The sequence below is a fragment of the Erinaceus europaeus genome, chromosome 13 (genome assembly GCF_950295315.1).
Source record: "Erinaceus europaeus chromosome 13, mEriEur2.1, whole genome shotgun sequence".
NCBI lineage: Eukaryota > Metazoa > Chordata > Mammalia > Eulipotyphla > Erinaceidae > Erinaceus > Erinaceus europaeus.
In genome coordinates, this window is record NC_080174.1 from 36,559,467 (window position 1) to 36,679,026 (window position 119,560).

A 119,560-nucleotide genomic window follows, 5' to 3' on the forward strand; every position below is an offset into this window, starting at 1 on the left:
GTGCTCTAGTAATAAATTTAATGTTTTACATCATTCAATATTCATAGTAGCCCTACCTGCTCTATATCACATTCCTTCTTTAAAATATTGATTTACTTACTCATTTATTGTGGGGAGCCACATGTGCCCTCAAGGTTGCTATTGGCATGGCCACATAGCCATTGCTTACAAGATAAGTTTGTTTCCTAACCAGAGTCTTGACAAAGAAAAGTTTCTGTTTGTCACCACTGTACCTTTCTCGTAAGTCAGGTAACTTGCCCACCTCCCTATGAATCACCCAGGACCTTCCAGATAACGGCTGATCACCATGACAACATGCCACATCAACCAACTGCCCCCAGCTGCTAACCTCCCCCTTACCCCGGCCTTAAAAACAGCACCTTTGCTGCTAATAAACAGACTTGATTAGAATCCTGTCTTGTCTCATTTCTCTCTTGCGTCTCTTGTCCCCATTCCCTCTCCCTTGTTCTCACTCCCTCTCCTAGGTTTAACCACGTTGAAGGTCCTGCGGGACGGGACAATTTAATGCAAGTGGCCAGAGTACTACTTCACTACTGCAGCATATGGGGTGCGGGATTGAATCCAGAGCTTCATAACTCCAAGTCATGTGCTGTACACATTGAGCCACCACCTCAGATGCTATACCCCTATTAAGCATGAGAGAACCATGACTTAATGTCATGATGAAATTTTCCCAAGTTTATAAAATTAGTTAGGGGTAGCTTGAGAATATAGTTATGTTCTTTAGCTCAGACTGACAGCTTTGCTTGAGTTTGAGGGGAGAAAATTCTGTCTCCCTAATGTAGAAGCCTCAAATTGCTGGTTCTCCTAGTCCTCCCAAATGCCCTCTGCAGGTGTTTTCATGACAGACTCAGGTCCCTCAAGTCCTTTTTTTATACTGAAGTCCACATTCTGGGTCTTTTGGTTTCCCATAAATGTGGTTTTATGGTTTCACTACAGCCATCACTTTGTTCATCCTAAATACTTTCTTCATACTCCATTCAAAATTCTAATTCCAAATGAAACACAAAACTCCAGACATGGGGCTACAAAAACAACATAATGGTTATGCAAAAAAAAATTTTCATGCCAGCAGTTACAGAAGCCAGACCTTGCATCTTTTGCACCCCATAATGAACCTGGGCCCATACAGAGAGATAAAGAACAGGAAAGCTTCTAATGGAGGGGATGGGATACGGAACTCTGGTGGTGGGAATTGTATGGAATTGTACTCCTCTTATCCTGTGGTCTTGTTGATCGTTATTAAATCAATAAATTTTAAAAATCCATGCATAGGGGCCAGGCAGTGGCACACCTGGTTAAGCACACACATTACAGTGTGCAAGGTCCTGGATTCAAGCCCCTGGTCCCCACTTGCAGGTGGGAAGCTTCATAAGTGGTGAAGTAGAGTTCACTCTCTATCTCCCCTTCCCTTTCAATTTCTAGCTGTCTCTATCCAATAAATAAATATAATTCAAAAAAATCATGCCTGAGGGTCTGAGATCTCAAGTTCAATTCCTGATAGTATCATAAGATAAAGCTGAGCAGTGCTCTGATAAAAATAAATATATTAATTAATTTTTAAAAGACTCCAGGCATGGACAGGACTATCATATCCCTCACTGAATTGTACAAGGCTTCTATTAATTCACACTCAAACTCAATAAAGCATCTTCTATCTCACACACTTGGGATGGAATGAGTAAGACAGCAACCTGCCTACTAAGGTAAAGAAGGAGGCAGGGGGAGTCAGGCGGTAGCGCAGTGGGTTAAGCACAGGTGGCGCAAAGCACAAAGACCGGTGTAAGGATCCTGGTTCGAGCCCCCGGCTCCCCACCTGCAGGGGAGTCTTTCTCTCCCCCTTTCTGTCTTCCCCTCCTCTCTCCATTTCTCTCTGTCCTATCCAACAACAACAATAATAACTACAACAATAAAACAAGGGCAACAAAAGAGAATAAAAAAATAAATATTAAAAAAACATTTTAAAAAAGAAGGAGGCAGGGTTATAGATTACTTGGGTGAACTTTGTTGTAATTGTCATCTGGGGCTTCACCAATTTTCCAGATAGAAAGCAAGAGATAGGGTTGGGGAGACAGCAAATTCAAAAAAGACTTTCATGCCTAAAGCACCAAAGGTCCCTGGTTCGATCCCTGGTGCTACCATAAGCCAGAGCTGAGCAGTGCTCTGGTCTTTCTTTGTGTATATTCCTCTCTGTATCTCTCTCATTAAAAAAAAATAAAAATAATAATAAAGGGAGCAGGGCAGTGCCCCAGTGGGTTAAACACATGGCGGAAAGCACACCGACAGGTGTCAGGACCCAGGACCCTCTGAGCCTCCGGCTCTCCACCTTCAGGGGGTTTGCTTCACAGGTGGTGAAAGCAGGTCTGCAGGTGTCTATCTTTCTCTCCTCTCTGTAATCCCTCCTCTCTCCATTTCTCTCTGTCCTATCTAATAATAACAACAGCAATAACAACAACAATAATAACAACAATGACAAACAACAAGGGAAACAAATGGGAAAATAAAAATATAAAATAGAAAAAAAAACAAATAAATAGGGCGGGGATAGATAGCAAAATGGTAGTGCAAAGAGACTCTCATGCCTGAGGCTCCAAAGTCCCAGGTTCATCCCTTGCACCACCATAAACTATAGCTAATCACTGCTCTGGACAATAAATAAATAAATAAATAAATAAATAAATAAATAAATATGTTAAGAGAGAGGGAGGAAGAGACAGAGGGCAGGAAGGAGGGAAAGAATCTTCCGCCAGCATAGTGGGGGCCAGGTTGAACCAGGGCCACACACATGATAATACAAGAGCACTATCCAGGTGAGCTATCTTGCTTGCCCTACTTGGTTAACTTAAAACATACATTTTGACACCAGGAGATGGCTCACCAGGTAGAATACTCAGTTAACCAAGCAAGAAGTGTCGGGAGGAGAAGGAAAGGGAAGAAGAGAAAGTGGAAGAGGACTTCCAGCAAAATGGGGAGGGATTTTACAGGTAACTGATACGTGAGAGCCATTTCCGAAATCCTAGTCTATTCTATGTAAGACCACAAGGTGGCGCAGGAGTGCCAGCGAAAGGAGGTACCTCATCGAGAGCAATTTTACTTAGCCAGTAAAAAAGATGCAACGGGCTGTCTGTGCCAGCTTTGGGACAGCACTGTATACTTACTATAGATATGTGGGTGAAGGTGGGGGAGAGAGGTGAATTTTTCCTCAATCAAGGAGATATCATAGCCTAGATCCGCTGCTAATCTCTTGGCCATGGACATCATATCAACATCAACCAATACCTGATAGGAATTGTAGCTTCTCATCTGCCTTATAAATTAGTTTCAGTCTCTGGTGAGGGTGAGGTTAGTGGACTCTGGCAGTCTCACAGTCCAACATAAACCTGTCTGCTCATTCACACATTTGTCTATCTCCTATCACACAGGGGACTGCATATACAAAGGTTCTGGAGCTGGAAACACTGAATATTTGGGACCACAGAGGGTCAAGTATAAGTATGCATGATAGGAACAGAAGGTTGGCAAAATAGGTTGGGTGGGACTTGAGGTTTAAATCAGGCTATTGACTTTGAACTTTATCCTAGAGCAACAGAAGCTATTGAAGATTATTCAGCAGGGCAATGACTTAGATAAATGTTGAGTGCAACCACTCTGACTTCTGAAGGGAGAAATGGAAGTGGGTAGCCTGAAGTCAGAAAAAGCATCTAGGTGCTGAGCAAATGAGAGCTTCAAGCTGGATTGAGTTGATGGCGATGGTGCCGGTTTTCCATCCATTTAGGGCTGCTGATCAGCTTAAGGCACCCCAGTGAAACTTGTCTGTCATATTCATAAAATAATCCTGACAGAGTAAAGGACTAGCCTGGGACCAGGCAGGAGGTACCAGAAGCAGGTTTTTTTTAGAAGATCCTTGATAAAAACAGACAGCATAAGTAGAGATTGGCTAATGAGAGAATAAGAACCTTGTCAGGTTAGTGAAAAGGCAGTGTATCTAATTATCAGCAGCACACAATGGTGATGGATGTGTCACTTTCATGTCCCAGTGCTACTACCCCTTTTTTGCTGTGTACAGGGACGGGGTGTTTTGCTTCTCTAATACCCAGTTTCTTCATCAATTAGATGTGATTATGAGTAGGGCTTACTCTTTGAAGTTGCTATGGGGGCTGAAGGAGATCATGTGTTCTGGGTATACAGGTAGTACCCAACACTCGGAAGCCCAAGTTCCCCTCAGAGATAAGTTGTGTCATGGCAGGTTGGTCATCCTGCCTATATCACTTCTCTACACCTTGGTGGCTCCAAAGAATGGGCACACCCAGGCTACATATGACACTGAAGTAGGCAAAGGAAATACCAACAGAAGCAAAGACAAAAGGCATTGATAAACTTGGGATAAAGTTATACAAATTACATTAAAAATTACCCTCCAGACTCCAGGGACCTCAAGTAAGATTCCCGGTTTTGTGTTGCTGACTTTTCCCTTACTTTGTGGGTGCTGTGTACTATAGTCTTCTTGTTATTGCAGTAATTATTACTGTGACATTTAAAAATTTTTTATTTGTGTATTTTGGATAAAGACTGAGAGAAATTGAAAGGGTAGGGGGAGATAGGGAGGAAGAGAGAAAGATACCTGCAGCACTGTTTCACAACTCCTGAAGAATCCCCCTGCAGGTGGGGACTGGGGATTTGAACCTAGGTCCTTGTACACTGTACTCTGTACTGTGTGTATTCTACCAGGTGTATCACCACCTGGCTCTCTCTGTGGTATATATATTCTTTCATGTAATCCTTATGGTTACTCTCTTGGGCAGGTACTATTAATTATTCACTGTATAAATGTGAATACTTCACTGTATAAATGAAGAAACTGAGGCTTGAAGAGGTTAAGAAATGCCCCTGGGTCTGCCTGTCATCAGCCTCTTTATTCTTGTCTACTATACTTACATTGTCGTCCAGCCAGCAGAGAAGCACTTTCATCCCCAGGTTACCTCCGAAAGGGTTCCCAAATGTGTGCAGTGAAAAGGGTGCTGAATCTTGTCTGGCCCAAAGTCCAGTTAAAATAATTACATGTCACAAAACTCAGTTCACTATATTAGTTTAACTAACATATCCCTCTGAGTTTAGGGCAGAGAAAGTTTGGTCTCTACCAAGTCACTGATACAGTTCTTCCCACTCAGACTACACTGTAGCTAGCTCTGGTTTATAGTGGTGCTAGGATTGAACTTTTGACCTTTGGTGCCTCAGGCATGAAAGTTTTTTTTACATAAACATGCTGTCTCTTCAGCCCCAGGTATTTTTTAATTGAACTTATTTATCTAAATATTTATTTTGGATAGATACGGAGAGTTTAGAGGGGAGGGAGATCGAAATGGAAAGAGGAGCAACAACAATAATAACTACAACATCAATGAAAAACAACAAGGGCAACAAAAAGGGAAAATAAATAAATATTTAAAAATTTTAAAAAAGAAAGAAGAAATGGAAAGAGGGGCTCAGGTGCTGGTGCACCCAATTAAGCACATCTATCACCAGGTTCAAGGACCCACAGTTGAGCTCTAGCTCCCCACCTGCAGGGGGTACACTTCACAAGTGGTGAAGCAGGGCTACAGATGTCTCTCTTTCTCTCTACCTCTTTATCTCCCCACCCCTCTCAACTTCTCTCTATCTTGTCAAATAAAAAATAGGGGGAAATGGTCACTGGGAGGGGCCAGGTGGTGGTGCACCTTGTTGAGCACACATGTTACAGTATGTGAGGTGCCAGGTTTGAGCCCCTGGTCCCCACCTGCAGGGGGAAAACTTCATAAGTGGTGAAGCAGAGATGCAGGTGTCTCTCTGTCTCTCTCCCTCTCTATCTCCCCCTTCCCTCTTGATTTCTGGCTGTCTTTATCCAATAAATAAATAAAAATAAAGATAATTTTTAAATATGTTTTAAAAATGGTCACTGGGAACAGTGAAGTCACCATGCAGGCACTAAGCCCCACTGAAAATGCTGGTGGCAAAGAGAGAGAGAGAGAGAGAGAGAGAGAGAGAGAGACTGTCTTGCAGCACTGCTTCACCACTCAGAAAGCTTCCCCCTGCAGGTGGGGCTTGAACCTGGGTCCTTGTGCACTGTAGTATGTGTGCTCAACATAGCGTACCATAGCCCACCCCCTACTACTTCTTTCTTAATATCATTTTTTAAATTTATTTGTTTTTTGGGTAGAGACAGAGGAAAGCGGAAGAAGATAGAGAGGGAAAAGATAGTAATCTTCTGTACTGTTTCACTGCTTGTGAAGCTTTCCCCACCTTCCCCACCTCTGCGGGTGGGGACTGAGGGCTTGAGCCTAAGTCCTTGCACAATGTAACATGTGGACCTAATTGTGTGTGTTACCACCTGGCCCCTTAATATCACTTTTTAGTTGCCTGGAGGTGATATAGCAGATAAAGTGTTGAAGCCTTGAGCATGAGGTCCTGAATTATATCTCCAGCTGCACATATGGCAGAGTGATATTCCCACTGTTTCTCCCTCTCTCTTTCTCATAAATAAATACTCTTCTTTGTTAACTTTTAATTATTTTTATTTGTTTATTTTTAATGGTAGAGAGAAAGATACAGAGAGCTACCAGAGCACTGCTCAGCTCTGGCTTCAGTACTGGGGACTGAATACAGGACTTTGGAGTTTCAGGCATGAAAATCTTTTGCATATCCATTATGCTGTCTCCCCATCCCAATAAATAAATAAATCTTAAATTTTTACTTTATTGGTAACTTAATGATTTACAATATTATATATAAGATTATAGAACTACAGTTCCATACCACACTCACCACCAAATTTCTGTGACACCTTCCCACCGCCCCCCCATGATAACCACCATTAAGTATTAGAGACAGTGAGCCATCCAGTTGTCTTACTTCCTTACTAACTTTGCTAAGTATAATCACTTCCAATTCCATACCTTTTGCCCCAAAGAATACAATATCATCTTTATAAATTGTAGGTATGGGGGGCCTGGAGGTAGCACACTGAGTTACGTGCACATGGCATGAAGCACAAGGACTGGTGCAAGCAACCCGGTTAGAGCCTGCAGGGGGGTTACAATGCAAGTGTTGAAGCAGGTCTTCAGGTGACTATCTTTCTCTTCCCTTCTCTGTCTTCCTCTCCTCTCATGACCAGGGTTCAAACCCTAGTATCCCATCTGCAGGTGGGAAGCTTCATGAGTGGTGTCTTCATGAGGCGCCTCTCTTTCTCTATCCTTTTCTATCTCCCCCCTCTCAATTTCTCTCTGTCCTATCAAATAAAAAATAGGGAAAAGAGAAAGAAGAGAGAAAGAGAGAAAAAAGAGAGAAAGAGAAAAATTGACCCCCAGCAGCAGTGGATTAATAGTGCTGGTTCTGAAACCCAATAATAACTCTGGTGGCAATAAATAAATAAATAAGGGCTGGGTGGCAGTGCACCTGGTTGAATGCACATGTTACAATGTGCAAGGACCCAGGTTCAAGGCCCCAGTCCCCACCTGCAAGGAGGTAGCTACAGGTGTCTACAGTGCTACAGGTGTGTGTCTCTCTCTTTCTCTCTCCTTCATTCTTGATTTCTGTCTCTATCCAACAAATAATAAACTAAATATTTTTAAAATATAAAAAAACAAATAGATAAATAAAATGTCAGGATAGTATTCCCTTGAAAATACACCCCAAAACGTCCTTAGGCAGTCATCTGTTGATGGGCATTTAGATTGCTTCTGCTCCTTGATTCAATAGCTAATTCTTTTTTATTTATTTATAAAAAGGAAACATTGACAAAATCATAGGATAAGAAGGATACAACTCCACACAATTCCCACCATCAGACCTCCATATCCCATCCCCTCCCCTGATAGCTTTCCTATTCTTTAATCCTCTGGGAGTGTGGACCCAAAGTCATTGTGGGATGCAGAAGGTGGAAGGTCTGGCTTTTGTAATTGCTTCCCCACTGAACATGGGCGTTGACAGGTCGATCCATACTCCCAGCCTGCCTCTCTCTTTCCCTAGTAGGGTGGGGCTCTGGGGAAGCAGAGCTCCAGGACATATTGGTGGGGTTGTCTGTCCAGGGAAGTCTGGTTGGCATCATGTTACCATCTGGAACCTGGTGGCTGAAAAGAGAGTTAACATACAAAGCCAAACAAAATGTTGATCAATCATGAATAGTGCAGGAATAGAGCAGATGAAGAGTTGGGGGGTTCTTCATTTTGTAGATAGCTAGTAGGCATATTTTAGTTATATTCCAAAGGGTCTGTGGCTATACTAGTTTTTTTTTTTTTTTCCCTGAGCATGAAATCTGATATGCAGGTGGATCCAAGTTATTGTCTGGGGAAATGATGTCATGGCTGGAAAAGGAACAGAAATCTGGATCAGGGAAGAGAGTAGCTCCCTAATATGGGAAAGGTGTATAAATATTGTTGATATTTATAAATATTGTAAACCCCATCGATTTGATTTGGTCTGGGGCCCATATTCCACTTAGGAGCCTATGTGACCTCTGCATCCCTGTAGATCTGAGCTCACATTCTGTGGTCATGAGTAGGAACATTCCAAGCTGCCTCACTATCGACCCATCTTCTTCAGGTGTAGCATAGAGTATGTTGTCCAGCCTCCCTTCAGAGGATGGAACATTCTCTAGTATTGTTGATCCAAGTTGAGGGCAAGGTCCTATGGGGGGCCCACAAAGGGGTCTATTGTGCTGTCCCTGATAGAAATGACCGGTAACAATGGAGAAAGGGATTTATTTGAGGTCTAGGCCCATCATGTCTGTTTGGGAATCTCAGGACTCCCTGAATAGGGCCCCACAATAGCTAATTCTTAAATAGAATGTACCACATCATAGGCCTGTTATAGAAACCCAATATGCTTTAACTCACTTAATTTCCCAAGGGCCTAAGAGAGAGATGCTATTATTACAGCATTCCCCATTTTTCAGGCAGAGAAACAGAAGCATAGAGAAATCAAATAACTGCCTAAACTTACATGACCAGTAAGTGGTAGAGTTGGGCTTCAAAACAACCCAATTAGTTCCAGGGTCAGATCACCTAATCATAGCTTTACTCCTTTTCATATAATTTGTAACTCATCTTGTTTCTCTCTTTACTTTGACTGCCAGGAAACTCAGAGCCATGGTTTTTCACTGTGTCACAGTTGTTACTCCGAGAAAACTCAGCCAAGTACTTCTGCTATATTTAGTCAATTTTTCATCTTTTCTTCCCCCACAGGTTTTTGGTCCAGGCTTTCATTACCTCTTGATGCTTGCTCTGTAATTACCCATAAAATGGGCTTGAGACAACAGTGGAAACCACTCCAAACCCTTTTTGAAATAGGACATAATTCATCAATGAGTTAAACAGATTATTGCTGACAAGCTGAGCCAGCTAGAAACAGTAATTAGTAGATGAATGTATTTTAGGTGTCCTCTGTGTGAGAATGTGGAAGATGGAACAATAAACCCAAGTTAGCCCCAGTGAGAGTTAAAGTATTCTAACTGCTGCAGAGAAGTCCCAAGATGTCAGTAATCAAATGTTAGTTCAAGGAGCCAGTGGTAGTGCACCCAGTAGAGTGCACACATTACATTGCACAAGGATCAGGGTTTAATATTACCCTGCTTTCCATCTTACTGCATTTCAGCCACCAAGTTCCAGATGCTACTGTGGTTTTGTTCTGACTCCCCTGGGCAGATGACCTCACCAACGCTTCCTGAAACCTCACCTCTCCAGAGCCCTATCCCACTAGGGAAAGATAGAAACAGGCTTGGAGTATGGATCAACCTGCCAATGCCCATGTCCAGGAGAGAAGAAATTATAGAAGCCATATCTTCCTCCTTCTGCACCCCAAAAAGAATTATGGTCCATACTCGCAGAGGGATAAATAATAGGGGTTTCCAATGGAGGGGAATGGGACACAGAACTCTGGTGGTGGGAACTGTATGGAATTATACCCCTATTATCCTACAATCTTGTAAATAAATATTATATCACCAATAAAACTTAAAAATCCCCACTTGCATAAGAGAAGTTTGAGGAATGAAGCAGTGCTATATATGCATGTGTCTCTTTCTTTCTCTTTCTTCTCTCAGCACTGGTTTATGATGGTGCTGGTGGTTGAATCTAGGATCTCGGGCATGAAAGACTTTTTACATAACTGTTATACTATCTCCTCAGCCCTCTATATTTGTCTTCCTTCTCAATTACTCTGTCTCTATCAAAAAGAAAAAAGAAAAAATAGCCACTAGGAATGGTAGATTTATGGTGCAGGCACTGAGCCCCAGTGATAACCAAGGTGGCAAAAAAAAAGTTAATTCAATGTATGCCCCACTCAGTTCAGTGAGTAAGTCAGAACCAGGATAAGCAAAACTCTAACACATTCAGCATGTGGCCTCCAACATCACATTAGTATTGGCATCCAGTAGGCAGATGGAGGAAAAAGAGCTCAGAGAAAGCAAACATATATTTACTTATTTATTCATTTATCAATGATAAAGAGGGAACAAGAGAACCAGAGCATCTCTCCAGTACATGTAATGCTAGGGAATCAAACTTAGAACCTCACGCTTGCAAGTCAAGTACTCTAGTCACTGGGCCCCCATCACTTCATTATTGTTTTGGTCTGGTTTTTTGGTCACTGCCAGGGCTTCACTACCATAGACCAAAATTTTCAGATAGTGAAAGAGAGAGAGAGAGAGAGAGAGAGAGAGAGAGAGAGAGAGAGAGAGAGTCCACTGCTCAGAATGCCATAGTACTTCTATACGGTATACCAGGGGCTTGAACCTGGGTGTCACTTTTGGCAAAGTAGGTATCTTCGAAATGAACTGTCTCACAGGCCTACCACACATATGTCTTTTATTTACTTATTTATGAAAGAGAATTGAAGCCTCACTCTGATACATGTGATGTCGAGGATTGACCCTGGGATGTCATGCTTGAGAGTCCAAAGTTCCACCCACTGTACCACCTCCTGGGTGACCATACCTACCTCTGATCTTGGATTTGATTTGGACGCAGGACAATTGTCTCTAGCCATTTGTCATCCAGTATGATATATATCCTAGTCACATATTGAATTGTGCTGAATTGCAAAGGATTTTAGAAAATATAACACAGGTTGCTTTTCTCTGAAACAATTCTATACATGGAAGGAGAACATCTTTAATGACCAGTTGACATTGTTCTGGTTCACAAGGAACTTAAACTTATTGGACAATCTACTCTAATGTTAATGTAGTTCTTAGGTATGAACCCAGGGCCTGGAGGCACCTCTGAGCAGTCTCCTTAGGTCAATTTTTTTCTTTTTAAAAAATATTTTATTTATTTATTTATTTATTGCCCCCAGCGTTATTTCTGGGGCTCAGTGCCTGCACCATGAATCCACTGCTCCTGGAGGCCATTTTTCCCCCTTTTGTGGCCCTTGTTGTTGTAGCTTTCTTGTGGTTATTATTGTTGTTGTTAATGTCGTTCATTGATGGAAGGTTAGAGAGAAATTGAGAGAGGAGGGGAAGACAGAAAGGGGGAGAGAAAGATAGACACCTGCAGACCTGCTTCACCACCTGTGAAGCGACTCCCCTGCAGGTGGGGAGCCAGGGGCTGGAACTGGGATACTTAAGGCAGTCCTTGCACTTTGCGCCATGAGTGCTTAACCGCTGCGCTACCGCCCAACCCCCTATTTTATTTATTAATTAATGAGGAAGATAGAAGGAAAGAAGGAGAGAGAGAGAGAGAGAATCAGACATCACTCTGGTACATGTGCTGCCAGGGATTGAACTCCAGACCTCATGCTTGAGAGTCCAGTCCAGTACTTTATCCACTGCACCATCTCCTGACCATGGTCAATTTTTTTTCATTCTTTTTGCTTATCTGTTTTTGACCAGAGCACCAATCAGCTCTGGTTATTGGTGATGCCAGAGATTGAACCTGGAACCTTTCACAGTCAAGTTATGTGTGCTACCTGATTGTGATAACTCACTAGGCCATTCATTCTTTTGATTTTTGGGGAGAGAGGAGATACAGACAGAGAAAGAAGAAACACCATATTGCAGCACCATTATACCATACATGGCAATCATCCTTAGTGTCATCATGATACCCCATGTGATGCCAGGGCTTGACCCAGGACCTCAAGCATGGTAAGGGCTGTGTTCTATTGAATGAGCTGTCTCCTAGACCCTTGAGCCATTTCCTTTTACAAAGAGGGTAAAAGGGGCAGTGAGATAGCTCAGGGAGATGGAGCACATGCCCAGCAATGCATAAGGTTCTGGTTTCAAGTCTTTTAACTGAACTTCTGTGCCAGGTTCCATAGGTTTCTTTAAGCACCTGTTTTGTGCCAAGGCTTTGGAGACCCAGAAACAAAATTCCGATTTTCACGTTACTTACTCAACTATAACCAGAAAGCAGGATAGTGGAGTGCTGGAAGCAAAAGATAGGAGTTATTTCCTCACTCTGTTGCTCTGCAATGAGGTGACATAAGAGAAGCCATTGGTTGGCCTGTATGGCTCTCAGTTTCTTCACTTATAAACTGGGGACAAGTTATCTTCAAAGATTCTAGAGACTGAATGACAAAAATAGATTTAGAGCACTTGTAACAGTGCCTAGCATGTATTGGGCACTCTATTTTATTAATAGTGTTTTTTTTTTTTTTTTTTTTTAATCACGACCTTGGTTAAATCACGGGTTTTTTTTTTTTTTTTTTTCTTTTTCCTTTTAAGCCTCCGTTTTCTCATCCGGAAGACGGAGTTAAGAAACTTACATAACAGCTTTGGAATCTCCCTCTGTGGTGGGCTCTGGGATCTGCCATTCTGTCTCTCTGCTTCCTTCTGGGGTGAGTGGGTCACCTCAAATGGAGCTGCAGAGACACAGCAGATGATGGGGCGACCCGCACTCTTCCAGCACGGAGGGAGGGACCCGAGTTAACCAGGACGCGATTTCCTGGCGGCACTCCCGGGACAAGAGGTTTGTGTTGGGTCCCATCCCCCGGCCTGTCCAGCTCAGGAAACGTGGAGAGAAAGCCAGGAACCAGGCCTGCCAGGCCCAGCGGCCCCTCTGCTCCTTCCCCCTCCGCTGCCCTGGACTGCAGGAAGCCGGCAGGCGGGAACGCCCTGCCGGGTGGGTGGGAAAGGCAGGGAGCGCGCTGGCCCGCAGGCTTCCCAAGCCCTGGGCAGCGCAGAGCTGTCACTGCGGCAAATGCGCCTGACTCCCTGCGCAGCCCTCCCGCGCGGCCCGCCCATTAGTATTTCAGCCAAGTGCTGCATGCAGCCGTCTTGGGGCTGCGGGAGACAAGAGAGGCTGCGTCCTGCAGGCGACAGCGCCCTGCCCTGCAAGGAGCCCACGCCGCTGGGCCTGGGCTGGGTAGGGAGAGGTGACCAGGTCTCTCTTTCGGGAGGTGAGATGCCGAGGCCGGAGGGTTTGTAGGTGAGTGTTCCAAGGTCACCGCGAGCTTACTGCAAGCAAAGCCAGAATTCCACCGTGTCTCTTTGACTCTAGAGAAGGTGCCTTAAGTCAGGAATCCAGGGGGTTCCTGTTCTTGTAGAAACTCAAAAACAAGGCATTCTGAATTTGGGGGTTACTGATTCCAGCCACCCATCCCAGAAGGTCTGAGAACATCTTGATGCTGTGTGTAGTGTGTTGTATGTTGCGTTTTTCTTCGTGTGTGTGTGTGTGTGTGTGTGTGTGTGTGTGTGTGTGTGTGTGTGTGTGTGAAACAGTTGGTCTAGAGTGGTGAAGCCTCTCATGATGACAAAAAAAAAAAAGTGGATGGACAGTTTTCCTGTCCTTGAAGAGGTTTCAGGTAGGAGGAAGAGATAATGCAATTTGCACAAGGAACACTGTCCTAAATGCATTAATAGGGATAAACATTAATTAGGAAAGTGCCAAGAGAACTAAAGACCAGAGAGACTCTGTCCCCAAAGAGTTGACATAACAGCTTATATTTGTGTTGTAGTTGAACTTACAAAGTGCTTAATATAAGCACAGTACCCAGGCATACCTTTATTACCTTGCAGAGAAGAGAAATTGAATAGAGTTCAGTGAGTTGCCCAAGGCCACCTTGGTGATAATGGCTGCCTAAGTTCATTTGCTTTGGAATTCAGTTCATAGTTTTTTCTATAATTGGGCTTGTTTTGTTTGTTTGTTTGTTTTGTTTTATTTTTGTCTTCAGGCTTATTGCTGAATCTTGGTGCCAGCACTACAAATGTGATGCTTTTTCTTTCCTTTTCTTTCTTTCTTTCTCCCTTTTTTTTTTTTTTTTTTTTTTTTAGTAAAGTGTTCTTGAATGAATGAAGTCCATGTCTTGGTGAATGACCTGAAATACGAAAATTCATGTTATTTGGGGGACAATAGGTGAAATAGAGTGCAATTCAATTAATATCTTTCCACTCTAAGTTCTGTTTGTTTTTGTCATCAGTTATAGCTGGGGCTTGGTTCTTGTACAATTTCACCATTCTAGCAAACATTTTAAAAATAGAGGTTGAGGGAGTCGGGCGGTAGTGCAGTGGGTTAAGCGCAGGTGGCACAAGGGCAAGGACCAGCATAAGGATCTCGGTTCGAGCCCCCAGCTCCCCATTTGCAAGGCAGTTGCTTCACAGGCGATGAAGCAGGTCTGCAGGTGTCTATCTTTCTCTTCCCCTCTCTGTCTTCCCCTCCTCTCTCCATTGCTCTCTGTCCTATCCAACAATGATGACATCAATAACAACAACAATAACTACAACAATAAAAAGGGCAACAAAAGGGAATAAATTAATATTTAAAAAAAGAGATTAAGGGATAGAGCTGGGAGGGAAGACAGAAAAAGAGAGAGAGAGAGAGAAACCTGCAGCACTTCTCCAGGGCTCTTGAAGCTTCTACCCAGCAGGTGAGGACCAGAGCTTTGAACCCAGGTCCTTACACAGTAATGTATGTGCTTTACTGGGTGAACGAACCACCATCCATTCCCTCCTCTCTTAATACCTGTAAGACTTTGCCCTGTCCTCAATCACACTGTTATAAATTATTGTTAACAAACCAACAAATGTGAGCCAAACATGGATTGGTTACTTTTCTTTTTATGTATATCTTTATTGCCTGTTTTTCTGATGACCAAGTAATATATGCTCCTTGTAAAAAAAATTAAATTATAGCAAGGAAGAAAATGAAAGTGCAAGTTTAGGCATAGCAGAGAGAAGAGCTGACATATTGTTATTCTTTAGGTGGTGGAGGAGGGGTACAGAAGAGGGAGCAATAAAAACAAAACAAAACAAAACAAAAAAGCCTTACTGTTTAAAAGTCTCTCCTATTGTTTTTACCTTGGTTCCTGGGAGTTCTATTAGGAGTTTTGCTTTTGGATATAGCATTGAAAGTTCAAATACAGAGGATCCAGGTGGTGGTGCACCTGGTTTAGTGCACATGTTCCACTGCTCAAGGACCTGGGTTCAAAGTCCTAGTCCCCACCTGCAGGGGCAAAGCTCTGTGAGTGGTGAAGCTGTGCTGCAGATGTTTCTCTGTCTCTCTCTCCCTTCTCTACCACCACCTTCCCTCTCAATTTCTGGCTGTCTGTATTCAACAAATAAATAAATATAATAAAAACAACAAGGGCAACAAAGGGGTGAGGGGATAGCCTCCAGGAGCAGTGGATTCATGGTGCAGGCATCAAGCCCCAGAAATAACCCCAGAGGTAAATAAATAAATAAAGTAATGAAAAGAAGTGGTCTGGGAGGTGATGTAGTGGGTAAAGCATTGGATTCTCAAGCATGAGGTCCCAAGTTCAACCCCCAGTGGCACATGTACCAGAGTGATATCTGGTTCTTTTTCTCTCTCCTCCTATCTTTCTCATTAATAAATAAATAAAGTCTTTAAAAAAGTAAAATAAAAAAGAAAATGAAAGTTCAAATGCAGATAAGTGTGTGGAAATTGTCTAGTCAGGGGCTATCCTCCTCCACTTCTACCTACCAAGGCACATCACGAATGAGGTGGAACCTGTGGAACTTTCTATAGCAGAATACTGTAGGAAAATGCTATAGAGGGAGTTGGTGGTAGCGCAGTGGGTTAAGCGCACGGGCACAAAGTGGAAGGACCAACGTAAGGATCCCGGTCCCTGCAGGGGAGTTGCTTCACAGGCGGTGAAGCAGGTCTGCAGGTGTCTATCTTTCTCTCCCCCTCTACCTTCCCCTCCTCTCTCCATTTCTCTCTGTCCTATCTAACAATGCCGACATCAACAACAATACTAACTACAACAACAATAGAAAACAACAAGGGCAACAAAAAGGGAAAAATAAATATAAATAAATATAAAAATTTAAAAAAATAAAAGAAAAATGCTATAGAAAGAATGGTTCAATATTGTTCAGAGGCCCATTGCTGATGTGCTTTGTAACTGTAACTTTGCTTTGTTTTGTTTTATATAGAGGCAAGGAGAGAGAGTGAAAGAGATCACAGCCCCAAATCTTCCTTCAATAGGATGGGGGACAGGCTTGAACCTGCATTGTGCATATGACAAAGTAGCACACTATCTAAGTGAGCTATTTCTCTTGCCCATAACTGTGTTTCCATTCCTTTTCTTCCTCCTAGCATTGAGTAAAGTCTTTTTTGGAAGGTTCAGCTATAGTAAGAGAGAGAGAGAGAAAAAAAAAGAGAGAAACAAAAGATTTATTTTATTTATCACATACAAGAGGGAGGAGGAGGGAGGCCAGAGCATCACTCTGCAGGTGGCACTGGGGATTGAACTGGGAACCTCAAGACATGTAAGTTCAGTGTTCTACCAGTTGAACTATTTCCCCAGTTATGGCACTTACTCTTTTCATTTAACAATACCCAATAGATATTATTTCTTGCCTTTTCATGAAAATCTATTCCATTTCTTTTATCATCAGAGATTATTTAAAAATATATTTGTTTATTTTGGATAAAGAGAGAGAAATTGGGAAGAAATTGGGGGTTGATAGAGAGGAAGAGAGACAAAGACACGTGCTTCACCAGTCGTGAAGATTCCTCCTGCAGTTGGGGCACCAGCTTGAACTAGGGTCCAGCTTGAACTGTAATGTGTTCACACACCAGGTGGCCACCACCCAGCCCCCTCAACAGAGAGAGGTTCTTGACTTGAGGTCGGAACCAATTATCCCTACTGCCAGCCCAGAGGCCAGCCCAGAGGCCAGCGCACAGGAGGAATGTTGAAATAGTACCAGCTGCCATCAAATTCTAGCCAATTTTTGAGCTAAACAATTTTTCCTTGATGAATTTTATTTATTCCTCACAGCTACTTTATGATATAAGTATGATATAAGTATATATGTTATCCCCATTTTTTTTTACATGAGAAACTGAGGTGCAGAACTCTAAAAATCCTAGATCACACAATTGGGATGTGGGTATGTGGTGGAGTTGGGATTTAAAGCTAGATCTTATTCTGTGTCCAAACTTTTCCTGTAACTGAATGAATAAGTAGTTGATAGGGTATTTCCTGGGTCCTTTCAAGAAAAGAGTTCCTTTCAGAACCTCTCCTATGTGTCCTGGGTTTCCTTTTCTAAGGGTTTGCAGTTCTTGGAACCACCATCAAGCTTGTAGGAGGAACACTTTCTTTGCCTGTAGTAATCCTGTGGTCATGCTCATTTTTAATCTATCCTAAAAATAAGGCAAACTATGTTAGGGAACCTTGTGGACCAGCCCAAGCATTTCAGGACTGATATTTGCCTGTCTGCAGCACAGGATATTAATCAGAATCCTCCAACCCTTTCTTTCTTCCCACAGTCTAAGCACCCTGGAAACACCCAGTGTTTTGCTGCAGTTCTCCTACAGTACAGCAGAGTCGCCAAGGACAGTTTAACACAGATCCATCTCTCTAAAAGGGAAGTGAGAGGAGAAACACATGAGGAAGAAGCAGGTCAACTCTGCTGCAGAGAATTTTCAGTTATCCCCAACTTGGAGGGCTGCCCAGTGACAGAGATGCCCAGGGCATTTGATGTGACTCTGCAGAATCACTTGGGCTCTGCAAAGTGTTCCAATGGCAATGTTTTGCAGGTTGCTTTCATTAAGTCTCTGAATCTCTTTCCCTCATAGGACCTTAAGTCTTCTGCTGTGAAATGATTTCCTATATGAAATGATTGAGTAGGCTACCACTAAAAGTGCGATGTAGCATTAGGAGCTGGAAATAGTATTGGTGATAATAATGATACTGATAAAAAAAGATTGACATCTACTTTGCAGAGCTCTGTGCCTGTCATTTTCCACAAGTGTCTCATGTAATTTTCATTTAATTAATTTTAATGGGGATCCTGAAACACAGGGCTTCATGCATGCATGTGTTCTACTGTTGAGTCTCCTCTTAGTTCAATATTTTTTTCATTCTGTATTCTGAGTGATGAGAGAGTGAGGGAGAGGGAGAGAAAGGGAGAAGAGGAAAAAGGAGAGAGAAGAGGAAGAGGAAGAGAGAGGGAGGGAGAAAGATGAGAGAGGGAGAGGGAGAGAGAAAGGGAGAGTAAGAAATACCACATTCTGGGAGTCTGGTGGTAGCACAGCAGGTTAAGCCCACGTGACACAAAGCACAAAGACTGGAGTGAGGATCCCAGTTTGAGCCCCTGGCTCCCCACCTGCAGGGGAGTTGCTTCACAGGTGGTCAAGGAGGTATGCAGGTGTCTATCTTTCTCTCCCCCCTCTGTTTTCCCCTCCTCTATCCATTTCTCTCTGTCCTATCCAACAATGTCGACATCAACAACAATAATAACTACAACAACAATAAAAACAAGGACAACAAAAGGGAAATAAATAAATATTAAAAAAAAAAAAGAAATACCACATTCTATCTATGGAGTTCCACTGGTGTTGCCCATCATGGTGCTCCTATGGTACCTCCTATTACTCCACAACTTTTTTTTTGGTCTCTGTTGCTCTCATCTAGTGGTCAAGATCAAACCCTGGCCTCACATGTATATGGCATGTCTTCCATTGCTGAGCCACCTCCCCAGTCCCTATGTTACTTTAAAATATTTAAGACTATGCTAATATCTGCATTTTATAGATGAGGTGAGACTCAAAAAGAATATGGACCAGAACACAGGTATATGATTCCAGGACTATCTGACATCAGAACCTAAGCTCAAGGAAATGAGAAAGTGCTAACAAACAAATGGGAGGTAAATTTCATACAAATTAAAATGTACTCATGACCACAAGACAATTAAACATAACTCTGTGAGTATTCAGAACAGGGAGAATAGACTTCTTGCTGGCGATAGGGTGGGGTGGGGTAGGGGACTAGAATTTGTAAATTGTGAGATAGCAAGGGAAGAAAATGAGTAAAGAAAATGAGCTCCGGTGGTGCAATCGGTTAGCACATGGTACTTACACAGAAAATGAATAAAGGGGTAGATGTGGGAAAGTAGTGGGTGTGCTAAGGGAAGTTTGGATAGACTTCACAGTGTGTGTGTGTGTGTGTGTGTGTGTGTGTGTGTGTGTGTGTGTGTGTAAATGTAGGAAGAGATCAGACCAGAACAGGGCTTTGGCCTTTATTCTATAGGCAATAAGGAGCTTACACAAGAGTTGTTTCAAGAGACCAGCTAAGCTGCTACAGTCAGAAAGGAAGCAGCTCTTAGTGCATCTGTGTCCTGGCTTGTGAATGTAGTTCTGTGCCAGTATGTGGGAGGGCATCTGCCCAGGAGAGTTTCTGGTTCTGTCCTGTATTGTGTTGGGTGTGGGTTTTGGGTTCCCTTCAAAGGCACCTCTTTCTACTTCTTTGGGCACTCAGCACTCTGCACATTATGGGCCTACAGGATATATGCCATGGAGTTATTGGTGCTAGAAGGGCTTTTGAGATAATCTTGTCATTGCCTGTTCCTCTTTTAATTAATTAAAAACTTTATTTTTGGTTGTCACTAGCACTTTAACTCTTCAGAGTGAGTTTTTCAGATTGAGATAAATACCACAGCACCAGAACATCTTTCAATGTTATAATACTCTGTGGTGTACTAAGATCTCAGACCTGGGTCATGAGCATGGCAAAGATCTCTCAGGAAATCTATCTCCTGTCTTGCTGGCCTCCCCTCCCACTTTACAGGTGAAAATGAGGACCATTGGTGAGCAGGAACTTGTTTAGGATCACACAATGAATTAATAGCTGGGCTGGGGACTGGAATCCATGCCTGTTGAGACCAAGCTTCGTTCCTTTTCCTTTTTTCGTTCCTTTTTCTTAATTGCTGTGGTGTAGAGTCAGTATTTGTTGAACGATCACTCTATTCCAGGCCCTGGGTAAAACATTTATCTCATTTAATCTTCATAAGACCCTTGAGGGTGACTGTTGAGAGCAGAATATTTAGTTGAAAGCAGACCGTCTTGTTTTCCGTTTTGATACTCCACTTTAGCTCTGGGAACCTAGCTAGAAAGACAATAAAAACTTGGCTGTACTACAACAACAATAAAAAAGGGGGCAACAAAAAAAAAGGGGGAAAAAACCTTGGCTGTAAGGGAAAAGGGGGGACAGCGGGGCGGGGCCTGCCGGAAACAACGCCCCTATCTTCAGACCCCGCCCACAACACTGACGTCACAACGCAGCCCCGCCCCTCATTGTCAGTCTCGGGGAACCGGAGGAGGCGCCGGCAGCTGAGAGCGGAGCGCAGGACTCAGCTACGGTCGCGAGCGCGGGCCGCAGCCGCGGAGGTAAAGGAGGTAAAGGGGAGGCGGTGGAGTCGCGGCGCGGGAGGCCGGGCAGGCAGGCGGGAGCGAAGAGGGTGGCCAGAGAGGCGGCCTGCCCCGAGGGGAGTCGGAGCACTCGGGGACGGAGTAGCACCGCGGGCGCAGCCCAGAGTCTGGGGGCAGGGCTGTGTGGAGTTGAGTCTGGGCGGACCTTGGAGGGCAGAGCCCGGGCGCGGAGCCCGCGGAGAAGCGAGACCTGGGGAGTTTTCTTGGAGTTGGAGGTTTTTCTCTCGGAGGGGGAGGGAAGAAGGTTCTGGGAAGACTTCTGGATGTGAGTGAGACTCTGAGGAGAAACGTTGTGGACGGAGAGCTGAGGGGGACACTTTCGGGCCGGGCTGAGAGTTTCAGGACCGGCTTTGGGGTTGAGGGTCCGCGGGCGGGAGTTGGCGCTGCCGGGCGCGGGGGGCTGCGCGGGGCCCGCGGGCACCCGGGGAGGAAGGAAGTGATCTTACAGGAAGAGCCGGGAGCTCTGAGGAGGAGGAAGGGGAGGTGGAAGAGGAGGAGGGAAGTTTGAGAGCTTCGGGGCCAGCGTGCGGGCCGGGCAGCGGGTCCCTCCTGCGGGGGCGGGCCGGGCCGGGCCGGGCCGGGCCGGGAGGGGAGGGGTCCCGCTGCGGCTGTCTGCTCGCTGCGCCAGCCCGCGGCCCGGGCGATGCTAACCTCGTAACCAGACCGCTGGGCCGGGAAGGAATTCGAGGCATTCGCTTTGTTTAAGTTGCCAGTAGACAGTCCAGAAGACTTAATTAATGGTGGAATCTGCAGGGGGACGCGGCGCGCGAGCTGGGCTGGGCTGCCCCCGCCGCCGCGCGGGGAACTTTCCGCAGCGCCACCCCGCCCGCTCGGAGCCATGGCCGCCCGGAGCGCAGGAATCCAGCGCGGGGTCTGCGCCGCGCGGGGCGGGCTCCTCGCTCCTGGGGTCCTGGCGTCCCCCAGCGGCTGGGCCGGGGTTTCGGAACCGGGAGGAGCGCCCTCTCCGAGCTGTTCGCGGCTTTTCCGAATCACCTTAGCTTCTAGAAGCTCTGCGGACAGAGAAAAAGACCGTGTTGCACTGGAGCATCGTTTCTTCATCGCGTCAGCCCCTTTCCTAACACTGCAGAGCTTGTTGCGGCTTGTTTCGGAAATGCCGAGACCAGTGCTCACACTTGGGGGGAGGAGGGGGAGACGGATAGGCACCCCCCGCCCCGGAAAAAAGTCCGAGAACAAAACCCCCAACATTTCCGTTGTATGACCTTCAGAAACCCCAAGACGGCTTGCGGATTCTCTGTCCCTTCTTACTAACTTGAATGACCTTGGGAAAAATCCCCCCCCCCCCAAGCTCCTGATGGTTCTGTTTTATCTGATCCAGGGAGAAATACTCTCTCAATCTCCTTGCCTTCTGGGGACTGGTTTAGGGCATTTTACAAATTGCTGCAGTTCTGGTCCTAGAAAAAGCTGGACTTGTGTCAGCCCTGGAAATGCAGATCACCTAGTAAGATTTTACTGCCCCCTTTAGGGAGAAGGGCTTTGGATTTTAGGAGGATAGTTTCCAAAGGAGAAAGTGTGCACCATGTTCCAGATGGCTTTTCTGCCGTTTTGTGCACAGCTTTGGTGACATTCATGTGGTTAAATTGAGTAACCCTCATAAGAAAATTCTTTTCTGGTCAGAAATAATTATTTTGCTCAGAATTCCCCTTGGGGGCAAATTAAGGTTTTGCTCAATTTACTCAGAAGAATTTTCCAGGTTTCTAAAATTAAACCATTTTTCTAAAAATAGAAAAACTGCAAAGAGTGTGGTATGTTGGGAATTGGTTAAAGCATGAACAGTGGCAGCGGGTATCCAGGTTCATTGTTGACCTGCCATTACTAATGTGCATTGTGAATCACCCTAGGCATTAGGTCTCTGCTTATTGTTAAAGAAGACAAGAAAGAGAACTAACATGGTTGAGTTGCCTATTGAGTCCCCAGTGATCTTGCTAGCTGGTGTATAACTCATGTCATCTTCCCAACAATGCTTTGTGGGGGTATGGTTGGCATCCCTGTTTCACAGATGAACAAACTAAAGTAACTATCCCTATTTTACATATACAAATAGTAAGAAGTGGAGCTGGAATTCAAATCCAAGTCTCTTGGTTGTCTTCACTCTGCATGCTGTATTTTAATTCAGGGGCCTCATTTTCAGGCTTTTGACTTGGTCAAGGCCTGCCTTACTTTGGTCCCTAGAATAATATATCATTGAGTTTAATGGAATTTCTTCTTCCAGCAATGTCATCAGTATGTTTTTTTTTCTGCTTGTTTGTTTTAAATTTTTTTAAAAAAACTTTGTTGGATAGAGACAGTCAGAAATTGAAAGGGAAGGGGGTGATAGAGAGGGAGAGAGACAGAGAGACACCTGCAGCACTGCCTCACCACTTGTGAAGCTTCCCCCCTGCAGCTGGGGACCGGGGGTTCAAACCTGGGTCCTTGTGCATTGTAACATGTGCGCTCAACCAGGTGAGCCACCACCTGGCCCCTATTAGTATGTTTTGATACATACACACTCAGTAGAGTGAACATGTTACCATATGTAAGAAAGGACCTAGGATTCAAGCACCTGGGCCTCACCTGTGAGTGAGTGAGTGAGTGAGTGAGTGTGTGTGTATAGGGAGTTTCATAAGTGGTGAAGCAGTACTGTAGGTGTTTTTCCTTCCCATCTCTCCCACCCCTCTCATTTTCTGTCTCTATCCTCCATAAATAAACAGATAAATTAATAAAATTAAAAGTTTATAGTAGTGGTATAGCCTGTGCCAATAGATGCTTTCTTTTTTATTATGAAAGGATTTGTATTTATATTTGTATATAAAGTACCAAATATATAAAATACTTGGACAGTAATGCATTTCATATATTTAGTGAAAGATTATGGATAACTAGTGGGTCTTCCTCTATAAAGTTCATCAATATGGTGACATTCACCATCAGAAACTTCATCTAACATAACTTTTGGGGACTGAGTCTGCTGAGAATGAAGTATATACTATATACAGATAAAGGCCAGATAGTCAATCAGTTTTAAGGTACAGTTTACATGTAATAAAATTCAAATTTTAAGAATACAGTTTTAAGGACTTTGGTAAATGTATACAGTCTAATTTTATCCCTTTAAACTTTGTTATGTTTTAGGAATTCATTATCAATGTTCCTTGAGTATGTTATGATACTTCTATCAGATTCAATATTGATGAGATCAAGAGAATACTAGAGTTTGAGTGTAGAAGTTTCACAGCAATTAGGGAAATCTTGCATATTTGATGGTGAAGTGCCAAAGAAGAGTAAGATGGGTAAGAGAACAGTTGTCAGGTCAGGGGAAAGATAAATTCAAAAGGTAGAACAGGATACATTGTGTGGAAAGAAAACTATCCAAAGATTAATGAACAAATTGAACTTTTACTTTTGCTTCCTTTTTGAAATGAATTCAGCCCCTGAAACTTGAAACTTAATATCTTTGGCTGTAAGAAGTACTGTATTCATTATGTTTGTTCAAATAACTTTAAAGGGTGGAGATGCTATAAATGATTGAAGGTCTTGCTTTTCCACCTGTGACAGAATATCCTTAGTGCTTATCTATTAACTTGTTTTAAGCTAATATTCCCAAATGGAACATATTTGGTAAAAATTGTGTCTTCTGGACAACATAAGAATACGTTTTCCTTGCCGTGATTCCTTAAGTCAACTGAATCTGTCCTGATGATGCAGAACCCATTTTTTTTCATTGAGGGTTCATTCCAGAATGACTTTTTTAGATCTAATGAGACAGACACAGTCTCTCCCCCCCCTCCCTCCAGCACCAAATCTTCCTCCAGTGTGCTGGGTTGCACACATGACAAAGCAGCACATTATTCAAGTGAACTATTTTATTTATTTTAAAGATTTTGTTTACTATTAATGAGAAAGAGAGAGAAAGAGCCATGCATCACTCTGGTACATGTGCTGTCAGGGATTGAACTCAGGACCTCATTATTGAGAGTCCAGTCCTTTATTCACTGTGCTACCTCCAGGGCCACCCAAGTAAATATATATATATATATATATATATATATATATATATATATATATATATATATTTGCCTCCAGGGTTGTCACTGGGGCTCGGTGCCTGCACTATGAATCCACTGCTCCTGGAGGTCATTTTTCCCATTTTGTTGCCCTTGTTGTTATTGTTGTTATTGTCATAGCTGTTGTTAGATAGGACAGAGAGAAATCGAGAGAGGAGGGGAATACAGAGAGGAGGAGAGAAAGATACCTGCAGACCTGCTTCACCACTTGTGAAGCTACCCTGGCAGGTGGGGAACTGGGGTTTCGAACCGGGATCCTTAAGCGAGTCCTTGCGCTTTGCACTATGTGTACTTAACCCACTGCGCTACTGCCCAGCTCCCAAGCTATTTTATGTTTTACTGGCCTGTGCAAACCCTTTTTCTTTCTTTCTTTCTTTCTTTCTTTCTTTCTTTCTTTCTTTCTTTCTTTCTTTCTTTCTTTCTTTCTTTCTTTCTTTCTTTCTTTTGAGAGACACCAGAGCACCACTCTGCTATTTATACTATTCTATTTGCTTTTGCCTTTTCTGGTGAAGTACATAGTGGTACTGCAGGGCATGCAGTTTACTACAGTATCACCCCCAACAAACAAACTTGTGTGTGATTCTGGGCCCTCATACATGTATGAGTCCTCTCTTCTTTGGCCTGTTTGTTCATTCTTTATTCCAGACACAAAAAGGGAGAGATAACAGAGCAGCACTTTACCAACTGTGGGGTTTTACCAACTGTGTGGTATTCCTGTGTGGTTCAGGTTTTTTTTTTTAATACTTTATTTATTGATAGGAAAAGAAATCAAGAGGGAATCAGATGATAGAGAAAGATTTTGAAAGTTGGGGAGACAGCATCATGGTTATGCAAAAAGACTTTAATGCCTGAGGCTCTGAGGTCCCTGGTTCAAATCCCAGCACCACCATAAATTAGAGCTGAGCAGTGCTCTAGTTTCTCTCTCTGTATCTTTCTCTTGGTATCTCTCTTTCATTAAAATAAATAAAGAGGGAGAATGAAAGAGAGATGCCTGCAGCATTATTTCGCCTCTTGTAGGTGGAGACCAGGGTCTTGAATCTCCTTATGCAGAGTACCGTGTGTGCTAGGCTAGGTAATGCCACTGCCTGGCCCCTGGTACAAGGGCTTTAATTTAGGGCTTTATGTATAGGGCAAGAGTCAAATTCTTTATCCTGGTATATAAAGCCTTTTATAACCTGCCTCCTGCTTTTACAGTTTTATCTTAAGTTCATTCAGTGTCATTGCCCATTAAGTTTCAGTTTCACTAGATTCTTTTTTTTTAAATAGTTACTTACTCCCTTTCTGTTGCCCTTGTTGTTGTTATTGATGTCCTCGTTGTTGGATAGGACATAGAGAAATGGAGAGAGGAGGGGAAGACAGGAGAAAAGACAGACAGACACCTGCAGACCTACTTCACCAGGCTCGAACTGGGTCCTTGGGCTTTGCGCCATGTGCACTTAACTTGCTGCGCTACCGCCTGACTCCCTCACTAGATTCTTTATTTTAAAATTCCTTCCTCCCTCCCTTCTTCCTTCTTCCTTCCATCCATCCATCCATCCATCCATCCATCCATCCATCCCTCCCTCCCTCCCTCCCTCCCTTCTTCCCTCCTTCCCTCCTTCCTTCCTTCCTTCCTTCCTTCCTTCCTTCCTTCCTTCCTTCCTTCCTTCCTTTCTTCCTTCCTTCCCCTCAAGGATTATCACTGGGGCTCAGTGCTGTGCCTGAACTTGAATCCACTCCTCCTGACAGCCACTTTTCCCATTTTTGTTGTTGAATAGGACAGAGAAAAATTGAGAGAAGAGAGGAAGACAGAGAGGGGGAGGAAAGATAGACACCTGTAGACCTGTTTCACTACTTATGAAGTGACCCCTTGCAGGTGGGGAGCCGGGGTCTCGAGCCAGGGTCCTTGCACTTTGTACTGTGTGCGCTTAACCTGCTGCACTACTGCCCAGCCCTCAATTAATTTCTTTTAGTACTTTAGGATCCTTTATATGTGTCATTCTTTTCCCTATTTTGCCTTGCTGCCTACTTTAAGCCTTAGTTTCTGTTTAAGTATCAGAGATACTTACTTATCTTGTCTTGCTAGTTCTTTCCGCTATTCCCTATTACTGTTTTCTGTTGCCACCCTTTATAGCACCTGTTACAATTTATAATTGCTTGGACAATTATTATCTTTCCCACTAAACTCCACAAGAACAGGGCACTCATACTAGGTATCTATCACAATGCCTAACATGTAGTGAGTATTTAATAAATACTTAATGACCACCTTCAGTGCCATTCTATTATCTTTTATTCTTATTCTTTTTTTTTTTTTTTTTAGCAATTTTTATTTATAAAATGGAAATATTGACAAGACCATAGGATAAGAGAGGCACAACTCCACACATTTCCCACTACCAGAACTCCGTACCCCATCCCCTCCCTTGAAAGTTTTCCTATTCTTTATCCCTCTGAGAGTTTGGACCCAGGGTCATTATGGGGTACAGAAAGTGGGAGGTCTGACTTCTGTAATTGCTTCTCCACTGAACATGGGTGTTAGCATATCAATTCATACTCCCAGCCTGTCTCTCTCTTTCCCTAGTGGGGCAGGGGTCTGGGGAGGTGGGATTCCAGGACACATTGGTGGGGTTGTCTGCCCAGGGAAGTCCGACTGCTATAATGGTAGCATCTGGAACCTGGTGGCTGAAAAAGAGTTAAGATATAAAGCAGAACAAGTTGTTGAATAAACATGAACCTAAAGGCAAGAATATTGCAGATGAAGATTTGCGGGGTCTCCATTTGGGAAAAAGCTAGTAGGTCTATTTTAGGTATTTTCTCTTTTTTAAAAAACTGTTTTTTTAATATTTATTTTTTTCCCTTTTGTTACCCTTGTTTTTATTGTTGCTGTTGTTATTGATGTTGTCATTGTTGGATAGGACAGAAATGGAGAGAAGAGGGGAAGACAGAGGGGGAGAGAGACAGACACCTGCAGACATGCTTCACTGCCTGTGAAGCGACTCCCCTGCAGGTGGGGAGCTGGGGGCTTGAACCGGGATCCTCAAGCTGGTCCTTGCACTTTGTACCACGTGCGCTTAACCTGCTGCGTTACCGCCCAACTCCCCTTTATTCTCTTTTTAAAAAGATTTATTTATTTTTTATGTGAGAGATCAGAACATTGTTCTACTCAGGCATGTGGGTACTGAATTGAAGCCCAGGGTCTCACACATTGAAGTCCTGTGTTCTACCCATATTATCCTTATCTTCTGGTAAGCTGTCTACACACACACACACACACACACACACACACACACACACACACGGAGGGAAAGAAGATGAGAGACACCAGCAGCACTCACAGCTTGTGAAGTTTCCTGCAGGTTGGGACCATGGGTTTGAACTAGGGTTCTTGTGCATGGTAATGTGTGTGCACTCTAGCCAGTGTGTCACCACCTGGCCCCTTACTGTTGTACTTATTTACCTTTTTAATGTAAATTCCTGCTTTAGGTCATTACTAGGGGGATTATTATTTTATTTATTTACTTGATTTTAATGAGAGAAATACAGAGAAAGTGCTCAGCTGTGACTTAGGGGTTGGAGCCTTAGGCATGAAAGTCTTTTTTTTTTTTCTTTTTTAATTTATTTATAAAATAAAAAATGTCGACAAGACCATAAGATAAGAGGGAAACAATTCCACACAGTTCCCACCACCAGTGTTCCGTATCCTAGCCCCTTCCTTGAAAGCTTTCCTGTTCTTTGTCTCTCTGGGAGCAGGGACCCAGGGTCATTATGGGGTGTGGAAGGTGGACAGTCTGGCTTCTGTAATTGCTTCTCTGCTGAACATGGGCGTTCACAGGTCGATCCATACTCCCAGCCTGTCTCTGTCTTTCCCTAGTTGGGTAGGGCTCTGGAGAGGTGGAGCTTCAGAGTACATTGGTGAGGTCATTGATGGGGTGGGGGTGGGGGTGGGGTAGTCAGGTTGGCATTGTGGTAGCATCGCAAGTCTTTTTGCATAACCATTATGCAGTCTCCCCAGTCCCTTACTATTGTTTTTTTGTTAATTTTAATTTCTTTATTGGGGGATTAATGGTTTACAGTCAACAGTAAAGTACAGTGGTTTGTACATGTATAACATTTCTCACTTTTCTACATAACAATTCAGCCCTCACTAGATAGCCCTCTGCTATTATGTTCTAGGACCTGAACCCGTTCTCCCCTCTCTCCTCTCCCAAGACTTACTTTGGTGCAATATACCAATTCCAGCTCAACCCTTACTGTTTTAACTCTTTAGTGTGCTCCATCTTTTTTAAAATATTTATTTATTCCTTTTTGTTGCCCTTGTTTTATTGTTGTAGTTATTGTTATTGATGTTGTTGAATAGGGCAGAGAGAAATGGAGAGAGGAGGGGAAGACAGAGAGGGGGAGAGAAAGGCAGACACCTGCAGACCTGCTTCACTGCTTGTAAAGCGACTCCCCTAAAGGTGGGGAGCCATGGGCTCGAACTGGAATCCTTACACCGGTCCTTGTGCTGGTCCTTGTGCTTTGCGCCACCTGCGCTTAACCCGCAGAGCTACTGCCCGACTCCCTGTGTTCCATCTTTTAAGGCTCACGTCAATTCCCCTTCTTTGAAATCTCTCGAGTTTACAGTCTACCTCATGTTCTTGGAAAGTTATTTTAGGGGGCCAGGCGGTAGTGCATCGGGTTAAGCACACATGGCACAAAGCGCAGTGACTGGCCTAAGGATCCCCGGCTCTCCACCTGCAGGGGGATTGCTTCACAAAAGCGGTGAAGCAGGTCTGCAGGTGTCTATATTTCTGTCTTACCCTCTCTCAATTTCTCTCTGTCCTATGCAATAACAATAACAACGATGGGCAACAAAGGAGAAAAAATAGCCTCCAGGAGCAGTAGATTCGCAGTGCAGGCACTGAGCCTCAGCAATAACCATTGGGGCAAAAAACAAAAAAAAAGGAAAGAAAAGAAAAAGTTATTTTAGCATGTATCTTATCTACCTACTTGAATTAAAATATCTCTTAGTTTTCTGCTTTGGCTAGGGAAACAGGTCAACTGGTAGAGCATCACACTCGTACGACTAAGGTTTCTGGTTAGATTACTTGGGCTCCATGTCCTGGAGTGTTGCTCTGACTTGTTTTTCTGTATGTTATGTGAAACTCTCATTCATGTGCAACAATTCTTTCAAAGTTTTTTCTTAGTTTCTCAAAAATATGGCAGGTTGTAATGCTAATAGCCCTCATATTCTTGATTAATTTGCCTAATTTGTATCTTAATTACCTTATCTGATCATAAACTTCTTGCTCAGAATGTTTGTGTTAACCAGTATACCTTTCAGTAAACTTTGCACATAGCAGTAGATTAATAAAATAAAAGGGCGGGCAGGCGGTGGTGCATTAAGTACACATAGTATGAAGCTCAAGGACTTGCGCAGGGATCTGGGTTCGAGCCCACGCCCCTCACCTGCAGGGGGAGGGTTCACAGGCGGTGAAGCAGGTGTGCAGGTGTCTATCTTTCTGTCTAACCCTCCTCTCTCAATTTCTGTCTTACCCAATAAAAATTAGAAAAAATGGCCGCCAGGAGCAGTGGATTTGTAGTGCAGGCACTGAAGGCCAGCGATAACCCTGGAGATTAACAAAAAATTTAACGGGGGGCAGGATGGTTGTGTACCTGGTTAAGAGCACATAGTGCGAAGCACAGACAGGCACAAGGATGCTGGTTGGATCCCCTGGCTCCCCACCTGCAGGGGCGTTGCTTCACAAGTGGTGAAGCAGGTCTGCAGGTGTCTATCTTCTCTTCCCCTCTGTCTTCCCTTCCTCTCTCAATTTCTCTCTGTCCTATCCAATAGCAGCAGCAGCAACAACAAATGGAAAAGATGGCTTCCAGGAGCAGTGGATTTGTAATGCAGGCACTGAGCTCCAGTGATAACCTTGAAGGCAAAATAAATAAATAAATATAACTAAACATAAATAAAAGGATAGAACTTGGGACCTTTCATCTTTAAGGCCAATGTTCTTGCAAATGCACCATCTCCTGGGCTACAAAGTAATGAATTATTGGAGAAGTCATGACACAGTTTTGAATAGAGAAACATAGAAGAGTGGGGGTGGGGGCTCGTGCAGTGGCACACCAGGTTAAGTGCATATAGTACAAAGTGCAAGGACTGGCTTAAGGATCCTGGTTCAAGACTCTGACCCCCCACCTACAGGGGGATCAGGTCTGCAGGTGTCTATTTTCCCCTTCCCTCTCAATTTCTCTCTGTTCTAACCCTGGAGGCAATAAAACAACAACATAGAGGGGGGCCAGGTGGTGATGGTGGCATATCTGGTTGAATGCACACATTACCAAAGACACACACCCCAGTTGGAACTTCCTCTCTCCACCTTCAGAGGGATACTTCAGGGGCGGGGCAGTGAAGCAGGTCTGTAGGTGTCTATCTTATTCTCTTCCCTTGTATCTCCCTCTCCGCTCTCAGTTTTTCTCAGTCCCATCAAATAAAGTAGAAAGAAAGGAAACAGAAAGAAAGGAAGAAAAAATGGCCACTGGGAGCAGTGAATTTATAGTGCAGACCCCCACTAATAACCCTGATATCAACAAAACAAACAAAAAAATGTGACTTTCTTAACAATAGGTTGTAATAGATGTAATTCTAAATGCTGTAGACATGTGTGTGTGTGGCTTGTTTTGGGGAACCCTGCAAATAGGATTTAAAAAAAATTGCTCTTTAGTGGCATTGCTAGAGTCTTTCCTTGAAAGATGAGTTGAATAATATCACTCATTTTGCTTTTCTTTCTTCTTCTGATGTATCTACTTCACATAAGATAGAGTGACTCAAACGAGAGGGGAAGAGATAGGGAGAGAAGCCAGGTTATCATTGCCATAGATTTACCCAGGAGCCTCAGGCATGCAAGTCCTGTATTTAGTTGAACTTTTTCCCTGGCCACTCATTTTGAAATTAAATAAATAAAACCCTTACATAAAAAAAAATAAATCCTGGGGCCAGGCAGTGGTATACCTGGTTGAGCACATATGTTATAGTGTGGAAGGACCTGGGTTCAAGCCCTTGTCCCTCTCCTGCAGGAGGAAAGCTTTACAAGTGGTAAAGCAGTACTGCACGTATCTTTCTCTGTCATTTTCCCTCTCTTTCTCCCCTCCCCTCTGGATCTCTGTCTATATTCGATAAATAAATCAATAAAAAATGCTTACATAAAACACATAAATAAAATTTAAAAAATTTCTTGAATGTAACTTAATGTCTATATTGATTAAACCTAAATTCTAGAAAACTCTTGTTTATATCAACATTTTATTTGTAGCTTTTGAAAATTAGTCTTTTAAAGAAAGTTTTAGAAACAGCATTTTTTTCTTTTTGTGGTCTGGTAGGTGGCACAGTGGATAAAGCACTGTGCTCAAGCCTAAGGTCCTGAGTTCAATCTCCAGCTGCACATGTACCAGAGTGACATCTGGTTCTCTCTCTCTTATCTTTCTTATGAATAAATAAATACAATCTTTAAAAAATGACATTTTTAATCTACTGAGGGCAAAATCTGTATGGGAGTCAGTTTTAACTTGTTTATACCTAAAATTACAAGATGGAAGGGATTTTTCTTGACCCACCAAAACTTTGTGTAAAGAGTTCACATAGAAAAATGGTATCATTCACCTTCTGACAATTTCTTTTCTATTTCTAAACATAAGCAAATTTCTGACTTTGTTCAGTTCCAAGTTAATTAGAAAGGTTACATGTTGAGCAAGATAAGTGAAATTAATTTTTGGTTCTTTAAACTGTGGAATAGCTTTATCACAGATATGAAAATTAATTGCTGGTCTTTATCTGATTTAGACTATTTTAGTGATTTGTAACTAAAATCAGTGTATAAGTAGGTCCTTTAAATTTTAAAGTTGAAAAAGTCCTAAGGAGTCTTAGTCATTGAGCACTAATAAAACTTAACACTTATTGACAGTGTGCCAGCAACTATACTGAAGTACTTTTTATGTCTTTATTTAATTTTCTTATCAGTAACCCTTTGAAGTAGTTACTGTTATTATCTCCACAGGATGATGAAAAAATCCATAAGCTACAAGATCAATTCGCCCAAAGTCAGCACAGCTGGTGAATGCCAACTTAGGTTGGCTGACTTCTGAACTTGTCTTTGAACATTATAGTGCTTTTTTTTCCTTTTGCCACCAGAGCTTTGCACAGATGATTCCACTGCTCCTAAAGGACCCCCCCTTTTTTTTTTAGAAAGTGAGAAACAGACACTACAGTACCACTCCAAAGCTTACGAAGTTTCCCTCCTGAATGGTACTCCTGTATGGCGGTGGGAAATTTAGTCTAGGTCCTCATGCATGGTAAAGTTCAGTGAACTCTCAATGCACTCAGGTAAGATACTTCCTGATCCCAGAACATTACATTGTTGATTTATTCTCGTAAGTCTCTCCAACTTTTGGTTAATAGTGTCACCTCTGGGGCCAGGTGGTGGTGCACCTGGTTGAGCGCATGTTACAGTCCGCAAGGACCCTGGTCCCCACCTGCAGGGGGAAAGCTTCAAAAGTGGTGAAGCAGGGCTGCAGGTGTCTCTCTGTCTCCCTGTCTCCCCCTTCCTCTCAATTTCTGGCTGTCTCTGTCCAAAAAATAATAAAGATAAAAAAAATGTCACCTCTCTCTTCTGCCTCTCATGAAAAAACAAAGACCAAAACAAGTAAAAACTTATGCTGTTTAAATTAGAACACATGGTGATTTTAAAAGCTGTGCATTTTAGATTACTACTGCTTTGTAAACAAGGTAAACATCTTATATTTCCTAGGATAGGAAGAGTACATCTGGAATGAGAGTTTTTATGCTTTCTGCATAAAAGATACAGTATACTGGAGTACAGAATGAGACCATCTTAATATAATTTGATAAAATCATATTCTTTGTAGCATATGCTAAAGTAGGAACTTGAGCATAGGTGATTATGCTACCCTTATTTGGAAAGACTATTAGGATCAGGGGTCCGGCAGTAGCACAGTGGGGTTAAGCGCATGTGGCATGAAGCACAAGGACTGGCATAAGGATCCCAGTTTGAGCTCCAACTCCCCACCGCTAGGGGAGTTGCTTCACAGGCAGTGATCTGCAGGTGTCTATTTTTCTCTCCCTCTCTCTGTCTTCCTTTCCTCTCTCGATTTCTCTCTGTCTTATCCAACAATGACTGCATCATCAACAACAATAATAGCTACAACAACAATAAAACAAGGGCAACAAAAGGGAAAATTAATAATAAAAACATTAAAAAAAGACTATTAGGAGCTTAAAGAAGTGTAATAGAAACACAGATGGGTGATTAGTGATGCAGTTGAAGAGAACATTACAGACTATGAAAGAAGTAGGATCTAGGGAGTGGGATTAGAGCAGAAATACTGGAAGCTAGGTGATGTTTATTAAATGCAGTTCAGAAGAGTGCAGAGAATCTTTAGGGAAGAGAAGTAGAGAAGAGGCAAGGAACTCTGACTTCAGTTACATTTTTAATTAGTTTCACATCTAATTTAAAAGCTGAGAACTTTCCAGTTTATATATATATTTTTTAGTTTATGTTTTATATTTACCCAAGACTAGTTAATGTCAAAACTAAAAATTAGTGTGGAAGAAACAAACAAAAAAAGTACTATATAGCCCTTATTAAGAAAATTTTCATCATATTGACTCCATTAATTATTTGATTAGAGTACCACACAGTTGTGTCTATTGGTGATGCTGGAGATTGAACCTGGGACCATTCATGTCCAAGACTTCTGTGTAGCCACTGCCCAATCTCTCAAACCTAGGGATTTAGAATTTCAAAGATTTATGAGAGTAAGCCTGAGCATCACTGTGGTACATACAATGCTGGGGATTGAATTTAGAATCTTATACTTGAAAGTCCAATGATTTCTGCACTGTGCCTCCTCCTGGACCTCAATTTAAAATTTTATTTGGGGGAGTCAAGCTGTAGTACAGCGGGTTAAGTGCACGTGGCACAACACGCAAGGACTGACAGAAGGGTCCTGGTTCGAGCCCCGTGCTCCCCACCTGCAGGGGAGTCACTTCACAGGTGATGAAGCTGGTCTGCAGGTATCTTTCTTTCTCTCCCCCTCTCTTTCTTCCCCTCCTCTCTCCATTTCTCTCCTATCTAACAACGATGGCATCAATAACAACAATTACAACAACAACAACAAAATAGGGCAACAAAAGGGAAAATAAATAAATATAAAAAAATAAAATTTCATTTGGGAGATGGTACCTAGTTTAAAAACCAGTTTCACAACAGTAATGGACCATATCTAACTGCCATAATGGGAAATATAGACTAGTGATTCTAAGGCTTGGAGGTTTGACAAAGCAGTCATATTTCAAAAATATTTATGTGTGTGCACATACTTTTTTCTTTTTCTTCACCAGAGCACTGCTCAGCTCTAGCTTGTGATGCTGGGGATTGTAGCAGGAACCTCCAGTGCTTCAGGTATGAAAGTCTGTTGCTCTACTGATGGTGTTATTTCAGTTGTTCTGTTAGTGGTATTATCTCCTTGGGAAAGGAACTTTTTGTTTTCCAAGGAGAGATTTGAAAGCAGTAAACTTACTTAGCAATTAATATATGTATGGGGAATTGGGCGCTAGCACAGCGGGTTAAGCGCAGGTGGTGTGAAATGCAAGGACCGGTGTAAGGATCCTGATTCAAGCCCCCGGCTACCCACCTGCAGGGGATTCGCTTCACAGGCGGTGAAGCAGGTCTGCAGGTGTTTGTCTTTCTCTCCCCCTCTCTCTGTCTTCCCTTCCTCTCTCCATTTCTCTCTGTCCTATCCAACAACAACAACATTAACAATAATAACTACAACAATTAAAAAAATAACCAAGGGCAACAAAAGGGAAATTAAAAAAAAATCATATGTATGTATATACATACATATACACACACACATGAATGACAGAAAAAGGACATCAAATAAAATGAGTTCATATTTAGTCTCATGAAAGATTTGATTGAATATTCTTTGGTGAAAATGTTCTGGTTTTTAAAGGAAGTTTGTTATTAAACTGCTAACTTCTATCAGAATGATAGATTATAGTCAACTCATGGATTGAGATAGTCTGTGATTGCTTTATGGAGACAGACTATAACTTTAGAGTTAAATGAATAGGATTTAATAGGTACAAATGAATATTTAATATTTCCAGACTGGGGCTGGGTGTTGGGGGGGGGGAGGAGCAAAGCAAAGATATTGAGATTAGAACAAATTGATTTTATTGATTAGACCCAAGAATACCTGTCTGATTCATTAATGAAGTTTATGGGTCAGGAGGAGGTGTGGTTATTGAGGCAATGCTCATTCAGATTTTCAGCAATCTTGAAAGTTAATTTAGACTTGATTTTGCTGACACTTGGGAGTCATTGAAAGCTCTATAAATAGGGCAGTGACTTGAATTATTTATAGAGACTAAGAGTTGTTTTGTAGATTATAGGAAAGGAGATTTATATTAAGGATTTTTGTTGAAATTTAGGTGTGAACTCTGTCTAGGGCAGATTGAGGGCCAACAGATTAGCATTAATTGCCTGCTTTCTCATGATCATGGCCCAGGTTCAAGCACTGTAGGAAGTATACAATAAATAAATTAATTAATTAAATGGAGTGGGGGGCAGTAAGTGGTTTATCCCAGTAAAATGTACAAGTTGCCATGCTTGGAGAGAGGGTTTGAAGGAAGAGATAAGACTTGATAAAGAGAAGAAAGTAGAAATGCTGGGAGTTGAGCAGTAGCACAGCAGGTTTAAGCACAGGTGGCGCAAAGCTCAAGGACCGGTGTAAGGATCCTGGTTCGAGCCCCCAGCTCCCCACCTGCAGGGGAGTTGCTTCACAGGCGGTGAAGCAGGTCTGCAGGTGTCTATCTTTCTCTCCACCTCTCTGTCTTTCTCTGTCTTGCCCTCCTTTCTCCATTTCTCTCTGTCCTATCCAGGAATGATGACATCAATAACAACAACAATAGTAACTACACCAACAAAACAACAAGGGCAACAAAAGGAAATAAATAAATAAATATAAAAATGCTGACTGGTGGAATTGAGGAACATATTTGATGTTAGTTAAAGTAAAGTTGCATACGGGTTAAGCACAGGTGACACAAAGCACAAGGACCGGCGTGAGGATCCCGGTTTGAGCCTCCTGCTCCCCACCTGCAGGGGAGTCGCTTCACAGGCGGTGAAGCAGGTCTGCAGGTGTCTATCTTTCGCTCCCCGTCTCTGTCTTCCCCTCCTCTCTCCATTTCTCTCTGTCCTATCCAACAATGACAACAACAATAACTACAACAATAAAAAACAAGGGTAACAAAAGGGAATGAATAAATAAAAAATAAATAAAGTTGCATACGGGTTAAGCACAGGTGACACAAAGCACAAGGACCGGCGTGAGGATCCCGGTTCGAGCCTCCGGCTCCCCACCTGCAGGGGAGTTGCTTCACAGTCGGTGAAGCAGGTCTGCAGGTGTCTGTCTCTCTCCCCCTCTCTGTCTTCCCTTCCTCTCTCCATTTCTCTCTGTCCTATCCAACAATGATGACATCAGCAACAATAATAACTACTACAGCAATAAAAACAAGGGCAACCAAAAGGAAATATTTTTAAAAAAGTTAAAAAAATAAAAAATAAAAAAAAGTTGCATAGAGAGTAAGACAACTTTTTACTTCACATTTATTTGACTTTTGTTGAGAGTCTCTAAAATTGCTTTAGAGGGGTTGAGTGGTAATGCACCTGTTTGAACACATGCTACAATGCACAAGAATCCAGTTTGAGCCCCCAGTCCCCAATTGCAGGGGGAAAGCTTTGTAAGTAGTAAAGCAGTTATTGCAGGTGGCTCTCTGTCTCTCTTCCTCTCTATCTCTGCCTTCCCTCTAGATTTCTGACTGTTTATCTAACATATAAAGATAATAATAAAAAAATTGAAAATTACCTTAGGATTGAACTAGAAGTTTAAAGCTTTCCTTCATTTTGGAAATATTTATTTTTTTGGGGGGTTTATATTTCATACTACTCAGTATTGAACTGGGGAGAAAGCATACTGGTTATATAAAAAGACAGTCATGCATGAGGCACCAAAGATTCTAGACTCAATCCCTAGCACCATCATAACCCAGAACTGAGCAATGATCTGGGGGGAAAAAATCAAATCACTCAGTTTTTTTTTTTTTTTTTTGCCTCCAGGGTTATCACTGGGGCTCGGTGGCAGCATTACAAATCCACTGCTCCTGGAGGCTATTTTTCCCATTTTTTTTTGTTGCCCTTGTTGTGGTTGTTACTTGCTATTGTTGTTATAGCTGTTGTTAGGACAGAGAGAAAGCGAGAGAGGAGGGGAAGACAGAGAGAATGATAGACACCTGCAGACCTGCCTCACTGCTTACAAGGCGACCTCCCTACTGGTGAAGAGCTGGAGTCTTGAACTGGGATCTTTATGCCGGTCCTTGTACTTTACTCCATGGGTGCTTACACTGCGCTACCACCTAGCCTCCCCAAAAAATCACTCAATCTTATATAACTTTTTTAAATTATGGAAATTATACCCTAACAAATAACATCATAGCTGTAATGACTGTTGAATAAACAGGGATTTTGGGGATGCATTTGTTACTCAGATTTTTTGTTGGATGGGATTTTTCCTATTTACTGGGGTGCCAAAAAAGTTATGATGCATTTTTGCATAGAAAAATATATCATGACTTTTCCCACAACCCAATATTACAGTGTAGTTATGAACTGATTTTCCTTGGATGGGTTAATATATTAACTACTGTAGTCTTCCATTTTCTGTCATTGCAGCATGATACAGTGGCCCAACCCTCTCTACCTCATTTTTTTTTTTAAAGAATTTATTTATTCATGAGAAAGATAGGAGGAGAGAAAGAACCAGCTATCATGTGCTGGTACATGTGCTGCCAGGGATTGAACTCAGGACCTCATGCTTGACAGTCTAGTGACTTAGCCACTGCACCACCTCCTGGACCACTCTGCCTCATTTCTAATGTTCCTTTATCATCTACTTCAACTGGGTCTGGTGATAGAAACACTACACAAATGTGAGCAAAGCCCTAGGATTATTTTAAAAGATTCATTACTTATTAATGCTAGAGAAGAGACAAGAGAAGCAGCATCACTCTAGAACTTTCAATGCCAGGGATTGAACTTGGGACAGAGACAGAGAATTTGAGAAAGGGAGGGGAAAATAGAAGAGGGAGAGCGGAGCTAGGTGGTGGTACACCTGGTTGAATGCACACATTATAGTGTGCAAGGACATGGGTTTAAGCCCCTAGTCCCCACCTGCAGGAGGGAAGTTTCATGAGTGGTGATGCAGGGCTGCAGGTGTCTGTCTCTCCCTCCCCTCTCAATTTTTCTCTCTCTATTGAATAATAAATATATAAAAAGATTTTTTTAAAAAAGAGGGAGAGAGTAAGTGACATCTGTAACACTGCTTCACCACTCGTGAAGCTTTCATCCTGCAGGTGGGAATGGGCCTGAACCCAAGTCCTTGAGCATTGTGACATGTATGCTAGGCGTACCACCACCTGGCCTCCATTCAGTAATTCTTTTTTTTTTTAATATTTATTTTATTTATTTATTGCCTTTTGTTGCTCTTGTTGTTTTATTGTTGTAGTTTTTATTGTTGTCATTGTTGTTGGATAGGACAGAGAGAAATGGAGAGAGGAGGGGAAGACAGAGGGGGAGAGAAAGACAGACACCTGCAGACCTGCTTCACCGCCTGTGAAGGGACCCGCCTGCAGGTGGGGAGCCGGGGACTTGAACCTGGATCCTGATGCCGGTCCTTGAGCTTAGCGCCACCTGTGCTTAACCCGCTGTGCTACAGCCCGACTCCCTCAGTAATTCTTAATTCTGTGTGGTAGGAGTTATTTCTGTTTCATACATAAAGACATAGACACAGGTCACTTGTGCATACTGCCATTAAGTGACACATTGAGTGACTAGGTCTGTATGATTGTAGTCTTTGTTCTAGATAAATTTATCAGGTACATGGTAATCTTAGGAAGCATACAGGATGCATAGTATGGCAGTGGGAATGAAGTAAATTTCAGGTATTTGTTAAATGTTTAATTGGGTTATTGTGTATGTTTGTTTCCTCAAGCCATTTACTATAATTCTAACAATTTCATTATACATTTAATTATATTAATTTAATGAAATGCCCCAAGGGGATAAGGTGGTAGCATACCTGGTTAAGCATACACATTATAGTGCGAATGGACCCAGGTTTGAGCCTCTGGTCCCCACCTGCAGAGAGATAGCTTCATGACTAGTGAAGCAGGGCTGTAGGTGTCTGTCGCTCTCCCTCTCTACCCCCTTTCAATTCTTTGTCTCTATCCAATAATAAATAAATAAAAATACTAAAAAAAAAAAAATGTCCCAAAGTTACTGGCTGGTAGAGTCTGGACTTGAATTCTGGTTCCACCATACACCATTTGTATAACCTTGGGAAAGGTGCCATACCTTTCTGTGTCCTAGCTTATCTGACAAAATGGATTAATAGTATATGCCTTTTTCAGGTTGTAAAAAATAAACTAGTTAGCTTATGCCAGGACTTAGAATGACAAAGCAAACACAGTAAAAATTAGTTATTGTTATTGTCATGTTATACGTTTAATTTTAAATAGCATTGCTTTCAAATAATTTTCCTTTGAGAGAGGTAGGTTCTAGTTACATTTTACAATTGAGAAATCCATGAAGAAACTTGTGTAAGGACACTTATAACAAAATTAAATAGAATAAACTTAAAATATTTTTTAACTCATATCTGAAAGTTTTGGGTTTGGATGCTTGTCATAATTGTCACCTCTTTTGCTTAAGTAGGGCAAACTCATGGTGTTTGGAATGAGAAGGGAGAGGATCATTTCCAGCTTCCTCATTTTTTCTTCTGGTTCTTTATTTCTGTTGCTCTTAGAGGGATGTTGCTGCATCGTTATTATGTCCGAGTCTAGCCATTTAGCAAGCTGAGAAACAGCATTTAAAAGGTGTCAGATTCTCCGAGAACTGAGAAAACAGCTTACATTTTCTGCTTGGGGAAAAAAAAAAAGGCATAATAAGTGGTGATATGAGCTACCAGTAAGAGCTGTTGCTGTCATGTGAGTTGTTTCATGGATTTAGTTCTTGAACTACTTCAGCTGAATTCCACTCTTTTGTCCTGTGTGTTTCCTGCATTGTTTAGAGGCATTTTAGAGTCACAAATAAGGTGTGTGTGTGTGTGTGTGTGTGTGTGTACACACCCTTATTCAGCTTGATGACCTTCAGCTGTCAGCACCTGAGTTTGCTGCAGTGAAAACTGCAGGGTATCTTGCATTGCTAAAACCAAATCTTGGTCAGTCTTACTTTCTTTTTGATGAAAAAAATAGATCTATTTTTTAAAATTACTTATGTATTTATTTATTGGATAGAGACAAATTGAGAAGGGAAGGGAGATAGAGAGGGAAAGAGACTGAGAGACACCTGCAGCACTGCTTTCCTTCTTCAGGCGGGGACCAGGGGTTTGAACCCAGGTCTTTGAGCACTGTAATGTGTGTACTTAACCAGGTGCACCAGTGTCTGGCCCCTTAAATCTAGATTAATTTGCTATAACTAGGGAAAACCCAGAAGAGAAAAGAGCCCCCCCCCCCCAAGAAATCACCTTGTCTAATTGGGGATCCCTTGACTGGGATTTCTGTGATTGTTAATCTTCCTTTAAGTTCAGTACATGGAAATAGTGCCTTCAGAAAATGTATGTTGTACCTACTCATACTAAAAAGAGTGTTTACTATTAGTAGTCACTAGAAATGCAAGGCATAAAAAATGGAGCACATTGAATTAGACTTAATATTGATTAAAGGTAAAGCAGCCTATCTAGAGAAAAAGAACCTTAGGATCAGGCAGACCTGGGTCTACCTTTTTTTTTTTTTAATGATTTATTTAATTCTTTATTAATGAGAAAAAGGGAGAGGGGAGAGAGAAATAGAACCAGAGCATCACTCTGGCACATGTGATGCTAGGAATTGAACTTGACACCTCATGCTTGAGTCCAAGCTTTACCTACTATGCCCCTTCCCTCTAGATTTATTAATGGAGGAGAGGTGAGGGGGAGAAAGGGAGAACCAGAACATCATATGATATTGAGAACTGAATTTGAAACCTTGAGAATTCTTAGGATTATTTTAAGGATTAAATGAGCTAATGATTTTTATAATACCTACAGAATGCAGAGAGAACTATGACCTGTTACTAACCTTTCTCAGGTTGGAGTGATAGTAATTAAGTTTGTTGTAAAGATTAAATGAAGTTAGAAGCAGGTAGTCTCACACAGAGAATATATATATATATATATATATATATATATATATATATATATATACAAACATATATATGTACAGAAAAGAATTGAGCAACTAAAATAATATTGTGTATATATAACTTTTTTCAATTAATTTTTTTGAGAAATAGCACCAAGTTTAATAAAATAAAAGGAAAGCTGACCAGGTAGATGGTGCATTAACTAAAGGCAGGCGTGACATTCCAAGTTTGATAACCAGCACTGCATATGCTAGAGTGATCCACTGGTTTTCTCTCTCCTCTCATAAATATATTAAAAATAAAAGAAAAACTACCAATAATTACTTCATAGTCACCATTACACTATTTTATCTGTGCAGTTTATAGATGCATTTGCCTCTACATATTTTGACAGAAAGATCACACTTTATACCAAAGTTGAGATAGCAGATAGATAACTGTATACCCGGTAATGATATACAGGGAAACTAAAGATGGAGGTTAAGACCAGGTTTTGGAGAACTCTCTGGATGCCATGCAAAGAAATCTAGATTTTATCCATTTCTAGGACATTTGGGCAATTTGTTTTCTCTTTTCTAATTCATATTCTAAATATCTCTGGTTCAGTACTGAGAAATTTAGTTCATTTTCTAAATATCACATTAATGTATGATTTAGGTAGTAAACAGGTCGAAAATAAAATCCTCTTGGATATTCTGTTATGATCTGAAGAGTTTAATAATCCTTTAAATCTGAGATCTTTTTTCCTTTATCATCATCATCATTATTATTTTAAGTAGAACTCTGCTCAGCTCTGACTCATTCATGGTGGTGTAGGGGGGTTGAACTTTGGAGTCTCAGGCATGAAAGCTTCTTTGCATAACCATTATGCTATCTACCCCTACGCCCCATAATCCTTTAAATCTGTATTCACTTATTCAGTTTCCCTGATTGATTGTATAGCTGGTTTTTTTTCCAGATAAGTTTTTCTCCTTCTCTCCCTTCTCTACTCTTTCCTTTCCTTCCCCTCCTCCCTCCCTCCCTCCCTGCCTTTCTCTGTCTGTCTATCTCTCTCTCCTTATGCAGCGTATGTGAGATATCTCTGAGTGGCTTCCCTAGGGCACCTTTTTCATTTTTTTTGCCTCTAGAGTTATTGTTGGGGCTTGGTGCCTGCTTTATGAGTTCACTACTCCTGGAGGCCATTTTTCCCATTTTTGTTGCCCTTGTTGTTGTAGTTATTGTTGCCATTGCTATTGTTGTTGGACAGGACAGAGAGAAATCAAGAAAGGACAAGATGATAGAGGGGAAGAGAAAGATAAACCGCTGCAGACCTGCTTCACTGCTTATTAAGCGACCCCCCTGCAGGTGGGGAGCTGGGAGCTTGAACCAGGATGCTTATGTGGGTCCTTGTGCTACATCCTTGCACTTCATGTCATGTGTGCTTAACTCGATGTACTACCGCCAACCCCCCCCCCTTTTTTCACTTTTTGTTTTACAGAGAGAGAGATGAAAGAGATCACAGCACTGAAGCTTCCTTCAATCCAGTGGGTGTATATGGCAAAGCAGCACACTATCTAAGTGAGCTATTTTGCTAGTCTGAGAATCATGATTTCTACCTTATATTAAATATTCCAATAGATTTCTCTATGCTGCATATTTCATATTGATGGAATAGTATAGTATAAAGACTTAGTGTTTGCCTTTTTTTACTTAGTGTTATGCTTTCAAAGTTCATTCAGATTGTGACATGTATTTAGTATATTAATGTTTAGGTTTAAACAGTATTCACTTATTAATAAGTGTACATTTTGAATATAGGATTGCTTCTTGATAGACTTTGGTTTTCTTTCTCTTTCCTTTTTTTTTTTTTGGTATTTTTATTTATTTTATTTTAATGAGAAAGAGTAGATACAAAGGGAAATATAGAGAGAAAGACCAGAACACTGCTCAGTTTTGGCTTATGGTGGTGCTGGGGATTGAACCTGGGACCTCAGGCTTGAAAGGCTTTTACATAACCATTGTACTGTCTCCCCAGCCCAACTTTGGTCTGCCTGACTGCCTGCCTTCTATTTTATTTTATATATTTTTATTTTATTGCCTCCAGGGTTATCCAGGGGCTCGGTGCCTACACTACAAAATCCATTGCTGCTCGCCATTTTTTCAGTTTTATTTACTTGTTGTTGTTATTGATGTTGTTGTTGTTGTTCTTGGACAGGACAGAGAGAAATCAAGAGAGGAGGGGAAGACAGAGGGGGAGAGAAAGATAGACACCTGCTGACCTGCTTCACTGCTTGTGAAGTGACTCCTCTGCAGGTGGGGAGCCAGGGGCTTGAACCAGGATCCTTATGCAGGGTCCCCTTTTTAAAAATATTTATTTACTTATTCCCTTTTGTTGCCCTTGTTGTTTTATTGTTGTAGTTATTATTGTTGTTATTGATGTCATTGTTGTTGGATAGGACAGAGAGAAATGGAGAGAAGAAGGGAAGACAGGGGGAGAGAAAGACAGACACCTGCTTCACCGCCTGTGAATCGATTCCCCTGCAGGTGGGGAGCTGAGGGCTTGAACCGGGATTCTGAACCAGGTCCTTGTGCTTTGCACCACCTGCACCTAACCCACTGTGCTTAACCCACTGTGCTGCCGTCCGACTTCCCTGCAGGGTCCTTTTATACCTAGAATGGGATTTCCTGGTCGTATTTGGTGACTGTTAATTCTTTTAAGAAATGTTTATGTGTTTGTTTTTTCTATGGAACTTTTTTGAGGAACTAATAAATTTTCCCCATAACATCCATACCATTTTGCATTCTTTTTTTAATTTCTTTTTTCTTTTGTTTTTTCTTTTATTTAAGAGTTTATTCATTAATGAGAAAGATAGGAGGAGAAAGAACCAGACTTCACTCTGGTACATATGCTGCCGGGGATCAAACTCAGGACCTCATGCTTGAGAGTCCAGTGCTTTAGTGCTTTATCCACTGTGCCACCTCCCAGACCACATTTTTTTTTTTTTTTTTTTACTTTTCATTGCCAGCAAGGGCTTGGTGTCTGCATGATGAATCCACTGCTCTCAGTGCCACCCCACTCCCCTTTCTATTTTATTTGACAAGACAGAGAGAAATTGAAAGGGGGGGGAGGTAGGGAGAGAGAAAGGGAGACATTTGCAGACTAGCTTTAACGCTCAAGAACCTGGGTCTCAAACCCAGGGGGTTCGGGGGTATTGTGTTGTGTTGTGTGAGCTCAATCATGTGCCCAGGCCCCCATTTTGCATTTTTTAAATTTTAATTTTTTGCCTTCAGAGTTGTAGTTGGGGCTCAGTGCCTGCACTACAAATCCACTGCTCCTGGAGGCCATTTTTTCCCATTTTTTGTTGCCCTTGTCATCATTATTGTTATTGCTGCCATTGATGTTATTGTTGGATAGGACAGAGAAATTGAGGGAGGAGGGAAGATAGGGGGAGAGAAAGATAGACACCTGCAGACCTGCTTCACCTCTTGTGAAGTGACCCCCCCCTGCAGGTGGGGAGCTGGGGGCTCGAACTGGGATCCTTACACCAGTCCTTGCACTTTATGCCATGTGTATTGCGCTACCACCTGACCCCCACATTTTGCGTTCTTACCATCATTGTATTAGGGTTCTGATTTATGCACATCCTTGCAACACTTGTAATTGTTCTTTTTGCTTACTGCCATACTAGTAGGTGTGACTCATTGCTAATTTTGGCTTTGATTTGCATTTCTCTAATGAATAATGATGCTGGAAGCATCTCTCCACGTACTTTTTGACCATTTTTTTTTTCTCTTTGGAGAAATGCAAACACTTTCCCCATTTTTTAACTGGTTATTTGTCTGTTTATGTTGAGCTATAGGAGTTCTCTCTATATTTTTGATACTAATCTATCAGATAAATGATTAACTGATAATTTCTCTGATTATTTAGTTCTGTATTCTACTTACCTAGAATTTGTTGCCTACCTAGTAAGTATGTTATCTTAGATCTAGGGATCCTGTAGATTGTAGGTATTATTCAAATTTGCATTTCGAGAAACTTGGGGTATGAGAAAGGAAGTGAACATTTAACAGGGAATTGGGAGAAATCAGGTTTTAGTTCAAGCATCTTTTTAAATTTTATTATTTTTATTTATTTTTTGGATAGAGACAGCCAGAAATCAAGAAGGGCAGGGGAGATAGAGAGGGAGAGAGACAGAGAGACACCTGTAGCATTGCTTCACTGCTCGTGAAGTTTTCCCCATGCAGGTGGGGACCAGGGGCTCGAACCTGGGTCCTTGTACACTGTAACATGTGCATTTAACCAGGTGCGTCACCACTTGGCCCTTGTTCAAGCATTTCTACTACCAGATATTTCCCCCCCAGAGTACTGCTAAGCTCTGGCTTTGTGTAGTGCTGGGTAATAAATCTGGGACCTTTGGTGCCCCAGGAACAAAAATCTTTTTGCATAACCATTAAGCTGTTTTCCCAGCCTGCCACCACTAAATTTTATGATCAGGTCATATTCTCAGGGTCTTAGTTTTTTCATCCATAAGTGAATAATTTGGACTTTTCTTTGAAGACACAACACTAAAGTGTCTTTATGGGTACAACTGAATTACCGGTCAGATCATATTCCATCTATTTTGTCCTAATCATAGAAACCTATACATATTATTTTTAAAATATTTATTTATTGGGGGTCGGTTGGTAGCACAGCAGGTTAAGTGCACATGGTGCAAAGCACAGGGACCAGCATAAGGATCTGGGTTGGAGCCCCTGGCTCCTCACCTGCAGGGGGGGTCGCTTTATAAGCGGTGAAGCAGGTCTGCAGGGGTCTTGTCTTTCTCTCCCCCCTCAGTCTCCCCTCCTCTCTCCATTTCTCTCTGTCCTAACCAACAACAACAACATCAATAACAACAATGATAAACAACAAGGGCAACACAAGGGGAAAATAGCTTCCAGGAGCAGTGGATTCATGATGCAGGCATTGAGCCCCAGCAATAACCCTAGAGGCAAATATATATATTAGAAGTCAAGGCCTTGTTCCTGTCTTCTTTGTTTTACTTGATTTATTTATTTAAAATTTTTAAAAATTTATTTTAGCACCCTGTTGCCCTTTTTTCTTTTATTGTTGTAGTTATTATTGTTATTGATGTCATCGTTGTTAAATAGGACAGAGAGAAATAGAGAGAGGAGAAGACAGGGGGAGAGAAAGACACCTGCAGACCTGCTTCACCGCCTGTGAAATGACTCGCCTACAGGTCGGCAGCCAGGGACTTGAGTCAGGATCCTTACTCTGGTCCTTGGCGCTTTGGGCCACCTGCGCTTCACCCACTGCTCTACTGCCCGACTCCCTTTTTAATATATATTTATTCCCTTTTGTTACCCTTGCTTTTTATTATTGTAGTTATTGTTGTTGTTAGTGATGTTGCCATTGTTGGATAGGACAGAGAGAAATGGAGAGAGGGGGGGAAGACAGAGGGGGAGAGAAAGACACCTGCAGACCTGCTTCACCGCTTGTAAAGCGACACCCCCCCCCCACCGCAGGTGGGGAGCCGGGGCTCAAACCCGGATCCTTACGCCAGTCCTTGCGCTTTGCACCACCTGCACTTAACCTGCTGCGCTATCACTCAACTTCCTTTATTTTATTTTATTTTATTTTATTTTATTTTATTTTATTTTATTTTAGTTATTCCCTTTTGTTGCCCTTGTTGTTTTATTGTTGTAGTTATTGTTGTTGTTGATGTCATTGTTGTTGGATGGGACAGAGAGAAATGGAGAGAGGAAGGGAAGACAGGAGGGGGAGAGAAAGATAGACACCTGCAGACCTGCTCCACCGCCTGTGAATCGACTCCCCTGCAGGTGGGGAGCCGGGGGCTCGAACTGGGATCTTTAAGCCAGGCCCTTATGCTTTGCGCCATATGCGCTTAACCCGCTGTGCTACCACCCAACTCCCTTTATTTTATTTTTTTTAAATATGTATTTATTTATTGGATAGAGATAGCCAGAAATCAAGAGGAAAGGAGGTGATAGAGGAGAGAGACAGAGAGACACCTGCAGCACTGCTTCACCACTTGGAAAACTTTCCCCCTGTAGGTGGGGACTGGGGGCTCTAACCAAGGTCCTCACACATTGTAACATGTGCACTCAACTCTTTCTTCTTTTTTATAAATTTTATTTATATATTTATTTTTAAATTTTTAAATTTCATTTATTTATTTTCCCTTTTGTTGCCCTTGTTTTTTATTGTTGTAGATATTATTATTGTTATTGATATTGTCATTGTTAGATAAGACAGAGAGAAATGGAGAGAGGAGGGGAAGGCAGAGAGGGGGAGAGAAAGATAGACACCTGCAGACCTGCTTCACCGTCTGTGAAGCAACTCCCCTGCAGGTGGGAAGCCATGGGCTCCAGCCAGGATCCTTTCTCAGGTCCTTATGCTTTGCACCTCGTGCACTTAACCCGCTGCGCTACCACCCGACACCCTACCCTTCTTCTAACTTGACTTCATTTAGCCTTTTCCTTTCCATTTCCATCCATGCTATAACAAAAATTTCTTTAAAAAAATATTTATGTATTTCCTTTTGTTGCCCTTCTTTTATTGTTGTAATAATTATTGGATAGGACAGAGAGAAATGGAGAGAGATAGGGAAGACAGAGAGGGGAGAGAAAGACAGACACCTGCAGACCTCCTTCACCGCTTCTGAAGCGATTCCCCTGCAGGTGGGGAGCCGCTCCTTATGCTGGTCCTTGAGCTTTGCGCCACCTGTGCTTAACCTGCTGTGCTACTGCCAGACTCCCGCAAAAATTTCTGAATAATTTTTATCTGGCACTGTGAGCTTGGCAGCTCCCCAAATCTTAATGATTTTTGTGATGATAATGAAAATGATTTTTTTTTGAAAATGACTTTTTTGACATGTATCATTTAGAAAATCTGCATATCTGTCAACTTTTGAACCAGTTTTTCTGGTTCATGATAATATCATGATAGATACATGATTTTTTAAAATCATACTTGGGTTAAAGGTCCATTCAGAGTACACAATATATGAATGAATTTTAATGCAGCAGCATGGGAAAGTTCATAATATGTCTTCAAGCTCCACATTGCAACTCCCTTGTAAGAAACTACTACTTGTCAAGTTATGGTCCAGTATCAAAGAATATCTAACCATCTTAAAAGGCTTTTTTTTTTTTTTTTTTGTTAGACTTGGTACCTCACACATGCATGATTTCACCACTCTGGGTCATTTTTTATTCAAATAGATATTTAATGAGATACAGGGAGGTAATGATGTCATTACACATCCCAGGCCTCAACCTAGAATGCATACATGGCAGTGAACTGTCTCTCCATATATGACCTTATTGCTATTTTATATCAGTGTATACTCAAAATATGTTTGAGTAAATGACAACTACAGATAACTATAACCTTCTTTGGAGTCTTTAGTAATTATTATGAGATCAAATAGTTACCCAAATCCACAAATTATTGATGTTTCATCGCATTTGCTGTATCATTTTGTGTGATTTTGTTTTTGCTGAAAAATTTGAAAGCAAGTTGCATACACCATGACCTGTGGTCCCTAGATACTTAGCTTATTAATACATAGCAGCTCTAATATTAGTTTATATGTTTTGTTCTTGTTCTGGGACCTTGTGCATGTGAAGTTTTATTCTCTGGGATGACTTTTTCAGATGTGTACACACACACGCACACGGGACTTGGGGACTCAAGCCTAGAACACATGCATGGCAGGGTATATGTGATTTACCTGAAAAGCTGTCTTGCTAACCTCAGTTCATATTTAAGTATTCCTGTTTTTCTATAAAATTTTTAATATGTCTTCAGAATCTGCTTCAAAATGTTCTCTTGTTACACTTGATATTCTTCCTATTTATTTATTTATTACTTCACACCAGGGAATGAACTTAAGAGTCTCCTGCATTCTCCCTATCTTTAAAAAATTTAATTTATTCAAAAATAAAAAATAGAAAATATCGACAAAACCATAGAATAAGAGAGGTGAAATTCCACACATTTCCCACCACCAGAGTTCCATATCCCATCCCCTCCACTGGAAGCTTTCCCATTCTTTATCTCTGGGAGTATGGACCCAGGATCATTATGAAGGTGGAAGGTGGAAAGTCTGGCTTCTGTAATTGCTTCTCCACTGAACATGGGCATTGGCAGGTCGATCCACACTCCTAGTCTGTTCCTATCTTTGCCTAGTGCAGTATTGCTCTGGAGAGGTGGGGTTCCAGGGTATATTGGTGAGGTCGTCTACCCAGGGGGAGTCAGGTTGATATCTTGGTAGCATCTGCAACTTGGTGTTTGGAACGTGTATTCCTTTGCTTCGTCCTTTCTTGTGGGACTTGGTTCAATAGTTCTTGTAAGGTGGGGATGATTGTGGCAAATTCCTTTAGTTCTTGAATATTTGAGAAAACCTTTATTTCTCCTTCATATTTGAAGGATAATTTTTCAGGATACAGTATTCATGGCTGGAATTCCCTATCCATTAGAACTTTGAATATGTCATTACACTCTTGCCTTGTCACTAGAGTTTGTGAAGAGAAACCTGATGAAAATCTTGTAGCTCTGCCTTTGTATATAACTTCTTTTCTTTTCTTAGCAGCCAACAGAAATTTTTCCTTGTCATTGACTTTTGATAGTTTTATAATAATGTGCCTTGGGGTTGGTCTTTTTGTATTTATCTATCTGGGTGGTCGTTCTTGAATGAGAATGTTCTGATGGTTTCCTAAGTGAGGGAACTTCTCAGCTAAAATTGCTCTGAAAAATGGACTCTGGGCCTTTGGCCTTATCCTCCTCCTCAGATATACCTATCACTCTTATAGTCTATCTTTTGATGGAGTCTGCAACTTCACAGGGAGTTGCTTCAGTTTTGTTTTTTTTTTCATTCCTCTCCCTCATGTTTGAATTGTAAAAGTGGACAGGCCGTATCTTCTAGATTGGAGATTATTTCTTATGAATGTGTGAATCTACTTCTTAAGCCTTCTACCTGGGCATGGATTGCAGTTAGAGTGTCTTTTACTCCCTAGAGTTCTGTTTGATTTTTTTTTCTTTTATGCTTCCTAACTGCTTAGTGACTGAAGTTCCTTTTTCAAGATTTGAAGATTCTTAGTGAACTCTGTGCTGAGTTCCTCTCTTGTACGTTTTAATTCCATAGTAAAATGCTCTTTTAATTCTTGCTTAAATTCTTGGAGAGTCCTAATAATGAGCTTTCTGTAGTCTGTTTCTGAGAGTCACTCTAAATCTGTAATTCCTTGCATTTTCTCTGTTTCATTTCTATCTGGTTGACACGGCATAGTTGACTGTTTAGTTTTGTTTCTCTGCTTGTGCACTTTTTGTGCTGGTTATTGCTGGTGAGCAGGTGGTGCTATTGTGATCTCTGGGTTTCTCTTGTTTATATGATCTGTGGAGGGTGGGATGGGGTAGGGGGGATGGTTGCTTTGGGCTGTCTTGTGTTTACAAATGCCCTATTTTATGTTGTGTCCTTGGCTTAAAATCAGAAGGCTAAGTCAAAGATTGAGAGGTTTTAAGCTCCTGTCTCTTTTCTTCCGGAACTAGGAACAATGTTATTTGCTTGCACTTAAAGTGAAATCACCAAAATAGTGCAGCTCAGTGCCTGCATTGCCCAGAGCTCTGATTTGACTTCACTGTTTTTCAACCCGCACCCCTTTTTGTTCTAGCCACACGAGCACCCACCTAAGGCTGCAGAACTTTTAGCTGTAGATTTTGACAGTGTCTTGTTATATTTATTGGTTGTTTTGGGAGAAGAGACAATTAAGTCCCGATTATTCCATGGCCATGCCTCCTGGAAGTCCATTCTCCCTATTTCCAACTGACTTTCCTGGCCTAATTTTTTTTTTTTTTTTGTCTCCAGAGTTATCACTGGGACTTGGTGCCTGCACTATGAATCCACTACTCCTGGAGGCTATTTTTTCCCCTTTTGTTGCCCTTGTTTATATATATTTTTTCTTATCTATTTCACTGTTATCTCCTCTCCCCCTCCACATCACTCCCTCTCTTTCTTTCTACACATACACACCCACACATACAGTGGCAAGTATACTTAATAAAACACAAACACACACATGGAGAAAATGAGGGAATAGGGAAGGGAAAAGACAGAAGGAAAGAGAGACACACGCACACAGGGAGTGGGTGGTAGTGTACACATTACCAAGCTTAAGGACCCATGTTTGAACCTCTACTTCCCACCTATACAGGGGAAACTTCACAAGGGAGATATGTCCTAAGGAACAAATCACACCCATCCAAAAAGATTTGTGTACACCTATGTTCATAGTAACACAATTCATAATAGCCAAAACCTGGAAGCAGCCCAGGTGTCCAACAACATTTGAGTGGCTGAGTAAGTTGTTATATTTGATATATACACAATGGAATACTATTCAGCTATGGAGCTTGAATGAATCATGTAAAGTGAGATAAGTCAGAAAGAGAAGGATGCGTATGGGATGATCTTACTCATAGAAGTTGAAAAATGAACAGAAGGGGATACAAAGCAGAACTTGGAATGGGTTTAATGTTTGCACTAAAATAAAAGACTGGGTTGGGGCAGGGGGGGGGGGTTCAGGTCCTAGAACATGATGGCAGAGGACCTAGTGGGGGATGAATTGTTATGTGGAAAATTGACAAATGTTATGCATGTACAAACTATTGTATTTTGCTGTTAACTGTTAACCATTAATCCACCAATGAAGTAAAAAAAAAAAAGAAGTATTATATTATGACTGGGGGAGTTACTTGGTTAAATTTGGTACGTATATGATAAGGTTGGTAGTTCATTCCTAATTGTTACATTTGCTGGAGTTTCATACTAACTTTCTTTTTTAAACCAAAATATCGCTCAGATCTGACTTAAGCTGGTGTCAGTAATTTAACCTGAGACCTCAGTACTTCAGGAATGTTGGACATTGATGATGATACTATCTCCCCTGCTGTATACATTTTTTTTTAAAAAAGATACATTACATAGAAGATGTATATACTTCTTGTGTCATATGAGAGGCACATGGTATCTGTCCTATTATTTATTATTAGTAGTATTAGTATTTCACCAGATCACTACTTAGCTCTAGTTTATTATGGTGGTGCATCAGACTGAACTCATGACTTTGGGGTCTTGGGCATGAGAGTCTTCTTTGTATAACCTCTTGTGCTATCTCCTCAAACCCTTTCCTGTTATTTTTTATGATTGGATTGATCTTTTTGTAAAAATTTCTACTCTCCATTGTTGGTGACTTTGAATAATTGGGAATATCTACTTTTTTAAAAAAAAAAATTATGTATTTATTCCCTTTTGTTGCCCTTGTTTTTTTTATTGTAGTTTTTGTGGTTGTTGTTAATTGATGTCGTCGTCGTTGGATAGGACAGAGAGAAATGTAGAGGAGGGGAAGACAGAGGGGGAGAGAAAGATAGACACCTGCACACCTGCTTCACCACTTGTGAAGTGACTCCTCTGCAGGTGGGGAGCCGGGGGTTCGAACCAGGATCCTTAAGTTGGTCCTTGTGCTTTGCGCCACCTGCGCTTAACCTGCTGCTACCACCTGACTCCCGGGAATATCTACTTAATACTAAATGTTTTTGAATATTGATGATCCTTGCCTGAGTCATTGGTGCTTGTGATTATATTGGATTATTGGAAAAGTCGTGATGGATTTTCCTAGGTTTTTCCTTTATAAAAATACTTTACGTGGTCCGGGAGGTGGTGCAGTGGATAAAGCATGAAGTCCTGAGTTCGATTCCCAGCAGCACATGTACCAGAGTGATGTCTGGTTCTTTCTATCTCTCTCTTCCTATCTTTCTCGTAAATAAATAAAATATTTTAATTAATATTTATTTATTCCTCTTTTTGCCCTTGTTTTATTGTTGTAGTTATTATTGTGGTTGTTACTGATGTCGTCATTGTTGGACAGGACAGAGAGAAATGGAGAGAGGAGGGGAAGACAGAGGGGGAGAGAAAGACAGACACCTGCAGACCTGCTTCACCACCTGTGAAGCGACTCCCCTGCAGGTGGGGAGCTGGGGGCTTGAACAGGCATCTTTATGCCAGTCCTTGTGCTTTGTGCCACGTGTGCTTAACTTGTTGCGCTACTGCCCGACTCCCTAATAAATAAAATATTTAAAAAATATATTTTACTCATTTAGTTTTTTTTTTCTCATTTAGTCTTTATTTGAGAAGAGCTTTTCTTCTTTTTTCTTTTTTTACATCAGAGTACTGTTCAGCTCTGGCTTATGGTGGTATGTGGTATGGGCAATTGAACCTGGGACTTTGGAGCCTCAGGGATGAGAATCTTTGTATAACTATTATGCTATCTACCCCTGCTATTTATTATTATTATTTGAAATAATCTTTATTTATTTACTGGATAGCGACAGCCAGCAATCGAGAGGAAAGGGAATGACTGAGAGGGAGAGAGACAGAGAGATACCTGCAGCCCTGTTTCACTGTTTCTGAAGCTTCCACCCTGCATGCCATTTATTCTTTATTTGATAGGACAGAGAAAAATTGAGAAGGGAGGAGAAAATAGGGAGAGAAACATAGAGACACCTGCAGTACTTGCTTCACTGTTTATGAAACTCCCCCCTCCCCCTGCAGTTGGGGATTAGGAGCTTGAACGCGGGCCCCTGTGCATGGCAATATGTGCGCTAATGTAGTGCACCACCACCTGCCCCTCACTTTTTTTCTTTATTATTATTTATTGGCTAGAGACAGCTAGAAATCTAAAGAGAAGGGGGTGATAGAGAGACAGAGAGACACCTGCAGTACTGCTTCACCACTTGCAAAGCTTTCTCCTTGCAGGTGGGGACCAGGGACTCTTTGCGCATTGTAACATGCACTCAACCAGGTGTGCCACCAAGTTTTTCTGTTCAAAAATGCCTCATGACTTTTCCAACCCAGCAGCTCTTAACATCATCTTAGGCAACAGTGTCAGTAAGGACCAAAATGCATTTCACAGTACTTGGGACCTTAGATTTCCTATTCACTATATTGTCACAGCAATTTTCCCATCACAGACTTCCCTTCTTGAGAGCATGAGGCTGAAAGATTCAGTCTGCATATGTTGTGCTGAACATGTGCTTTCTGGAAGCAGAGTTCCAAAATATGATGTGCTAGGGAGTCGGGTGGTAGCACAGTGGGTAAAGCCCACGTGGTACGAAGTGTAAGGATCTGGTTTGAGCCCCCGGCTCCCCACCTGCAGGGGAGTCGCTTCACAAGTAGTGAAGCAGATCTGCAGGTGTCTTTCTCTCCCCCTGTCTTCCCCTCCTCTCTCCATTTCTCTCTGTCCTATCTTACAACGATGACATCAATAACAACGACAATAATAACTACAACAACAATAAAACAAGGGCAACAAAAGGGAAAGTAAAAATAAAAATATGATATGCTCCTCACATGATCCCTCATTGCTTCATAAGAAGGGAACTGACCTACTCTTGACTGGAAATATCTTTATCTTGGTTAGGGTTTTGTTTTGCATTTTTTCTCGTGTCTTAATAGTTCACTTTCTTTTTTAAGTTTTATTAATGAGAAAGGAGAGGCGGAGAGAGAGATATGGGAAGACACACCAAGAGTATCCCTGTCACAGGGGTCAAAAACTCTGGATCTTTTTTTTTTTTCCCCCTCCCCTTAAGGGTTGTTTCTGGGGCTTGATGCTTACACTACAAATCCACTGCTCTTGATGGCCATTTTTTCCTTTTCTTTTTGGTTCGATAGGACAGAGAAAAATTGAGAGGGGAGGGTGGGGGGAGATAGGGAGAGAAACAGAGAGACATCTTCAGACCTGCTTTACCACTCTTGAAGCTTCCCCCCTGTAGGTCGGGAGCCAGGGGCTCAAACCAAACCAGGATACTTGTGCAGGTCCTTCTGCTTGGTACTATGTGTGCTTTACCTGATGCAACACCGCCTGGTTCCCTGGATCTTGTATTTTTCTATTCAGAGTCCTAGCGTGAGTCTCCTTGTCTGCATGGCTGCTTTTCTCATTAAACTAGGGAGAGAGGAGGGGCAGAGAGGGAAGAGTGAGGGAGGGAAGGGGGGGATGGAAAGGAGAGGGATAAGGAGAAGGAAACAAAGGAGATAGTGCAGCATCAGGTCTCCCTCTGGTGTTATAGTATCTTTAATGTGGTACTAGTATTCATTCATTCATTCATTCATTCATTCATTCATTCATTCATTCATTTTGTCAGAGGACTGCATAGCTCTGGCTTATGTGGAGGATTGATTGGAGCCTCAGGCATGAGGGATGATACTAGGATTTAAACCTGGTACTCATTGCAACACATATGTCTTAGCTGGTGAATTATAATTTTTTTGCTGGGCTATTAATTTTAATTGATAGGAAACTTGAGAAATACAGATTGTACTCCATAAAATAATTTGAAGAGTTCAGATCAGTAATGTGAGCTTGGCTTTAACTTGGTGTATATACCCAGAGGAAACTCTGCATGTCTTCCCTCTTTTGCTTTTTACCTTAAACAGATCTTTGTTAAGTAATTTCATAATATTGGGGTGTGAGAATACAAAGAAATGCACCTTCAAGAAGTGGTTCATTATGGTTGAAGAAGAATGATATAAAATCAAAAAAGAAATACATAAGTTGGGCTGGGGAGATAACATAATGGTTATGCAAAAAAAAGACTTTCATTCCTGAGACATAGATCCCATGTATAACCTATAGGTCAGAGCCGAGCAGTGCTCTGGTTAAAAAACAAAAAAATATATGATTTTACTGTATCAGAATATATCAGAATAATACTCATAGTAGCAACATGCTTATGTATTAAATCACACTAGATAGTTAAGAAAGAAAGTGAGCAGTGAGTATGGAAGGGTTTCACTGAAGAGGCCATGACATCGGTTCTTCTTTTAATTTAAGTTTTATTTTTTATTTGTTACACATGAGAGGATCTCACATGAGATTCACAGAGAGAGCAAGAAGCCTGAGTACCACTGTGGTACAGGCAGTGTGAGGGGTTGTGCCAAGACCCTCAGGCATGTAAGTCCCATCCTTTACCAACTGAGCCATTTTCCCAGCCACTGATTTGTTTCTTGAATGGATTTGATGAGATGGGGAAGATTATCCCTAGTCAGGGGTGTTGTCTGGGCAAAAATGTAATGAGAATCTTGAATAGATCAATCTGGGAAAGGGAAAAAGATACTGGCCAGCATGCCAGGCCCTTAGGTGACAAGAGTCAGGAATTTAAGATGCTAATCTGTATTTGTAGTGGGCATTTTCCCTAACTTTTATTTGGAGTAAACCCAGTATTTACCTGCAAAAGCTGTTTTTTCCACTACTCTTTTCATCGCAGTCTGGAATCAAACTGAGGACCTTGTGTATAAATGATACCATCCCTCTGGCCCAATTTTAATTTAGCTTATATATTTTTAGAAGGAAAGAAAGGAGACACATTAAAGTATAACTGCATTCATGGAACTTCACTTGTCCCCCCCCCCCCTTTAGTGTTCTCATGTGGTGCTATATTGAACCAAGAGCCTTATGCTTACTTCTTGGACCCCCAACTTTTTATTATGCAAAAGAAGTTGAATGAACTTGATTTTTGTTTTTTAAATGACAGTTGGAACTACAGAATTTAACTCTAGACACACTCTTCAGTTTGAATTAAAATACCCTCATAGATTAGATTACTTATCAAATGTATTCTGTCAACTATTATTAGTGCAGGGGGTAGAAATGGCAGGACAGTCAGCTGTATGAATTAAGGTGTTAGAATGAAAAAAAGAAAAAAGAAAAAAACCATGATTTTAAAGTCATATGTTCAAATCCTAGCCTGCTACTTATTACTTGAAAATTATTTAACTTGTCTGTATAATTTATTCTTTTTCTTTTTTTAAACATTCCAGTTATTTTTAAATTTTTTAAAATTATCTTTATTTTATTTATTGGATAGAGACAGCCAGAAATTGAGAGGGGAGAGGGTAATAGGGAGAGATTGAGAGACACAACACTGCTTCACCACTTGCAAAGCTTTTCCCCTGCAGGTGGGGACTTGGGGGCTAGAACGCATGGTAATAAGTGCATTCAACCAGGTGTGTCACTATCTGGCCCCTAATTTTTCTAATTTATAAAATAGGGATAGTATCTTCCTTGTAGAGCTGTCCTAAAGATTCGTGATGTCTATAAAGTGCTTAGTGTAATATGTGCTTTATAAGACATGATTGTCCATAAGTGAATAGAGAGATAAATGTGTGTGGTAAGAGTTAGCTGATCTTGACAGAAAGTATTTGGCAGAATGGACTGAGGTGATTTTGGCTGCCAACATACTATGTTCTGTTTTTGTTGAAACTTGCAGCTCTCACACTGTTATTTGCCAACACTGTATTTGACTTCTTAGTAGAAGCCAAGTCATTCCTGTGGAGTATAAATCATCTGGAAACTTCTGTAGACTGGACCATTAAACTCCTGTTCATTGCAGGGGGTGGGTGGTGGGTACAGTATATTATATTCCCACTGAGGCAGTGTGGAAAACCAAAACAGCAACAACAACAAAAAACAAAACAAAACACTGAGGCAATGAAAAAAAATCAGGTAGCAGGGTGAGGGTGCCTTTTTATATCCACATTAAGTTTCGTGAAAAGTTAGATGACCCAGAATATGACAGGTTATGTTTGCATAGGATAAAAGACCAAGAACTTGGGAGTCAGGCGGTAGGTAGCACAGTGGGTTAAGCATGCCAAGACCAGTGTAGGGATTCCAGTTTGAGCCTCTGGCTCCCCACCTGTAGGGATGGGGATCGCTTCTCTCCCCCTCTCTGTCTCCCCATCTCTCTCGATTTCTCTCTGTCCTGTACAACAACAATAGCAGCAGCATTGACAACAAGGGCAACAAAATGGGAAAAATGGCCTAATGGCCTCCACGAGCAGTGGATTCCTAGTGCAGGTACTGAACCCTAGCAATAACCCTGGAGGCAAATAAAACACACACACACACACACACACACACACACACACACACACACACACACACACACACACACTTATTTTCTGAAGTGGTGCTTTATAAACATTTATTGAGCACCTGGAATATACTAGGAGCTATTTTGGGCACTAGGTGTACAGTGGTGATGTGGGGGAGGAGAATTGAGAGGCTCTTTTCTAGTAGAAATTACTTTCTAGTGAGAGAGGGAGAGGGAAGGAGAGGGGCAGGCTGACTATTGGGTTGTTAGAAATGTCATGATGCATTTTTGCATAGAAAAAATATGTCACAGGTGGTTTAGGAGATGGTTCAGTGGATAAAGCACTGAACTCTCAAGTATGCGGTCCTGAGTTCAATTCCTAGTAGCACATGTACCAGAGTGGTGTCTGGTTTTCTCTCTGTCTCTCTCTCTCTGTCTCTCTCTCTCTCTGTCTCTCTCTCCTGTGTTGCTCATGAATAAAATATTTTAAAAAAGAAAGAAAGAAAGAAAAGAAATAATATGTCATGGCATCTGGGCAGTGGTATACCCAGTTAAGAACACATATTACCATGCACTGGGTTGAGCCCCTACTCCCCACCTATGTGTGTGTGTGTGTGTGTGTGTGTGTGTGTGGGAGGGTGCTTCATGATTGGTAAAGTAGTCCTGCAGGTGTCTTTTTAAAAATATTATTTATTTATTATTGGATAGAGACAGAAATTGAGAGTGGAGATAGGCAGAGAGACTGAGAGACACTCACAGGTATAGCTTTCCCCCTGCAGGTGGGGACCAGGGGCTTGAACCTGGGTCCTTGCACACTGTAATGTGTGCACTTAATCAGGTGCACCACCGCCTGACCTCCTGGTGTCTTATCTTTCTGTCTTTCTCTATCTCTCCTCTCTCAGTTTCTCTCTGTCCTATTTAATAAAATAGAAAAAGTTGGCTGCTGGGAGTGGTGGATTCATAGTGCTGGCACTGAGCCCTAGTGAAATCCTAGTGGCAAAAAAAAAAAAAAAAACTTAAAAAGAAAAATGTTACGACTTTTCTGATAATTTTAGGTTATTGGTAGGTGTCAAAAAAAGGAACTAAAACAGAAGAAGCAAGTAGCAAATTAGTGGAGGGGTGCTTGTTTTTAGATAGACTCTTACTTCTGAAAGGTTACAAATGAAGCCGATAAATTAATGAGTTATAATAGAAACAGAAAGACCAGAATCAAGCTAATGAGCATTACTCAAAGAAATCAAAACAGTGTATTTCAGTAACCATGAAGAACATTCTTTGATATGAGAAGTGGAGATAGCACTAACTTCAAAAGTTGCTTTAGGAGGTGGAATGGAGAATTGCTTTGAAATCAACTTAACAGTGAGTCTCAGTTGTATCTGCTGAATGGAGGAAGCCAGTCTGGCACTGCTGAAAACCAGCCTGCTTGATATCTTTGGACCACATACTACACCATTCCAGAAAATGTACATTTATTTAGGTGTCCAGGAGACCTAATTATTTCCCCCCCTTCTTCAGTATTTTCAAAAGTACAGTTTTTGGGCCATCTGTATCAGAATATATATACACGCAGATCTATCAGCTTCACAACAGATTCAATTAATCAGAGTATTTGAGGTTGATACCTAGTATCCATTGATTCTGTATCCATGCAGAGGTTTGAAATTACAGTTTTTAATCTTGTTGATAGAAACTATCCTTCTCCCAGACTTAGTGGGTGGGCAGGCAAGTACTAGCTTATGTAAGAATCATTACTGTTTCATAGCTTATATTGGAGCTTGCATTTCCTTTTGCATTGATTTATTTCTTGGCTTTAATCTCTGATATACTTTGACCTCCATATTAAGATGTGTTGAGACATCAGAGAGTCAAACTTAAGATTATTTTATATTTTCTTTTTTTTGTTTGTTTGTTTGCTTGTTTCTCTCTTTTTTAATTAACAAGCAAATAATAAAAACAACAACAAGTTGAAACAGCAGTGAGTCCTGCTGCTAGAATTTGTGGATGTACCTGAGGTACATGCCACCTCACTGAGAGGCAGGACTTAGGCACATGACTGTGCATTTAGATATATATATATATATATATATATATATATATATATATATATATATACATGGATATTTTTTATATAAAACCAAGAAGACTCAGAGAGCTGGAAACCACCAGAGAACAGAAAGTATCAAGAGTCTTTCATCAGGCAATCCCAAAGCGTTCTGCTCTTTTCCTCTTCTTTGCCTCTGTATCTTCGGTGGTTCCTGTTCCAGCAGAACTTGTGACAATCCCAAATTTCTTCTTCCTCTTTTTCAGTTTCTCATCTTCAGACTTTCTGGAGATCGAGGAGACATTTAGACCAAATCTTTGAGCTCTTTCCTTTAGTTTATCAAGGTTAACTATAGTCTTGGTGTCAGGTGTTTTGATGAAACTGAATAAATCCCAAATCTAGCTGCCTGGGCAGCATTTTTACTCTCCAGACTCACAGGTACATTGAATCGTTCAGCTCTCTTCTGCATCCTCTCAGTCTGTCGCATTTCAGATGTAATTTTGACCGCTTTCTTCTCTGCTGTCATATCTACAGAGGGTTCTTCTTTGATAGGCAGTTCCGTGGGCTTTGGTTCTTCTCCCTCTGTTTCATCTCCCAGTACATCTTCATTTGCCTCTTCTTCAGCATGTTCTTCAAGATATGCCTGAAGCCTGTTGATGAAATCTTGTTTTATTCCCTTGGTCTCCAGAGCACGAGCAAGACATTCTTGCTTTAGTTCTACAAGCTTCAGCTTATGCAGCTCCACCATCTTGCTACCCCTCTACTCTCTCTTTTGTATTTTCACCATCAGCCACCTCCCTGAGAAGGAGCCTCTGAAAGGAGAATGCTGAATTGGCTGCTTAAAAGGGTGTGTTTTAGAAATATACCTGCTAACACAGTGAATGAGTTTTATTTTATTTCCTTTTTGTTGCCCTTGTTGTTTTTTGTTGTTGTTGTAGTTATTAGTGTTGTTGTTATTGATGTCATCATTGTTAGGACAGAGAGAAATGGAGAGAGGAGGGGAAGACAGAGGGGGAGAGACAGACACCTGCAGACCTGCTTCACCGCCTGTGAAGCGACTCCCCTGCAGGTGGGGAGTCGGGGACTCAAACCGGGATCCTTGCACTGGTCCTTGCGCTTTGCGCCACATGCGCTAACCCACTGCCCTTCTGCCCGACTCCCTGAATGAGTTTTTTGTTTGTATGTTTCCTGTTAATTGAATATTCTTGTTTATTTGTGATTAACATTTTTTTTTCCTTCTTCACATTGATCTTTAAGTCTCTAAAATGCAGAATGCTACATGAAAGAGAAAACAAAGAATGAGCATACTGGAAAGTATTTGATATATTTAGTAGTAGACAATTTATTCAGTTTGATTTCAAGGGAGGGGAAGCAACCAGCAATGGCAAATTTAAGTCATCTGTAGATGGTTAAACCAGATCTTTAAGGGTGTCACAGCTGACATTCTAGTGGGCACACTGGTGAAGGAAAGATGCATGGTTTGTCTTTGGTTAATATTACTGACACCACTGTGTTCATTGCTAGGTTATGGGAGAACCAGTACTTAGAAAGCACATCTGTCAGGACCCAGCTCTAAACTGGAGGCCAAAACTGACTTTTGTATTTTAACTTTTGAGTACTTTCATATGTGTGTGTGTGTATACATACGTACACATGTATGCACATGCTAGGACTTTTCTATGCTTGTGGGATACCATTATTACTAGTAAGCTCTCCTCCTCCTCCTCTTCCTCCTCCTCCTCCATCATCATCTTTTTTAAATTTAGGGACCAGGTGCACCTGGATAAGTGCTCACATTAAGATAGATTTAAAATGGAGAGCTACCACAGCACTTGTCATGAATGATGCCCCCCATAGTGCTGGGTATTGAACTCAGGTCCTAAAGTGTGCACTCTAAAGACTTTCATGCCTGAGACTCAGAGGCCCCAGGTTCTGGCACCACCATAAACTGGAACTGAGCAGTGCTGTGGTCAACAAACAAAAAATGCTGTTGGAATTAAGGCTCATGGAGGAGCAGTGACTGACCCTGAGTTGCAACCCAAGCAGTAAAAGGACAGCTCACAAAGAGTTGGTCTCTTTTGCTTGGTACCATATATTTATTTTCCATTGTTTTACTTAGTCACTTGACTTCCATAAACTTAGTGTTATGGACAAGTATTTTATGTTGTAAAAGGTCTGAGTTGGGAGTCTGGACACCTAGGTTTTCAAGTCCAAACAAACTTGTTCCCAACCTGTATTTCCTCTCTTTAGGCTTTTAAAATGAAAGACTGGGATTGGAGAGAGAGTGTGTAGTAGTAGTTTACAAGACTTTCATTTAAATGTCCCATATTCAACCTCTGGCACCATCAGTAGCTTGCAATGCTCTTGCTGAAAAGAACAAAAAATAAGGGGACAGGGGTAATAACTGACTGGAAAATTAATCCCCAGGATTAATATTCTTCTCTGATATCCTGTAATTTTCTGAATCCTGGAAAGTTTTGATATTGTTTCAAGAAGGTCCACAGCTTGTTCTGACATATAGATTTCTGCGTTGAAACTGACACAGTGCAGCTTGACTGTTAGGCCTTTTTAAAAAAATGATTCTGAGGGAGTGAATTTTATAGACAAACCAGTTTTGCTTTAAAGAGATAAAAGGTTATATAAGCGAGGGGAGATTTGAAGCTTGAATCTCTGAGAAATATATTAATGTCTATCCTAAGTAAATGTTCTATGGTGGCTAATACTTTTGTAGGTCTTTAGAGGGTGGCAGTGTTGTAGTATTCTTGATGCTGTTGCAGAGTAAAGGAGTTCCTTTGGAAAAAGGAGTATTGGTTTATCCAGAGCTGAAGAGGAAGCAGATCACTAAAAACAGGCTTTCCTATGACTCCCGTTTCTTAGTGGTATGATTTAAGCTCTCCTATGTTTTATATGACTAGAAAATATGCACTTTAAGCTTTACCTGTTTGACTTAATTATGGATGCTTGATTTCCGTGAAAATGTCACTTCAGTCTCGTGATCGCCCAGTGATTATTACAGGACTCAGAGCTCTTGGGATAGGAGTCTGTCCCTGGAGCAGATGTGGTGACTATGTTGGAAGGAGATAAGGAGAGTCTGATTTTGTACTGGAAACCATTCACCCTTATGCTTTATTCTTTATAGTGGGTGGGGTTCCTTCTATGCCTGCCTGAATGAAAAACATTTAACTGACTTCCTGATCATGCCCTGTCTTGTCCTTCATTTTTTCTTTGCTTTTCATTATGCTCTGCTGTAACTCAGCCCACTCACACAAGGTAGGAGCCAGAAAGCTTTGCACATATTTGGAAAAAAAAAAGTTTAAAAGCATGGTTTAGGAAAGGGGGTCTAGGTCTCCTGTTCACAGGATTAGGTTGAGGAGTTGGAAAGCTGGGGGAGGTGGAGAAACTTCAAGTCAGTAAAACACTCTAGACTAGCTGAAGGTTTTGAGGAAATATAATTTGGGCTTGCTGACAGAGCAGAAAATACTTGAGGAATGTTCCTGATTTGATAAAGAAGTTATTTTTAGTTTGCAGGAAGAAAGTAGTTTCATCAACATAGTAGAATCTTGCAGTGGTGTTTGTAACCTAAACTAATCAGCTTAGGTTGTGCCAGAAAAGTGTCAGGTGTCACATTAATTTCCTCCTTAGTACTTACTTAGTACTACTGCTTGGCTGGCAAACGCTAGAAGAAGAAGAACTGCTTGGCTTAACTCTTGTAGGTTAGTGACTGGGCACGAGGGTATTGGTAATGGGGATAATTGGGGAAAGGGAACAAATGGTTGCTGATTGATATGCTTCAGAAGGAGAAAAGCCCTGTTAGATTCCTGTCTTAGTCTATATAGTGCTTAATCCATGTGCTCCCTTGTGGGACCCCTCAAGCACAATTCTGGATGGAACTGCTTTATTTATTTCTTATTAACTTTATTTATTGGATAGAGGCAGCCAGAAATTGAGAGCTAAGGGGGGAGACAGAGACAACTGCAACACTGATTAACCATTCATGAAGCTTTACCGCTGCAAGTAGGGACCAGGGACTTGAACCTGGGTCCTTGTACATTGTAACATGTATGCTCAATCAGGTGCACCATCACACAGCCCTGATGGAACTGCTTTTGAATTTGATTGGCTATTTTCCCACCTCTCTTGGTTCTTTGCTGTAATTATAATGGATTTAAAGCTCACTTTTGGTTAAATTTTAGGTAGAGATAGAAGTTGAAAGGTAAAGGGGAGAGGGTGATAGGGAGGAGAGATAACTTGCAGTACTATTCCACCACTTGTGAAGCCTTCCCCCTGTAGGTGGAGACTGGGAGCTTGAACCTGGGTCTTGAGCATGGTAACATGAGTGCTGTACCAGATGAACCACCTCCCAGGCCCTGTAAGCTCACTTTTATCATTCATTCACCACACTTGTATTGGGTACCTGCTCAGATGTGTGTGTAGTATAACTGTATGTGTTGACTAGAATTTACCCCATTTTTATTCTAGGGGAGCGGTGGAAAGGAGTGACATCAAAACACTGCTCTACCATTAATGATCAGTGGAGTTCTACTGAATATTTATTTATTAAAAAAAATTGTTTTTTGGGTCCAGGTGGGTGGCGCACCAGGTTAAACGCCCACATCACAGTGCTCAAAGACCCAGGTTTAAGCCCCTGGTACTCAGCTGCAGGGAGAAAGCTTCATGAGTGGTGAAGCAGGGGTGCAGGTGTGTCTCTGTTCTTTCCCTCGTTCTGTTTCCTCCCTTTCAATTTCTCTCTGTCTCTATCCAATAATAAATAAAAATATTAAAATAAATTTAAAAAATTGTTTTTCTTTCACCTGTCTTCTCTGGGGTTTGGAGCAACTTCCTACCCTTATTTATTTACTTTTTTTCTGGAGAGAGGAAGAGAGAAACACCACAGCAGTGTTCTACCACTTGTGAAGTTTCCTCTTTTGCACGAAGTTCTTATATGATGAGTAGGGATCAAACCCAAGGCTTTATGCATGGAAGGCATGTGTTCTACTCACTGAATCACCTCCTGGACTTTCTTTTTCTCCTTCCTTTTAAAAATGCTTATTTTATTTTAGTGAGAGAAAGGTACAGAGAGGGGGTCGGGCAGTCACTCAACGGGTTAAGCGCATATGGGGTGAAGTGCAAGAACTGGTGTAAAGATCCCGGTTCGAGCCCCTGGCTCCCCACCTGCATGGGAGTCACTTTACAGGTGGTGAATCAGGTCTGCAAGTGTCCATCTTTCTCTCTCCTCTCTGTCTTCCCCTCCTCTCTCCATTTCTCTGTGTCCTATCCAACAACAATGACATCAATGACAAGAATAATAATAACCACAACAATGATAAAACAACAAGGGCAACAAAAAGGGAGGGGGAGGCCTCCAGGAGCAGTGGATTCGTGGTATAGACACCAAGCCCCAGCAATAACCCTGGAGGCAACAAACAAACAAACAAACAAACAGAGAGAGACCAGAACACTGCCCAGCTCTGGCTTATGGTGGTGCTGGGGTTGAACCTGGGACCTCAGAACCTCAGGCATGAAAGTCTTTTGCATAACTATTACACTGTCTTTCCAGCCTAACCTTGTTTTTCTAGCTTTATGTACATATGTTAGTCAGCATACTTTGAGTGTGGCTGTTCGCAGTCTTTAGGAATTTTTCCTTTTAGGCTGACCTTATTTTTGCCTAACCTTGTTTTTCTAGCTTTATATACATATGTTAGTCAGCATACTTTGAGTGTGGCTGTTCGCCGTCTTTAGGAATTTTGCCTTTTAGGCTGACCTTATTTTTTCCTTAAAGCATGATACAAATAATCTATATTCACATGTAGACAAAAGAAAATGTAAGGGCTAGTCAGTTCAGTAAAGCAGTAGCTGCTAGTGGGCCCACCTCATCTCAAAGGCCAGAAGATTGGAGGTGGTGGTGCCAATATTTTTGTTATGGGCATTTAAGAAAGAGGCTACATGTGAAAAATCCTTCTTATAATTTTTATTTTATTTTATTTATTTTGGATAGAGACAGAGAAATTGAGAGGGAAGGGGAGGATTGAGAGGGAGAGAGAGACATTTTCCTTCTGTGCACTGTCATGTGGTGTGCTCATCTGGTGCGCCATCGTCTTGCCCCTGAAAACCCTTGAGTTCCTTTCAACTTGTCTTAAATCAGCAAATTATTTAGGATATGAGCCTTAGTTTTCTCAGGTATAAAATGGGTTTTCTCTATTTCATAGAGCTGTTGTAAGGTTTGAGAATATCGATGGACCTGGAAGCACTTTGAGCATTGCCATTAGTTGGTATATTATTTAGAGAATAGGAGGCATGGATTTGGACTTAGGCTTATTTTATTTATTTCATATAAGATACTGTTTCACATGAGAAAGAGGTAGCAGTTAGAGCAACATAGGGTACATGCAGTGCAGGGTAATTGAACTGAGACCCTCAGGCATGCAAGTCCTGTGCTCTACCAGTTGAGCTGCCTCCTCACCTGCTGGACTTTGACTTTTGAGGCCTCTAACAGGACGTTTCTTGGGAGCTTTTCTAGTGAGTCCAAGTTTCTTAGAATCCAGACTTCCTTTAATTAATGTTAATAAGGAAATCATTATTCAATATCAATGTTAACGTGAGGATCCTGAACTATTCTTTTAAATTTATATAAGTACATCCATATAAGTCTGCAGAAATTTTGGCATGCCTCTTATAACCCCAGGACATAAAAGCACTAATTCTTTTTGAAATTTATTGTGCTACTTAAATTTAGTTTATTTTAAAATGCAATGTTTTAATACAAGAATTGATGACTGGTGACTTGCTGAAGCAACACAGTGGTGTTTTACATTAGTATAAGATAGTGACTTTTAATTTTTTTCTTGTGAACTTTGTTTACAGTAGAGAATTTATCCTTCTCCCACCTTACTCAGTCTCTCTTTCTAATTTCTTTATTGGGGGATTAATGTTTTATAGTCAACAGTAAATGCAATAGTTTGTACATGTATAAGATTTCCCAGTTTTCCACATTACAGTACAACCCCCACTAGGTCCTCTCTGCCTCCAGAGTCCATGGCTCACTTTGTTGTTCCTTTCCTCCCTCTCCCCATACATTAAATCCCACTTATAAGTGAGATCATTTGGTACATGCCCTTCTCCTTTTGACTTATCTTGTTTAACATGGTATATCTTCAAGTTTCATCTAAGAGGACACAAAAGAGATGACTTCATTTTTGACAGCTGAATAGTATTCCATCACATATGTATCTCAGTTTTCTTAGTAACACATCTGGTGTTGAACATCTGTGTTGCTTTCAGGTTCTGGAAGTTACAAATTGTGCTGCTATGAACATAGGTGAACATTGATCTCTTCTGTTAGTTAGGAATTGCTGGGTCATAGGGTAGGTCAGTTTTTAGTGGAAAGCACTAATCTTTTTTTTTTATTTCTTCATTGGGGAATTAATGTTTAACAGTTGACAGTAAATACAAAAGTTTGTACATGCATAACATTTCCCAGTTTTCTGTATAACAATACAACCCCCACCATGCCCTCTGTCATCCTTCTTGATCTGTATTCTCCCCACCCACCCACCCCAGAGTCTTTTACTTTGGTGCAATACGCCAATTCCAGTTCAGGTTCTACTTGTGTTTTCTCTTCTGAAAGCACTAATCTTGAAAGATATATACACCTTTATGTTCTGAACTTACTATTTACAGTAGCCTAAATATGAGAGCATCCTAAATACCAAATGACAGATGACTAGATAAAGAAGTTACAGGATATGCAGAAGAACCATAACCATGCAATGAGAGGCAAAATTGTGTCATTTGGAACAAAACTGATGGAATTGGAGGTGGTTATGTTAAGTGAAATGAGTAAAGAGGTGCTGGCCAACTGCCAGATTGTCTTGCTCGTGTGTAGGATGTAGATGACTAAAACAAATGAACTTGCCAAAACAAATGTAGCCAAACTGTCTCATGGACTTTGTGACAACTGTGATTGTTATTGGTGGGGTGCACAGAACTTTGGTGGAGGGTAAGGTAACACACACACCATGTATGGATGTGAAATTATACCCCTGAAATCTTGTAATTCTACAAAATGCTGTTAAATCACTAATTAAAAAATTAGGTATGCCTCATAATTTTTAGCATTCTATTGAACATTTACTGAAATTTGATTTGTGCCAGTTCTATGCATGTATTTGGATTCAGGATTGAAATATATAATCCTGCCCTTTTAAGGGCACAAAGTTTAGTATAGGGAGGTAAACGAGTAGATGATTATAATACGGAGTGATACGGTACCATACGAGGTAGAGGTAAATCTGGGTAGGGTCTTCTTAAAAGGCTTGCCTCCTCCTTGATTCCTCTCTAGACTTTGTTTAAAGGCTGTAAGATCAGATGAGACTTGGAGAAATGAAATAGTCTGCCTAGGTCATACCTATAGCTATTGAGTAATAAAACTAGCTCCCAAATCTGTCACCACACTGCCTCTTGCTCTTGTTCTTAGCTTCATCAGCAGTGACCTGAGCTTTTCTCCCTTCCCCTGGATTCTTGCTTTTTTGAAAGTTAGACCGCTTCCTGTTCCCCAGTCTTTTCAACTCTTGCTCTTACTATCTTGTGTCAGTAGAAGTTGGAAAGTGTGTGTGTGTGTGTGTGTGTGCGTGCGTGTGTGTGTTGTACACGTGTGTGCGCATGGGGGGAGGGCATGGTGGTGGTTGCATGTTAAGGTTGAGCTCATTGAGGTATAGGAGTGCTTTTTAGCATTGGCAGCACATTGTAACTGTTTATAGAGCTTTTTACGAAGTACTGGTACTTTTGAAATGCTTTAAATATCTTTTTAAATTTATTACACATGAGTGAGAGAGAGAGAAAGAGGGAGGGAGGGAGGGAGGGAGCAAGTGAGTTTGACATGAGAAGTGGAGAAGCCAGAGCACTACTCTGGTACACGAGGCTCCAGGGAGCAGACCCGAAATCTCCGGTATGTATACCTGCCAGGTGAGCTATTCCCTCACCACAAAACCCTGAAGCTCTAGATTTTGGCTTTTACTCCCATATTAGTTTGTTCATTTATTGATATACCTGATAGTAAAAATACAGTTTTCTATAAAATACTAAATGAATTTGTATGTGTTTATCTGTACAGTCTGCAAAGATGATTCAGGTCATGATAGAAACTTTCTGGACTCTTTGCTCTTTTTCCTTTCCTTTTAAATCTTTAAAAAAAATTTTATTATTAGGTAGAGACATAGCAGTTGAGGGGGGCAGGTAGAGAGGGAAAGAGACAGAGACACACCTGCAGCCCTGCTTTACCACTTGTGAAGCTTTCCCCCTGCTAGTGGGGACCAGGGACTTGCACCCAGGTCCTGGCGCACTGTAATGTGAGCACTTAACCAGGTGCACTACCTTCTGGCCCCAAGACTTTCTGGACTCCATCATGCTTCTTTCTCATCAGTATTGGCCACTCAAGTAGCTAGACGAGTTTTTTTGTCTACTCTTAAATTTCATATAAATAGGATCAAATAATATATATTATTTTTGAGTATGTCTCCCCCCCCCATAATCATATCTGGATATTCGGTCATTTATGAGTAGCTGTGTCTCATTGTGTGGATATAGCACAAGTTCTTTATTCTATGGTTAGTAGATGTTTGAACTAGCCAGTTTTGGTGTATGTGACAAATCTATGAATATATTAGTCATACACACTCACATACATACATACACACACACACACACACACAGATGCACTCATTTCTCTTGGGTATATACCTCAGAATATGAATATTTGGTCATATGTTCACTTTTGGTAGATAGTTTGAACAGTTTTGTATTTGCACTAGGTGTTAGCATTGCATTTTTAAATTATCTTTTTTAAATATTTATTTTCCCTTTTGTTGCCCTTGTTTTATTGTTGTAGTTGTTATTGATATCGTTGTAGTTGGATAGGACAGAGAGAAATGGAGAGGGAGGGAAGACAGAGAGGGGGAGAGAAAGATAGACACCTGCAGACCTACTTCACTGCTTGTGAAGTGACTTCCTTGCAGGTGGGGAGCCAGGGGCTCGAACCAGGATCCTTACGCCAGTCCTTGCGCTTTGCGCCACAGGTGCTTAACCCGCTGCACTACCGCCCGACTCTCTAAATTATCTTTATTGGACAGAGACAGTCAGATATCGAGAGGGAGGGGGGTGATAGAAAGGGAGGGAGACACCTGAAGCCCTGCTTCACCACTTGCAAAGCTTTCCCCCTGCAGGTGGAGGAGACCAGGGGCTTAAACCCAGGTCCTTGCATGTGTGCTCAACCAGGTGCACCACCACCTGGCCCCAGCATTACATTTATATTACAGAACTTTTCCAAAAGTTAATAGTGAATCTATTTATATCTTGATTCAGTGATTATCAAGGCTTTGCTACATTTGCTTCATCCTTTCCTTTTTATTTATTTATTTTAAAGAATTTTTAAAAAAATTATTTATATTGGATAGAGAGAGATCGAGAGGGAAGGGGGAGATAGAAAGAGATACATGCAGCACTGCTTCATCACTTGCAAAACTTTCCTTTTGGAGTTGGGGGCTGGGACTTGAACCTGGGTCCTTGTGCATGTGCTCTCAACCAGGTGCACCACCACCTGGCTTCTTTGTTAAAGAATTTTAAAGGAAAGTCTAGATGTCATGTCACTCTACCCCTACACCCTTTCATATGCATCAGTAAATGTGTGCCAGAAGACTTTGTTTGTATTTCACCTCTAATTTTCCTAGATTGCTATCAGATCTTGATGGCTTCAAAAATGTCGTTGTAGTTAGAATCAGGATCCAACTACAGTCTATACAGTATATTGTTAAATTTCATTAAATGTTCTTTATGAACATTCTTCTGCCTCTCCTACTCTACTCTCTTTTCATGTCATTACCTCAGTGTAGAAATTGGGTAATCTGAGAGCTAGAGAGTCATCTTAGTGGTTATACTATAAGACTTTCCTGCCTTAGACTCTGAGGTTTCAGATTTCAACCCCCAGCACCACCATAAGCCATAAGCTGAGCAGTGCTCTGGAGTGTCTTCCTTCTCTCTCTCTCTCTCTCTCTCTCTCATTAAAAATAAATAAAATGGGGCCAGATGGTGGCACACTTGGTTAAGTGCACATATTACCAAGTGCAAGGATCTGGGTTTGAGCCCCTGTTCCCACCTGCAGGAAGGATGCTTGTATTTGGTAATATGTGCACTTAATGGAGTGTACATATAACCAAGTCTGCAGGTGTCTATCTTTCTTTCTCCTTCTCTATCTTCCTTTCCTCTCAATTTCTCTCTGTCCTGTCAAATAAAAATAAAACAGAAAAGAAAAAAAAGTTCTGTTTGTTTTTTATTAGCTGAACAAAATTGGAAGTTGGAAAATAGGTCATTCACAGTAAACAAATCTTGAGGCTTTATGAAAGAAAACTTTAAGGGATTAAGAAATTAAATCTGTACACAGCATAAAATATTAAAACATCTTTGTAGGCAAGAGTTAGAGGGAAATAAGGCAGCCCATAAAATAAAGTGCAGTAGGTGCTGATTTCGCCTAGGAAGCTTCTGGGTGATTGCTTCTAGTTTGTGCTAGGTGCCTTTTACAGATAACTGTCATAGCACTGCATTCTCTTTACCTACCTACTAGGACTAATTTTTCAAATAATCTTTTTTAAATATATTTTTATTTTTTATGTATAAAATAGAAATAGTCACAAGACCATAAGATAAGAAGGGTACAATTCCCACCACCAGAACTCTGTATCCAGTTCCCTCCCTTGATAGCTTTCCTGTTTTTAAAAATTATTTTATATTTTATTTATTCCCTTTTATTGCTCCTGTTGTTTTTTATTGTTGTAGTTATTTTTGTTGTTACTGGTGCTATTTGTTGTTGGATAGGATGGAGAGAGATGGGGAAGAGAGAGAGGGGGAGAGAAAGACACTTGCAGACCTGCTTCACCGCTTGTGAAGCGACTCCCCTGCAAGTGGGGAGCCGAGGGTTCCAACCAGGATCCTTAATGCCAGTCATTGCGTTTTGGGCCAAGTGCGCCTAACCCGCTGCGCTACCACCTGACTCCCAGCTTTCCTGTTCTTTATCCCTCTGGGAGCATGGACCCAGGGTCATTATGGGGTACAGAAGGTGGAAGGTCTGGCTTCTGTCATTGTTTCCCCGCTGAACATGGGCATTGGCAGGTCAATCCATACTCCCAGCCTGCCTCTCTCTTTCCCTAGTGGGGCAGGGCCCAGGGGAAGTGGGGCTCCAGGACACATTGGTGGGGTTGTTTTCCCAGGGAAGTCTGGTTGGCATCATGGTAGTATCTGGAACCTTGTGACTGAAGAAGACTTAAGATATAAAGCAGAACAAACTGTTGACTAATCATGAACCTAAAGGCAAGAATATTACAGATGAAGATTTGGGGGTCTCTGTTTTGGAAAAAGCTAGTAGGTCTATTTTAGGTATATTCCAAAGGGCCCATGACCCTGAGCCTGACATCTAATATGCAGGCATAAGTTATTGTCTGGGGGGATGGTGTCATACTTGGAAGAAGGACCAGAAATCTGGATCAGGGAAGAGAGTAGCTCCCATATATGGGAAAATATATAAATATTGTTAACTAAAAACCCCATCAATGTGATCTGGGGCCCATAGTCAGCACAGGAGCCTATGTAACCTCTGCATCCCTGTATTTATTTATTTATTGGATAGAGACAGCCAGAAATTGAGAGGGAAGAGGGAGAGAGACAGACAGATACCTGCAGCCCTACTTCACCACTCATGAAGCTTTCCCCATGCAGGTGGGGACCTGGGGCTTAGACCTAGGTCCTTGCACACTGTAATGGGTACACTTAATCAGGTGCGTCACCACCTGGCCCCCAAATCTTCTTTTAAGTAACCCAACTGAGGTAACTTCAGTATAGTTTTGGGGTCAGAGTGATAGTGTTGATTACTTTGCGTGGACCAATAAGGCTTATCTCTAAGCTCAGGAGGGTGAAGAGGGTTGGAGCATCTGTAGCATAGGTCTTTGTACTGTCAGATCATAGTCTGTTGGAACTAGAAGGACCCTTGGCTCTTAATTTAAAAAAAAAATTCTTTATTTGGGGATTAATGTTTTATAGTCAACAGTAAATACAATAGTTTGTACATCATAACATTTCTCAGCTTTCCTCATAAGAATACAATCCCCACTAGGTCCTCTGTCATCGTTTTCCAGGTTGGTTTTTGATGTTATCTACTTCTCTTCCCATTCCTAAGCTTTTGCTTATAGAGAATTACAAACCTATACAAAAGGAAACTCCCATGAACTAAAAATTCATCTTGCTTCATCTGTTCCTTCAGTAACTTAAACCCACTCTGTATTATTTTGAAGCAAATTCCAGAGGTCATATAATTTCATCTGTAAGCAATTCAGTATGTGTATTTTAAAAGTTTAGTGATTTAAAAGATATTATTATTTTGATAGACAGATGTTGGGAGATAGAGAGGGAGAGACAAAAGGGGGAGACAGCTGTAGCACTGCTTCACCACTTGTGAAGTTTCCTCCCTGCAAGTGGGGACTGGGGGCTTGAACCTGGGTCCTTGAGCATGGAAATGTGTGCACTTAACCGGCTGCAACAAACTTTCACTCCTGAGATATCAGAGATCCTAGTTTCAGTTCGTGGCACCACCATAAGCCAGAACAAAGCAATGTTCTGGTTTAAAAAATAAGAAAAGTGGTGTACTGCACCAAAGTACTCTAGGGCAGGGGGGAGTGTTCAGGTCCTGGAACATGAAGGCGAAGGATGACCCAGGTGGGGGGCTAGAGTGTTATATGGAAATCTGAGAAATGTTACACAAGTACCAACTACTGTATTTTACTGTTGACTGTAAACTATTAATCCCCCAATAATGGAAAAAAATAAGAAAAAGTGTGTGTGTGGGACCCTGTATTGTGCTAATAGCTGCACACCTATAAATTTTACTGTAGAACATTAAGTGCATTTAAAAATATATCAAATAATAAGAATTCTTTAATACCATAAAACGTCCAGTCAATTGTTTCATCAATGCAGTAATTCTGTTTTATTTGGCCTTTTTAACAGTTTGTTTGAGTCCATCTCTATTTAAAGTCTATACTGGTTGATGTGTTATATAAGATCCCTTTAATCTGTAAGTAAACTCTCCATCCATCCCCTCTTCTTTTATTATACAGGTTGTCTCATTAATATGTTGTTGCATAACAAAATTCAGCAGCATAAAAACGATAAACATTATATCACAGTTTCTGTGCGGTAGGAATCTGGGCAAGACTTAGCTTGACTTCTGCTCCAGGGGCTCGCACAAGGCTGCAATCAGGAAGTCAAACAGCACTGCAGTCATCTCAGGGTGTAACTAGGGAAGAACTGGCTTCAAAATTTCTTGTTGGCAGGATTCATGTCTTTGTGGGCTATTGAACTGAAGACCTAACCTCCTTTTTGATTGGTGAATGGAGACTATCTTTAGTTTTTTGCCACGGGGCCTTTTCCAGCCAAGTGATAGCAAGAAAGGAGTTCAGCCCTCTATAAATTAGGCTCAAAGTTACATCTACAACTCTTGCCATATTCTCTCCATCAGAATTGAGTCTAATTAGTTAGGTTCAGCCCATACTCAAGGAAGCATGCATAAGAACATGGATGCTATGCTGTGGTCCAGGAGGTGGTACAGTGCATAAAGCAGTGGATTCTCAACCATGAGGTCCCAAGTCAGCCAAGATTGTTGCATACCATGTGCAAAGCTCCACGTGAAGTTTTTTGGAAAATATAGATGCTAGCATGATGCTGACCAGACTTCCCTGGACAGACGACCCCACCAATGTGTCCTGGAGCTCTGCTTCCCCAGAGCCCCACCCCATTAGTGAAAGAGAAAGGCAGGCTGGAAGTATGGGTCAACCTGTCAACGCCCATGTTCAGCGGGGAAGCAATTACACAAGTCAGACCTTCCACCTTCTGCATCCCAGAATGACCTTGGGTCCGTACTTCCAGAGTGATAAAGAATAGGAAAGCTATCAGGGGAGGGGATGGGATATGGAGATCTGGTGGTGGGAATTGTGTCTTATCCTATGGTTTTATTAATGTCTCCTTTTTTAAATAAATAAAAAATTAATTAATTAAAGAAAGCTTTAAAAGACAGCTTAGGTCTTCTGTACTTTCAGGAATAATATGATAAAACTATAGTGCAAAATAGAGTAGACATTGCTTAAGTAGACATAAAGATGTAAGAATATAAGGCTTATATTTTGGGAGCAGAGTCCAGAGAAGCGTAGCATATTAGATCTTAAAGGATCCTTAAGGATTGTCAGTTTAACATTCTTTACCATTTGGGGAACACAGAACTACATCGTTAGAGAAGTTCAAGAAACCTTGCTAAGATGGAGGGAATCAAATGAAATTAGAAAGACAGGTTTGTTTTTTTTAATTTTCTTTCTTTTTTCCCTTCCTCCTCCAACAATATGTGTTTTTCAACTGCCAAGGACAGGAGGATTTGAGTTGAAAGCAGTAGTCTAGCACCACAGAACAGAATACAGCACTAAAACTTTCTAGTACAACTCATCACCTGAACTGGCCAAAGGTAGGCTACATAGCTGCTTTGAGTACCTGTAATATAGCCATAACCATAATCATATTTTATGGTGTACAAAGTACTGCATTGCTTTTTGATCCTTACAGTCTTGTAGTCGAGACATAATGTCACTTCTCATTTTACAAATGAGGAAATTTTATCTCAGAGAATTACAGTAATTTTACAAGGTTCACAGAACTAGTAAGTTGCAGAGACAAGATTAGGACTAAGGAATTCACTGCTCTTTGTACTGCTGAGAATATGTGAGAATGAGTAGTTTTTGTTTTTTTGTACGTAAGACATTGACTTGAGATTTGTTGACAAGCTTGATCTGCTAAAAGACTGAGATAGAGAGAGTCATAGCTACAAGAAGGAACTTGAACTGCAGTGGGGAAGTGAGATGCAGTGACTCTGGCGAGGTGTCTATTTCTTCTGACTCATTATCCTCCCTCTCCTTTCAGACACTGCTGGTTGTACTTCTAGTCCCACCTCTCTTAATTCTTTAAAATTATTTTTGCTAGTACTAGGTTAAGTTGATTTCTCAAGGCTCCTTTCCCAAGGGCGTCCTGGTGCATGTAAACAGGAAAGGAGAAACTAAATGAAAGCATGGGCCATGGATGTGACTCAGCAGTAGAGCTTTTGACTTGCATCATGTGTGAGGTTCTGAGTTCAACCCCTGGCACCACATGAGAGAAGAAAGACAAAATGAGGAATAATTCTTATTGTTATTTAATATTTGTGTATTTTATTATTTATTATTTTTTATTTAGGATGGAGACAAATTGAGAGGGAAGGAAGAGATAGAGAGGGAGAGAGACAGGTACCTACAACACTGCTTTACTGTTCATGAAGCTTCCCCTCTGCTGGTGGGAACTGGGCTTGAACTATGATCCTTGTACATTGTAACATGGACGCTCAACCAGGTGCACCACCAAGGCGAGGAATTATGTGGATGGGGTAGAGGAATGCTTTGGTGTCCCCCACCAATGTGAAACCCTGGCTTTGAACCTCCACACTGCATTAAAAAATGTGCAAGGTATAAGTCTTAAACTGGTCATGAGAAGAAAACTGAGCGAACACTTGTGGAGTGTATCATAAGATAGGCCTTACATATGTAGCTACTTATTGTATATTTTCATATAATTCTTGAAGCAGCTTTTGAAGTAGAGATGTTATATATGATCTCTATATACACCTGAAAAAACTATGGGATGCTCTCACTCTCAGGCAGAAGTTGAAAAACAAGATCAGAAGAAAAAACACAAGTAGAACCTGAACTGGAGTTGGTATATTGCACCAAAGTAAAAGACTCTGGGGTGGGTCGGGGGGAGAGTACAGGTCCTGGAAAAGGATGACAGAGGACCTAGTGGGGATTGTATTAACAATACACATAACGTGGAAAACTGAAGAATGTTATGCATATACAAACTATTGTATTTACTGTCAACTGTTAAACATTAATCCCCCAATAAAGAAATTTAAAATTTGGTTAAGTTTAATCACCTGAACTGTTAATGTGACTGAATTACTGTGGGAACCCAGATTCCCTGACTTCTAGACCATGTGCCCTTTCCATTATAGCAGTAGTTTGTTGCCAGGGCAGCAGGCAGGGTGGGAAGGGAGTGCGGAGTAGAGACAAAGGGAAGTTCTGTTGAGGATATAAAATGAAAAGACACCTCGTACAGAGGGTAGAAATAACACTGACACCCTCCCTCCTCATGTGTCTGGCAACTAAAATAGCAAAAAGCCTTTTAAACTTGGTTGCTCAAGTATGTAAGCCAGTATTCTGTTCTTGATAGCATCAAGGTAAAGTATATAGGACATTTTTGTTTTCCATGATGATAAGGGAGCTGAGATGTATGTAAACCTATAGAGCTTCTTGATATTATGGGTGTTCAGCTGTCAGTCTAAGGGAAGTAGCTGGGTATAAGGGTAAAAAGGTTTGAAATCTTTGTGTTAGTTGCAGCTGCTGTGCTGCTGTGACTTAAAGCTCAGGCTTGAAGCTGTGCTAGGACAGTGCGTCCATTAAAACTGACAAAGCGGGCGGAGGGTAGATAGCATCATGGTTATGCAAACAGACTCTCATGCCTGAGGCTCCAACATCCCAGGTTCAGTCCCCCGAACCACCATAAGCCAGAACCGAACAGTGTTCTGGTAAAAACAAACAAAAAAAACCCAAACAAACAAAACTGACAAAGCAACTTTTCCTCAATACCACCTTCTCTAATTGGTCACTTTCACTTTGAAATAGCCAGATGATCAGTAGGGCAGTTTCCTCTTCACTCCTCACCCCCTAGATAGAAAGAGGCAGACGGGTGAGACCTTTCTTTTCATAGTATTCTCAAATTCCATTCCAAGAGATTCACTTTCTAACAAAATCCCAAAACCTAGATATAGACCAGGTCCTGTAAGATAGAGCATATGTTCACATGTATCCATAAATTAGGGCAAAATATATACCTGAAAGCAAAAATACACAATAGTCTGTAGTGAGTCAGTATAACGTTCCTAATGAAACAGTATCTAATTAGATTTAGATACCCTCCTCACCTACTTCCTATTACAGTTCTCTCACTCACTCCAAAGCTAACCTCATCAAAGCAAGGACTGCAAAAGCTGAATAAGGGCAAGAGACTGACATGACTCTTTAGTCACTATCAGGTCATCCCATCAGCTGGGCCCTATTCGGGGAGTCCGGAGATTCCCGAACAGACATGATGGGCCTAGACCTCGAATAAATCCCTCTCTCCATTGTTACTGGTCCTTCCTATCAGGAACAACACAATAGACCCCTTTGTGGGCCTCCATAGGACCTTGCCCTCAACTTGGATCAACAATGGTAGAGAATGTTCCATCCTCTGAAAAGGAGGCTAGACAATATACTCTATGCTACACCTGAGAAAGATGGGTCCTGATATTGGGGCAACTTGGAATGTTCCTACTCATGACCACAGAATGTGAGCTCAGATCTACAGGGACGCAGAAGAACATAGGCTCCTAAGTTGAATATGGGCCCCAGATCAGATCAAACTGATGGGGATTACGGTCAACAGTATTTATACATCTTTCCCATATTTGGGAACTGCTCTTTTCCCTGATCCAGCTTTCTGGTCCTTCTGCCATCCATGACATCACCATCCCAGACAATAACTTGGATTCACCTGCATATCAGATTTCAGGCTCAAGTAAAAAAAAAAAAAAAAAAAGAAAGAAAGAAACACTAGTATAGCCACATGCTCTTTGAATATAACTAAATTATACCTACTAGCTATCTACAAAGTGGAGAATCCCCCAACTCTTCATCTGTACTATTCCTGCACTATTCATGATTGATCAACATTTTGTTTGGCTTTGTATGTTAATTCTCTTTTCAGCCACCAGGTTCCAGATGCTAGCATGATGCCAACCAGACTTCCCTGGATAGACAACCCCACCAGTGTGTCCTGGAGCTCCAATTCCCCACAGCCCTTTCCCACTAGGGAAAGAGAGAGGCAGACTGGGAGTATGGATCAACCTGTCAACGCCCATGTTCATCGGGGAAGCAATTACAGAAGCCAGACCTTCCACCTTTTGCATCCCACAATGACCCTGGGTCCATGCTCCCAGAGGGTTAAAGAATAGGAAAGCTATCAGGGGAGGGGATGGGATACAGAGTTCTGGTGGTGGGAATTGTGTGGTTGTACCCCTCTTATCCTATGGTTTAGTCAATGTTTCCTTTTTATAAATAAAAAATTAAATTAAAAAAAAAAAGAGGCAGAGAGAAAGATACCACAGCATCAAAAGTTTTCTTCAGAGTGTTGGAGGCCAGGCTTGAATCTGGGTCATGCCCATGGCAAAACAAGTACACTATCCAAGTGAGCTATTTTGCTGGCCCAGTAGCCAGACTTTACTAAAAAGCTGTTTATATTTACTGCATTATTCCACTCACTCATTCTACTTCCATCTGACTTCTACTCCTATCATTTTAGTGTTAACACCTAGATTACTGTTGTCCTCCATGAAGTTGTTAAGACATTTTGTCTTAAATTTCCTCAGCAAAACTGATATTATTGGCCATACCTCCTCCCTTTCTAAAGATAGACATGCAGAGAGAGAGACAGAGACCAGGGGGTACCACCAGTTAAGCGCACATGGCACAAAGCACAAGGACCCGCAGAAGAATCCCAGTTTGAGCCCCCAGCTCCCCCCTTGCAGGGGGGTCACTTCAGAAGTGGTGAAGCAGGTCTGCAGGTGTCTATCTTTCTCTCCTCCTCTCTTCATTTCTCTCTGTCCCTATCCAATGACAATGACATCCATAACAACAACAATAATAATAACTGCAACAATGATAAAACAAGGGCAACAAAAGGGAAAAAAAAAAGCCTCCAGTAGCAGCGGGTTCATGGTGCAGGCACCGAGCTCCAGCAATAACCCTGGAGGAAAAAAAGAGAGGGGGAGGGAGAGAGAGACAGACCACAGCTACAAAGCTTCCTTCAATGTAATAGGTGTGGCCTTGAACATGGCAAAGCAGTACACTATCCAGATGAGCTATATTACCAGCCGTTGGCCACCTCTTCTGGAATGTTCTCCTCTCTTGCCTCTAGTGGTATGACACTCTTATTCTTTCTCCTGCTTTTGTTACTGTAGGCTCATCCTCCACTCTATAGCTACTAAATGTTTTACTCTTCCAGCTCCTCCCTTCCCATAGTAGACATTCTCTGTGAGTGATCTCATTGACTCCTAGAGCTTTAGTAAACACACAAATATGCACATGAGTCATACACTTATGTCTCTAGGCCAGATTGCTCCCCTGTGCTATAGCGAGACTCTCTTCTAGGCACCTGGGATAGAGTGATGACTACAGACATGGCAGAGGTGGGGATTAAGAGACTATCGAAACACAGAAACTATGAATCCGGTAGTTGAGAGCTGCTCTGAAGGATCAGATCTTTATAGAGGTGGCAGAACTAAAATGGACCCTTCAGTGACCAAAAGGAACAAGCTGTATAAAGAGGAGAGGCAGCAACTAGTGTGAATACCATAAGGTGGAAATGAATGCATTATGTGCAAGAAACAGGACCTGAAGAGAAGGTCAGATAGGTAGGTAGGAACCTTTTAAAACTTTTTATGCTGCCACCAGGTTATTGCTGGAGCTCAGTGCCTGCATGACTCTACTGCGCCCAGAGGTGCACCCCTACCTTCAGCTTAAAGATAGAAAGTGAAGTGAAATAAAATGAAAAACAACACAGAGCCACTTCATTTGTCCTGAAAGGGCTCCCCCACCCCTCTCCCCATCCCCGTCCCTTGGAGGCACTTCCACATGGTGATCGATCTTGAGCTTGAGCAGGGATCGTCATACATGGTAATGTGGAGGCTCCATCAAGTGAACTGCCTGAGAGCCTCCAAGATTTTTATTTTTTAATTGCCATCATATTACCACTGGGACTTGGTTCCTGCATGACAAATCTATTTTTCCCAGCAGCCATTTTGTTCCATATATATGTAACTTGAGAGGAAAGGGGGGCGATAAAGAGGGAGAGAGAAGAAGACACTTGTGGCTGGGTGGTGGTTACCTGGTTGAGTGCACATGTTACAATGCTCAAGGACCCAGGTTTGAGCCCCAGTACCCACCTGCAGGGGGAAAGCTTTGTGAGTAGTGAAGCAGGGCTGCAGGTATCTCTCTGTCTCTCTCCCTCCCCCTGCTTCTCAATTTCTGGCTGTCTCCATCCAATAAATAAATAAAGATAAAAAAAGAAAAAGAGACACCTGCAACACTGCTTCACTCGTGAAGCTTCCCCCTGTAGGTGGGGATGGAGGGGCTTGAAGCCAGGTTGTTTTGTATGGTAATGTGTGCACTACCACTGCCTGGCTTCTGGCTCCCAAGATTTGTTTTTATGAGAGAGGGAGAAAAAGAGTGACCAGAGCACTATACAGCTTTGTAGCTCTAGTTTATGGCAGTACTGGGGATTGAATTTGGAGCCTCAGGCAAGCAAGCCCTGTGATCTAATGCTGAGCTATCTCCCCACCCTGTTTGTAAGTTTTTTATTCTTTGCTTAGAATTTTTTATTAGTGATTTAATATTGATTTACAAAATTATAAAATAGCAAAATTATAATTTACAAAATTACAAAATATTTTATAAAATAAAATTATAAAACCCATACCTTTCTCACCACCAGAGTTGTGTCCCCATCCCCTCCACTGGAAAGTGCAGTAGTTCTCCCAAGGTCACAAATATGGGTTGACTATATATATATATATATATATATATATATATATATATATATATATATATTTTTTTTTTTAATTTTTTAAATATTTATTTTATTTATTTATTCCCTTTTGTTGCCCTTGTTGTTTTATTGTTGTAGTTATTATTGTTGTTGTTGTTGGATAGGACAGAGAGAAATGGAGAGAGGGAGGGGAAGACAGAGAGGAGGAGAGAAAGATAGACACCTGCAGACCTGCTTCACCGCCTGTGAAGCGACTCCCCTGCAGGTGGGGAGCCGGGGTTCGAACCGGGATCCTTATGCCGGTCCTTGTGCTTTGCGCCACCTGCGCTTAGCCCGCTGCACTACAGCCCGACTCCCATAACTATATATTTATAAACACTTGTGCCCCCTCCCTTTTTTTCCTATGGTCCTGCCTTTCCTTTCTAAGTCATACCTACTACTGCTGCGTTTCCTTCCTTCCTTCCTTCCTTCCTTCCTTCCTTCCTTCCTTCCTTCCTTCCTCCCTCCCTCCCTCCCTCCCTCCCTCCCTCCCTCCCTCCCTTCCTCCCTTCCTCCCTTCCTTCCTTCCTCCCTTCCTCCCTTCCTCCCTTCCTCTTCTCTTTCCGAATCCTGATGGAATTGGAGTTCAAACCTCTGATTATATCCCCCTAACATTTACTCCTCTGGTACTGTTTTTTTTTTTTTTTTTCCTCTAGGGTTATCACTGGGGCTCAGTGCCTGCACTACAACCCACTGCTCCTGGAGGCTTTTTTTCCCTTTTTTTGCCCTTGTTATTGTTGTTATTGCTGTCATTGTTGTTGAGTAGGACAGAGAGAAATCAAGAGAGGGAAGGAAGACGGGGAGAAAAAGATAGACACCTGCAGACCTGCTTCACCACTTGTGAAGCGACCTCTCCCTGCAGGTGGGAAACCAGGGGCTCAAATAGGGATCCTTCCGTGGGTCCATGTGCTTGGTGCCATGTGCACTTAATCCGCTGCACTACTGCCCAACTCCCTGTTGGTTTGTTTTTTAACTTTTTACCTGTTGTCCATACTGAAGCCAAAGTGATCTCTGAAATGTACCCATTTAGTTCCTAGTTAACATTTAAATGATCTTTATAGCTCAGTGACCCAAACCTATCGTTTGGCCTCCCAGGACCACCATGGAGGGCCATGTCTCACAGTCTCCTTTTAACTCATTTGCCTACTTGTTCAGTGTTCTTGCCACTAGTGGAAGCTTCCATAGATTTCCCTCTGTGGTTCAGTTTCTAGTAACTGTATTCCATATAATTTATATTTAATGTTAATAGTATTTAATAATAAGAAATGGTGTGTGTGTGTGTAACCAGGGCCTGGTGCATTCATGAATTTACTGTTCTGGGCCATTTTTTCATTTAGTGGGGAGAAGAGGGGCGGGGTGTGGATGAGGACACATCACAGTGCAGGAACTTCTGTTGTTACAGGACCTTCTATGTGATGCTAGGGCTCAAACAGAGACCACATGGTAGCAGTGCAGGCACCCTACCTAATGAGCTCGTTACATGAATTATGAGGTGATATAGAGGAAATTCCATGAAGACAGGTCAGTTTCTGCTTACTGTTTTACCTCCATTGCTTACCCAGAACATGGTGTCCTATAGACACTACAGTCAGTAATGGGCTATGTGAAAAAGTAAATAAGCCATAAGCTTTAATGAAGTTGGTGATGTTATCTTTTTTGGATAGAGTCAGCCAGAAATTGAAAGGGATGGGAGAGGGAGAGGGGGAGAGAGACAGACACCTGCAGCCCTGTTTCACCACTCACAAAGCTTTCCCTCTATAGGTAGGGATCAAGGGCTTGAACCTGGGTCCTTGCACATGGTAATTCATACATTTAACAAGGAGCACTACCACCAGCCCCAGGACTGAGATTCTTAAGGAGGGTAGATCTGAGAACTAATTCCTTCAGAAAGGTTGGGTGAGTGGAGAAAAAAACGAATTTTAGGACAAAAATCCTAGATGAGAACCTGCTTATCAGCTACCATCTATCTGTTAGTGACTTTGAACTTTTATTCCTTCCTCATTTATAAATTAAACATGATGTTTGCCTGATAGGGTCACCACAAAAATTAAATTGAGTAATAAAAGTACTTCTGGTTCCTTTTTCCTTTGGTAATTAACATAACTTGTTGTTTACATTTGCCATGTGGTTCCTAGATATCCTAATCCTAGACTCCTAGAGGCTAAGGAAGTTGATTCAGCCAACTTTTTTTGAGCAGGTGAATAACTGACAATTTTAGAGAAGTAGTTCTGTTGCTAAACTCCACAAACAAAGGCTAATTACAAGAAAGCCTAGTCTCAATTGTTGACTACTTGTTAGGAAAGGAGACAGCATTCATGGCTTTGAGGATTTGCTTTGAAATAGCTATACTAATTCCTAATTGCAAGCTAGTCTTATCAATTGTTTATTTTTACCGGAGCATCAATCGACTCTGGCTTGTGGTGGTGCTGGGGTTTGAACCTCAGACCTCCAAGCCTTGAGCATTAAAATCTTTGCATAACTGCTGTGCTAGCTCTCAGATCCTCAGTTTATTAGTGGCTCCATAATGCTTGAAAGTTCCTAGCCTCTTTTTAAAAAATTTTTAAAAACTATCTTTGTTTTATTTATTGGATAGAAACAGCCAAAAATTGAGAGGAAAAGGGGGTAGTGAGAAAGAGATAACTGCAGTACTGCTTTACACTTGCAAAGCTTTCATCTTGCAGGTAGGGACCGGGGGCTTGAACTTAGGTCCTTGCACACATTGTAGTATGTGCATTCAACCAGGTGTGCCACCACCTGGCCACACCTCTTTTTAAATTTTTTATTTATAAAATAGAAATATTGACAAGACCATAGGATAAGAGGGGTACAAGTCCACACAATTCCCACCACCAGAACTCCATATCCCATCCCCTCCCCTGATAGCTTTCCTATTCTTTATCCTTCTGGGAGCATGGATCCAAGGTCATTATGGGGTACAGAAGGTGGAAGGTCATTGCTTCCCCGCTGAACATGGGCATTGGCAGGTCGATCCATACTCCCAGCCTGCCTCTCTCTTTCCCTAGTGGGGCAGGGCCCAGGGGAAGTGGGGCTCCAGGACACGTGGTGGGGTTGTCTGCCCAGGGAAGTCCGGCTGGCATCATGGTAGCATCTGGAACCTTGTGACTGAAGAAGAGTTAAGATATAAAGCAGAATGAACTGTTGACTAATCATGAACCTAAAGGCAAGAATATTGCAGATGAAGATTTGGGGGTCTTTGTTTTGGAAAAAGCTAGTAGGTCTATTTTAGGTATATTCCAAGGGGCCCATGACCCTGAGCCTGACATCTAATATGCAGGTGACATAAGTTATTGTCTGGGGGGATGGTGTCATAGTTGGAATAAGGACCAGAAATCTGGATCAGGGAAAAGAGTAGCTCCCATATATGGGAAAATATATAAATATTGTTAACTGCAAACTCCATCGATTTGATCTGGGGCCTATAGTCAGCACAGGAGCCTATGTAACCTCTGCATTCCTGTAGGTCTGATCTCATATTCTATAGTTCTGGCTAGCAACATTGCAGGCCTCACTAATTTCAGGACCCATCTTTCTTGGGTGGTGAGTAGAGTATTTTGTCCAACCTACCCTTGTTTATCTATATTGAGAGGGCAGGGTCCTATAGGGGCCCACAGAGTGGTCCATGATAGAGATTTTGTTCATGATAGAGATGACTAGTGACAGTGGCGAGAAGGATCTGCTAGAGGTCTAGGCCCATCATGTCTGTGTAGGAATCCAAGGACTCCCTTGACTAGGGCCCCAGGTGATGGGGTGGCCTGGTAGTGACTAAAGAGTCATCATTAAAGTATGTCAGTCTCTTGCCCTTACTCAGCTTTTGTAGCCCCTACTTTGTCTGACAAGGTTAGCTTTGGAGTGATTGAGGGACGTGCAATAGGACGTAGGTGAGGAGAGGGTATCTAGGTCTAAGTAGAAACTATTTGTTTAGGTACTTTATGGTGTCTTTTTTGGTCTTTCTGTTTGCTACATTTATTGACTCACTGCAAACTATTGCGCACTTTTGCTTTAAGGTATATGTTTTCCCCCAACTTCTGGATATATGTACACATGCACCATCTCATGGACCCTATATCTAGGGTCTATATTTAGGTTTTGATGTTTGTTAAGAAGTGCACCACCCGAAATGGAATTAAGGAGTAATGAAGCTGAAAGGTTGACTTTCCGCACCTGAGTCTCTGGACACAGTCTAAAGTGAAGCATGCTAAGGTGGTACTGGTTGCATTGATTAGGTTGGGATCAGCAGATGCAGTATCAGTTGGTATGAACTGGGAGAAGCCTGTAGGAAAGTGAGTCCCACCCTAAAGGTTTCAGGACTGGGAGAAATATGGGCTTTATAGAGAAAGGGGTCTTATGTATGCTCTTGGTTCTAGCTAGGTAAAGTTTCTTTGGTAAAAGAAAAAAAAAAAAAAAGAGGGAGAATGTGTGGGGGAGGAGAAGAAGAAAAAGCTCTTTCCCATGGGGTCAGGTGTTCTAGTCTGCTTGCTCATCTGTCACATGGGGAATAAGGTTAACTTCCATGGTTTACAATTTACATGGTTAAAAAGTTATCTTGGGATAATCAGGAACAAAAAGACATGATTTCAGATCCCATTCATAAAAGGTATTGAAACCTGTATTTCACAGTTTAAGGATTAATGACTACAACCTGGGAAGTGGCACCATGGCTAAAGTACCAGCTCTCAAGCATGAGGTTCCTAATTCCATCTCCAGCATCACATGTGCCAGGGTGATGCTCTAATTGTTCCCTCTCCATCATAAATCAGTCTTATAAAAAAAAAAAGAATTAATGGGGGCTGGGCAGTAGTGCATCTGGTTGTGTACACCTAGTTGAATTCCCAAGGACCTGGGTTCAAGCCACTGGTCCCCACCTTTGGTGGGGAAGCTTCACAAGTGTTGAAGCAGTGCTGCACATCTCTCTCCCTACCTCCTCCTTTCTGCCTCAATTTGTTTAATCCCTGCCCCAAATAATGGAAAGACCCCTTTTTTTATTAATTTATTTTCTTTAAAAATTTGAATAACTGGGCCAGGGAAATAATTCATTTGGAAACTGTGCTGCTTTGTCATGCATGACCTAGGTTTGAGCCTAGCCTCTATCACACAGAAGAACACTTTGGAGTCTTTCTTAGTCTTTCTTTCCCTCCCTCCTCCTTCACCTCTCTGTCTGTCTGTCTATCTATCTATCTATATTTATATATATATCTATCTACATATATATATATATATATACACACACACACACACACACACACGTGTGTGTGTGTGTGTGTGTGTGTGTGTGTGTATCTTTTAAAAAATCAGCCTGGATGACCAAAAAATTTAATAATTGTGAAATTGAGAATCGTCTAGTGAAGCAAATGAATTGGCTTTGGGACTTATTATACCTAATTTCTTCAAGGGCAGATGACATTACCATGGACAAGGATATCATACAAGTTGTCATTGGAAAGGATTGTAGATAAAATTTCATTTTACTATTTTGTTCCATTTAAAACTCTTGAGACCCAGAGAGCATAAAAGACTGCCTGAAGTCCAACAGTATGTTAGTGATAGAATTCCCATCCAAGATGAATATGGGATGATCTCACTCATAGAAGTTGAAAAATAAAACACAAGATAGAACTTGGACTGGGTTTGGTGTATTACACCAAAGTAAAGGACTCTGGGGTGGTGGGGGGAGGGTTCAAGTCCTAGAACATGATGGCAGAGGACCTAGAGGGAGTTGAATTGTTATGTAGAAAACTGGGAAATGTTACTCTTGTACAAACTACTGTATTTTACTGTTGACTGTAAACCGTTAATCCCCCCCGAAAAAAAATTACCATCCAAGGTTCCCCCTGCCTCCAAATGCAGTGCTGTGGAATGACTCCAGAGTCTTGCACTTGGTGACACAACCACTGAACTTCCCTCTCAGCTCATTCCTTTTTCCTCTTTGAGAGAGGAGAGAGACACTACAGCACTGCTTCACCATCCTTGGAGCTCCCTCACTTTTGTCCATGGTGCTCCTCCTACATGGTATTGAGGTTCAAACTCAAGGCCTCACTCAAAGCCAAGTCATGTGCTGTGTCTGCTGAGCCATCTCCCAACCCCTATGCTCAGGCTTCTTACCACAAAGGACGTGTCTTCTCCCAATTTTCCACTTTTCTTGCTCTCTCTTTTTCAGTCTCTTTCAGTCTATCCAGCCTTTGAGTCAAATCTCTAAAAATAAGGAATCCATCCCATGCAAGTCCCTTCTTCTGATTTTCAGTTACTCTTCCAAATCAGCTGAGCCTTGTTCATTTCAGATGGGGGGGGGGGAGAGAGAGAAGAGAAGAGGAGGGGAGGGGAGGGGAGAGAGTTTTGTAGAGTTTAGGTATCTCTGGGATAATCATACTAGAAAGAGAATTTCTTAATATTTCAGTCCCCTGGGGCCCTGTAGTGACTCACCTAGTTAAGTGCACACACTACAATCCACAGGGCCCAGGTTCAAGCTCCTGACCCCCACCTGTAGGGGGAAAGCTTCACAAACTGTAAAGCAGTACTTTGGGTGTTTTTCTTTCTCTCCCCTCCTCTTTCCCCTTTCCTCTTGATTTCTCTTTGTCTTCATTCAACAAATAATTTTAAAACTTTAAAAATATACCAGAAACCATTTTTTCTATTCTCAATTTCTTACCAAGATTTTCTCTTGATACATTTTTAATAAAAACTTAATTTATAAAATATTTACTGTTTATTTATGAGAGAGAGAGAGAGAGAAGAACCAGAACATCACTGTTTCTCTGGCTTATGCTGTGTTATAGGTTGAACCTGGGATCTCAAAACAGCTTAGCCTGTTCTCTGTTACTGAGCTACCTCCCCAGCTGTATAAAAGAACTTTAACCTTAGTAGTCAACTGAGGACTTATGGTGCATTTTTTTTAGTCATAGTCCATTGTAATTTTCTTTGCAACCACAGATAAACCTTTCCCTCTCTCAGGGACTCACTTTCTCTTCTAAAAAAAATGAAATAGGCAGTGGCGCAGTGGGTTAAGCGCATGTGGCGCAAAGCGCAGGGACCGTCGTAAGGATCCCGGTTCGAGCCCCCGGCTCCCCACCTGCAGGGGAGTCGCTTCACAGGCGGTGAAGCAGGTCTGCAGGTGTCTATCTTTCTCTCCCCTTCTCTGTCTTCCCCTCCTCTCTCCATTTCTCTCTGTCCTATCCAACAACGAATTGCGTCAACAAGGGCAATAATAATAACCACAACGAAGCTACAACAAGGGCAACAAAAGGGGGAAAAAATGGCCTCCAGGAGCGGTGGATTCATGGTGCAGGCACCGAGCCCAGCAATAACCCTGGAGGAGGGGAAAAAAAAAAAATGAAACAGTTGAATTTACTGTGGTTTTTTTTTTTAATGTCCTTTCATTTCCCTTCTAGACAGAATGACAGAGGTGTGTACATACACTGCCACTGCTGTCACCACCAGCAGAGGTGTCTGAGGGAAGTATGTGAGTGGGTTTGTCAAGGAGGAAAGCTCTCAAAGGGGCTGGGTAATGGCATACCTGGTTGAGCATACACATAACAATGTGCAAGGACCTGGGTTCAAGCCCCAAGCAGTAAAACAGTGCTGCAGGTGTCTTTCTATCTGCCCTTTCCTTCTTAATTTCTCTTATCTGTATTACACACACACACACACACACACACACACACACACACACGGAGGCGGAGAGAGTATTGGAGGATTTTTTTTGTCATTCTGCTTCTGCAAACAGAGGGACTGGTGCTGAGGATGCAGGAAGTAAATAGCATCGGGGGCAAAGGCTAGAAATCATTTGCTGCTCACTCCCACTCCTGAGAATTAAGGAGAAAATGTAGACAATTGAAAACAAACCAGGTTCAGATGGAGTTCCTCTCCAATTTCTGTCAACACATTTCATCCTTTTTTGAAAAGAATACTTTTCCATGGGCTTTAATAATGTGACGGAAAATAATGGCACTAGGTGGTGGTGGGTGATGGGGGTAGCAGCTTTCAGAAGGGGTGTTGATGTCACTGTTTAGACTGCAGAGACCTTAGTGCAAACACTTATGTGACCTTAGTGCAAATAAATATGTGACTGGTAGTTCAGAGTTTTTATGTGGAACAGGTTCTAGGCTATGCACACATACCTGCATAGCCTAGAACCTGTTCCACATAAAAGGTGTGTGTGTGGGAGTCGGGCGGTAGTGCAGCTGGTTAAGTGCAGGTGGTGCAAAGCGCAAGGACCAGCATAAGGATCCCAGTTTGAGCCCCCGGCTCTCCACCTGCAGGGGAGTCACTTCACAGGTGGTGAAGAAGGTCTGCAGGTGTCTATCTTTCTCTCCCCCCTCTGTCTTCCCCTCCTCTCCCTATTCCTCTCTGTCCTATCCAACAACGGTGACATCAACAACAGTAGTAACTACAACAACAATAAAAACAAGGGCAACAAAAAGGAAATAGACATATTTTTAAAAAAAGGTGTGTGTGTTCATATGAGTTTAAAAATTTTTTTTATATTTTCCCTTTTGTTGCCCTTGTTTGTTGTTGTTGTTATTGATGTCGTCATTAGACAGGACAGAGAGAAATGGAGAGAGGAGGGGAAGACAGGAGGAGAGAAAGATAGACACCTACAGACCTGCTTCACCACCTATGAAGTGACTCCCCTGCAGGTGGGGAGCCGGGGGCTCGACCTGGGATCCTTACTCTGGTCCGCGTGCGCTTAACCTGCTGCGTTACCGCCCAACTCCCTAAAAGACAGTTTTTAATTGCTTATTAACAAGGTAGAGTAGAACCTTCTACGTGGTTGTCCTGTGCTCTAACCTGCACCACTCCCCCTATATCACAGCCATTCTTTTCTCTTTAGGTGTTATTGACCTGAGGTTTCAGTCTCTCCCTCCCTCCCTCCAAGCCACTAACCACCCTCCACCCTACCACCTCCAGCCCAGCAGTCTATTATTTCTATACCCAAATTCTAGATTTCTGCCTCTCTAGGAATTTAGAATAGGGATATGAATGCTCTTGTATATATGCTGTGAGATTGGTGGTTGAAGTGTGGAAATTGGATTACAGGGACCAGCAGCCTTGGAAGAAGGTCATGTCTACAGAATATGTAAGGGATCAGTGTGGGCTGTTTCCATTTGTCCTCAATGAGAATAGATAGGAATTCAACTCAGATCTTCCACTTCCTATAGCCCCTCCTTTATTTATTGGGTAATATTGAATGGGTTAGTAGCCTTTTCAGCACTATAATAAAAGGCTACCTGTTATAAAACTAGAGGGAATATTAAAGGCAGAAGCTCCTTCCTCCCTTTTTTCCTTCCTTCCTTCCTTCCTTCCTACATACCTACCTACCTACCTTTGTCCCTTCATCCCTTCCTCCTTTCCTCCTTCCTTTCCTCTAAATGAAAACAGTGTGCTTCGGGAACCAAATCTAAAAGGCAACCCAGAGAGAGTCAGCCTGGTGAAGAGACTTTTGTAGTTAAACTTATGTTTAAATTCCTATTGCTGGGGGCCGGGTGGTGGCGCACCTGGTTGAGTGCACGTTACAATGCGTCTTAAGGACCCAGGTTCAAGCCCCCTGTCCCCACCTGCAGGGGGGGAAGCTCAATGAGTGTTGAAGCAGGGCTGCAGGTGTCTCTCTGTCTCTCTCCCTCCTTCCTCTCAATATCTGGCTGTCTATCCAATAAATAAATAAAGATAATAAAATTTTTAATAAGAAAATTTCTATTGCCATTTATCAGCAAGCTGCAAAACCTTTGACAAGTCACTTTTTGAAATTCCAAGTCTTTATAAGAGGGTAATATGATTGTGTTATTGTTTTATATAAAACAAAACATATTGCCTGGGGGTGTGGTAGATGATCCACAGATGTTTGGTTTCTTTCCTTCCCCATCTTCCAGAGTATCTTATTTTTAGTAGAATTCCGGTCTTAGCCCAAAGCAGTTCTGTGACTCATCCTTTCCAAACTTCAGTGTCCTTCCTTAAAGTGTAACTCCTTAATTTTTAAGATTCTTCTCAGTTGTAAGATGTCATATGAATCTTTAGATTGTTGATGAAGCTACATACCTGTTAATCTAAGGAAAGTTGTGCCCGGTGATAGTGCCATTGGTAGGGCAACAGACTTTTAGACCTGAGGCTCCGAGGCATCAAGTTCAATCCCTGGCACCACCATTAACCAGAGCTGAGCAGTGCTCTGGGAGAAAATCAAAAACAAACAAAACAAAAAAAAGGAAAGACTTATGTAGTCTACCTTGGGATCTTACCATCTGACTGTCTTTAAGGAGAGACGATCTTCCTGAGCTAAACCTCTTCTCTCCTTAGAGAAAGGTAGCTAGTTTCCATCAGTCAGAATCTGTGCTCAGACCCTGCATTGCCTCTCTTCTAACACCACTTTGTGTAGGAAGGTATTTGGGACAGGCATTTTGGTCGGCTTAGTCTTTGTGTGGATCATGTTACACCTATTTCTTTCTGTTTTTATTCTGTCCAGGTGAGGAGGCGCAGATACCATTGAAAGATACAGCAAGTGGCCATTTCCAAGATAGCAAGTAGGGGAGGAGCCAGAACCACTGAAAGCTCAAGTTAAATTACCTAGATGGTAAGTATGTTATACAGTGAAATCTAGTCACAACTGGCAGTACTGGGTAGTTTCTGAAGTGTCTGCCTTTCCCCACCATTATTAGAGAGCGAAGTCACTGTTTCTTACTGATCTGTTATGAGCTGAATACTGTGCTAAGCACTTCACATAATCTATCCAGGGTAAAACTCCTTAGATGAAGTGGACAATCTTCAGGAGTAAGTTTACATAACTATGTAATGAGTACTTAATATTTATTAGGCACAGTTCAGTTTGACATGCAGTATTGCCCCTGATATTTATACCAACCCAAAGACTTAAGTGTTATGATTTTCCCTAGAAAGAAAAAAGGATTTAGAGACTTCATTGATGGCTATCCACCAGGGCAATGGAAAGCACCAGTGAAATAGAAGAAACTCAATCTGTGGGTGGTCAGACCTACTGGTCTTAGTTGTGAGCAGTAACTGAAGAGTAGCTATAGAAAGATTCTCTGGGAAGGTGAAGCAGTAGGGCAGCCTAGGAGGAATCTGGGAACTGGGTTCTAGGCATAGTAGTGACTGACTTGACTCAGGAAAGGAATTGTAAGGAATCTCATCCTCATAGTAACTATTCCTAGGAGCTAAGCACAATTAGTGGGGAATAAGAAACTTTAAGGAAAACTTCCCTGAAAAATCTTAAAGGAAAACTCTTCCCTGTTTATTCAGGATTTTTTTTTTTTAAGAGTTATTGGCACTTATTTACTAATGAGAAGGACAGAGGAATAACCAGAGTATCATTCTGGCACAGGAGAGGAGAGGGATCAAACCCTGAACCTAATGGTTCAGAATCCAATTTTTTTTTTTAAATATATGCACTACTATCTTTTTAAAAATATTTTATTTATTCCCTTTTGTTGCCCTGTTTTATTGTTGTAGTCGTTGTTGGATAGGACAGAGAGAAATGGAGAGAGGAGGGGAAGACAGAGAGTGGGAGAGAAAGATAGACACCTGCAGACCTGCTTCACCACCTGTGAAGTGACTCCCCTACAGGTGGGGGGCCGGGGGCTTGAACCGGGATCCTTACGCTGGTCCTTGTACTTTGTGCCATGTGCACTTAACCTGCTGTGCTACTGCCCGACTCCCTAGAATCCAATGTTTTATTTCTAAGCCACCTCCTGGGCTGCTAGTTCAGGATTCTTGTTCTACTCCTTTCCTTGGAGCATTTTTTCCTATGTAGCTCAGGGAACTGGATTATGAAATTAATTCCTGATTGGTTGGAGTGGAAGTCATTCCTAAATCTGTTCATTTGGGGCATGGGGAGGAAGAACATTAACCAGAGCATCCCTCTGCTACATGCAGTGCTAGGGATCGAACTCAGGACTTGATGCTTAAGAGAACAACACTTTGTCCACTGCACCACCTCCCAGGCTGCTCTTACTAGTGATTTGACATTGGTTTACAGAATTGCAATATGTAGGAGTATAGTTTCACACCTCTATGTGTGAGAGCACCAATATATATTTTTTAATATACTTGATGACTTTGGTGTGGGAATAATATCTTCATCAGCAAAATTTATTGCATATGCATATTGTACAAAGACTATTTTGCTATATATTAGTACTGGCTTATGTTTGACGATAAAATTGATCATTTACATGGGTGAATGAGATAGCATAATAGTTATGCAAACAGATTCTCATATGTGAGGCTCTGGGGTCTGAGGCTCAAACCCCTGCACCACTATAAGCCAGAGCTGAGCAGTGCTCTGGTATAAAAAACAAAGCAAAGCAAAAGCGTGTACACACACACACACACACACACACACACACACACACATCATGTGCTGCTAAATACAGTTACTGATGTGCCATGTATTCAACTGTGGCCCCAAAAGGTTAAACCATACAACCTAGGTATAGTGGGCTATACCAGTTAGATTTGTGTGACTGTGCTCTCTATAGTTTATGCAGTGATGACCCTGCCTGATGACATATTCTTGTAATGAAGTGACGTGCACTGGACATGCTAAGCCCACAGCATTAAAGAAAACTGAAAAAGTCCTTCCACTCAGGAATTATGTTTTAATAGAAACAAAAAAAGAAATTAATAACCAGATGCAAATAATTCATAGATAAGTAGATAAATAATGTTCACTAGGTGAGATAGTGCAAAGAACAAAATCAGGGTTAACCGGTGATAGAGATGGGGGTCCAGGCGGTGGTGCATCTGGTTAAGCACTCAGTGCACAGGGACCCAGATTCAAGCCCCTGGTCCTCACCTGCAGGGGAAAATCCTTACAAGTGGTGAAGCAGGGCTGCAGGTATCTCTCTTTCTCTTTCCTTCTCTCTCTTTTAAGTAATTTTTAAAAGTTATCTTTATTTATTTATTGGATAGAGACAGCCAGAAATTGAGAGGGAAGTGGGTGATAGAGAGGGAGAGAGACAGAGAGACACCTGCAGTATTGCTCCACCACTCATGAAGGGACCGGGGACTTGAACCTGGGTCTTTGCACACTTTAACATGTGCGCTCAACCAGGTGCACCACCACCCAGCCCCTCCTCTTTCCTTTTCTATCTCCTCCACCCCTCTCAATTCTGTCTCTTTCCAGTAATAAAGTATATTTAAAATAAAAAGTGATGGGGAACTGAGAGCCTGCTATTTCAGTAAGGTGATGGGGAAGGCTGAGGTGGTGATTTATTTATTGTTATCATTGATGTTACTATCTATTTATTAGTTTTGGCCATCTCCAGAGCTTTACCACTATGGCCCAGCTTTTGCGGATAAGAGATTGAGAAAGAGGAGAGACACCAAAACCCGCTCCTCCACCACCTTGCAGTGCAGTGTACTGAGGGCTAGAACATGGCTCATGTGCATGGACGAGCTGGGCTATCTTGCCTGCTCTGGTGTGGTGACACTTTAAGCTAAGTTGAAAGAAGAGAGGAATTCAGTTAGGAAGAGAACTGGATAAAAATTGTCCCCAGTAGAGGAAACAAGTATAAAAATTCTGCATTATGAGTGACTCATTGTGATCAAAGACCCACAAGGCCAATTAAAAAAAAAAAATAGACTTTGGAATCTTGATAGGGATTGCATTGAATCTATACATAGCTTGGAAGTATTGACAATTTACCAGTTCTTCCAATCCATGAACAAAGTTTCCATTTGCATTTGCTTGAGTCTTCTTTGATTTCTTTTATATTAGTCTTATACTTTTCACTTTGTTCATTTATTCCTAAGTACTTTTTTGTGCTATTGTAAATGGGGTCAATTTCTCCCCACCCCCAGAACTATGTTACTGATTTTTATATGTTAATTTTTGTAACCTGGAACTTTTTAAAATTCATTAAATTTGATAGTGTCTTTTTTGTTGTTGAGTATTTAGTACTGTATATATATAAGGTCATGTTAGATGAGAGATAGCCTGCCTGGTAGAGCACATGCTTTACCGTTCACATGGGAGCACCGTGCATGAGAGGTGTATGATGTTTCTCTTCTCTTTGCCTTTTCCTCTCCCACTCTCCCTCTCTATATTAAAAATATTTTGTATATTTATTATTGGACAGAAACATAAATCTAGCTGGGTAATGGTGCACTCGGTCAAGTGTATCACCATGTGTAGGAGGTTTGAGCCCATGTTCCCCACCTGCAAAGGGTCTGCTTCACAAGTGGTGAAGCAGATTTGCAGGTGTCTTTCTCTCCTATCTCCCCTTCCTTCTCAATCTCTCTCTGTTCTGTAAAAAAATAAAGTAGAAAGAAAGAAGAAGAAGAAAAAAAGAAAAATGGCCACCAGAAGCTGTGGATTCGTAGTGCCAGTATTACTAGCCCCAGCAATAACCCTGGTGGCAAGAGAAAAAGAAAAATTGAGAGGGGAGAAGGAGACAGTGAGAGAGAGACAGAGACACCTGCAGCCACACTTCACTCGTGAAGCTTCCCCTCTGCAGGCGGAGCTTAAACCAGGTCTTTGTACATTCTGACATATGTACTCAACGGGTGTGCCACTGCTTAGTCCCCTGCCAAGCCCCCCATATTTCTCTATCTTAATCTAAGAAAAGATTTTGCTGGGAGTCAGACAGGGAGGTTGGGTGTGCCCTACACCAAACATCATCATCACCATCATAAGGTGGCACAATGGATAGAAATTGAACTCTCAGACATGAGGTCCCAAGTTCCATCCTTAGCATCTCATGTGCCAAACAAAGTGATGCCATGGCTGGTCCTCCCCCAATCATTAAATAAAAAAAAAAATGATATTAGGGGCTGGGAGATAGTTGTTTCAGCAGAGCACACATCACCATGTTCAGAGGACCTGAGTTTGGGCCTCCAAACACTTTGAGCTCTACATGGGATGCACGGCATCAGAAGAAGCTCCATGAACAGTGCTGTGGTACCTCTCCTCTGTCTCCCCTGTCTCTCCTTCTTCTTGGAGTTTATAAAAAGAAAAAGAAAGAAAAAAAAAAGGAATCTTCCAGGAATGGTGAGTCTTGATTGTATTACTCTACTGCCATTTCTCTCCCTCTCTTTCCTTCCCTGTCTCTGCCTTTCTTAAAAAAAAACACCCCCCCAAAAAAAAAAAAAACCCCATAAACATACTAGAAATATTCCTGACCTCATTGATCTTATATTCTAATAATCATATAAGTAATCAAGTGGTTAAAATGTGTAGGTTATCTTACTTTAGAGCTGTCCACAGATGGAATGGTTTGCCTTGGGAGGAAATGAGTGTGCTTCCTGTCGTTAGGAATGTTTGAGTAGCAGCTGAATGACTATTCTCTAGAGAACTTATGCATTGAGTGGGGGAAGTCAGTCTCTAAATGCTTTCTTACCCAGGGAATTGCTAAATGTTTTCCAACCTGGAAGAGAATCATTATATATTGTTGGGCTACTAGCCCCCAGAGTTTAAATATCTAAAATACATGATTTTGTGATTTTGGGGAAAATAATTTAAGCCTAGTAAATAGAAACATTCAAGAATCTTTTCACATTCAAGAATGTGTAATGTAGACAGCTTAAAGTTTTTTGTTTTCCTTCCAGGATTATTTCTGGGGCTTGGTGCCTGCATCATGAATCCACTGCTCCTGGAGGCTATTTTTCTTTTCCCCTTTGTTGCCCTGTTTTTTTGTTTTTGTTATTGGTATTGTCAGATAGAACAGAGAGAAATCAAGAGAGGAAGGGAAAACAGAGAAGAGGAGAGAAAGATAGACACCTACAGACCTGCTTCACTGCTTGTGAAGCGACCCCCCTACAGGTGGGTAGTTGGGGCCTCGAACCGGGATCCTTATACTGGTCCTTGTGCTTTGCGCCCTGTGTGCTTAACCTGTTGTGCTACTGCTCGACCTCCAGGTGTTTTATTATTATTATTTATTTATTCCCTTTTGTTGCCCTTGTTTTATTGTTGTAGTTATTATTGTTGTTACTGATGTCGTTGTTGTTGGACAGGACAGAGAGAAATGGAGAGAGGAGGGGAAGACAGAGGGGGGATAGAAAGACAGACACCTGCAGACCTGCTTCACCACCAGTGAAGCGACTCCCCTGCAGGTGGGGAGCCGGGGGCTCGAACCAGGATCCTTATACTGGTCCTTGCGCTTTGCGCCACATGTGGTTAACCCGCTGTGCTACAGCCTGAGTCCCCAGTTTTGTTTTGTTTTTTAAGATTTTTAAAATTTAATTTGTTAATGAGAAAGATAGGGAGAGAGAGACAGAGAGAAAATCAGACATCACTCTGGTACATGTGCTGTCAGGGATTGAACTCAGGATCTCCTGCTTCAGAATCCAATGCTTTATCCACTGTGCCACCTCCTGGACCACAGCCAGTCCAGTTTTAAGACTGGAAGTTTTGTGTATTGAACCAAAGTAAAAGATTATAGGGTGGGGGGAGGGTTCAGGCCCTGGAATATGATGGCAGAGGAAGACCTAGTGGGGATTGAATGGAAATATGGAAAACTGAGAAGTGTTACACATGTACAAACAATTATATTTTACTGTTGATTATAAACCATTAATCCCCCAATAAAGAAATTAAAAAAAAAAAAAAGACTAGGAGTAAGAAATAGTCAGGAAGCTGCTTTTAAAAGTTGTTCTTAGGGGGCCAGGTGGTAGCACAGTGGGTTAAATGCACATGGAGCCAAGTGCAAGGACCGGCATATGGATCCTGGTTTGAGCCACCAGCTCCCCACCTGCAGGAGGGTCTCTTCACAAGTGGTGAAGCAGGTCTGCAGGTGTTTATCTTTCTCTCCCTCTGTCTATCTTCCCCTCCTCTCTCCATTTCTTTCTGTCCTATACAACAACAATGACATCAATAATGATAATAATAACAACAATAAACAAGAGCAACAAAAGGGAAAAAATAGCCTCTAGGAGGAGTGGGTTTGTAGTGTAGGCACTGAGTCCCAGCGAAAATCCTGGAGGCAAAAAATAAAGTTATTCTTAAAAAAAAAAGTCCTTTAGGACAGGGGTTGGTAGGCTCACTAACCCACTACCTGTTTTAGTAAATAAATTTAAATATAGCCATGACATTTGTGTGTTGCTTGTTTTGTTTTTGACCTAAGTGCTGATTAGCTCTGATTATTATTGATGGTACCAGGCACTGAATCTGGCATCTTGTGCATGCAAGTCCTTTGTGCTTCCACTGTACACTTTCTCCAACCCTTACATATTGAGCCTAAATATTTATTTGAGGAATACTGACTGTATTGTTGATCAAACTTGGAATCTTTGTGCCTTCAGGCACATAAGTCCTGTGCTCTCATGTGGTGAGCTATCTTCTTGGCTCTAGGCTTTGTAAAGCCTAAAATGTTTATAGTCAAATGAAGTTGTATACTTACACCTATGTTTTCAAACTTCAAAGAAGCAGGCTGACTTCTTCCTTCTTTGTTCTGCCTCCAGGGATACTGCTGCGGCTCGGTGCCTGCACTACAAATCTACTGCTCCTGGAAGCCATTTACCCCGTTTTGTTGCCCTTGTTGTTATTGTTGCCGTTGCTGTTATTGTTGTTGGATAGGACAGAGAAATAGAAGAGGGGAAGACAGAGGGGGAGAGAAAGATAGACACGTGCAGACACCCCTCTCCCCTTGCAGGTGGGGAACTGGGGGCTTGAACCGGGATCCTTATGCCAGTCCTTGCACTTTGCACCATATGTGCTTAACCCTCTGTGATACTGCCTGTCTCCCAACTTCTTCCTTCTTTAAATGACTTTTGGGAACAGGAGGTGAATGTGGCAGCTGTATTGGGGAAAATATTAAGTTCCTTTTCAACCCATTCTGGTACATTAGGATAGGAAGGCCTGGTTGGCAGAAAGGAGGCCTAAATGAGAGACAGTTGGTGCTGTTATGTTTCTAGTAAGAGTTGGAACTGAGCACTGGTTCCAGTGGAGGTGAAATTGAGTTAAGCTGTAGGATTACCTATTCTGAGGTTTAATATAGGAAATTTCTGGGAGTCGGGCGGTAGCGCAGCGGGTTAAGCGCACGTGGCGCAAAGCGCAAGGACCTGGTTCAAGTCCCCAGCTCCCCCACCTGCAGGGGAGTCGCTACACAGGCAGTGAAGCAGGTCTGCAGGTGTCTGTCTTTATCTCCCCCTCTCTGTCTTCCCCTCCTCTCTCCATTTCTCTCTGTCCTATCCAACAATGACATCAACAATAACAATAATAACCACAACAAGCTACAACAACAAGGACAACAAAAGGGAAAATAAATATAAATATAAAAAAAACCAATATCCTTCACACATACCACTTAAGACACAATCATATCATCTGATCTTCATAATTAGGAGGTGATTAAATGTACTAAGAAAAAAAGAGCAGGGTAAGAGAGGACAGGAAAGCAAAGGATGTGAGTTTTATATTTAGGTAAGGTGGTCAAGCCAGATTTGTTTTTTAATAGAATACAGAGAAATTGAGAGGGAAAAAGGATAGAGAGACCCCTGTAGCACTGCTTCACCACTTGTGAAGCTTACCTGGTCCTTCAGCATGGTAGTGTGTGCACTCAACCTAGTGTGCTACCACCCAGTCCCTAGATTTCTTTTTTAAAGAGATTTTGTGTACCTGCTTTGCCATATACATAATAAAGATTAGAACCTAGCCCCAATAGTACAGTGCTGTGGTATTTTTCTGTGTGGGGAAAAAATTGGCCTGGCATGGTGAAACCCCAATGACAGCAACATAAAATTAAAAAAAAAAAGTAAAAATGATTGTTATTTATTAATGAGCAAGAGAGAAACAGAGCATCACTCTGGCATATACACTGCTGGGGGTCACACTTGGGGATCTCCAGAGTCCTGTGTTCTACCACTGTTTCACCTCCCTGATGGCCAGGCTTCTTTATTAGTGTCTTATAACTGTGTTTTTATGATCCTTTATTGGCTAAGGTCAGATCATATGTTAGTCTTTAAAGAATACCTTAAGGTGGCTGGCTGGTGGTGGCACACCTAGGTGAGAACACACATTACCATGCATAAGAACCTGAGTTGAGTACCTGGCCTCCACCTGCAGGGGGGATGCTTCATGAGTGGTGAACCAGATCTGTAGGTGCCCCCCCCCCCGCCTCTCCCTCCTCTCTCAATTTCTCTCTGTCCCATCAAGTAAAATATTTTAAAAAATAATAATACCTTAGGGTATCTCTTTAGTACTTGTCAAAATCCTGAGTGCATCATAGATGTTCCATGAATGTCCACTAGGTAAATGAATTTTACTGGGGTAAACATACTTCCTGAGGCATGCAGAAGGTTCTGAAAAGCAGGCACCCATCCTTTCCTTTAGGATAGTCCTGTGGGGTTAGCAAAGCTTTTGCTTCTCTAGTTATGCTTAGGACCAAAAAGTCAGAGATAAGTCATACTCTTCACCCTCTTTTTTCTTTCTTCCTTCCTTCCATCCTTCCTTCCTTCCTTTTCTGTTTTCTGTTCATTGCTTTGTTTTTAGGAGGATCTTGCCTGACTGATGACACTTCTTAGGTATGCATGGGTACTCTGACCTTAGGATTTTCAAAATGCTTCTCTTGGCCTTACTATGTAGTGTTGCTGTGATGATGGCTGGACTGATATCTTTTCAGAGGAAGACTCTGAAGCATAGAGATCAATATGGAATATGGAACTAGACTTGGGCTCACCATCTGGCTGCTATTCTTTTTTTTTTTTTTTGCTTCTAGGGTTATTGCTGGGGCTGGATGCCTGCACCACGAATCCACTGCTCTTGGAGGCCATTTTTCCCCCTTTTGTTGCCCTTGTTGTTTTATTATTGTTGTGGTTATTGCTATTGTTGTTACTAGTATTGTCGTTGTTTGGCTAGGACAGAGTGAAATCGAGAGAGGAGGGGAAGATAGAGGCTAAGAGAAGGATAGACACCTGCAGACCTGCTTTCCCACTTGTAAAGCGACCCTCCTGCAGGTAGGGAGCCAGGAGCTCAAACCGGGATCCTTATGCCGGTCCTGGTCCTTGCATTTCACACCACCTGCTTTTAGCCTGCTGCGCTACCGCCCAACACACCCCCCCACCACCACCATTCTTATTAGCCGTGTTCCTACCCTATCAGGTTATTGTGGAGATTGAGCAGAATCACAGTAATAGCTACTGTTTAGTGTGGCATGTGTGCATACAATTTGATGGTTTTCTAGCATATTTACGAGGGTAAGCTATTCTTTTTTTAAAAAAAATAAAAAGATAGGAGGAGAGAGAAAGAACTAGATACATGGCACGTGTGCTGCTGGGGATTGAACTCAGGACCCCATGCTTGAGAGTCCAATGCTTTATCCACTACGGCACCTCCCAGACCATGAGGGTAAGCTATTGTAAAAAGCACTTTGTTTAAAAAAAAAAAAAAATCGGGAGTCGGGCGGTAGCGCAGTGGGTTAAGTGCAGGTGGCGCTAAGCACAAGGACCAGCGGAAGGATCCCAGTTCGAGCCCCCGGCTCCCCACCTGCAGGGGAGTCACTTCACAGGCGGTGAAGCAGGTCTGCAGGTGTCTGTCTTTCTCTCCCCCCTGTCTTCCCCTCCTCTCTCCATTTCTCTCTGTCCTATCCAACAACAATGACATCAATAATAACTACAACAATAAAAAAAAAACAACAAGGGCAACAAAAAGAATAAATAAATAAAAATAATAAAAAATTAAAAAAATAAAATAAAAAATAATCAAATTTTGAAAAATAAATAAAAAAAAAACATATATCATTTGTCTTCCCAATAATTTCTGCGCCAGTACTCACTTAAAATTGGCTTATGACCTGTGCTTAATTTAGGTCCCAGGGGCTGGGTGGTGGCTCACTGACTTAAGCTCACATAGTACTATGCGCAAGAACCTGGGTTCGAGCCCCCGCTGCCCGCCTGCAGAGGTCTGCTTCACAAGTGGTGAAGCAGGTTTGCAGATGTCTGTCTTTCTTTTCCTCTATCTCCCTGTCCTCTCAGTTTTTCTCTGCCCTATCGAATAAAATGGGAAAAAAAAAGGGGGGGGGGAATGGCTGCTGGGAGTAGTGGATTTGCAGTGCAGGCACTAAGCCCCAGCAATAACCCTGGAAGCGGGGGGAAAATAAGGTCCCTTTTCCCCTTCACCATCTGTGTATAAATTGGCAAGGTGTTTTACTGTACCACTAGGCAAAAATCCAAAAAGTAGTATTTTTGTATGTGCCACTTAAAGGAAAGTAGATTGGAAAGGGAAAAAAAAATTAAATGTATAAAGCTTTCTTATTTCTCCACTTTGGAGAACAAGGAAACAACGATTAGGAAAAGAAGGGTGCCAAGAGAAGCAAAAGTGAGAGGACTGAGAAAGATGTAGGGACAGTGGTGGAAGGAGGGAGAAAGAACTGGGGTGGGGGAGTTTTGGGGGTCTCAGAGGCCTGGGAAGCTAGGCTTTGTATTGCCGCATTCCAAGCCTTGTTTTCTACAGGCTGGCCTTGAGCACCACCTGGTGGTTTTGAACCTACAGTGCAGTCAATGACGGATTTGGGGGTTGGAGTAGCACTTGGTATTGCCTTAAATTCCACTTTCAGTTCCCTTATGAAACAAGTTTCTTAAGGCATCATTGTCGATTTTTTCTTTCATATGATGGCTGTTTTTCTCTTATGGCTCAGACTATTCCTTTTCTCCCCTAGTTTTAAATACCCCCCCCTTTAAATAAGTTTTGTATATTTGGGGGATGAGGGAAGGGAGGTACCAGAACACTGCTCAGCTCTGGCATATGGTGGTCCCAGCAATTGAATCTTTTTAAAAATATTTATTTATTTATTCCCTTTTGTTACCCTTGTTTTATTGTTGTTGTTATTGACGTCATTGTTGATGCATAGGACAGAGAGAAATGGAGAAAGGAGGGGAGAGACAGAGAAGGGGAGAGAAAGAAAGACACCTGCAGACCTGCTTGATCACCTGTGAAGCGACTCCCCTGCAGGTGGGGAGCTGGAGATTCAAATCGGCATCCTTACTCGGGTCCTTGTGCTTTGCGCCACGTGTGCTTAACCTGCTGCGCTACCGTCCGACTCCTGTAAAGTGTTTTTTTTAAGGGCACAGGTAGTGGTGCGCCTAAGCACACATCTTCAAGCCCCTGGTTCACCTGCAAGGGGGAAGTTTCACAAGCAGCGCAGCAGTGCTGCAGGTGTCTCTATCTCCCTCTGCCCTACCAATTTTTGTCTCTATCCAATAAATGATTTTTTTAAATTAAAAAGACTTTGAAGAGCAGTTTTCAGTCATAACAAAAATGAGTGGAAAGTAGAGACTTCCCATGCCGGGATAGCCTGAGGGTGCTTCTTCCCGAGCAAGTGCTCTCTGGGTTGGAGAGAACTCAACTGAAGCCAATCTACGCTGCTGCGTGTGAGAGGGATCAGGAACTCGTGCTGCACTAATGTCGCAGGAGATACACTCTGGAACTCTCGGAGGCGGAAAGCAATTCCAAGTGTTTTCACTCAGAAAAGCAGCTTGTATACTAGGCAAGTAGGGTGGAAACAGGGTGTCCCATAGAGAGGGTGGAGTGAAAAAAGAGATTGGTGAAAATCAGAGTGTGACAAGGAGAGGGGGCGGAGCAAAAAGACATCGTGAACCAGTGGGGATTAAACCAATGCCCTGGAGGGAGGGTGGTGCTTAGTTAACAGTCGTTTATGTAAATAGACCGCAGCTTTGAATGGGATCAAACCAATGCCATGCAGGCATGCCAGTGCTTAGTTAAGCAGGATTAGAGACAGAAGCTTTAAGCCAGGGGAGCTGGCATACTACCCAACATCTCCCCCTTTCTTTTTAACTAATGGCCATAGTATCAGGAGTGCGGGGCACTTTGTGAGGCAGGGAGACTGATGAGGCACACCTTTTGGGGTTCTACTGTCCCTTCTTGCTCAACCTCTCAGTAGAGAGAGACTAACAGGATTGACAAGCCCTTCCAAGCTCAACCACATCCTCACAATTCCCCAACATTCCCACATATCCCCAGCCTGGCTCCAGTCTTCCCTTTATCAGCACTCCCCCAGCCCCACCCCAGAGCACTGCATTTCTTAAAATTGATGAATCCACCATATTACCTCTTAATTACCCCAAAACTCTATAGTCTAGGCTGTGGTTCAGTTTTGACATTATTCACTCTCTGGGTTTAGACAAATGTATAGCATTACATGATCTAGTCCCTGTGCCCTGAAAGTCTTGTGTGCTCTGCCTAGTTATACCTTAGGCTCTACTTCTTCTTCTAACTTTTGCCCTTCTTCCATAGCCAGTCAACAGCGTCAGGTTGAGCCTGATGTAAAGTTTCGAGACCTCCTTTGAATCTGGAGAGGTGGCAGTCGTTGACTATGTGGGTCATCGTCTGTCTGTCTAGCTGCAGGGGCAGTTCGGGTCGTCTCTGGCTCCCCAGCGATGGAACATAGCGGCGCACCGGCCATGGCCTGTTCGATAGCGATTGAGGAGGGCCCAATCATAACGTGCTAGGTCAAAGCCGGGTTGACGCTTGCAGGGGTCTGTGATGAGGTGTTTGTTCTTTACCTCAGCTGACTGCCAACTCTGTTTCCAAGAGTCTGGAACAGAGAAGTTCAGTGTAGGCATAGGGGACCAGATTGGGTGACGAGACGTCAAGCGTTGGACAGGGTGGGCGAAGATATCCACGTATATTGGCAGGTCCGGTCGAGCGTAGACGTGGGAAATGAACTTAGATGATGCCGCATCCCGACAAATATCTGGCGGGGCGATGTTGCTAAGAACTGGCAGCCATGGAACCGGGGTGGAACGGATGGTTCCAGAAATTATCCTCATGGAGGAATATAATTTGGAATCGACCAAGTGGACATGGGGGCTACGGAACCATACTGGGGCACAGTATAGGCTCTATTGATGCCTCTGATTACTATCTTGTTTCTCAGCTTCTTCTCAGTAGTACCCTGAAAACAATAATCCTTATTCTTTGTTGCTAGTTTCAATTCATTGTTGCTGTTTAGTACATTTCCACTGTGTGGTTTTCCTTGAGAGCAAGAGAGCACATGAGAGTGATAGAGCATCGTTGTCATTTATGATGTTCTTTCTTTTTGCTTTTGTCTTTCCTGATTTTATGTAGTTGGCAGGAATGGGACTTAGAGCATTCTGCCACTGAGCCAGCTCCCTGACCCCTATCCACACTGTCTCCTTAATGTTCTTTCTTGCTCCTCTTTTCTGAGTATGCTTACATTCTCTTGCACATACCCAGAATTTCCTTTTCTTCTCTTGCTTTGTTTTACACACAGGGCTTCAACATTGGTTCAGCCCTGGTTTGTCTACTCTGCCTTTATCTGGTCATCTAAACAGGATGGGATATAATAACTTTGTGGGTAGGAGAGAGAGAATAATGGCTATGCAAAAAAACTTATCTGAAGCACTAGAGGTCCCAGGTTCAATCCTCCATGCTACCATAATCCAGAGTGGGACATAGGTCTGGTATTTAAAAATACTCTCCCCTTCTCTGTTGATTAGTTTCACTTTGAACCACAGCATGAATTTCAAGAGGGCTCTTTTGTCTAATAATTATCGCATAGCTTCTATTTACCTAACTGGCCAGTCTGAACCCTGTAATACTTATTATCTATCACCTATCATCACTTTGAGATGATGTTACTTTTACTTCAGTGAGAAAGCAAAATTAGAAAAGCATACCACTAGGCCTCTACCACCAAACCTTCCTTTCTACCTGTCCACTAAAACCAGGCACCACACATACCACCTTCTTGTTTTCTTAGATGAGCTGTGTTCTTTAGATCTGCTGCATGTATGCTAGACCTCCATTTTTTCACCCTCCTTCCGTGTACACACTCACACATACACAGAGAGACTGACTTCTTCCCCCAGTGTCATGGTGCTAATATTGAAATATTAGTACATTGTTAAGATTTTCATCATAATTTTTTTTTTTTTGCCTCCAGGGTGATCACTGGGACTCAGTGCCTGCACTGTGAATCCACTGCTCCTGATAGCCATTTCCCCCCATTTTTATTGGATAGGACAGAGAGGAAATGAGAGTGGAAGGGAAAATAGAGAGGGGGAGAGAAATACAGACACCTGTGGACCTGCTTCAACTCTTGTGAAGCGACTCCCTGCAGATGGGGAGCTGGGGGATTCTTCATGGGTCCTTGTACTTAAGCTGGTGCGCCACTACCCAGCCCTAAGCTTTTCACTCTTTGTGTAAGGCTAATGGGTTAAATTATTATCACTTGTAAGTCAGTCGCTTACAAGAGAGAACTTTTTCTTGTATCAACCCTAGAATTGATTAGTGCTTTGTTACCAAGAACTTTCTTTCCATGCATAATTTCCCAGAATACCATCACCATTGTTCCACTAACAGAATCCAAGGCTCAATTCACTTAGTGACTTAGAGATAAGGTACTTTGGTAGATGGCAATGGTTCACTTACAGTATGCCATGAGAAATGAGGTGTGCCACTGATGGCTTTCTCCACAAGGGTGAAACTAGGTGTCATCCCTAAAGAACCAATGTTTTTCTGGGAGCCGGGTGGTGGCGCACTAGGTTAAGTGCACATAGTACTAAGTGCAAGGATCCCAGTTTGAGCCGCTGGCTCCCCATCAGTAGGGGAGTCTGCTTCACAAGTGGTGAAACAGATCTGCAGGTGTCTCTTTTTCTCTCCCCTTTTCTATTTTACCCTCTCCCTTTCAATTTCTCTGTCCTAGCTAATTAAAAAACAAAGGAAAAAAAAAGCAAAAATGGCTACCAGGAGTAGTGGATTCATAGTGTTGTTGCCAATCCCTAGCCATAGCCCTGGAGACAAAAAAAATAAATTAAAAAAAAGTTCCTGTAGGTTTATTTAAATTCATCCAATCAAATTTGAGTATAAATGTGTTTTAGGCACAAGAGTTATGTGTGGGAGCTCTTTTTATAACTGGGGGCTGAAGGGCAGACTTTACATTTGCTGGCTGATGTGCTTTCTGCTTTACTTCTATAGACTGATAATGGTCTCCAGCTGCCAAAGAACATTGTGGATGCCAAGAGAAAGGTAACCACTTCTCATCCCTTCAAGTGGAATTGGATGCCTCTGGGAGCCTACATAGACTGGCAGTAGAAATGGCCGAATTTGCAAGCTATAAGGATACTGCCTCCAGCCGCCACCTGCGATTTAAGTTACAGAGTCTAAGCCGCCGCCTTGATGAGTTGGAGGAAGCCACAAAAAACCTCCAGAAAGCTGAGGATGAGCTATTGGATCTCCAGGACAAGGTGATTCAGGCAGAAGGCAGCAACTCCAGCATGCTGGCTGAGATTGAAGTGCTGCGCCAGCGGGTGTTGCGAATTGAAGGCAAAGATGAAGAGATTAAGAGGGCAGAGGATCTGTGTCAGCTTATGAAGGAGAAACTTGAAGAGGAAGAAAACCTCACCCGGGAGCTAAAGTCTGAGATTGAGCGGCTTCAGAAACGAATGGCTGAGCTAGAGAAGCTAGAAGATGCCTTTAGCAGAAGTAAGAATGACTGCACCCAACTTTGCTTAAGCCTTAATGAGGAGAGAAATCTGACAAAGAAAATCTCCTCTGAGCTGGAAACACTCAGGATCAAAGTGAAGGAATTGGAATCTTCTGAGGAACGCCTGGATAAAACTGAGCAGAGTTTAGTGTCAGAGTTAGAACAGCTGAAATCATTAACCTTGAACTTTGTGAGTGAGAGAAAATACTTGAGTGAAAAAGAAAAGGAAAATGAGAAATTGATAAAAGAGCTCACTCAGAAGCTGGAGCAGAACAAAAAAATGAATCGAGATTATATAAGAAACACGCCTAACCTTCTGGAACGGAATGATTTGAGGATTGAGGATGGCATCTCCTCTCCACTGCCATCCAAAGAGTCAAGAAGAAAGGGCACTCTGGACTACCTAAAGCAAGTAGAGAATGAAACGAGAAACAAATCAGAAAATGAAAAGAACCGAAATCAGGAAGACAACAAAGTCAAAGATCTTAACCAAGAGATTGAGAAACTTAAGGTACAAATCAAGCATTTTGAATCTCTGGAGGAAGAGCTTAAGAAAATGAGGGCCAAAAATAATGACCTTCAGGACAATTACCTTAGTGAACAGAATAAAAATAAACTCTTATCCAGCCAGCTGGAGGAAATAAAGCTACAAATCAAGAAACAGAAAGAGTTAGAGAATGGGGAGGTGGAAGGGGAAGGTACTTTCTTGTCCAGCAAAGGCAGGCACGAGAGGACTAAGTTTAAAGGCCACCATGGCAATGACACCCCACAGTCCAAGCACACATCCCGAGAGCAGTCCCCTCAGCATAAGCGGGAAAGGCACCGAAACAGGGAGTTTGCTATCAACAATGAAAACTATTCACTGAGCAATAGGCAGGTTTCTTCTCCCAGTTCCACCAATAGGAGAGCAGCCAAAGCTTCCAACCCAGGGGCAAGTACAGACAGTGGGAACCAGGAGACAAAGAGACCTGATGACCGATTTGTTCCTGGCTCCTCTCAAAGTGAAGGGAAGAAGTCCAGGGAGCAGCCTTCTGTGCTTAGCCGCTACCCACCAGCTGTCCAGGAACATAGTAAAGTCTGGAAGGGAACTGCGAAGCCAGGTACTGACAGTGGGTTGAAAGGAAGAGTAGAGAAGGCAACACGAACATTTAATGATACCACCCACGGAAATATTGCCAGTGACATTTTGGGTAGAGCTGACAAGGCTTCTGATACCTCCACTGAGACCTACTTTGGCAAGAGGGGCCAGGCAGTTGGCAGTGGGAGTCAAATAACTCAGGTTGCAGACTCTGGCAGTTTTAAGGCCATTGGAGCTCTGGCCTCATCTCGAAGGTCCTCCTCAGAAGGGCTCTCCAAGGGCAAAAAGACTGCCAATGGGACTGAATCTGATACCAGTTCCCTGAACTCCAAGGCTCTTCTTTTAGCAAAGTATCCTTATAGCTCCAAAAGCCAAGAGAACATCTTTCAGGGCTTTTCAACTCCAAATAAAGAGGGAGGTGAGCAACTCACAGCAGTGATGATGGAAGAAGGTGGAGAGCATGAAGCACTGAGGTGTCATGTTACCAAATTCAGTGGCAGAGAGAAGCCAGACTCAGATGAGGACATGGATATAGCATCTCTTGTTACTGCCAAGTTGGTAAACACGACCATCACCCCAGAGCCAGAACCTAAACAGCAGCCCAACTCAAGAGAAAAGGCCAAATCTCGAGGAGGACTTAGAACCTCTCTGTTTGAGAATGATAAGGATGCTGAGACAGAAAATGAATCCGTGAAGCCTGCCAGAGCCTGCAGCAATGTGATGGAGCTCCCAGATGCCAGTAGTACCGGGGGGAAAAGCCAGCGGTCCTTCAGCCCCAGAGAGGCCTTGCAGTCAAGAGCGGTCATCAAACCAGTCATCATTGATAAGGATGTGAAAAAGATCATGGGAGGGTCTGGGACCGAGGCCACCTTGGAGAAGCAAAAACCTACTTCCAAATCCGGGTTAAATAAAGTGACAAGCAGCATTACCATCTACCCCTCTGACACTGGTGGCCCTAGAACCGGCCCTGGAGAGGCCCCTCGGGAAAGGCACACATCCACCAGCAACATCCAGGTTGGGTCAGCGGACCTGGCAGCAGTGAGCAACCATGTCAGCTCCCCTTTTGAGCTCTCCATTCACAAACATGACATCACCTTGCAGTTCATGGAAGCTGAAAAGTTGGGAGATGGGGCCCTGAAGAACAGGGCGGAAACGGTGGTCTCTCGGAGCAGCATTATTATAAAGCCATCTGATCCCATGGAGAGGAATAGTCATGCTCCCCCAGCGGAGACAATCACGTGGAAAAGCCATAGCATACCCGCAGAAGTGGGTTCCTCTGACACCAGACATGTTACCGTGCGGAATGCCTGGAAGAGTAGGCGAGACTTGAACTCTTTAGACCATCCCCCAGCTCGAATAGGGAAAAATGTGGAATCCAATGCCTACACTCAGAGGTCTTCCTCAGACTACTCAGAACTTGAACAATCCAGGTCAGACTTTTCTGAACAAGGCACCCGAAGGGTAGCAAATTCTGGAGATGGCCGTGAGGTGCCCTCCAGAAGGACCCAAAGTAGCCTCACCGTGTCAGAGGTGCTCACTCGTCGGAATCGAGTGGACGACACCATCACCTCTGCAGCCTGTAACCACTCATCAGGCATGGTAAGTCCTATTTATTTTGCCATCCTCACTTCCCTTTCCTCCTCTCTTTCCTCCTTTGATTCCTCTAGCCTGCCTTGTGGGGATTAGGATTATGGGGGCTGTGGTGCTGGGGATCATTGGTTAGAACCTTAGGTGGCTCAGAAAACTTTAAAACCTTGAAGAAGGTATTGGGGCAGAGCAGTTTGCATTTCTGAAGTCCTTTTCCAGATTTGTCTTCTCTATTTACACACACACGAGAAGCACAGAAAATATAGAGAATGAAAATTGGGCTGAAAGTGGCCCGGTGGTATGTGTGTGTAAGGCTCTGGCTTCATTCCCTTGAATCGCATTATTAAAACAGAACAGTGGCCTCTTGTTATTGCTTTGCCACAGCAGCTGAAGGAGCCTCTCACCGAGCAGCACCTGGAAGCACTAGAACCAGCTGCAGCTCCTGGGAAGCTGTGTGTGAGTAGAAGTCCAGTGGCCTTTCTGTGGAGCAGAAATGAGAGCCAGCTGTGTTCCGAGCTGCTTCAGTTCAGGGTTAAAGGAGGATGAGGAGAGACAGGACCAGGGATGAGACAGGACTCACTGGGGCTACTGTTTTAAGTTTTATGCCTGAGCATCATTTTCTTTTGCCCCATATGCTTGTCTCAGTCATTACATCATGAGTCTGAAGGCAAAGCTGGATCCCTCACTCATCACAGGATAAATCCAGAATCACCTGCCTCATTGGAGAGCCAGCGTATCAGAACAGTGTCTAAAGCGGGAGCCCAGGAGACTCTTCCAGATGTGGAGCTTGTGATGAACCACATTTTGCACCTAGACATTACTTCTTCCTTCTAAAAGGCCCATGGTTCTGTGTTATCTTGAAAAACCCTATCAGCCTTTACAGGTATTTAACACCTGACAAAGCACTTCCTCAGTAATCTTATGGGAAGGTATTACCCCTTCTCAGATGTAGAAACCGAGGATCACAAACAAAAGTCTTACCCATGGCTACATAAATGAATTAATGGAAAAGCTAAAATTTGTACCCAGAATTCCCATCTTTAAATTAAATCTTCTTACTGCTCTGCTAACCACTCATAAAATTCTTTGATTTGCCTTTGCTTGGGAGGATAAGACTAGGGAGGCTAGGAGAGTATTAAAAAGAATTTTTGGCCATGGGTCTGGCTTAGCAAGGAGAGTTGCATGCCTTCCATGCAGGCCCTGGATTCAATCCCTGGTATCAAGACACCGTACCAAGGGAACTCCATGTAAGATGGAGCAGTATTTCAATATCTCTTTTCTTCCCTCCCTAAAAATATAGGTCATCTGACGGGTCCAGAAGATAGCTCACTGGCAGAGTTCACACTGTCATGTGTGAAGACCTGGGTTTGAACCCACAGATACCACTTGGGGGCTTCATACAAAAGGAAAGCTTCACAAACACTCAAACTGTGCTATCTGTTGTCTTTTCTGTCTCTCCTCATTTATCTGGAAAAACAAAAAGGGAATAGGGGAAAAGTACACCAGGACAACAGGAGGGTAGGTTATTGTAGATGTGAAGCCCTGACCAGTGTGGAGGTGGGGCAAAAAATTAATTAGACCCGGGAGACTGCTTAGTGATATAATAGCCAAACAAAGCAGAATTCTGAAAATCCTGCAAGTTTGAGTAGCTTTCCTGTTTCTAGTGTATATGGTCTAGTGTATATCCACTGGCACAGTGGATAAGGCATTAGATTCTCAAAGCATGAGGTCCTGAGTTCAGTCCCCCACATGTACCAAGGTAATGGTTCTTTCTCTCCTACTGTCTTTCTCGTAAATATATAAATCTTAAAAAAAAAGTTCCTAGTGTGTATGCCACTAAAACTCAACGTCTGCATGTAGGGGAAAGTAGAGGGGCAGGTGTGGGCTATAAAAGGGAAGGCATGTGAAGCTGTTTTGGTGGTGGGAAATAGGAACTGAGCAGGTCACTTTTCAGCATACCTCCTCTCACCACCACCTTGCCCAAGATACATGTAGTTGACACGTTCAGAACTCAAGAGCTGCTAGCTCCCTCTTGGGATACCATTCTTGTGTCCCCATTGCAGACCCTGTCCTCTGTTAAAGGCTCTTCAGTTGTGAGCCTCCCCCTAGTTTACTTTGGCAGCTCGCAGCAGCTTGAGTTCTTAACCAACATATTTCCAAGAAACTTTTTAAAATAGCTATTTTCATTTTAATGAGAGGCAGAGACAGATAGAGACCAGAGCACAGCTCAACTTTGGCTTCTAGTGGTGCTAGGGATTGAACCCAGGACCTCATAGCTTCTGCCATGAAAGTCTTTTGCATAACCATTATGCTGTCTTCCCAGCCCCACAAGCCCCCCTCCCCCCTTTAAATGCTGTGCTGGAGTTGAAACCTGGGGCATGGACTCTGTTGCTGAGCCATCCCTTGGCCCTCCCAAGAAACTTATGATGGTCTGTACTCAGACCAAACTTACCTTTGCAGTTATGCTCTATGATTTGTCTGGGATGTATCTGTTTGCTAGGGTGGAGAGGACCATTGGGTTGGGGAATGAGGTATCTTGCTTTCCTGTATTCACCACCACAGCTGACTTTTGGTCATTTATTGGCACAGGAAAAAAGTGAAGACTGTGCACTCAGTATGTACCGGCGGCTGCACAACTCCCTGGAACGGTCTGGATTGCCTGCAAAGCAGGGGCTGCCAGAGCTGGGCCGTGGACGGGCTGAGGAGCGGTTGCGACCAAGCAGACCCTGTGCCGAGGAAAACTGAGCCATCCAGTGGATCTGCTCTCTCCTCTGCTCCTGCTTCTCAGCTCCCCCACCTTCCTGCCCTTGGAAGGATCCAAGACCAGTTTACCACGCTAGACAGCAGGCCTTGGCTGGGAGACTGGCAGTCGGGCCATGGCTCAGGTCATTTTTGCCAGTTGATCAGAGGGGATCAGACTACAACAGGCTGGATGGTTACCCAGGCCCACCTTCCCTGATGCATGAGTCCTCTCTCTCCTTGTCCCCATCCCCAGGTAGGATGGACCACTCTCACACCCACATGGGGAAGGTATAGCAACACTAATATCTATGCCCACCACACAACAGCAGCTGAAAGCTCTTCTCTGCTCCTTGGGTGGGCTGTTTCCATGATGTAGGGCAACCCGTTCTCTGTAGTTTTTGTTCTGATTTCTTAGTCTTCTCATCACACCCACTTTACTCTGTGTTTGCCCTAAAGGGCCCAAGTACCCAGTAGGACTTTATCAGCCATCCATTTCATGAGGGGGCGTCTTCCTTTCCCCATTGGGATTACTCAAGACTTTTTGATTTTTACAAATTTTAAACATAAGAGGTATGTGCTATCTCTAAGGGGTTATGGGTCTTCCCTGTAAGTTAAGGCTTCTCTGACCTGACTGGCTGACCATTGTTTTCTGGGGGCAGAGCACACGGATCCCTGTTTGTTGGAATCCCCCTACTATCCTTCCTTCCAAAGGCACCCAGAAGTGCACAAGCCTTATGCGTTGTTTTCTGGACACTTTAATATGCTGCTCCTCTCCTGTGGCTGGAGATTTCAGGCTGATTTCATCTTTTCCACTTTAGGAATATCTTCAGACTAAACTGGGCCTGACCCAGTGTACTCTGCCTTCTAGGAAGTATCCAGCAAAGGGGAAAGCAGACAGGAAGAAGTGATTTCCCTTTAGTCACTCCACAAGCAATAGCTCCATGAAAGGCATGGACTTCCTCCTTCATCCCTTATGGAGAAGGTATCGCACTTTATCAAGCTGACGCTTCCCTACAGATGGATGCTCGTGATTTCTGCAGAGACTATCAATCTGATGACTCATTAGAGGAAAGATGATACGTGCCCATCTAGAGCCCCAGGTACAAGTAATTCAAAATGCAGCAAATCTTTTAGGAAACCACATAATTGGCTAGTTTTCTTATACCAAGCACATGGGGGAGGTTAAAAAGTAACATATTATTGGCACTGCTTTTTCTATAGCATTTTCTCAATTCAAAGAAAGGGATCTTTTAAAGCCTGCCTTTGGAGGTAGATATGGTTGTCTTCACAGTGAAAATGAGCATGAGGAGTCAAGAAAGCTGACTTTTCATGACTTCCTTTTGGATGATAGTGTGCCAGCCATTGTCCTCTTGGGGCAGGCCTCAGCCACTATATCTGTAAGATGAGTTTTGTGAAATGGATGATGTCTATAGGCCTTAAGTCTCGTATTCTGAGATTTTTCTGTTCCACCATCCTTTGTGATTCTCACTTCTGGCATGATGCATAAGTTTGGGGACCATTTTCCTTCCTGTCTTTTTTTCTGGGGGACCCATTCCTTGCGATTTCTTCAAGTTTAATGTCATAAGGATGAGCTCTGAGAATCTCCTTTGGCCTCAGTTTTTCCATCCTAAAAGATATAAAGGGGTTAGAGGTCTCTGTGGCCCCTTTGGCACTAATCTTGTTAAATGTCACAAAGGACTTTTTGGCCTTCTGGCCAGGTTCTTTGTTTAACACACATTGGTATAGCTCTTGCATCTGTGCTTCTTCCGCTTCCACTTGGTTGGTGTGGGAACCAGCATTCCCCCTCATTTGTCTGCATCAGACTAAGCAGTCCCAGGGGGAGCACCTCCCCATTTTAAGGATAGGAATGTTTTGCCATACTTCTATCTTCTAGAACTGAATCAGTGTAAGGGCAGTGCCATGTGGCTTTGCCTTCCCTCTCCACATTCCTGCCATAAATGTTCAATTTAAGCTGTTTTTCAAGACGTCTTCCTGCTGCTTCTCGAATCACTGGCCAGAAAGAAGCTTGCCCAAAGCTGCAACCCCTTACTTTGTAGCCTCCCTGCCATACTTCACTCGGCAATCCTAAGCGTCCAAAGGGAACTAACTTCTGTGGTGATCAACAGAAGAAATTAATGCTGGTTTTTCTCTGGATAGAAACAGAAGGGTGCCAAACCAGGCCTACAAAGATCTTGCCAACAATTCTCATCTGTGGGCATTGGAGCCCTGGATTCTGGTGCTGTAGCTCTGGTGCCAAAGTCTGGATCTTTCTATTTTTCAGCAGCACCAACATCTATTACCCAACATGCTCTGTGGAAGAGGGACAGCTGCCATGCCCTCTTGCTGGGACTGCTATCTTAAAACCTGAGTGCAATTGGGTTTGATTGTAACAGTTACTTCAGGACAAATACTGTTTCCTTAATCTGCACACTTTCTAGAACCGCTATAAAATAGATTTTATTTTTAAACAACTTCAGCATTGCAGCAAATACTGTTGTTGTAAGTGAAGGCTGGAAGCTCAGGTGTTCTGAGCTTCAAATGGCTGGCAAGGCTGACTCCCAAAATCCAAAGTTGAAAGACATGTAAAATAACTTGGGTGAGACATTCTGGATCCAGGCCTCATCATCAAGAATCCTGGAGGAAATCACCAAATAAGGGGGAGGTCTGATAGTTAAATAGTTGTCTAATCAAGCCAAATATCCCCACTGTCCCAACCAACAAGCCCACTTTTATGACAAGTCTCTTCTGCTTCTTGGCTCCAACTTGAAATTTTATTGGCAGTTAGATGGTTGTGAGACTTCTTAGTGAGGCTGGGGAAATCTGGTACTCCATAGCTGCTGAGTTGGAGGAAGCAGAGCTGGGCTCAGTCACCTGCTAACCTGTTTACCATCAGAGTTGCAGAAATGGTGGGCAAGAAAAAAAATGGCTGTTTTTTTCTGAGTGGCAATTAAACAACTTGAGTGTAGACTAGAGGGATCTGCAGTGGGGCCAAGGACCTGTGCCTTGCCTATAGCCGTGGTAACTTGCACATAAATCATCTCCCTTATCATGAGGTATTTGGGAGATTGACTTTGATCTTGGACTTGCCATCCAGGGGCTGGGGCAGTTTTAATTCTTTATATTTAGTGGGTTTGTGCCAAGTGCTACCACTGTCCAGTAAAGGAAGGTGACCCAGGGAACCTAGCCTCTGGGTCCCTAGCTGCCTTTATTGCTGTGGGTTTTTTGTTGTTATTCTGACAAGACTGCTGTGGAAGAGCTGTTTTTAGGGATTATCTTTTGAATACCCCTTCTGGGGAACAGGGTTTTCCTCAAAGCCTCACAACCAAGATCTTAGGAAATAGGCCCTATTTTCCTGCTGCTCACAGCTCAGAACATGTACTGAATGGAATGTATTTTTAAGAGAATAAAGTCTATTTTTTTGTATTTTAAAGATTGGGAGGGCTAGAAAGGTAGTCCTCAGATAAACGTATTGCATTATAGGTCCCTTTGCTGGGGGCATCACTATCTGTTGGTCCACACCTACTTACTCAGGCAGGTGCTCTGGTCTCACCCCTGGCCCCTTGGAGCCTAGGTGCAGCAGCTTCTACATTCCTGCTCCAAGCTTGGGACCAAGGAGGTCAAACCCTGTCACTGGGAAATCAGGGCAAAGCCATGAGCAGTGACTCAGGGCTCCTTGGGTGCATGTGTATAGTTGAAGCTGCCTGTCTGCATGTATCCTCTAGCTCCAATGCTGTTTGTTGGCTCTGCAGCACAATATGTAACCAATAAAGCTCCCTAGTTCCCATGTGTTCCATGTGTCAATGATGCTGTTTTTGTTATCTCTTATTTAGTACAGCTAATATTTAATTTCAAATACCCAACTACCTATGCTGGCTACCTAAGCCATACATTAAAAGCACCTATCCCCTGGGTCAAACACCTGATCCCTCTGAGGTAACACTATTAAGAGCAGAGGATTCAAATAGAGACCATACTCTGAAATCTATACACTTCTGCTCCAAACTGTTCCTGTTATGCCAGACAATATCACTTACTCCTATCTTGATGTCCACACACACACCTACTGTCACTCTCAAACTAGGAAAAGCCTTCATCATCTTATCAAACCACCTTTACATCTTATTAAAAATAAAAACTCTTTGAGGAAAAAATAGCTTAAAAAGCTTTCATAAAATAGCACCTTCAGATCATCTCTTTAAAAGAATATTAATTCATGATCTAGTGTAGAAGTATTTATCAGTGTATACACACTATCTGAATTGAAACAACAAATACCTCATAGGAAAAGAATTAGCTAACATGAATAAAATCTGATTTCCAGAAGATTAGTTAGGTACAGTAACACAGTAGTTTGATAGGCGGCACAAAGGGCTTCCTAACTGTTGAATTTTTTTCTTCTTTAAAAATGACTGCAGATGTGATTAAAGACTTTGTGCCATCACAGATAACCTATATGCCTTGAATGCAATCACTATATAAGGGAAGCCCTGATTATAGAACAAAAGGTGGGTTGATGATAAAAACAGAAATAAGAAGGGGTTTCAAGCCTAGGTATATATGGGAAAACATAAGAAACAGATGCTTTCCTCTAAGCCTGCAATGATAATTGTTACACAAATTATTAGTGCAAAAGCTTAATTTTTTGTTTGTTTTTGCTTCTGTTATTGCTGGGGCTTATTGCACTAGGAATCCACTGCTGCTGGAGGCCATTCCTTCCTCCCCCCATTTTATTCAATAGGACAGACAGAAATTGAGTTGAAAGAGGAGGGGGAAGTAAGGTGAAAGACAGACACCTGCAAGCCTACTTCAACGCTTGGGAGGCATCCCTGCTGCAGGTGGGGGATCAGGTGTGCCACCAACTGGTCCCTATTAAGGTAGCTCTTTTGTAACACTTTTCACTTAACCTTAGGAGTGAAACCTAGCATATAAAGCCAGAATGGTCTGCCAGATAGTCCACA

At 42.2% G+C, this 119,560-nt stretch overlaps 1 protein-coding gene and 1 pseudogene across 5 annotated transcripts; one reads left to right on the plus strand and one right to left on the minus strand.

The window, feature by feature from the left end:
- Positions 1 to 12,546: 12,546 nt before the first annotated feature.
- Positions 12,547 to 118,390, plus strand: LUZP1 (leucine zipper protein 1). Of its 5 annotated transcripts, XR_009553702.1 has the most exons (5): positions 20,534 to 20,624; positions 93,244 to 93,351; positions 108,688 to 111,872; positions 114,450 to 114,855; positions 115,421 to 118,390. XR_009553702.1 is itself a non-coding variant. In XM_060205517.1 (4 exons), exons 3-4 carry the CDS (start codon positions 108,807 to 108,809, stop codon positions 114,603 to 114,605), a joined length of 3,222 nt encoding a protein of 1,073 aa, XP_060061500.1. In that variant the 5' UTR covers positions 12,547 to 12,959; positions 93,244 to 93,351; positions 108,688 to 108,806; the 3' UTR covers positions 114,606 to 118,390. The 5 variants fall into 5 exon arrangements, 4 of the variants coding, with proteins under 4 accessions (XP_060061500.1, XP_007528794.1, XP_060061502.1 ...); XM_060205517.1 differs by lacking the exon at positions 20,534 to 20,624 and adding an exon at positions 12,547 to 12,959 and having other exon boundaries at positions 114,450 to 118,390; XM_007528732.3 differs by having other exon boundaries at positions 114,450 to 118,390.
- On the minus strand, positions 61,047 to 61,743 carry LOC103118515 (SAP domain-containing ribonucleoprotein-like; annotated as a pseudogene).
- Positions 118,391 to 119,560: the final 1,170 nt, after the last annotated feature.

What these genes read in the sequence shown, in the direction of transcription:
- LUZP1 (XM_060205517.1), top strand. Translation starts at nt 108,807, where the DNA reads ATGGCCGAATTTGCAAGCTATAAGGATACTGCCTCCAGCCGCCACCTG. An exon ending in GTAACCACTCATCAGGCATG is followed by an intron (nt 111,873 to 114,449) that starts GTAAGTCCTATT and finishes TTATTGGCACAG; the next exon opens with GAAAAAAGTGAAGACTGTGC.